This window comes from Podarcis cretensis, assembly GCF_951804945.1.
Source record: "Podarcis cretensis genome assembly, chromosome: 5".
Lineage (NCBI taxonomy): Eukaryota > Metazoa > Chordata > Lepidosauria > Squamata > Lacertidae > Podarcis > Podarcis cretensis.
Window position 1 is genome coordinate 100468 of NC_137174.1, and position 144179 is coordinate 244646.

Here is a 144179-nt window from a genome sequence, read left to right on the forward strand (position 1 = left end):
CTCAGGAGCAGAGGCACAGGGGAGAGAGGAAATGGAGAGCGAAGGGGAAGAATCTGAGGGCATCGTAGGGGAGTATTGCCTTACAGTGGCTCTGCCTTGTTTCAAACCGTGAATCTCTTTTCTAGCGACATCCACATCTATCTCCGATAAAAAACAATCGTCCATTGCCTTAATGAAGGCTTTTGCGTTTTGGAGGGCTGGATCATTATCTCTCCACAGATTGCGCAACCACGCTTTAGCTTCTCCATGGAGATGCGTTAGTATGAAGCCTACTTTCTCCTGCTCATCTCTAAAGTCCTTCTCCAGCAACTTTAGCGCAAAAACTACGTCTGCTCTGAAGTTAGGATATTGCGGCAGACTCCCATCAAAATGCGACACCAGGCTCCCCCCTCTCTTCCCGAGCCCGATCCCTTCTGATTTGGCTCCCGGTGGCCCCTGTTTAGTCAACATTTCCAACCTGGTTTGCAGATCCTTGCAGACAGCATCTGATTCTTCTTCTCTCCTCCTTGCCGCTCGTATTTCTGCGTTAAGTTGTACCACGGCATCTTGCAAAGCTGCCAGTCGTTCTTCTGTAGTCATCTTGTGCTGCTTTTGTGAGCTCGCGAAGCACCAATCTTCGCCCCTCGCTGCGTCCTCTCACGTTGCGAGGTTCTTTGAGTGGAGACGGGACTTACTGTCAGAGCTGCCTCCAGGTCCCAGATCACAGAGGACCAACGCTAGGCTGTAGTTATGTACAAAAGTCTTTATTGAGATTCAGTTTCCATTTTAAAGCCGCAGCGTGCAGCTCTACGTCTCGACCTTAGACCGGCGAAGTCCCGTCTGAGTCTCCTCCCCTTCCACACCAGTTTAAGACCCTCGCCTTGCTCCACCTCTTCCTAAGTTCCTTTCTCCTCTGGGCCCTCCTGCCCGCTAGGGTCTCATCCTTCCTGGACTCCTCTGACGCTGACCCTGACGACTTTCCTCTTGACCGTTAACTCGCTCTCCGATGGAGGCGTGGTCAACCCTGACTCATCTTCTCTCGCTGGTGGTGCATATGTGGGCTCTGACACCTGGGACTCCTCCCCCCACTGCGCTCTGGTGGGGAAGCTGGTCCTGATTTCCAACTGCTGCTCTGGGAGTCCCCGCTGGCCCCTTGCTTCTGGGGTGTCCCCCTTGGGTCGCCCCTGTCCCTGCCCATCGACGCCCCCTTCTGTGAATCTTCCGATTCGCTGGAGAGGCTCATGGAATCTATCGGGCTGCTGTCATATTCTCCTACGCTGCCCTCAGATTGCTCTCCCTCGCTCTCCATCTCCTCTCCTCCCTGCGCTCCCGCTGAGTCCCTGACAGGACGAATAAGCTTGGATTGTTCTTTCGGTGTTCATTCACCCTCAAATAGCAAAGAGAAGTGTAGTGAGCCAAAACAAAGCCAAACAGCTTGTTTTGGGTTCCAGCTACATACATAGAAAGAAGAATCTTGGGTTTCGCTTATTTCAAATCGTGTTCTTTGGTGTTGTCAGGGGCTCAGGAGCAGAGGCACAGGGGAGAGAGGAAATGGAGAGCGAAGGGGAAGAATCTGAGGGCAGCGTAGGGGAGTATGAGAGTGGCCCGAGAGATTCCATAAGCTTCTCCAGCGAATCAGAAGATTCCCAGAGGGGGGCGCCCACGGCCAGGGCAAGGGGGGTCCCAGGGGGGACACACCAGAAGCAAGGGGCCAGCGGGGACTCCTAAAGCAGCAGCGAGAAATCAGGACCAGCTCCTCCACCAGAGCGTAATGGGGGGGAAGAGTCCCATGTATCAGGACCAGCTTCTCCTCCAGCAGGGAGAGAAGAGGAATCAGGGCTGGCCACGCCTCCATCGCAGAATGAGGGAACGGAGGGGAAGTCAGTTCCAGCTAGCCTCTCTGAAGGGGGAAGCAGTGACAGGAGCAGTGTAACGGTTAGGAGGAAGGTTGCCGGCTGGGTGCGCGCGCCAAGTTCAAATGTACAGGCGCATGGCACAGCAGGTAACCCGGATTGAGAACCAGGTCCTAAAGCCCGCCGGAGGGAGGGGGGACTCAGGGGACTCAGCGTCAGAAGAGTCTAGAAAGGGCAAGACCCCAGCGGACAGGCGGACCCAGAGGAGGAAAGAGCAAAGGAAGAGGTGGAGCAAGGCTAGAGTCTTAAACTGGTGTCTGGGGGGTGGAGATTCAGACGGAGTTTCAGCGGTCTAGACTCCATGCCGTAGAGCTGCCCCCCGCTGCTTTGAAATCGAAACTGATCTTCAATAAAGACTTTTGTATATAACAAGAACTGGCGTTGGTCCTTTGTGAGCTGGGACCTCGGGCAGCTCTGACAGGTGTTAATGCACATTGACCCAAAAATCGCAAAGTGCGTGGAATGAGACCAAAATAACAAAACACCGTTTTTTCGCTTCCATATGCTTAGAAAGACAACGAATAAGCTTTGATTGCGCTTATTTCAATTCGCATGGTGTTTTTTGGGTGTGCAACAGATTCACCCCCCAACCACAGCAAAAAGGTGTTTTGGGTTCCATCTACATAAAAAGATGATGATAAACCTCTGATTGCGCTTATTTCAAATTGGTGTGTTTTTGAGGTTAGAATGCACATTCCCCCCAAAAGAGCAGTAACATGTTTGTTATCAGCCCAAATCAAGCATAGGGGCTCAGGAGCAGAGGCACAGGGGAGAGAGGAAATGGAGAGCGAAGGGGAAGAATCTGAGGGCAGTGTAGGGGAGTATGAGAGTGGCCCGAGAGATTCCATGAGCTTCTCCAGTGAGTCAGAAGATTCCCAGAGGGGGGCGCCGATGGCCAGGGCAAGGGGGGTCCCAGGGGGGACACCAGAAGCAAGGGGCCAGCGGGGACTCCCAAAGCAGCAGCGAGAGATCAGGACCAGCTCCTCCACCAGAGCGTAGTGGGGGGGGGGGGAAGAGTCCCATGTATCAGGACCAGTTTCTCCTCCAGCAGGGAGAGAAGATGAATCAGGGCTAGCCACGCCTCCATCGCAGAGTGAGGGAACGGAGGGGAAGTCAGGTCTAGCTAGCCTCCCCGAAGGGGGAAGCAGTGACAGGAGCAGTGTAACGGTCAGGAGAAAGGTTGCCGGCTGGGCGTGCGCGCCAAGTTCGAATGCACAGGCATGCGGGACAGCAGAAAACCCGGATGGGGAACCAGGTCCTAAAGCCCGCCGGAGGCAGGGGGAAGACTCAGGGGACTCAGCGTCAGAAGAGTCTAGAAAGGGCAAGACCCCAGCGGACAGGCGGACCCAGAGGAGGAAAGAGCAAAGGAAGAGGTGGAGCAAGGCTAGAGTCTTAAACTGGTGTCTGGGGGGAGGAGATTCAGACGGAGCTTCAGTGGTCTAGAGTTTGAGACGTAGAGCTGTGCGCCGCGGCTTTGAAATCCAAACTGAACGACTTGTATATAACAAGAACTGGCGTTGGTCCTTTGTGAGCTGGGACCTCGGGCAGCTCTGGTGTTTTATGGGTGTGCACCAGAATCACCTCCAACCAAAGCAAAAAGGTGTTTTGGGTTCCATCCACTTAAAAAGAAAGATGATAAAGCTGTGATTGGTTTTGTTGCAAATTGGTGTTTTTGGGGTTAGAATGCACATTCACTCAAAAATCTCAGAGTGAAATGTTTCTTAACAGCCCTAATCAAGCATAGGTGTTTTGGTTCCATCTCAATAGAAAGCAAACGAAAAAGTTTGGATTGTTCTTTCCATGTTCTTTACACCCACAAATAGCAAGCGAAGTGTAATGAGCCTAAACAAACCCAGGTTGTTTTGCGTTCCAGCTACATAGAAAGAAGAATCTTGGATTTCGTTTATTTCAAATCGTGTTCCTTGGTGTTAATTCACATTAACGCAGAAATCGCAAAATATGTGTAATGAGGCAAAATAACACAAAACCGTCTTTTCGCTTTCATATGCGTAGAAAGAAGACGAATAAGCTTTGATTGGGCTTATTTCAATTCGCATGGTCTTTTTTGGGTGTGCAGCAGAACACCCCCAACCAAAGCAAAAAGGTCTTTTGGGTTCCATCCACTTGAAAAGAAAGACGATAAAGCTTTGATTGGTTTTGTTGCAAATTGGTGTTTTTGGGGTTACAATGCACATTCATCCAAAAATCTCAGAGTGAAATTGTCAGAGCTGTCTCCAGGTCCCAGCTCACAGAGGACCAACGCTAGGCTGTAGTTATGTACAAAAGTCTTTATTGAGATTCAGTTTCCATTTTAAAGCCGCAGCGTGCAGCTCTACGTCTCGACCTTAGACCGGCGAAGTCCCGTCTGAGTCTCCTCCCCTTCCACACCAGTTTAAGACCCTCGCCTTGCTCCACCTCTTCCTAAGTACCTTTCTCCTCTGGGCCCTCCTGCCCGCTAGGGTCTCATCCTTCCTGGACTCCTCTGACGCTGACCCTGACGATTCTTGCCCCTCCTTCCGGCGGGCTTTAGGACCTGGTTCCCTATCCGGGCTACCTTCTGTGCCGCTCGCCTGTACCTTTGAACTTGGCGCGCGCGCCCAGCCTGCAACTTTCCTCTTGACCATTAACTCGCTCTCCGATGGAGGCGTGGCCAACCCTGATTCATCTTCTCTCGCTGGTGGTGCATATGTGGGCTCTGACACCTGGGACTCCTCCCCCCCACTGCGCTCTGGTGGGGAAGCTGGTCCTGATTTCCAACTGCTGCTCTGGGAGTCCCCGCTGGCCCCTTGCTTCTGGGGTGTCCCCCTTGGGTCGCCCCTTGCCCTGCCCATCGGCGCCCCCTTCTGTGAATCTTCCGATTCGCTGGAGAGGCTCATGGAATCTCTCGGGCTGCTGTCATATTCTCCTACGCTGCCCTCGGATTGCTCCCCCTCGCTCTCCATCTCTTCTCCTCCCTGCGCTCCCGCTGAGTCCCTGTCAGAAATGTTTCTTAACAGCCCTAATCAAGCATAGGTGTTTTGGTTCCATCTCAATAGAAAGCAGACGAAAAAGTTTGGATTGTTCTTTCCATGTTCTTTCTGCCCACAAATAGCAAAGCGAAGTGTAATGAGCCTAAACAAACCCAAACAGGTTGTTTTGCGTTCCAGCTACATAGAAAGAAGAATCTTGGATTTCACTTATTTCAAGTCGTGTTCTTAGGTCTTAATGCACATTAACCCAGAAATCGCAAAGTGTGTGTAATGATGCCAAAATAACATAAAACCTTCTTTTGGCTTCCATATGCGTAGAAAGACGACGGATAAGCTTTATTTCAGTTCGCATGGTGTTTTATGGATGTGCACCAGAATCTCCTGCAACCAAAGCAAAAAGGTGTTTTGGGTTCCATCCACTTAAAAAGAAAGACGATAAAGCTCTGATTGGTTTTGTTGCAAATTGGTGTTTTTGGGGTTAGAATGCACATTCATCCAAAAATCTCAGAGTGAAATGTTTCTTAACAGCCCTAATCAAGCATAGGTCTTTTGGTTCCATCTCAATAGAAAGCAGACGAAAAAGTTTGGATTGTTTTTTCCATGTTCTTTCCACCCACAAATAGCAAAGCAAAGTGTAATGAGCCTAAACCTCCCCAAACAGGTTGTTTTGCGTTCCAGCTACATAGAATGAAGAATCTTGGATTTCGCTTATTTCAAATCGTGTTCTGTGGTGTTAATGCACATTAACCCAGAAATCGCAAAGTATGTGTAATGAGGCCAAAAGAACACAAAACCGTCTTTTCGCTTCCATATGCGTAGAAAGAAGACGAATAAGATTTGATTGGGCTTATTTCAATTCGCACGGTCTTTTTTGGGTGTGCAGCAGAATCACCCCCAACCAAAGCAAAAAGGTGTTTTGGGTTCCATCTAAATAAAAAGAAGATGATAAAGCTCTGATTGCGCTTTGTCAGAGCTGCCTCCAGGTCCCAGCTCACAGAAGACCAACGCTAGGCTGTAGTTATGTACAAAAGTCTTTATTGAGATTCAGTTTCCATTTTAAAGCCGCAGCGTGCAGCTCTACGTCCCGACCTTTGACCGGCGAAGTCCCGTCTGAGTCTCCTCCCCTTCCACACCAGTTTAAGACTCTCGCCTTGCTCCACCTCTTCCTAAGTTCCTTTCTCCTCTGGGCCCTCCTGCCCGCTAGGGTCTCATCTTTCCTGGACTCCTCTGACGCTGACCCTGACGATTCTTGCCCCTCCTTCCGGCGGGCTTTAGGACCTGGTTCCCTATCCGGGCTACCTTCTGTGCCGCTCGCCTGTACCTTTGAACTTGGCGCGCGCGCCCAACCTGCAACTTTCCTCTTGACCGTTAACTCGCTCTCCGATGGAGGCGTGGTCAACCCTGACTCATCTTCTCTCGCTGGTGGTGTATATGTGGGCTCTGACACCTGGAACTCCTCCCCCCCACTGCACTCTGGTGGGGAAGCTGGTCCTGATTTCCAACTGCTGCTCTGGGAGTCCCCGCTGGCACCTTGCTTCTGGGGTGTCCCCCTTGGGTCCCCCCTTGCCCTGCCCATCGGGGCCCCCTTCTGTGAATCTTCCGATTCGCTGGGGAGGCTCATGGAATCTCTCGGGCTGCTGTCATATTCTCCTACGCTGCCCTCGGATTGCTCCCCCTCGCTCTCCATCTCTTCTCCTCCCTGCGCTCCCACTGAGTCCCTGACATCCATCCCCCTCTCGAAGCCCCCCCTTCCCCCCTCCCTCTCTTCTGGCGTGGGTTCCGGGTGCTCCAATGCTGTGGGGGTGCATGCCGGATACCGGTTGTCAGAGCTGCCTCCAGGTGCCAGCTCACAGAGGACCAACGCTAGGCTGTAGTTATGTACAAAAGTCTTTATTGAGATTCAGTTTCCATTTTAAAGCCGCAGCGTGCAGCTCTACGTCTCGACCTTAGACCGGCGAAGTCCCGTCTGAGTCTCCTCCCCTTCCACACCAGTTTAAGACCCTCGCCTTGCTCCACCTCTTCCTAAGTTCCTTTCTCCTCTGGGCCCTCCTGCCCGCTAGGGTCTCATCTTTCCTGGACTCCTCTGACGCTGACCCTGACGATTCTTGCCCCTCCTTCCGGCGGGCTTTAGGACCTGGTTCCCTATCCGGGCTACCTTCTGTGCCGCTCGCCTGTACCTTTGAACTTGGCGCGCGCGCCCAGCCTGCAACTTTCCTCTTGACCGTTAACTCGCTCTCCGATGGAGGCGTGGCCAACCCTGATTCATCTTCTCTCGCTGGTGGTGCATATGTGGGCTCTGACACCTGGGACTCCTCCCCCCCACTGCGCTCTGGTGGGGAAGCTGGTCCTGATTTCCAACTGCTGCTCTGGGAGTCCCCGCTGGCCCCTTGCTTCTGGGGTGTCCCCCTTGGCTCGCCCCTTGCCCTGCCCATCGGCGCCCCCTTCTGTGAATCTTCCGATTCGCTGGAGAGGCTCATGGAATCTCTCGGGCTGCTGTCATATTCTCCTACGCTGCCCTCGGATTGCTCCCCCTCGCTCTCCATCTCTTCTCCTCCCTGCGCTCCTGCTGAGTCCCTGTCATCCATCCCCCCCTCGTAGCCCACCTTCCCCCCTCCCTCTCTACTGGCGTGGGTTCCGGGTGCTCCAATGCTGTGGGGGTGCATGCCGGATACCGGTTTTTCCCCCTGGCATGCTGCCAGTCCGTGACGGGTACATCGACGTCGCTCTCCTCCGCTTCCATCTCATTGCCGGCGTGCTCGAACCCAGGATCCTCCCCCAACCCATCCATGCCCCCTTGTTCCCCCATTTCCACTGGGGAGTCTGCGTGCCAGGGCCCTCTGAGCAGTCCCCTGCACCACTCCTCCTCGGGTTGGGTGTCCCACCAATAAGAGCGTTCCGCACCCAAGTCTGAGACCGACCCCTCCGGCGAGGTAGTCTCTGGAACCGTCTCCTCAGCCGAGGAGAACCCCTGAAACGTACTGGCTGAGAGTGTGGGAGTGAAAAGATATTCGTCAAAATAATCATCCGGCATGGGCCTGTGTGGGAAGAGTGCGGCTTCCTGGATAGCGCATCAGCCATGATGTTGTTGTCTCCGGGGATATATCCTGAAGTCGAAATCCGCAAAGAACTCCGCCCAGCGGATGTGTCTCTGGTTCAGGAACCGTGCCGTGCGCCAGTACTCCAGGTTCTTATGGTCCGTGCGAACTTGCACCGTGTGTTTGGCTCCGATGAGGAAGTGCCGCCACGCCTTGAATGCTGCATGAATGGCCAGCAACTCTCTGTCCCAGATGGTGTAGTTCTGCTCCGACTTGCTGAGTTTCCTGGAGTAGAAAGCACACGGCCTCCAATCCCCTTGCGGGTCTTGCTGCAACAGGACTGCCCCCACGGCTCTGTCGGAGGCATCCGTCTCCACCCTCATGGGTTTGCTGGGGTTCACATGCAGCAGTTGTTCCTCGGAAGCGAAAAGACGCTTGAGTTTCTGAAAAGACTGCTCCGCCTGCTCCGTCCAGATGAACTTCTTCTTCTTGGAGCTGAGGGTGTCCGTGATGGCCGCCGTCTGCATAGCGAAACCCTTGATGAACTTGCGATAAAAGTTAGCAAAGCCGACAAACCTCTGGACCTCCTTCCGATTGCGCGGGCTCTTCCAGTCCAGTACTGATCGTACCTTGGCCCTGTCCATGGCGATTCCCTTGTCGGACAGCTTGTAGCCCAGGAAATCCACCTCCGTCATGTCGAACTGGCATTTCTCCAGTTTGGCGTAAAGCCTATGCTCCCGTAGTCTTTGCAGGACTTCCTTGACATCTCTCTCGTGAGCCTCCTGCGATTCCGAGAAGATCAGAATGTCGTCCAGGAAGCAGACGCACTTCTTGTAGAGGAGCCCCGCTAACACGTGATGCATGAAGGCTTGGAAGCAGTGGGAGCCATTTTGTAAACCGAAGGGCATAACCCTATACTCATAGGTGCCCAAGGGCGTGAACATGGCCGTCTTCCACTCGTCGCCCTCCCGCATGCGTATAAGATTGTACGCCCCTCGTAGATCCAACTTGGTGAAGATGCGTCCCTTCCTCACCGTCGCGAGCAAGTCGTCGATCTTGGGCATCGGGAAAGCCGTGGGCTTGGTTTTCGAGTTTAAGATTCTGAAATCAACTACCAGCCTCTTTTGGGGCGTGTCTTTTTTCTTCACAAAGAACACAGGACTGCCCCCCACTGCTTTGGATTCTCGGATGAATCCCCGCTTCAAATTGTGATCTATGAACTCCCTGAGCTCTTGCAGTTCGTCTTCAGACATGGAGTACAGTTTTCCGGTCGGCAGCGTTGCCCCCGGCAGGAGGTCAATCTTGCAGTCGTAGGGTCTGTGGGGAGGCAGCTTGTCCGCTTCCTTCTCGCAGAAGACCTCCAAAAACGCCTTGTACTTGTCGGGTACTGCTTGCAGCATGCCCAGTTGTAGCTGTGGGTCATCCTCTTGCCCCTCGTCCTCCTGGTTAGTCATGATGCAATGTTCTGCGCAGTAGGAGGAGCAGAAGGTCAATTTACGCTGGTACCATGCCAATGCCGGGCTGTGCCTGTCCAACCAGCTCATGCCCAACACTATGGGCGTGTCTGACAGTTGGGTGACGTTGAAGCTGATGACTTCGCGGTGATTTCCAATGCGCATCACCATTGGCGGTGTTTGCTGTACCACCTGTCCCCCCAGCAATTCTCTTCCATCGACTGTCACTACTTTCAGGGGCATCGTGGCAGGCAGGAGCGCTATGCTATGTTGCTTGATGAAATCCACTCCTATAAAGTCTGCATTGCTACCAGAGTCAATGGTAATAGGCACTTCCATGGTGAGCCCATTGGGAAGCTGGAGTGTTGCGGTGAGCTGCACCACTGGTTTGGGCGGGAGGGGGTCTGTGGGCTGTAAGATTCCTGGGGACTGCTTCACTGATTCGTCTGGCTGGGCCCCAGCGGCTCTGCTTCCAGCCAGACTTCGTCGTTTCCCTGCTGCGGTTCCCTCTGCTGAGCTGCTTCTGTTACTTTTGCTGAGGCTGCATTGTGCTTGCGGAGCCTCTGGGGGCACTCTTTTGCCATATGCTGAGCACTTTCGCAGATGTAACACTTCCTGTTCCCTCTAGGAGACTTCCCCTGGTGTGAGGGCTCTGGTTGCTGAGTGAGCCTTGGCACCACCTATCTCCATCGGCTCCTCTCCCCCTCCCAGTGGAGGCATGGATTGAGCGCGCGCTGAGTCTCTGGGAAAGAAAGGAGGTGCCCTTGCTGGCGTGCGTCCCCAACGCCCTTCATCCTTGCTCCAGGGACGTTCTTCTAGCCGCACACCAATCACTTCTTGAGTGCTCCGTGGCCTCTCCCCCCTTGCTATTTCGTCTTTCACAGCCCCGTTGAGCCCCTCCCAGAACAGGTCCCTGACGGACGCTGAGTCTTTTTCCCATCCCAGCGCGTTGACCAATGCAAAAAAGTGGGAATGATATTGCCTTACAGTGGCTCTGCCTTGTTTCAAACCGTGAAACTCTTTTCTAGCGACATCCACATCTATCTCCGATAAAAAACAATCGTCCATCGCCTTAATGAAGGCTTTTGCGTTTTGGAGGACTGGATCATTATCTCTCCACAGATTGCGCAACCACGCTTTAGCTTCTCCATGGAGATGCGTTAGTATGAAGCCTACTTTCTCCTGCTCATCTCTAAAGTCCTTCTCCAGCAACTTTAGCGCAAAAACTACGTCTGCTCTGAAGTTAGGATATTGCTGCAGACTCCCATCGAAATGCGACACCAGGCTCCCCCCTCTCTTCCCGAGCCCGATCCCTTCTGATTTGGCTGCCGGTGGCCCCTGTTTAGTCAACATTTCCAACCTGTTTTGCAGATCCTTGCAGACAGCATCTGATTCCTCTTCTCTCCTCCTTGCCGCTCGTATTTCTGCGTTAAGTTGTACCACAGCATCTTGCAAAGCTGCCAGTCTTTCTTTGGTAGTCATCTTGTGCTGCTTTTGTGAGCTCGCGAAGCACCTATCTTCGCCCCTCGCTGCGTCCTCTCACGTTGCGAGGTTCTTTGAAATGTGAGACAGGACTTACTGTCAGAGCTGCCTCCAGGTCCCAGCTCACAGAGGACCAACGCTAGGCTGTAGTTATGTACAAAAGTCTTTATTGAGATTCAGTCTCCATTTTAAAGCCGCAGCGTGCAGCTCTACGTCCCGACCTTAGACCGGCGAAGTCCTGTCTGAGTCTCCTCCCCCTCCACACCAGTTTAAGACTCTCGCTTTGCTCCACCTCTTCCTAAGTTCCTTTCTCCTCTGGGCCCTCCTGCCCGCTAGGGTCTCATCCTTCCTGGACTCCTCTGACGCTGACTCTGACGATTCTTGCCCCTCCTTCCGGCGGGCTTTAGGACCTGGTTCCCTATCCGGGCTACCTTCTGTGCCGCTCGCCTGTACCTTTGAACTTGGCGTGCGCGCCCAGCCTGCAACTTTCCTCTTAACCGTTAACTCGCTCTCCGATGGAGGCGTGGTCAACCCTGACTCATCTTCTCTCGCTGGTGGTGCATATGTGGGCTCTGACACCTGGGACTCCTCCCCCCCACTACGCTCTGGTGGGGAAGCTGGTCCTGACTTCCAACCGCTGCTCTGGGAGTCCCCGCTGGCCCTTTGCTTCTGGGGTGTCCCCCTTGGGTCGCCCCTTGCCCTGCCCATCGGCGCCCCCTTCTGTGAATCTTCCGATTCGCTGGAGAGGCTCATGGAATCTATCGGGCTGCTGTCATATTCTCCTACGCTGCCCTCGGATTGCTCCCCCTCGCTTTCCATCTCCTCTCCTCCCTGCGCTCCCGCTGAGTCCCTGACAGGTGCTCTCCCTACTTGTTATTCCTTCCTCTCTGGGCAGCACAGGATCAACTTGCCCCATTGCTGGATCCAGTTCCACGTTCTCACCTTGAATACTCTCCCCACATTCCCAATCATCTTCAAGAGTAGAAAACCCGTTTTTTGTTGGAACTATAAAAGCAGATTTGTTTAAAAATTTTAGATTGTTTGGGAACTGGTGAGAGAGCTACATCCTCTGGGTCCCTGTAGCGTTTACTAGCAGGCATAGCGTCATCGTGGGGAGTAAACAAGGAGAGATTTCCCCAAACAAAAAAAGAGAGAAAAAATAGAAAGTGCTCAGTTTGTTCAATTTAAGAGCTTCTCCATGTGGAGACTGCCAGGAGTTTCAGCAACAAAGTATAGAAGGGAGTTGGCGTTAATAGCTAGCAGCTGGCAGCCTGCCCAGGATGCTTCACAGAACTTGCCCAAGATGTTTCTCATAGCATAGAGAAGAAGGTGCTGATAGAATCTCAGTAGGTTGGTAAGTTTAAAAGTAGAGAAGTAAAAAAGGAAAAATTACTTCCCTGGGTGGTAGTCAATGCTAATTACAGTCCTGTTATCTGCGGAGCTCCGAAGCCTGCTTGCTAAGCTGTCGCCATCTTGGCTCCACCTCCTCCACCCTCTCTCTCTCTCTCCCTCCCTCTCTCTTTCTCTCCTTACATACTTCTCCCTCCCTCCCTCCATTCCTTCTCCCTCTTTTTCTCTTTTTCTTTTTTTTTCTCTCTCTCTCTTCTCTCTCCTTTCCTTCTCTTTCTCTATCTCACTCACGCACACAAACTTTCTCTGTCTCCCTTCCTTCTCCCTCCCTCCCTCCCTCCCTCCCTCCCTCCCTCCCTCCCTCCCTATCTCTTTCCCTTCCATCTCTCCTCTCTCTCTCTCTCTCTTTCTTCTCTGTCTCTCCCTTCCTTCCTTCTCTTTCCCCCTCTCTCTTTCACCTCCTTTTCTCCTTCTCACACACTCTCTCTCATTTGTTCTCTCTCTCTATCTCCCTCCCCCATTCCTTCTCCTTCCTTCCTTCCTTCCTTCCTTCCTGCCTGCCTGCTCTCTCTCTCTTTATTTCTCTCTCTCCTTCCTTCTCTCCCCCTTCTCTCTCCTCCCTCTCTCCTCCTTCTCTCCTTTTGTCTTCCTCTGTCTCCCTCTCCTCCTTCCTTGCTTCTTTACATCCTCCCTTCCTTTTTTCTCTTTTTATCTCTCTCTCTGCCTCATTCTCACTCCCTCCCATCCTTCTCTATCATCTATCTATCATCTATCTATCTATCTATCTATCTATCTCTATCTATCTATCTATCTATCTATCTATCTATCTATCTATCTAATCTATCATCATCTATCATCCCTTCTCTCTCTCTCTTCCCTTCTCTTTCTCTATTTCACTCCCTTCCTTCTCTCTCTCCCCTTCTCTCTCTCTTTCCCTTCCTTCTCTCTCTTCTTTCTCGCTTTCTCTCTTCCTTCTCTCTCCCTCACTCCCTTCTATCTCTTTCTCTTTCTATGTCTCTCCTGCTCTCTCTCCCCTTCCATCTCTCTCTCCTAATCTCTCTCTCCATTCCTTACCTCTTTCTCTCTCTCCTTCTCTCTCTTTCCTGTTCCTCCTCTCTCTACTACTACTCTCTCTCTCCTTCCTTCCTTCCTTCTCTGACAGAAGGCAGAAAGCACTGTCTAAATTTATCTGGCGGGGGACGGGGGACGGGACCCAGAATTAAATATAAAATACTAACAGATTCAAAAGAGAGAGAGGGGTTTTCCCTGCCAGATTTGAAGATACATTTTAAAGCTGTGGCTTTCTGCTGGGTCAAGGATTGGATTCAACTAGACAATGCTGATGTGTTAGATTTGGAAGGATTTGACAATGTATTTGGTTGGCATGCATATTTATGGTATGATAAGATATCGGCTCATAAAAGTTTTAAAAATCATGTAATTAGAAAATCATTATATAATGTTTGGATAAGATATAAAGATCTCTTAGAAAGGAGAACACCAATGGAAGCAAAGGCACACAAAAAGTTAAATATGGAGAGTAAATGGTTGAAATATACCGATTTATTGTTGGAAGATAATGAAGGATTTAAATTGAGATCATTTGACCAAATTAAATATAAATTGGATCAGATCAATATTATCAGATCAATGAATTGGATAAACTTGATAAGAAAAATGGTTTTGCAACAGAAAAATCCAAATTGGAAATGGAATTGTTAGTACCGATGTCAAAAATATCTCTAAAATGTATAATTTACTATTGGAATGGCATACAAAGGATGAACAAGTTAAATCTGTGATGATTGATTGGGCAAGACACAATATAATGGAAGATTGGGAAAGGCTATGGAAGAAAGGGGTTAAGTTTACTGCATGTACTGTATTAAAAGAAAATATTATGAAAATGATGTATAGATGGTACTTAACTCCAGTGAAATTAGCAAAGATCTACAATACAAATGACAATTTATGTTGGAAATGCAAAGAAAAGGGGAGTTTTTATCATATGTGGTGGACGTGTCCTAAGGTGAAAGACTTCTGGGAAAAGATTTATAATGAGTGCAAATAAATGTTGAAAAATACATTTATTAAGAAACCAGTAGCCTTTCTACTTGGAATAATAGGATTGGAATTGCCCCCAAAAGATATTAGACTGTTTTCGCAAAACATTCTTGTGCAAACAGTTCTGCAAAGGGTCCTTTGTGACCCTCTTTGTTCACAGAACCTTGATGTCTTAAGGCAGGCATGGGCATTTTTATTCTTCTTATTCTTTATTTTTATTCTTTTTATTCTTCCTTAAGAATAATTCATTTTATTCATTTATTTCACAACCACCTCTCCTGTAGCTGTTAAAAGTCCTCTTTCGTTCCACAAATCCCCATGTATATGTAGGGTAGTAAAAGCATTTATTTTATTTGTTATCCATGTATCCATGTATTTTATTTTAATCCATGTAGATATCAGTTTTACATCCTGTGGACAACTGCAAAGCTCTGGTTAGGGCACTAATTTCACCCTTTTGTCCTGATAGGGAAAAGCTCAACCTCTACAGTCCCCACAAAATGACCACTGCATATCCAGCATATCCAGCATATCTCTCTCTCTCTCTCTCTCTCTCTCTCTCTCTCTCTCTCTCTCTTTCTCTTTCCCCTTCTAACTCATAGGTTCATCTTTCAAGTCTAGCCTGCTAGAGTAAACCTTGTCCGTAACCTTGTTAACCTTGCTCCTCCATATTTGCATCTAGAGGAGTGTGGCCAAATTAAGAATATTTACAACTTGTAACTTTATTCTAGGGATTTTATTAATAAGCCAGTAGCCACCCTTATCCATCAAAGTTGATGCAAAATTTGGCACATTGATTTGTCCAAAAGTCAATTTATCTGCTTGTTGCTGCTACTGCCTTAGGCAAAGATTTGACACTCTTTTGCCACTAAATCCAATTGTCTGGAAAGGTATGCTGCAGACCTCCTCCAACTTCCCAGCAAAGTACCACCCCTGTTGTGGTGGTACTTATGAACTTACAGTTGAAATGGTTTGTCTGGGTTGATGAGCCCTAGAGCTGGTGCAGACATCAGTTTAATTTTTAGCTGATTAAACGCAGCTCTTTGATCTGGTCCCCATTCAAAAGGATCATAAAGAGGAGCAGATATAGTCCCATAGTCTGTGATCCACATCCTGTAATAAATAAATAAATAATCAGACCGATAGTTTCCTTGCGTTCTGTTCTCAGCTCCCTCTGGTGGAGGAAAAGTTAAAACCAAGGTATTTAATCTTAGTCTGGCAAATCTTTGTTTTTGCTTAGCAACAGATATCCTGCTCATACAAATTTTGCTTAGAATTGCTTAGAAACAGATATCCTGCAATTCCAAAATTGTATTCACAGCAAAGCCAGGAGAGTTGCCTTCTGCTCAGACTCCAGGTAGGGCACTGTTTTCTACTTCTGTTATGTTACTAGAATCCAATTCAGCCAGCACTGCCTATAGAATTAAAATGCCTCTCTGCTGTTGGGAAAATTCAGGAGTAAAAGTAATTTGAACCCGCCCCCCCCACTTCACTTGAATAAGGAATAAGGAAGGGTTTGACAAATTGATTACCTATAGCTCTTATAATAGGAATTTCATATGCATCTATATTTGTCATGCTTGCTAAGCCGATCATGCCCCCTTCATTTACTTCATTTATCTGGGTTAAATGACCCACTCCCCCCTTCTCCTCATCTTTCCTCTACCTCCTCCCCTTGAAGTTTCCGTCCTTCCTCCCCCTCTTTGCCAGCCTCCCCTGGTCCCTCCTCAACCTCCTTACACATTTTTCTTCCCACCTTTCCTTCTAACAAAACCTTCAAATAAACTTCCACACTCATTGTCCAATATTCATCATCCCTACAAAACCTGTATTCTTCTTTAATACCTGGTGCACTCCATGCAGGGGGGAAGTCACAACAACATCATCTTTAGCTGCCTCTTCAAACAATAACCTCAACCCAAGGCAGCATTTGGGCAGAGATTATATCCAGAAACTTTAGCAATTAATATTTATTTCCTTTCCCTCTTCTTCTTCTTCACTCACTCAGTCACTTTTAGCAGAGTCTTCAGAACTGGGTAGGTTCATTACTTGTTTCCAAGCAGACAATAGGTCTGGGTGGGCACTGTTCAACTACCCTTTCCTCATTCAGAGGAACCTTCGGGGGGCAGCTGGATCCACGACTCCTGCTCCTGCCCCGAGCTCTGCTCCTGCCCTGGCTCCCACTCCCACTGCTGCCCCAGCCCCACTCCTGGCGGGGTGTGTGTGTGTGTGTCCCATTGGTTCAGGGTTATATAATTGTTCTTCTTGCATCCTGATTTCATCGTAAGGAGGGGGTCTGTACAGCCATTTGCTGAACAATTTGTGCTTGTTTGCATTTAAACAGTTCGCGGGCTTCCACAAAAGCATTGTCGGGGTTTCTCGTCAGCTAAGTACGACCTAAGTGCTTGCATCTTTGTAACATTAAAGGAGCCTTGAGGTGCCCATTGAGACCCTGCCTCTAGGTGATGGGTAAAAGCGACCCATGAAAAGTGGTGGTTATGGAAGCGGCAAAGGAAATATTTTTAATATATCAAATATAGTAAGCTTAGGCAAGGTGGGATGGAAATATTTCAGAATTCTAGACCTCAAAATCATATACTGAAAGGACAGCTGTTGAGTTCTGTAAATGTTCCAAATTTCAAAACAACCTGATAAAAGATGCCAGATGTATAGCAACTTGAGAAAGCGCGGAAAACTGACATATTTAATTTGTACTCCATTCTGCCTCCTCTCCCCCACCCCATCTAATATAATTCTTTCACATGTCATTGAACATTATGAATGTACTTTATTCCGGCTTTTCATTGAAGGCTATCTTTCATTAGTTTAGTGATCTTCTGAAAGGTCATTAAAAAAGTTGCAGCCATTTTTAGATTCCCCATTAAACTGAACATGGAACAAAACTTTGATTTATGGCTCTGAACTCAAACTAAAGATTAAAGTGCAGTGGGCACAGAGCAACTCAAACAGTGAAATTTAAAAATTTAGGAACAGATGCAAGTTGAATATGTGGGCCTGTGTACACCTTTAATGTTCAATTACTTGTCCTTCATAGTAGTGAATAGAAACCATTTCTATAGGAGGATGTAAGAGAGTACACAATTGGGACTGGAGATAAACCCATTCTTGCTAGCTCCGGCCATTAAGATTCAGATTTGTTCCTATCTTTATAATATTAGCTTGGGTTTTGTTTCTTGGTCACACAAAAATGTGATAGAGGCTGCATACACACTATACATTTAAAAGCACATCCCATTGCAAAGAACCATGGGAACTGTAATTTGCAAATATACCGGGAATTGAAGCTCTGTTCCCAGGAGAGGTGAGATGTGCTTTAAATGTATGGTATGTATAATGTATGTATAATGCTGGGAAGGAATATTGTGAACTGTTTTTTAATTATGTATTGAAATGGAGAATTCTTGTGAAGGGAGTGGCTTGCCCATTGCTACAGGGTAAAACTATAGCTGAGCTGGTGTTTTAAGTCATTTGCCTTGTCAACAAAGTACATGTTTGCCAGATCTCTGCTTTTCATGATTTTTTTCCCTCCTGAGATCCAGACAAGAAAAGAGGATATTTGGCATGCTTAGGAAGGATCTTTCCCTGTACAGTATTTCTTTGAGACAATGTTTTTAAAATATTGTTTATTAATTGTTGAAAATAACAGTAATTCCAGGTTACTATATTTGTTTAATTTCCCACACCCCTTTCCTTGACAAGTCATTCAAGATAAGAGCTCACAGAGCACCTTAAAATCACACACCTGACTGGCAGCTTTAATTGCTGTGAGTTGTCTTGTATATAACGAAATATATTACAAAATTTTGGATAGCGGGAGAATGCATATTCTGCTACAGAGTGGCTTCATTTTATCAACATGATTATACATAAATGGAAAAAAGTATTCTAAGCATTGTTGTTTCTCACATAACAAATATAAAAGCCACAATTTATAAACAGAAAATGGGATGGAATAACTTGATTTGGTTAAACATCATAGTTTAATGGTATGTATACTGTCCTAAGAAAGATTCAGCTTTGTTTTTGCCCAGATTTAGCACCATGTAGCAGGCTAGTTACTAACATATTTGCTGAGAATGTAATTTGCTTCTGCTATATTAAGCTCCAATTAATCCTTTTTGTGAATTTCAGTGCAGACAGCAGCAAAATCACACAATTTAATTTCAAGCTGTGTACCAGGGAGCCCTGTTCTTTAATGAGAAAAAGAATAATGGGCAGATTTATCGGAAAGACTGTTTGCCGGCTGCAATGTTTAGTTTCACAGAGTGAAAGGGGGCCAGCCTTCCTCTCTGAATGGAATGGGGATACCCAAGCATCTTCTGCAGCACACTTGACAGATGTTGATGTGGGAACCTTTAAACAAGGTTCTAAAGTTTACAAAAAAAAAAATCTTCTACCCTCTTCCAGGATTATTTAAGACTACCAGGCAACTCTCCTTTCTGTGATCATCTAGGATTGTTATTAGAATCTCACAGAGGCAAATCTGACATCTCGGATTGCTCCCCCTCGCTCTCCATCTCCTCTCCTCCCTGCGCTCCCGCTGAGTCCCTGACAGCATGAATTAATTGTATTTCAATAGGATACAGGATGGGTCCCCATGGTTGGTTCTTCAGGTATTTTTGGATTGCATCTCCCATGCACATGTATGCATCTCCCATGCACATGTTGAAAGGATGGCTTCTCAAGCCAACTTCTGTAAATATTGGATTACCACAGGTTCCTCACCCCTAGATTAGATTTTTTTTTGTTAATGACCACTAATGGGACTTAGCCCCAGAGCTGTAGGCCAGACCATCTCCAGGAAAAGGACCCATACTTCTGGCAGCCCTGGACAACCAAGCCAAGATTGGGGGTTCTAGGACACAGTGAGGTCTATTCCAGCTTTTTTAGGTATTTTATCTGACCATTTGCTCCTTCAGCCTCAGAAATGTTTTGTTAAATAAGTGTTCTGAGTGGGGAGGTCAGTTATTTTCCTTTCTTCCCCCTGTACCCCCTTACAGGTTCAAATTCCTGTCCTGTCAGTAACTGCCAGGCATCACATTCTGGAACTGCCCAGACATGAGATATGACCTCAGGTATCGAGAGGGGCAAAGAGCCAGAGAAACATACAGAGAAATCTAGCTGAGATTCCAGATGCAAAGACAGGCAGGTTTGCTACGTATTCCCAGCAACTGATCAGACTGTACCCAATACCAAAAAGAGCTGGCCTGAAATCCCTGACAAGAAAGACCTAAGGGCTCAGTCTTGACAATTCCTCAAACACACTCATGCAAGCAAAACACATACAAGCAAGATGGTATTCTGAGTTCTATGTGGTAACTATTGTCTGTTGCTGTAGAATCCAGGCACATAAAACTGCTAAAAAAATTGCAAAGCAATATTACTAGAATTCCCCTTAAGACACTATATTTTCTGTGTCATAAGCAGAAACTGCATTAGATGTGAATATTACCTTGCAGTCATTTCTTTTTGTTTAGCTTTGGGTCATGAGAAAAAGCATCCTACTTTGCTATGCTGAATGTGATGACAATGGGAAAAGCCCGTTCCAGGCCACTTAGCTTAGCTATCTGAGTCTTAAAATAATCACTGTTCTCCCTAACATGGGCTAGGGCAGCAGTAGTCTGATCTTTGCCTTCGGACTCTTCCTCCGCCCCAGCTTCAAACCTGTCTTTTTTAAATATTAACAAAACAGAGAGGAGGTTCTCTGGCTATTAGTCTTAAATGAGTTGCTTTCTTACAATTGCTGAATAAGTCATTGGAGGCAAGCTGGAAAAGATTTTTAATCTTCTTCCTTCTTTAGGAAACACACATTAGAAAATCATATTTGAAACACACTCAGAAAGTTGGAAATGAACTAGTTTCTTGCACCCATTTCCTTTGCTCTTGCCAGGTAATGTGATTAACAATCTTAAGGACAAGATCAAAAATGGACACTAGGAATTTCCTAGTGTACAAGTCAGCCTTATGGACTAGAATATACAGGGTTGCTGCCACCACCAATATATCCCCTCTCTGCCTCCTGCAAAAAGAGAGAATAGCATCTCCTATGTGTCATGATAATTATGCTGCGTGTTTTCACCACCAACCACTTGTGACGGCTACTGTGGAACAAGGAAATGCATAAAGCCACAATCTAAGGCAGAACTTTCCAAACTTTTCATGTTGGTGACACACTTTTTAGACATTGCATCATTTCACGGCACAGTAGTTCCATTTTACCAGCAAACCGGAGCCTAAACTCACCCCTGGACCTGGGAGAAGGTCCAGGGGTGCGCACTGCAGCCAACACACTAACATGTCGCAACACACAGTTCAAAAAGCTCAGATCTAAGGACCTAAGTTGCCATAAATCTCAGGGAAATTAATTTTGCTCTTTTCAGTAGCTGCCTCCACGTGTTTTAATGTAACGTTTATGTTTAGCAGCAACAGAAAAGAGAAGGCAGCATGGCTGGAATTAGAAACTTTTAAAAGGTTCTGTGAATGAACCTTGCAAGAGCCAGATACGTTTCAGCATCGTCTTCAGGAGTAATAATAATAATAATAATAATAATAATAATAATAATAATATCTATTCCACTGTTACAGCACATCACTTAAAACATATAATCTCAAAAACCAATCTATTGGGGGCAGGGGAGAATGCCACTGAAGACGACAACATGATGTGCTACTGTAATTTTCAATTAGCCTTTTTCATTCCCAGCTTTTCCTCTTTGGATTTCTAATTTTGGATTTCTAATTTTGGCCTTAATCATTATACACTTGCTACCAGGCCATTAATGCAGAGGCTTTCACAATATCTGACCTGGGCTTGACAATGGGCTTCTTCAGACTGAGCAAAAGGCTAGTCAACTCTAATGCAATATGAAGGCCAATGTAAGGGTTGCAACATATTGTAAAAGGAAGAGTGAAGAGTTGCATCCACAACAGCTTTTGACATTTGTGCAATTGCATTCCACATAGCTGTCTAAATTGCCATAGCTCTGCAAATAGGGGAAATAATCTCATTTTATCAGCATAGTTTGAGTTCGGCTTCGGCTGGGGAGGGCGGGATATAAATAAAATTTATTATTATTATTATTATTATTATTATTATTATTATTATTATTCTGGAAAAAGCAATATCTGAACCCAAAAGGAATGTTTGCAAATTGTTACTGTCCATATAAATGGACAGGGAAGGCCCTTGAACTTTGTAATGAATTGGTCCATATTATATGGAGATGATTTATGCTTCAAATATATCTGATATATCAAATACAGCTTAACTATGGTGGCTTCTGCAAAAGAAAAAAGAAAAAAAGAAAAATGACATACTTTTTAGACATGCATCATTTTACGGCATAAAAATGAAAAAAAAAATCATTGAAATTGCAGTATGTTGGGCATTTTGTGGTTTAGGGGCCCATAGTTTTTTATCTTAATACAATTTGCAGTGTTCCCCGTGGAAAAGAAGAAATGTATAAAACCAGTTAAGTCTGTGGGAAAGACATGCATTTTAAAAAGTGTACTGAAATCTGTGTGCCATGAGAAGAGAGAAAAATCTGAAACCTTCCACCACTCTCATGCTGATTTTCTTTTCTTTTTTATAAACATCTTTGAAGTGAGGCAGCCCCATGCAAAAGCAAAACATTTAAACCCCACTTGCTCTCAATTAATCTAATGAAGGGTTTTGAAAAATATACCTCCACTTAGTCAGCTATTTCTTGTTTTATCAGATATTTTCACATTTCATTTGGGGCATAGGAAGAGATGAGACTGAGGGTTATTAAATAGTGTTTTGTATCCGAGGTGAAATAGGGCAACTTTGGTAATCTACATCCCTTCAGCAGGGGTAAGTGCTCTAAAATGACCTGTGTCCAAATATTTAGTTATGGCTTTGATATGTAGCCTGGTAGAGCTAGAGACGTAAGATGGTGGTTTATTAGGAAAAAAATAAGCTATGAGTATTTAATGAAATATGTTGAATGACACAGCAGCTGAGAGATACTCTGCTGCTTTGAAGCTCAAACACGCACACAATTGTTGACTGAAGGTCCTTCCAAGTGCTGGTAGTCAATAACCTCAATGCCTGAGGGTGCTGGAAACTCTAAAGTAGCTAAGGAACTTGTAGCAGAGCTGTACCACAAAGTACCACATGTTTTGTGCCATTTGCGACCTTGCAATAAATACACGCCAGATGAACACAATCAGGGTGGTGTTGATGACATATTGAATGTTTCTTAGCCTGGCAGAAAGAACAGAGAAACAAAGCTTTTACAAAAAAGAAAAAGAATGTTAAAAATCATTATATTTTAGGAAAGAACAACAATTAGACCGTATGGATGCACATAGATATAAAAAATTAACTACACCAACAACCAAAGCAAGCAAACAGAATACTTTCAAATGGGGTAACAGGTTGGTAAATTATTAGCCTAGCAACGCAAAGAATATTGCTTCCCCTATGAGAAAGGAAATCTTAGATAAAACTTCAAACAAATCCTATAAATTATATGCAACAAATAAACCAGGGAAGTAAAAGAGAGTGAATTTTTTTTAGCAAATACTAAACTATCACAGGTTTCAAATGATACCATGTTTGGGAGAAGGGAGCAGCCTTTTCAAAAGAAAATATTTGGTTCTTCAGGGCACTATGATCACAGCAGTCCAGGCTGAGTGGCAAGGAAAAAATTCTCTTTGGTTTAAGCTCTCTCAAGTTCAATCTTGTGTTGAAAACTACCTTACATATAAGAGAAATAACTGAGCAAGAAGCACACATTGGTAGCTACTTAACAAATATGATACAAAACCAGAGGAAGTGAAAGGTTATATGATAAAATTGGTTGAAAATATTGGGGAAAAGGTATTGTTGAATATCTAGGAAAATATCTGGAAAAATGCTCACAGATTTCCCTTACATATGGGAATAAGGAGAAATTGTTTTAAAATTGTGAGAAGGTGTATATCATTCCAGATACAAAAAAAATGAATAAATCAACCCCCAACCACATATTACAAATGTCTAAAAGTACACAGGGAGACATTTCACATGTGGTAGAACTGTGATAAGACAATTCAATACTGGCAGAAATAAAATGTCACATTAAAATGATCTGAGGGTATGCAATCCCCCTCCACTCAGTGTTTTCTCTACTAATTTATGTGGAATAGTTGGTGAAATCAGTACATAAAGAGATGGCATCTTGTATGCTGGCTGCAGCCAGAATACTCTTTACAGAGATGTGGAAGCTGACTGGTGCCCCATCTATGAAATTCCCAATGGAGAGACTTTGAGAATTTGCTGCAATGGCCTAATTGACTCACTAAATTAGATTTAGGGAACAAAAACAGAAGCAATAAGAAGCAAAACAGAAGCTTTGCAATAAGATGGAATAAAAGATTAAGGCTGCAAAACTTGTTTATAGTATACATTAAAAAACACCACTCTTAATTTATTTTATAAAAGTGAAATGAACTGTCAATATCAAGATGCCTCCAACTGGATAACATAAACATAACTTCTTGCATGCATTATGGGTTATGTTTACGTTTTGCAAAATAAGTAGTTATAGACTTTGTAGACCCCATGATGAGAGAGAAAGAGAGATAGAGAGAAAGAGAAATAGTGCAGCAAGTAGATCAGCTACATTTTTCAGGTTGCTCCCAGAAAAGAAACATTGTTGGCATCAACATTTCAGACTGTATTTTTCTTCAACTTAATTTGATTTAATTGTTTTTTTGTGGGGGGGATCCACAAGTTCAAAAAACAAAAAAAAACTTTTACCGAAGAACCATTTACAATATCTCAAATACTTCTAGCTATTTCAAATGGAATTTTACTCTGTGAGTAAAATGTCCTGTTCTGTATACTAAAAGTATACATGAATGCCTTACTTTCGTAAATGCTCCTTTGCTGCAGGAATGCCAGCCAAATCTTCATTCAGCACATGCATCTTAGCTCCTAGACAGAAATATTCTATGTATGCTGACCAATTCAACTGGCGGACATCAAATAAGAACAACTGGAATTAGGGGGAAAAAACAACAAATGTCACGTTATTTACGTGGCTTGAGCAAGTGGTGCAGTCCGGAGAGTGGGGAAAGAAATAAGGCAATAAGATAAGGGGTTAAAAAAGGCTTGAACTTTTATAAAGGTAAAGGTACCCCTGCCCGTACGGGCCAGTCTTGACAGACTCTGGGGTTGTGCGCCCATCTCACTTAAGAGGCCAGGGGCCAGCGCTGTCCGGAGACACTTCCGGGTCACGTGGCCAGCGTGACATCGCTGCTCTGGCGAGCCAGAGCCGCACACGGAAACGCCGTTTACCTTCCCGCTGGTAAGCGGTCCCTATTTATCTACTTGCACCCGGAGGTGCTTTCGAACTGCTAGGTTGGCAGGCGCTGGGACCGAGCAGCGGGAGCGCACCCCGCCGCAGGGATTCGAACCGCCGACCTTTCGATCGGCAAGCCCTAGGCGCTGAGGCTTTAACCCACAGCGCCACCTTTTATAGGTTCCTGCAAGTAAGCGAGGCTGGCATGGCACAGGGCAGTGGTGGTGAACCTGTGGCACATGCGCCAGAGATGGCACTCAGAGCCCTCTCTGTGGTGACCCCCCCCTGACAAAGGGAGGTGACTTTAGTGCAATAATAATAATAATAATAATCATCATCATCATCCAAGAAATCTGGTATGGGAATTTGCATGTTTTCCCCCGCAAAATCAGAGCATTTGCAGAGGATTTCATAGTAACAACTGAAAACCCTCAACAAATTAGAGAAAAAATTAACAAATTTGGAAGATTGGCAGAAACTTAAAAAAACCTAACTTATTAGTTAAAAATATGAGATCTGAGGAGATAACGGACTTACAAAAAATTACAGGTTTAGAGATTAAAAATAAAGTAAAATATTTGGGAATTTGGATATCGATAAAATGCATCAATTTGTACCAGGATAACTATATAAAAACTTGGCATGAGATTAAAAAAGTATAAATGGAAATTTGGAACAAACTACACCTCTCCCATTGGGGCAGGATTTCAGTAAAAATGAACATTTTACCAAAAATGATTTTGCTGTTCCAAACCATTCCAATATTGGGAGGAATGAAATGCTTTAAAAGCTGGAGGAAAGACATTGCTAGATTTATATGGAATGGAAGAAAACCAAGAATTAAGCATCAAATACTTATAGACCAAAGGGAGCGGGGGCTTTGCCCTACCAGAGCTAGAACTCTATCATGCTGCTGCTGGACTGGTATGGATAAAAGATTGGATCACTTTAAGAGATACAGATGTGCTAGACCTAGGGGGTTTTGACAAATGCTGGCTCCCTTGGCCTATAGAGCAAGATGAGCGCGCAACCCCAGAGTCGTCTGTGACTGGACCTAACGGTCAGGGATACCTTTACCTTTATAACCTTAGAGAAAATATTATGAAAATGCAATACAGATGGCACCACACTCCAGCAAAACTCACAAAGATGTATAAAAATAGACCACCAACTTGTTGGAGGTGTAAAGATGGTAGAGGGTCATATATACACATGTGGTGGGAATGCACAGCCATTAAGGAATTTTGGAATAATATCTACAATGAATTAAAAAAGTTATTTAAGTTCTCATTTAAGAAAAAACCTGAAACCTTCTAGGTATAATGACATCAGAAATTAAAAAAGAAATTAGATAAATTTCATGTATATGACAGTGGCAGCCAGGATCTTGATTGCAAGAAACTGGAAAAGTGACAAAACACCTACGATAAATCTGGTGTGGGAATTTTACGCATGGGGGCTTTCTCGGGAAGGAAGTGTTGCTGAGGTTGGCGGGGCTTACTCCCAAGTAAGGGTGTGCAGAATAAGGAAGAGGAATATTGGAGGGGAGGAGGGTTATTGGTTTATTCTTGTTTTCATTATGTATTTTGCGTTTTTTGTCTTGTATTTTTATGTGTGAACTGCCCTGAGACCTGCACATGAAGGGCGGTATGCAAATTCAATAAATGAATGAATGAATGAATAAATAAATAAATAAATAAATAGAAGGGGGTGGCTTAAGAGAGAAAGGAACTGAATGGAGAAAAAAAGCACTGAGTTATACCATAAAATTATATATCAATGGAAAGATAATTTAATGAAGAAGGTAATGCAGTAACTTTCATGAAGGGTTATTTATTACAGAAGTCATTAAGAAGAAAAATGAAACACACAGAAAAATGAGATATACAGGTTAAATTGCCATGTTGGAATTTCCCAAAGTGGGCTTTGGGTTGCAGTTTGGGTACTCAGTCTCTAAAAGGTTTGCCATCACTGTCATAGGGGGCAATAAACGTGACTGCTGCAAAAATGAAGACAACTCATCTACACAACATATGGTTATCCCCCGATTTTGTGAGCTGGACATACATACATATCACATGGACACCTGATTTTTCTTCCCCAACCATGGCCTGGGCGAGTGGCAGATTAACAGCACAATCCTATGCATGCACTGTGCTCAATAGTGCTTACTCACAGAAAAATGTGTGTGACACTTGTGTGACACTTGATACTAACAGTATCAAGTTTGAATTTCTTATTTCAAGTCCAGATTGTATTGCTCAGATCCAAGTTGGTTCTGGTTCACCCCAAAATCTAGACTGAATGAACCCCACAGCCTCCAAGCATAGACAGAAAGGCAAGCATGTCGTTCATAAACTATCCTAGGCGTCACCTGTTATTTTTGTACCAATGATGGATTCAATAAAAAATGGTCAAATCATTGTTTTGAAAATCAATCCAACCCATCCTGAAACCAACCAAGATTTTGGTTGTAGTGGAATTTGGGGGCATACTTGCTAGAAATTTGATGTTTTTCTTTTAGGCCACAGGAAACAATTGTTACCTTGATGGGAATCTGTAAAGATATTTTGGATTAGAACAATGCTTACTTTCTTATCTTTTGGACTAAGATGGTTCAGTAACATGTTCATATTGTCTGATTTCCATTCCCAGGAACGGCTGGAAAAGAAATCAAAGAGCATCATGTACTCGTGGAGGCGGTTGTACATCTTCATCATTCTGAAAGACAGAACAGAGATCCCATCCAAAATGGATGGGATTACCACAGTTGGTTCACAATCCACATAGCCATGCAAGAATTTAAAGCCCTCTGAAGAGATCGGCTACTCCAGATCAAAGCCTGCTCCAGATCAAAGCTTGCACTTGAAATAAATTTTGAAAATGATTATCAGAAGCACAGGGAATGAGTTTCTTCACGCATTCTGCAGCCTCTTAAATATTCTTTGAAGAAACCAACCATCAGACTGGCAGGCCTTCCATTCTTAACTTGCCTTCCGTTTTCCTCTGGCAGCAGTTATGATATGTGTAGTGCTGTATGGAAGTGAGAGCTGGACCTTAAAGAAGGCTGATCGCCGAAGAATTGATGCTTTAGAATTATGGTGCCAGAGGAGACTCTTGAGAGTCCCGTGGACTGCAAGAAGATCAAACCTATCCATGAGTGCTCATTGGAAGGACAGATCCTGAAGCTGAGGCTCCAATACTTTGGCCACCTCATGAGAAGAGAAGACACCCTGGAAAAGACCCTGAAGGAGAAGGGGAAGACAGAGGAAGAGATGGTTGGACAAGCGTTCTCAAAGCTACCAACATGAGTTTGACCAAACTGTGGGAGGCAGTGAAAGACAGGAGTGCCTGGTGTGCTCTGGTCCAGGGGGTCACAAAGAGGCGGACATGACAACAATTGTAATGCAGCTAGAGATTTTTGAGATGGCTATCACTGCCAGTGATTGGCTGAGCTGCTCCAATGTTACAGAGGAATGGGAAAAGAAAACACAAAGGAGTTGGACCTGGGAAATTAACAGGTCAAAGAAGAGGGAGAGGAGACAGAAAGGTTGGAAGATGCAGCAGCCAAAGAGAACATGAGGAAGCAGTAAAAGACCATAAGCAAGAGCTACAGAAAACTGATCTTTACCCAGAGATTTGAGTGCAATCTGAAATCCGGCTAAACTTTCACAAACGTTTTCTTGCCCATCAAGAGGGTGGACAACTAATATGGAACTATTTTTCAGGTTTGTGTTTTTTTCAAAAAATTTTTTGCATTGTTAAAGGTTTGATTTACATTTTCTGTTAGCAAAGTTTCTAGCAGTGTCAATTTTTTCACCTTTAATACTAAAAATGTAGGATACAATTCAACACAGAGTTGAGGATCTTTAAGCCCATAGAAATTAAATCAGTGTGCACAACTTTTGTGTTGGAATATGAGCTATGGCCAGGATCCAAAGAGCAGTGCAACTAATTATGTGCACTTAAGAAATCCTTGAACTTGGGTTTTGCCTCCATGCAAAATGGCAACCCTCTTCTTAAGTGGAGAGAACTTCTGAATGCAGTTTGAGAAGGTAGGGAGTGAAAAAAGAAATCCTACAGGGAAACCCAAGGCTTTGAGTATAAAAATAGTTCTTTGGGTCCTCGTGACTACAGATGACATTTACTAAAATTCTATTGAAATTAATGTCTTCAGCATATCTGCTGGTAACACTGGGTGCAGACACAAAATTTGAACAAGCTTAAAAAATCCACTTTAAGGATTTTTCAACTGTAACCCACTCTTTTTAATAGTTATGTTTTCCAAGATAATCTTGACAAATCTCTATAAACTGGTGCAACATTTTCCTTGCTGCTCTTTACACTCTCTCTCTCTCTCTCTCTCTGGGTGGTTCCACTGTTACTTCAGTGCTGAACTCATTAACAGCAATAAAGAAAGAACAACAGACAACAAGGTTGCTTTTTTCTTTTTGTTCATATATATAGCAAGTCAAATTCCCTACAGTGCTTGACAATACAGGCAATGGCTGTTTGGGGAATGGGCTGCCCGTTACCCCCCCACACTTTGTTTCCTTGCCACTTCTGGGTTGCTGCAATGCTTGTGTTCATGGTCAAACACCAATTGGCTGTTGCCCATACAGGGGTTATGTTCCAAGGCACCACACATTTAAGTGAAATTGCATATATCTGAAATGGCATTAGAAAACCCTGCAAACAACCCATTCAGCCCTGCCCAGTCCCGCCGCTTTTTGTGACGTTTTCATGTTCCTTCCAGGTTTGATGCGATGCACATGGTCATGGTTACACACATATTAGATGCACCTAAAATGGTCACTGCCTGTTTAACCATTTAGCAGTTTTCCCTCACCTTGGCTTCCTTCCAGTTAGCCTTAAATACAAATCATAGAGAAAGGCGGGGAACTTGTGACTAACAGTTCTCCAATACTCATACGTAAAGTTGCTTTGGGTCATGCAAGCATTAGGGATTCTGAAGGCTTTCTCCAGGGGAATCCTCTCCAATATGTCCATGGCAATATCGCCTGTAAAATAACAGGGGACACGGTTGTTGTTTTTGCTTTTATCAAAAGAGAATTGAAGTCATACTTGCAAGAGCATACAGATAGGCCTGAATTAATTTAGTATTTTTTGATTACAGAAAAGCAACGAGAAAAGGCTGCAGTTAACTTTTGCACTCTGCAAACTTTTGCACTCATCTGGGAAAGTGAGAGATCTTTTGCAGTAGGATTCATTTCATCCTTTGTCTACATACCTAAGAAAGTTAATAGGATTACAAATAGAGAGCCATCTCTCTGATTATTTCGATGTAACGACAGCTAGCGTGCATTTTTCCCCTCTTAAAACATCCACAAGAAATGATGTGTTTCTACCTTTCATTCAAGGGACGCGGGTGGCACTGTCGTTTAAACCACTATGCCGGTTGGACTTGCCAATCAGAAGGTTGGCAGTTTGAGGCCCCGCGACGGGGTGAGCTCCCACCATTCAGTCCCAGCTCCTGCCAACCTAGCAGTTTGAAAGCATGCAGTGCAAGTAGATAAATAAGTACCGCTCCAGCAGGAAGGTAAACAGCTTAGTCATGCTGGCCACATGATCCGGAAAAACTGTCTGTGGAAGCAGACAAATGCCGGCTCCCTCAGCCTGTAAAGTGAGATGAGTGCTGCAACCACAGAGTCGTTTGTGACTGGACTTAACTGTCAGGGGTCCCTTTACCTTTTACCTTTTACTCTGCCTTGAACAGGAAGATGATGATAAGACCCAAGGGACATTCCTGTCCTCCTTACTCTTTCAGTGAAAGCAGTGATAGAGGGGAATTAGAAATTCTGTCTAGAGGAGGAAAGGCTGTCTGGCGATCCAGGAGACTAACTTTTGGCTGAGTTGTTGAGCCCTTCCTGGCACTACTACTCACAGAACTACTTGTATCTGTAACTGCTGATTTACACTATCCCCCTTAGGGATAAACTACATTAAGGACACTTAAAAATCCCCACATCACATTTTCCCAGAGCATATAGCTTCAGTGGATTCAGGACCCTAAGACTTCAATTCACAAAACATTAAATCTTCTAAGATTCTTACATTTCAGTGGTTTTAGCCACATGGACTCTAATGCCAACTGACATAAGTCACTGTGTGAAATAGCTTCGGAGCAGTTTTGCCAAAGGACCTTGATTCTATACTGTTCCCCTGCTGCTGCTTTTCAATGCACAGTGTTCATTTCAACTGCATACTCTGCATTTCATCTCCATACAGAATTCCTGCTGACCTTAATAAGTCCTTTGTGCATAATGGACAACAAGGGAGGAGACTTACTGAGTGGAGCAGAGGAAATGTACAGAAGCTGAATTGCATAATTACATAAGCACTAGAATTGTTTCAGACCTCAGGAAGGATAAGATCTGACAAACAAGAACAAAAACCGAGAGGCAACGTAGAGAAAAAATGATGAGCAGAGGAAGGGTTAAGCCATGGATGTTGTTGTTTAGTCGTTTAGTTGTGTCCACCTCTTCGTGACTCCATGGACCAGAGCATGCCAGGCTCTCCTGTCTTCCTCTGCCTCCTGCAGTTTGGCCAAACTCATGTTGGTAGCTTTGAGAACACTGTCCAACCATCTCGTCCTCTGTCGTCCCCTTCTCCTTGTGCCCTAAATCTTTCCCAACATCAGGGTCTTTTCCACGGTGTCTTCTCTTCTCATGAGGTGGCCAAGGTATTGGAGCCTCAGCTTCAGGATCTGTCCTTCCAGTGAGCACTCAGGGCTGATTTCCTTAAGAATGGATAGGTTTGATCTTCTTGCAGTCCATGGGACTCTCAAGAGTCTCCTCCAGCACCATAATTCAAAAGCATCAATTTTTCGGCAATCAGCCTTCTTTATGGTCCAACTCTCACGTCCATACATCACTACTGGGAAAACCATAGCTTTAACTTTACGGACCTTTGTCGGCAAGGTGATGTCTCTACTTTTTAAGATGCTGTCTATGTTTGTCATTGCTTTTCTCCCAAGAAGCAGGCATCTTTTAATTTCGTGACTGCTGTCACCATCTGCAGTGATCATGGAGCCCAAGAAAGTAAAATCTCTTACTGCCTCAATTTCTTCTCCTTCTATTTGCCAAGAGGTGATGGGACCAGTGGGACCAATCTTCGTTTTTTTTGATGTTGAACTTCAGACCATATTTTGCTCTTTCACCCTCATTAAGAGGTTCTTTAATTCCTCCTCACTTTCTGCCATCAGAGATGCGTCATCTGCATATCTGAGGTTGTTGATATTTCTTCTGGCAATCTTAATTCCATCTTGGGATTCATACAGTCCAGCCTTTCACATGATGAATTCTGCATATGTTAAATAAGCAGGGAGACAATATACAGCTTTGTCGTACTCCTTTCCCAATTTTGAACCGATCAGTTGTTCTATATCCAGTTCTAACTGTAGCTTCTTGTACCATACCACATAGAGATTTCTCAGGAGACAGATGGCAGTCCCATTTCCTTAAGAACTTGCCATAGTTTGCTGTGGTTGACATAATTATGAAGCAGAAGTAGATGTTTTTCTCTAGCTTTCTCCATAATCCAGTGCACGTTTGCAATTGGTCCCTGGTTCCTCTGCCCCTTTGAAATCCAACTTGCACTTCTGGGAGTTCTCGGTCCACATACCGCTTGTAGAATTTTAAGCATAACCTTGCTAGCGTGTGAAATGAGCACAATTGTGCAGTAGTTGGAGCATTCCTTGGGACTGGGATGCAGACTGATCTTCTCCAATCCTCTGGCCACTGCTGAGTTTTCCAAACTTGCTGACATATTGAGTGTAGCACCTTAACAGCATCATCTTTTAAAATTTTAAATAGTTCAGCTGTCATCACTTCCACTGGCCTTGTTATTAGCAGTGCTTTTTATGGCCCATTTGACTTCACTTTCCAGGATGTCTGGTCAGCAACCATACTACCTGGGGTGTACAAGGAGGTTAAGGGGTGATATGATAGCCATGTTCAAATATATAAAAGGATGTCACATAGAGGAGGGAGAAAGGTTGTTTTCTGCTGCTCCAGAGAAGCGGACACGGAGCAATGGTTCCAAACTACAAGAAAGAAGATTCCACCTAAACATTAGGAAGAACTTCCTGACAGTAAGTTCAACAGTGGACAGTGGACAGTAAGTTCAACAGTGGAATTTGCTGCCAAGGAGTGTGGTGGAGTCTCCTTCTTTGGAGGTCTTTAAGCAGAGGCTTGACAACCATATGTCAGGAGTGCTCTGATGGTGTTTCCTGCTTGGCAGGGGTTTGGACTCGATGACTCTTGTGGTCTCTTCCAACTCTATGATTCTATGATTCTAAGACATCCATATCTTTCTGGTATAATTCCACCTCTTCTTGATGTCTTCTGCTTCTGTTAGGTCCTTTGCACTTTTGTCCTTTGCACGAAAATGTTCCTTTCATATCTCCAATTTTCTTGAACAGATCTCTTGTTTCCCCCCATTCTATTGTTTTCCTATATTTCTTTGCATTGCTTGTTAAACAAGCCCTTTTGTCTCTCCTTGCTATTCTTTAGAAATCTGCATTCAATTTACTGTATCTTTCACTATCTCCCTTGCATTTTGCTTGTATTCTGTCCCCTGCTATTTGTAAGGCCTCGTTGGACAGCCACTTTGCTTTCTTGCATTTCCTTTTCATTGGGATGGTTTTCGTTGCTGCCTCCTGTATAGTTATAAGCCTCCATCCAGAGTTCTTCAGTCCACCAAATCTAAATTCTTAAAACTGTTCCTCACTTCTACTGTGATTTGATTTAGATTGTAGCTTACTGGCCCAGTAGTTTCCCCTACTTTCTTCAGTTTAAGCTTGAATATAAGAAGCTGATGATCTAAGCCACAGTCAGCTCCAGGTCTTGTTTTTGCTGACTGCATAGAGCTTCTCCGTCTTTGGCTGCAGAGAGTATAATCAATCTGATTTTGATGCTGCCCATCTGCTCTTGTGTTGCTGGAAAAGAATGTTTGTGATGACCAGCTTGTTTTCTTGACAAAACTCTATTAGCCTTTGTCCTGCTTCATTTTGAACTCCAAGGCCAAACTTACCAGTTGTTCCTTTTATCTCTTGACTCCGTACTTTAGCATTCCAATCCCCTATAATGAGAAGAACATCCTTCTTTGGTGTAATTTCTAGAAGGTGTTGTAAGTCTTCATAGAATTGGTCAATTTAACAGTCAGTGGCTACACTGGAGCTTCTGCACTGAGGCCCTCAAGAACCAAAGGTCAGCAATGCAACCTCCTCAGGACACAGAGGTGCTGGCAGAATGGACTCTTTCTGTATCTGATGTTTCAGAGCACGAGGGTCTTCCAAGGCAAGCTCTGAGGGCAATTACCTCTCGCCTTCTGATGCTTCCTCCAAAGTCATTGCCTTGTTCTCTAAGAAGGCGGTTATGACACCATCCCACCACTGCCTCAGGAGAGTCCTTCCAGTGGGCTTGGCTTGTTTGGTATCACTGGTGTGAACTGCTTACAAAATGAGGCGAATGGACGCAGGACCAGATAATATCACCTGCCCCTATGGGAACCCATAATATATTTTGGACTTTATATTCTCTCTCACCACTGGTTTGTGACTATGCTGTAGGTGAGTGTTCTGGAGTCAATGGAACAAGAAATGTAGCACAAAATAAAATTTCAAGTTGCCAAAACATTGGGGTTTTTTGTTTTAATTTAATAGAAGGCAGAAGGCCACAGGGTTAATCAGGGTAATTAATAATTACCCTGATAATTCACAGCCTTTATCTGTGGATGTACCAGGGCAAGCTTTCAGGATTGCATTGGCAGAATCCACCAAATATGTGCCATGTCTGAAACCTGTGATTTTCATGCAATCCACCTTGCACTTTTAAAAATAAACTTACATATTTCTCCCCAGGAAAATGGGCTGATGTTACTTGTTATACAATTGTATACCAACAGTGACTTGGGCCTGAAAAATAAGCAAGGAGGGAAAGAATGAAATGGAGAAATAAAACAAAACACAGTATTGTTTTGTTTAGAATGGCTATCATTCTAAATTTCCTAAATTTCTAACAGCTAAGTAGTCATGCTTCTTTCCTGAATTAAAAAGGGAGGTTTAAAATTAGAGGAACTTTTACATCCCAAAGGTTTACTTTTAAAAAGCAAATACCCATGCACTTCTGTATAAATCACCAATCTTGCAGCTTAGGAGGAGCCCAGCCCAGAGCAGTGACTCATTCAGAAATTAGTCATGTTGCACATCTGTGCTGGGGTTGATGCCATCCCACACCTGGTGCAATGGACATGGCTCTTATTTTGGTACAATAGCTTAAAATGTAGTAAAACCAGAGGTTTCTACACACACACACCCTCCATCCAAGTGACCAAGAAGCAAAATTACAATTCAAAGACACTTTCCACCCAGGCAAAAACAATGAAGGGCATGAGCCATGACTCATGTGTGTGGCCTGCAGGTGGACTAGACAGAAAATATTGCTCATTTTTTATTTCTGTGCAACCGAGTATTTCTCACACATTTTACTCTTGAATAATATAATAAATGTTTCAAATTAGAAACCTGGCTCTGAGTAATGAGGCTTTATTTGCAGATCTCATCCCACAATGACTATTCTGCCCAGTGCTAAAGAATAGCTGATCTATTCTTTAGGTCTCTCTTCTTCCCCTTTAAATTTTGTAATTCTTTCGCTTGCTTTTTTTTGTATGATGTCATTTTATTTGCATTGTACTGTTTAAAGGCTGATGTGTTGACCGCCCTGGACTCCTCTGGCAGGAAGGCTGAGATATACATTTAAAAGTGACTGAATGAATGAATGAGAAGTTTGAATCTGCACATGTTCATATTCAAATGTGGTGGTGGTGATACCATAAGCAAGCTAGCTACATAAAATGCATACCTCAGCATACCTACAAGGGAAGGTAGAAACTAGAATGCATATTCATAACATCAGTCCTTTAAAAAAAACAACTATTTTATTAAAGGTTTTCAACCTAATAAACCATAAAATTCCAACAAAAATAAAGGGAATAATAGAAAACATCAGAATAATAGAAAATAATAGAATAATAGAAAATCAGACAGAAAGAACTAATGAGAAAAAGAAAATACAGCACATTAATAAACCTCATAGGATATTCAGAAGACACAAAAGTTTAAATATAGCCCTCGGCCACCCTTTTATCTTGATCTTCACCCATACAGAGAGTTGAATTCTCCCACCTCCCACCTGGGAGAGCTTCCTCCGTTTCACACCCTGAGAAAACCTCTTTCATACAGGCCCCTTCCTTTTCTCTCTGTCAGCTCTCTGTACACGTCTTCATCTTTCAAAATATAATTGTTTAGATGTTAAGACATATACATCTAGTTAGTACTAATCGAGAGCCATCCAAAATCAAAGATCATAAAAGAGATCAAAGAGATCATATAAAAGATCAAATCCAAAAAAAGAAAAAGAAAAACAAGAAAGAAGAGATAAAGAAAGAAGGGGAATCTCAGTAACCTATTTGCCCATGTAAGTCCATCACAAAACACCAGTCCTACCTCTGAACTGCAGTGTACCATCCAGCAGCAAGGATCAAATTGATGGCAATATCTACAGGAATGATATCTGCAACTGCATCTTTGTTGCATTTTACAATCCGTGCAATCCCCTTTCCAGTCTGTGGGATGGAGAAGGGGCTAGTTAGCAAATTTTGTGGTATAATTTCATTGCCCAGAGATAATGCACCTGAAATTGGATCGAGATTTCAGTAAAATGGAGAACTACTTTCATCACTTGAAAAGTGATAGTTATGGGCAAATTATCTTTGCCAGAATCATTCTGATTTTGTTTTGGTTTTCCAAATCATCCATGAGAACATGTAAAGGAACTGTGCGCCCACACAGTGGGCGCATATTCTTGAGGAAAGCAAAAAAGACCCACATGAAGTATGGCCACTCTCTCCTCATTCTCGCCACTGCTTTCCCAAGCAGCAAAAACCAACCAATCAACCAATTTAAAGGGGGTGGGGAATAACTGGCAACAGGCAAGGCTTGCTTTCTGGCCTGTCTTCAACTGAAAATAAGAGAGGCTACAAAGACCTCCCCTGTATATAAATTTTACCACTACTACTTAGTAGTGAATTTTACTACTATTACTAATAGTGATTTGCACCAATAGTTGCTGCTTCATTGTTTGTTCAAGGTATGCAACAAACTCCACCTGCAAGGAGTTTGTTTCTTCTGTTTCTTAAGGACATTAAGTACTAATTATCAGAGGTTACATATGAGATTGCATATTACTGAGGCCCTGGTCCAGCATCTCAGGAACCTAAGAATTCTACTAGGTGACACATACCGCAATCAAGAAAATGCATGGTCCATTGAACTGATCAATCCACCCCTGAAAAGAAAAAAAATAAGGGAAAGCAATTATGGAGAGGGAAATTTTGAGTTTCTATTATGGGGAGGGAGAGTTGAGATTATGCATAGCACATTTCCCATATTCCAATCTGTGAATCTGAAGCCTAGTGCACATTTTTTCTGCCTGAGATTGATGGTTTTTATTGATGTGAGTCAGCAAACAAAAGTGGGTTAAAAATATGGTAAAAAAATAAACATGGTCATAGACCACTTTTTTAAGAGTGTTGAAAATGGTTTTGGAGAGGTTTTGCGTTCTGTGACATTCACATATTTTGTCTAAGCAAGCTACTGGTCAAATAGGTTTTGTAGATTTTAGAAATACAAAAATATTCCAAATTCATTTACCAGAGGCAAAAGTGGAATGAGTGGACACATCCCTCTTTCAGACTGTCTCCAAATTCTCTCTCTCTCTAAAAAAAGGATGGTTGTGGCAATGCTGGGATAAGGTGACTATGTGACTTAGGCACTCATCAATCCACCACCTAAATCCAATTCACTAAAAAAAACAAACTAGTTTTTTTTGTTTTTTAGAAGAAAAGGTGCTGGTATGTGAAGTGCCACACTTTTAACCTTTGGAGGACAAAAGGTGTTGGTACCTTTGAGCACCCCAGAAAAAGCACTGCGAAAAGCCATCCTCATCTGCTTATGTTAGCAATCACCACTTGCCCAAAAGATTCTGCCCAAAGCAGTTCACCACATTCTAAGTAAACAGCAGTAATACAAAAAGCATGATAGGAATAAGTACAAATAAGCATAGTGTTAGGGAATAACCTCAAGACTTAAATTACAGTATTAGTTGTAGGTGCTTTATAAACGAGTAATGAAAAATTGTTATTTATTCACTGCAGGATGCATTCATCCCCTCACAAAATTGGGAATGAATGTCCCCAAAGGGGTATGGAAAAGAAATCCATGGTCCAGGATCCATACGGTTCTCCTTCCTTCCTCCCCTCGTTGCCAAGAAGCAAGACAGTCCAAGGAATGGATGCCGTTGAGATTTTTAGCAAATGTATTTGTAGCAACAATTTCCAGAGAGACAAAATGCTGGGAGCAAAGCAACAGCTGCAGTGGGAATTTTCAGAGTACTCAACAGAAATGGAAGAGCAGTCATGCTTACGGGGAAAGGTTCTTGCCAGCTGCAGCACACGATGGATGGTCGAATGATGGCAGTATTTAGGTTACCTTTCTCTTGCTGAATTACGTACTCTGTCAAGGATTTGGTGAATGTGTAGGTGTTGGGCCAAGCCCCAATCAGTTTGGGTGTGATCTCTTGAATGAGGGACTCATCCATCCCCCTAACAGGATAATAAAAAAACAACAACCACCCATTGAAATATAGCCATGAAAAGAAATGATGCAAAGGAGGAAAAGGGGAATTAGATTTGTAGAACAGCCATCAAAATAAGATGGACAAGATTTCAGCACTCCCCATTGCAAGTTAAGATATTACTTTTATTATTACTATTATTATTATTACTATTATTCATTAAATTTGTATACCACCCTTCATCCGTAGATCTCAGGGCAGTTCACAGGCTAAAATAAAAAATAAAAATACAAAATGCATGATAAAAATAAAAATAAGAACAAGAACAAAACAAGCCCATAATCCCCCCTCCCACAAACACATTTAAAGGAACATAGGAAGAAGGCAGGAGTAGGAGTCTTTTCCTGCTGCATGACTCCCCCCCCCCCACCTACTAGAAAAGGAATTGTAGATTTGGAAGAAACCTCAAGCATAGGAGCCAACTTAGGAGCCAACTCTTAGGGGCCATGAGGTCTTCACCTCCAATAAAACATTAGAGGGGGCACCCCCCCAGTTGATGGCCATTGCCATTCAAATTATTATTATTATTATTATTATTATTATTATTAATGGGTTGGGTTTCAAATGGTGTGCATGCATCATGTGATTATGTGGCGCGGGGCTTACCTGGGGCCCCCAATTCAAGCTGGCACCCCTGACCTCAAGGGTCATCCAGTCCAGCCTCCTAAACTGCAAGGATCTTAAATGTAACATCCAAGACAAATGGCTGTCCAACCTCTGCTTCAAAACATCCAAGGAAGGAGATTCTACCACTTCTCGTAGAAGTCAAACAGCTCTTACTGTCAGAAAGTTCTTCCTGAAGTTTAGTCAGAATCTCCTTTCTTGTAACTTGAATCCATCCAAGATGGAGACCCTTTTGTTCGGTCTGGGAGATTATAAATGATGACATGGGAAGGTAAAGAGAGGAATTTGTGGTGGGGGAAGCAGAGTGAGGGTTGCAAGTAACAAGAGGGGGAAAGATGGGTCTAGTCTTACAAAACTTACAAAAACAGCATTTAGTAGGGGAATGAATGGGCCATATTTTTAAAAGCCTATTCAAAGCTCTGCTGCTTAAATTTTAAATCTTTTTTATTTAAAGGCCAAACTGCTAAATTATGAAACAACACAAGTTTTTACCAGGTATCCCACAGGGGAGGCACAGGAAGAATGTAGTTGGTCAAGGGAGCCATGGACTCAAAAAGGTTGAAAACCTCTGGTACAGAAAAAAGAATTTGAAAAGATACAGCCCTGTGTAGCAGCTACTGAAATTTCCTCTTCTATGCAATATTAAAAGTACAGAGTCTTTTTCGTTCTTGTATCTGGCCACCTTACCTACTAAATCCAATCTCCCTCTTCCCTGTTTAGCGCTCCCCCCACCCCCGCCACAGAAAGGAAACAAATAAATCTTTCCACATCACTTTTTATACCAAGCTAGGAAAATCAAATGGCACAGGCAGGGACAGGGCCTCTAAAAAGGTAACAACCCTAGTTATTACTTGAACTTATATTATTGACAGTCTACAACCAAGAAAGCTAGACGGCTTGGATGCAAACATTTTTCTCTAGTTCCTTTTAATATGGAATTCAGCAATAACTCCTGATGTGGATACAATTTTATTTAAAGGCAGCCATGTTCCCCTTTGCTGGCTTCCTTGTTAATGAAGTGCGACAATTAATCTCTGCAAATCAGAAGTCACAACATCTGAGGGCCTCAGAGCAGCCAGGGTAACAAGTAATCTGCCATATCCAAAGAGGTTTCTCTTAATCTAATGCTCAGGACAATCAGCTTTAAAGGGTATTGCCAGGGAACTGCAGGCAGCGAGGGAGGAAAGAATTAGAGGATACAGGGAACGATCTCCACTGCCCAGTACTGAGTCCTCCTCAGAAGACAGAGAAGAGGATAGTGAGTCTGGGGAGGAAGGGGTGCTTCAGAGAGAGGGGGATCCACGTCACAGGGGAAAACGGAAGGGGCTGAGCCGTTGGCTCTGTTGGTCTCGAGGGAGAGGGAAAAGAGAAAGTAGTTAGAGCAACGCGTCATGAGAGACAGGTCGCTTTGTTTATTCTGCATGTAATCTTGTCAGAAGGAAATAAAGAAAGGAATTTATGGCTGGCTGTCGGGAGTGTTTCTCTGCTAAGTGCAGCAACGCATGCAGCTGGCTAGCTGACAGGTATGCTGAGGCAAAAGAGCAGCACAGGACATAAAGGTAGCCTGGCATACCCTGGCAAAGCAGGCAGAATGTCTCTAAGCAGAATGGCAGGCAATGCAGAAGTTCACATTCACACCAGAAAGCTGCTTCTTGGTGTTACACTTAAAATACTTTTTGCACCAGAACTGCAAATGCTCGTAAAGATGGATTGCCAACCCCATACTTGATGAATTCAGTGATAGGGGAGCATTGGAGGAGAGATGTGGTGTGGGCAGCAGAGCTCCTTAACTCACCTCTCTTCCTGATCATTCCCCCTGGCCTCCTGCTGAGCCTCTTGCCTGTCTTGAAGCTAACTGGGGAAATAGACTGAAGGAGTTGTGGGGGGAGGTGCTGGGGGGGAGGGCTAAGAACTCGCCATGCTGCCCACAAATGTTTCCTGTTTCCCTGTGACCAGATTGGCCAGATTCCTCATCTCTACATTTACATTCTTTGGCAAATATCAGCTTGGAAAGTGATCAAGGTAGTTGGTGATTTGCAAATTGGTTATCTTTTTGGGAAAGCTTTCCCACTTAATCACGGAAGGAGGGAGGTGATGAAGATGGGAAATGCCTGCACAACTGGTAGGTGGGATAGCACCACAACAGAGTGGCTAACCCTAACCATAACCCTAATCCTAACAAGGAAGAAGCACTTAGAAGCACAACAGAGTGGCTAACCCTAACCATAACCCTAACCCTAACAAGGAAGAAGCACTTAGTGTTCCAAAATCATGTTTACATCAGCAGGAGAGAAGTTTATTTCCATCACTTACTCCACAAGATCAAAAAGTTTCTGGGGATCCATAGGAGGAGGATAAATGACTTCATCTATGTAACTCCGATTACAGTATGCATAGGCAGTTGAAAGGTGGATGAAGGCCTCGAGGTTCTGTATCTGGTGGGCCAACTTCAGGAGCTGCTTTGTTCCCATGACGTTTAACAGAAGGGCTTGCCTGGTCAAGAAAGCATTAAAAGGTTATTAAGAAGTCCTGTTGGCATGACCATCTAAGTAAGCATTAATAGAGCTACTTCAGATGTTTAAGGGGAACATGAAGAAAAGTAAGCGATGCAGCCCGCACTTCCTTCCATGTTTCTGGATCTTGGGTGAGATATGGAAGTCACTGGTGCTGCTCCTTTTCTTGTAACTTAGGATGTGCCTATATCTCTGTGGTATTCTACAACCTTGTCTGCAGAACACCCTGGGTTCATCCATGCCACCTTATCGAAGGATCTCAGTTATCAGAGCAGCGTGGGACTTCTTTTGAGCAAGAGAGGAGATGCTGCAAATCAAACATTGGGCAACATGGTCTTACATAAAAGGTTGTCTGCTCAAGACTCCCCCAAAGAAACACTGCTTTGGGTTAGGTGCAAAGTTGGAATTGTCTTTGTACCTCATGATCTAAAGTACTGTGATATTAGTTCATTGAGAATGCTTAGTGAAAAGTTTGGATGAAAAGCTAACAGAATGAAAACATGTACTTTTCCTTTCCTTCTCGATGGAAAACTGTTCAGATATTTTTTAAAAAATCTGTAGACTACTGACTATAAGTGTATGTTTATAACTGAGCAGGAATTCCTTATGTTGTTATTTGTAATGTGTGGCTATTTTTATTTATTGCAACTCATTGTTCCCAGAAGGAAGGAAGGAAGGAAGGAAGGAAGGAAGGAAGGAAGGAAGGGGTGATTTTCTTGATACAGAAGATCAGGAGTGTTTGCCATGACCAAGCACTGTCCACCCTTTAAAGTTCAGTGTCTGAGTGCAGAACTCCCAAACTGATGTTTGCTCCGATTCAGTTTTAAAGAACGAGTTTTCAAAGGGAAAGCTTGGGACAAAAAAGAGAGAAGAAACTCAGACCTGGAGTTTTAAAGCACAACAAAAGGTAAGTGTGGATAATCCCTAAGTGAATGTATGTACTCTTGTAACTCTTTTCAAAGTGAAATTCACCATAGTACTGAAGTCACTGAAAGTGTCCCATTGAGCTCAGTAGTTTTATTTCCAAGTAAACCTGATTAGGACTGTGGGGTAAGAAACACAAAGGAAAAGCAAGCATAACATACCTCAGTGGCTCATCAAAGCGAATTGTTGCAGCACAATGGAAGACAATGTTAACTTCAGAGAGGAGCTCCTGAGCATCCTCAGGAGCAATGGCCAGATTTGGCTGGGTAAGTTCAGCATTGATTGGTTTAATCTTCTCATAGAAGTTTGGCCACACTTTTCTGACTCTGTCAAACACCTAAACACAAAACACAGATAAGTGAGAAGGAGGATAGGGAACCAGGCAGACGGCCTTCTTGGTAGTGGTGCCCACCCTGTGGAACGCCCTCCATCAGATGTCAAGGGAATAAACAACTATCTGACTTTTAGAAGGCAGCCCTGTTTAGGGAAATTTTTAATGTTTGATGTTTTATTACGCTTTTATATTTGTTGGAAGCTGCCCAGAGTGGCTGGGGCCAACCAGTAAGATGGGTGGGGTACAAATAATAAAATTATTTTATTGTAAACAATGAGGCTCAGACAAATGCTTTCTCCATATATTTATCCACAAAAATGTTACATATAAAACCATTCTTTTCTGAGCCTGCTAAAAACATTTTTCTTCAGACAAGCCTACCCAGATGCTTAGGAAGTTGAGGGAATACCATCAAGAGGTGTATAAATTTTATGAAATAAATAAATAAAAAGAACACGAGAAGACAACAGATAAATTCAACTCAAATCACATAATGATTCCACATTTCAGTGGAAGTTCAGAGGCATTGTAGGGAATTAAAGATGGTGGGTAGGTGTGAATGGAGCATTGTCCAGATTGCATCACCCTCTGTGTTGCAGTGCTTAGTGTGTTAGACAAAGGCCTGGGAGAGAGTATTCAAATCCCTCACTTGACCATGAAACTCACCAGGTGACTCTGGGCCAGCCTGTCTCCCAACCTAGCTGACCTCACAGTGTTGTTGTTAGGATAAAACGGGGGGACCAAGAACCTTTTAGGTCCTTGGAGAAAAAGGGAGGATATAATTGCAATAAGAACAACAATGCATCTGCTCTGCTTACATAACAGGTTTCCCGAATACAAAATTGCTGACTATTCCTAATGATAGGGATATGTGTATTCTGAGACCAAAAATAGAAAATAAAAATTGGCACCCAGCCAATTCAAATTCTGCACCAACAAAAACTGAATGATGCATATGCCATTTTGCATAATTTATTCTAGTTTTACCAGTCTGGGGGCAGAGGGACACACTAAAAGCACCCACCAGAAATATTACTCAGTCATATCTCTGTCTACAGACATTTCAGTAAATATTCGAAGAAGGTAGAGATTCTCAGGATAAATTCTGTCCACCACTGCAGGCAACAACTGTGGGTAGCCTATGGGTACTTCCAGGTAGGAGCTCAATATTGTAAATGGATTGTTCTCAACAATTTTTTTTTTAAAACTTACCAGATTTTTTTTAAAAAATAATAATACTGGTGATTAAATGGTGCTTCTGTGTAGAAAATGGGCTGGCATTTTTATGACAACATCATGTAGAGGCTGCAAAAAATAACGCCCATCCACAATGACGCCCATCTTGAAACACTTTATACATGAAAAATCAGCTTCACCACTGTATGCAAGCTTCAGGCAGTTATGCAAACTCAGCTTTACCCTATGCCTCTTTGCTATCTCATTTCTTTTGCCCTTTCTTTTCCACTTAAGCAAACATAGCAGAAATTTATTATGCCTACTTAGAATAATTAATTGCTGCTTCTGAATAACTGAGCTACAAACAGGTTTTGATTAGATTTAGTGTTAGGGTGTGCTTGTTCAAAAAGGTAGAGATGCCACTTTCAGTAAACAAAAAACTGATTATTCCTAAAGCATAAAGAACAGCAGTAAGTAGCATGAGGCACTGACACAGTTTCAGTGCTGTCTGGGGTCAGCAGCATAAGTTATCCTGTTCAAGCAGGTACTTAGGCTCTGCTTTTAAATAGTTTTATTTATTATTATTATTATTATTATTATTATTATTATTATTATTATTATACCGCCCTATACCCGCAGGTCTCAGGGTGGTTCACAGAATAATATCAGAATATAAAACCACAAAATATATAATCAAAATAAAAACAACAACAACCCAATAACCCCCCCCAACACATTTTAAGCCATTTTCCTTATTGGATGCCAGTACTATGACTTAATCACACAGTTCTGAATTAGAAATGTACACCATTTGCTTTTTAAGCAGAGCTGAATATCTGTTTCAAGCACATATTTAAAGCTCTGGACCTAGTAAAACTTCCTGTGCAAGAAAAGGGGTGGGGGAGTTTGTCAGTCCTAGAATCAGATTCAGTAGAACAGATAAGGATCAAAAGGACATATTTTTTCACTACTCTGCCCTCCCCACCTACCAATCAGATCACAGGTCACAGCACTGCCAAAAGAAAAACATGAATCTGCGGCACAGATCCTTTGGGATTCTCTTTATTTTAACAAGGGATCCCTTCAAAATCATCATCAAATCATGTCACCTCTGCAACCACAGTGAATTGATGGAGGATTTGTTTTTTGTTTTTTTTTAATAAAATTTTTTATTAGTTTCCAAATTTTTAACAAACACAAAAACAACATAAAAACAAACATAAAAAGTCATACTTTCTTTACCTCATTTCCATAAGCCTCTTTTCCCGGACTTCCCCATACCTTCCCCTTTTTGCATCCTTTATTTTAAACAATTGTTCAGCAACCCTTTTTAGTCAATTAAATATAAATTCATTCTCCTTTTCAATTTCACCCTAAACTTAACGCCATTTACCGCTGCAATTCTACGTCTTCCTCTCCCTCAGCATTTTAGCACTCCTCAATTTTATAATAACTCTTAAGATATATTTTAAACTTCTTCCAATCTTCTTCCACAGTCTCTTTCTCTTGGTCGCGGATTCTGCCGGTCATTTCTGCCAGTCCAAATTCTTCTCCTTACGCTGCATGTCCCATAAAGAGAGGGTCGCCTCATGCTGGTCAAGCCTCCTGCAAACCGGTACTAGATTTTCCTGTGTAGATTCCGCAGTAGATTTAGCTTCTTCTGCGATCTTCCTTATTGTGGCGTTCTCCTCGACCAATTTGTGAATAATCTGTGTGTTAGATGTCACACTCTTGGTGTTCAGGTCTAATTTTGCCGTTAAATCTGCCAATTGTTTAGTATTTTCTGTACTCTGTTTATTTAATCTTTCTAAAGATTCATTTATTTTCAGTAATGCCTGCGTCACTGACTCCATGAATGCACTTATTCCTTTTTCCTGTCCGCCTGGACCTGTTGGCAATAGTCCTGATAAAGAGCCCCTTTTCTTTTGTGCTGCCTTTGACTTAGATCTTGTTGCTATCTCCTCTGCAGGGCCACTCATGTCCCAAGGTCGTTCTCACAGGAGCAGGTCTTGAATGGAAAAATCCAGTGACTTTGTTTTTAACAGTCAGTGTTGCAACTGTTACCTTCAACCCTCTAGAGGGAGCCAAAATGCCCAATAGAACAAAGAAACAATAAATCCAAAAGCCCTCAGAGGGAAAGAGTTGCTAAAAACTTCTCTCAGTCTTTTTAGTTGCAACCATGTTATTTCTGCAAAGTCTCAGTAAATTGTATCAATAAAGTCCCCACTTTGCAACACATCTGACAGTTGCCTGTCAAAGTGCTTCACCCAGGCAGTCCGTTCCCAGAGTCAGAGTCTGCAGTAAATTGTCCCTTTAAAACTTTTCCCGCAGGTTTCCTTTCTTCTTCTTCCCCCCCCTGTTCCTGCTTACTAGGGGGGGGGGGGGACTTAAGCTCAATGCTAGGGTTAGTCCTTTTAAAAATTAGTCCTTAAATATATCAATTACAGCTTGCTGGATCCGTTGCTTTAGCAATCATGCAATCTGGGGAAGGCAGACTTCCTTTATTTACCATCCCCACTTTCGGCCGAATTTTTAAGAAAATTAATTTAAAGTCCCAATAAGTTTGCCAATCCTACTCACGGGAATCTCTTTCAGTCCAAATTTCAGGAAGGAATCGGCGCTCTCCGTTAATGGCGATGCGGCTTCACTCCACGGGCTGGGTAGCGACTCTCAGCTCTGAGCACCCCCGATGCTCCTCCGGAGCCTTTAAAAAGGCTCTTTTGCAGTAAAGGGGGGCGCAAACGATGCCCACCGAGTCTCCTTGTTCACAGGCTTCCGCGCCTGTGATTTTAGGGGTCCCCGCTTCGCCGTAGCGGTCAGACCCGAACTCGTGGAGCAGCTCCCTCTCCAGAGATCGGAGAGCGAGCCGCCATTAGCGCTGGCGCCAACCGGAAGTCCTGATGGAGGATTTGTTTTGTAGAGAGAGAGAGGTTTGGAAGAAAGATTCTTTATCTCTCATAGCAGAGTTAAACGCAATGGTAATTGCTTCAAGCACACTCAGATTTTACATCTGCTCTCATCCACCTTTAAACAAATGTTCCCCATTGTTATGTAGTGAAGTTTCACCCTGGGCCAGCAGGGGGATACTGTATATAGTTTTCACTCAGGTCTGTAGATAGTTTTCCCTCAGTTCCACGTCAGTTATTTTAGGCGGGAACTCTGGGCTGTTGTTGTTACAATGTTGACAGCCAGCTGCCTATAAAAGCAGGCCGGCTGAGCTGTTTGCTGGCAGTTCTATTCCAGCTTACAAGAATAAAGAGCTACTTGGAGAAATCGCTGTGTCGTCTGCTATGTCAACCCACAACTTAACACCCATGAAAATACTTAAGCTAGAATAAATCACAGACACTTGGCTTTGCAAACAGGTGAATATTTTACTCACACAGAGGTTACCGCAAACAAGTCTCAATCCACTGGCAGTAAAGCAAAGAAAAATGGTTTCAAACTACTTAAAAAAAAAGGACTTGCTTTCCTTACAAAAAAGGATAGTGCAACCTTGGTTAGCAAAATTGCAGCCTGTAAAAATCTCCCTTTTTGAGAGATTCAGTTCACTTGGTTTTTTCATGCAGTTGGGAGCTACAGTCACATGGCTTCTTGTTTATTCGGGAAAGCAGGAAGAGAAAGAAAAAGAAAATGGGAAGGAGAAAAAATAGGGAGCCTACTAAGCTCCACCCTCACTGGAACCCTCAAGTTAACCGTTTCATGCACGCAAATGTGAGTCACTAACTGTATATTACAACACTTTCCCTTCTCTGACAAGTGCATGCATACATCCAAAGAACTTACAAAAATACAGCATGTCAAGAACCCCCTGAGAGGTCCATCTTGACCTGAAGGTTCTTGAAGCTGTCTCTAGGTAGAGGTATGGTCAGTATGTCAGCTTTAAGTATAACTGATTCCATAGCTCTGTTCTGGACAAGTTCACAAATGTATCTCACCCCAATGTGTCTGTATAAAAACCATAAAGGTCCATGTCTTGAATCTGTGCCATGATGATGTTAGAATCATAGAATCATAGAATCATAGAGTTGGAAGGGACCACAAGGGCCATCGAGTCCAACCCCCTGCCAAGCAGGAAACACCATCAGAGCACTCCTGACATATGGTTGTCAAGCCTCTGCTTAAAGACCTCCAAAGAAGAAGATTCCACCACACTCCTTGGCAGCAAATTCCACTGTCAAACAGCTCTTACTGTCAGGAAGTTCTTCCTAATGTTTAGGTGGAATCTTCTTTCTTGTAGTTTGGAACCATTGCTCCGTGTCCGCTTCTCTGGAGCAGCAGAAAACAACCTTTCTCCCTCCTCTATGTGACATCCTTTTATATATTTGAACATGGCTATCATATCACCCCTTAACCTCCTCTTCTCCAGGCTAAACATGCCGTTCTTCATAAGGCATCGTTTCCAGGCCTTTGACCATTTTGGTTGCCCTCCTCTGGACACGTTCCAGTTTGTCAGTGTCCTTCTTGAACTGTGGTGCCCAGAACTGGACACAGTACTCCAGGTGAGGTCTGACCAGAGCAGAATACAGTGGCACTATTACTTCCCTTGATCTAGATGCTATACTCCTATTGATGCAGCCCAGAATTGCATTGGCTTTTTTAGCTGCCGCGTCACACTGTTGGCTCATGTCAAGTTTGTGGTCAACCAAGACTCCTAGATCCTTTTCACATGTACTGCTCTCAAGCCAGGTGTCTGTGATCTGTGATTTTTACTGTGTATTGTATCAATTTTTTTTAAAAAATAATATTTATTACTTTTAAAAGAAGAGAAAACAGAAGCAAAAAAAAAAACACAAAAGAGGAAAGAACAGAAAAAATATATACAATAGAATACAACCTAAAAACAGTACAAAACACAACCTAAACACTATAAATTAAACTAAAAAAACCCACTCCCTAACCCTAACCCTAAATAAAACCAATCAAAAACAATTTTTAAAAAATTGCATCCTTCCCTTTTCGAAACTCTTTCATTCCCTTGTTTCCTTGACCTCCTCTCACCTCCCTTTTTGTTTTCCACTTCTACTAGTTGTTTCAGCAAATCCTTTCCATCTTTCTCTATTCTCTATCATATTATACATAACATATTTTTTTAAACCTTATTTTAACGTTAAAACTAAAATACTTAACTCCTTATAACATTTCTGCTAAATCCATAAAATATCAATCCACCAATTTTCTATCACTCATTAATTTTGCAATATTTCTATATATAAACTTTAAATTTTTCAATCTTCTTCCATCAACTCCTCTCCCTGGTTTCGGATTCTGCCAGTCCTTTCCGTCAATTCCATATAGTCCATCAACCTGGAGATCTTATGTCCGAGGCTCTTAACTCTTTTCCAGGTCCCTTCTGCCAATCTTCTTCATATTCTTTAATGCTAGAGAGCAAATATCGAGAAAACTCCATCTTAACAATATTTTTATTCCTTCTGGACAGTTCAGCCAGATTTCCATAGTTGAGGCTAGGGTCTATAAAGTGTTTCAGGTCGTATTTCAAGATTCTTCCAAATCCAAAGGCCCCCAAAACCTCAATCTCCTCCAAGTCCAAGTCCATGTCCCAAAAATCAATTAATCCCTGGATAGAGGGATCCTTCCGACTTTCCTTCTTCAACCAATCCTCAAAATCTGACTTTTTCTATATTCAATCATAAAAGGCCTCAATTTATAGTCCTCAATTTGCTTCTGTAAAACTAAGAGTCCCACTTGTGTTATTTTAGGTTCAAAAACAACAACTTTCTCCTTTTCTTCCACCATTTGTTCTGCCAAAGTAGGTTCCTGTGCCAAGTCCTGAATTATTTCTGTGTTGGTGCTCTCTTCTCGTATCAAATTAGTCACTTTCTGTTCCAAGTTATCAACTTTAAAAGTCGTGGCATCTGCCTTTTTATTAAGCTCTTCCAGCGAATGACTTATTTTACATAATAGAGTCACAATATCTTCTCCTATCAACATTTTGAATAGTCCAAGGTCTATCATTAGTTCTCAGAATCCTTATCTTGCAGCTGGAGATCCCCCAGTTACACTCCTATAACAGTTTCAAAAGCTCCCTCTAGAGGGAAACAGTCTCCACTTGTATGAGTTCTTTCAAGCACAGCTCAAGCAATAAACAAAGTTTCGATTTTCGGTTACTTTTCCTCCATTTTGAATGCAGAAGAGGACAATGGAAACAGTATCTTGCTCTTATTTCAACTAGCTGTCAAATCCGTTCTGTCAACGAACTTTCCCCAAACGTCATCTGGCAACCCATTCCCAGTTTCAGAGCTGAGGTGATTTGATTTCCCCCTCACTCCTGTAGGCTTACTAAGTTCAAAATTAAAAGCTTCCCCCCTCTTCACCTGCCTCCAAGGGGGGTTCTGTATTTTTAACCGATGGAAATTTAATCTTTTATCAAAGGCTTTCAAAGACTTTAGCTTGTAACGTCTTTGCTTCAGTCTATTTACAAAAGCGGAAGGTGGACTTCCTGTTTATGACCTTCCCGCTTCAGCGCCAAATTAAGATATTTAAAAATCCAATTTTCCATTCTACTCACGGGTAGTTGTTTAAAATCCAATTGTCCACAGGAAAAAGTCAGCACTCTCCAGCAACAGCAATGCGGCTTCACTCCATGAAAAAAGCAGTCGATTCAAAGCACCGCGCCGCTCACCCCACGTCGCTCCGGATCCCCAAAACAGGGTTTCCCCGCGAGTAGGGAAGGCGCAAAAGGTGCCAGCCGAATCCCAGGTTCACAAGCTTTTCCCGCTTGTGATTTCAATGGGTCTCTGCCTTTGCCGTGGCGGTCAGACCCTGTTTTCCACAGAGTAAGTTCCTCCCGATCGGAGGAGCTCAGCCATTGTCGGAGGCGCCAACCCGGAAGTCCCTTTTACTGTGTATTGTATAGACATCAAAAGAAGCTTTTATTTGATCACACACACACACACACACACACACACGGAAATCCTATGGGAAAAAGCCATGTAAATTCATGATTATCTGCTTTTATTTATGAGATCCAACTTTTACCTTCATTTTGCATGCCTAAGGGATTTTTATCAAAATTCTCTTTGAGTATGAATTTAAAAACCCTTAAAAATAAATAAATAAATCTGCAGGCATCTATAAGAAAACATTCTACAAGAATAAATTATAGTGGCACACCAGGTGATATACAAAGAATAAGATGAAAACATACTGTATTAAATAGCTTGTAGTTGCTGATCTGGAAATTTCATTCAGGTAATGATCATTCAGGTATGAAGAAAGAAAGAGAGACTAACTATTTTGAAGCAGTGTTAAATTTCATTATGAAAAGATGCAACTTACAAAACATTGTGGATAGGGTCCAAAGAACTCAACAGCATGATGGCCACAGCAGGAGTTTGCTTGCAAATAAATGTTTCCAGAACAATTATTAACTTAATTAAAGGCAATTGAGTTAAGGCAGAAATGCATCAAGAATAATCTGCTCAAATATTTTTCTCTCTAATTACTGCTGCTTCTTAAACTTATCTTTCAAGGAAAGGGGCAAAGACATAAGGAAATATTACACATATGGTCTAGAGGCCTCATCAGTGCTGTTTGGCAATTCTGCAGAACCTTTGCACTTGACCGGAGGGTCTTCTGAAGTTGTCCACAGTGCATGTCACTCTAAACCTACTGGAAATCCCTGAAGTCAGTCTTTGCATGTTTCTCTGGCCCTTGTCTGCTTTCTTTTGCTATGTAAACTCCCTGAAATGACCTCTTGCAGAAGTTATCTTAGGAAAGCACTACAGCCCAATGGCCTATCCAGGCTTTTGCAGAACTGTAAACTTAAAGAACAGTGGGGCTCTCTCTGGATAGAGCAGCTGGGACTCTGAAAGAGCAGGCAAGAGAGTTTCTTTTGTTTTGGCTGCTTCTTGAACTGCTGAGCTGAGAGCCCAGCAAAAAGAGTGTTGACCAATGTACTAAGAGGTCTTGATTTCCAGGGAGAGAGATATTTTGGCAGGCAGCGTTTTCTCACATCCCTAGAGAGCTAATTAATTTTATTTGCAGAAATGTCCATACCACCAACATTAAGAACAAGTATGGTGGCCAACAGCAGAAGATCAACAATCAAGTTGCATTAATGAAATCACAGAGGAAACCTCTCTGTTGTAGAGCAGGAGCAGAGGGCTTGCATCTGATGGTGGGTCTCAAAAATAGATTAGGAAGCTGTTGGCATGCTGCCCACCCTGCGGCACAGCATCCTCTCTGACTGAGGTAGTTTCAAGCTTGGTGTTGGAGGAACCCTACATGATTATGCTGTGTGACTCCAACATCCATGCCAAGGCTGTTCTTGAACTAGCTCAGGATTTCATGACCTCTATGGTCACCACGGGACTGTCTCAGGTTGTTACCAGCCTGACACACAGAGCAGGAGATATCTTTGGTTTTTGCTCCCAGTGGAGTGAGTAGTCTGTAACCAAAAGGCTGGTTAGCTGCAGCATCCCACTGTCATGGTCACACCAGTTTCTGGTTAAGTCTGGGCTTATGGCAGCTATGCCCCTTGGCACAGGTGGGTGACTCACTAAGATAGTCCATCCGCAGAGACTGGTGGATCCTGATGGAGACTTTCCAGAAGAGAGAAGGCAAGGCTGTTGTCTTGTTGGGGAATGATGAGGGCTGTTGACATTATCACTCTATTTAGTTCCCCCTCCGGTGCTGCAGAGCCCATAAAGCTCCCTGGTATTTTAGTGAGCTGTGGGTAATGAAGAATCTTGGAGTACTGGGGGTTTTGATCCCACTCTGAAACTGACCGAGCACGAAGCAGATGATACCATGCAGCAACAAAAGCAGTGAAGAAGTTCTAATATGCTGCTTCTCAAGCATCCAGCAGAGCTTTTCTGGACTTTCTTGGTCTCCCCAGAGCTCTGGAGGCCTCCTGTGACCATCTGGCCCACCATTTTGAGGACAAAGCCGCTCGGCTCTGTGGTGATTTAGATACTGCCATTACTGTTGCAGTCTGGTTGACCCTACTCAGCAGTTTTATGCAGATGTTAAACAGCATGGGTGATAAGATCAAGTAAGTGAGTATAAAATCCCAAGTTTGCTACAGTAATGGGTGCACATTACTTTAAATTCAGGTATGTCAGCTAAAAAGGATGTGTACTGCACTTTAGGAAACAAATACAGTGGTACTATTTCAATGAAAGTTTGATTAAGCTACAGCCAAATCCACATGAACAAAATTTTAACAATGTTAGGGAGGTTGGTTTTATTTTTTGTGCAGAAGTGGTAAAAAATATTCAGGAATTATTTTCAATGTTAAGGTAAAATTATGCTTTATTACATATTTTCTCTGGATGATCTTAATTAAAAATGTATTTTTGTTTTGTTTTTCACACTCCGAAGAGAACAAAGCCTCACCAGCTCAAAATGAACTGGAAGGTTATGTCAGTCTTAAGCAGGCTCTCAAACAGTTACTGGAAAAATAAGGAGCAATATAGTTATCCAAAACCAATGGACTTAACCATTACTTAAATGCCTTCCAGACATTTGTGGTTGCCCTCTTGCCACTGGCATCACTGCAGCTTATCTGGACAGAACTGGGCTGGTCCTGTGTGGGCACCAGATTTGGAGTGCCAATCCAAATAAGCTGCAGCTGCGATTCATGTGCCAGGAAGGTGGTTCTGTTGCTCCACCCAGCAACACTGGCCACCCCTACTTCAAGAAATACAGATTCAATCACTGCTCTGGTCATTTCTGAGGAAAAGACCGTCTGTTTTATGATGATTGCTAGGAGGCTTGGCTGTGTAGACCTTGGTCTGCAAGGCACTTTGCTGCTCTAAACCAAGAAAGCAGATTAGAGTTACAGGTGGCGACCATTTTAGGTGCATTCAGTAGATGCGCAATCACTAACACACAAGTCCTTTTGGACCCAGAAGGCAGAATGAGGGTGGGGCAGAACAGGGCGGGTGTGTGTGCTTACAGTATATGCACTCCAACACATATGGGGGGCAGGAAAGGAACCCCCATGTGAAATGGCTGTGACCTTTACTTAGCACAGATTTAGTTATGTCTTAACTGTTTCAGATCCCGAGTAAGTACTCTTTGTAAGTTGAATGCAGGTCTAAGAGACTATGAATATTCTTCCATGTTTTCCATGTTTTAAATACAGTATTGGTGTGCCTCTGAATATCAGCTGCTAGAGAGCAGAAGCACGGAGAGTGCTGTTGTGCTTTTAAAAAAGGTAAAGGACCCCTGACAGTTAAGTCCAGTCATGAACGACTCTGGGGTTGCAGCACTCATCTTGCTTTACTGGCTGAGGGAACCAACGTTTGTCCACAGACAGTCATGTGGCCAGCATGACTAAGCCGCTTTTGGCGAAACCAGAGCAGCGCACGGAAACACTGTTTACCTTCCCACCGGAGCGGTATGTATTTACCTACTTGCACTTGTGTGCTTTCGAACTGCTAAGTTGGCAGGAGCTGGGACTGAGCAATGGGAGCTCACCCTATCATGGTGATTCGAACCGCGACCTTCCGATTGACAAGCCCTACTCTCATCCTGTTGTGCTTTTAAACATATCTAATTATGTTCTGTTCTGTTCTGCCCCACCACCATTCTGCCTTCTGGGTCCAAAAGGACTTGTTTATCACTGATGTGTCTGCTGCCCTGGGCTCCTTTTGGAGGAAGGCAGAGAGACAAATTTATACTGAGTTTTGAAAATATAAAATACACATAAAGATGCAAAATGACCATTTCACTTCAGTTCACATTCTTTGCTTGTTTGAATCACCCCCTTCATTTCCAACTTCTTAATTATATTTGTGTCATTTACAAAAACACTCCCATCCAGAAAGAAGCTTGTGAGGCTGACAGCTGGAAAGAAGATCCCTCATTCATAGATCTTCAGCTAACTCTCTAAACAACTGTGGTGCTAAATTTTCAGATACTGCTGCCTGCCATCCTCTTCCAATCCAGCCATGAACTGGTTACCCTGATAATCTTTCCCAGTGCTTTGCAACTATTATTCTCACAGCTGCAAGCATGAAAATTATTAACTCCTGATTTACCTGGTTGATCTCCCGGTACAGTGGGGCCTCGCAAGATGAAATTAATTCGTTCCGCAAGTTGTTTCGTCTTGCGATTTTTTTCGTCTTGCGAAGCACGGATGTACCCTGGTACTGTATTATGAACATTATTACAGTACTCCTTTTATAATGGGATAGCGGGCAAAGCACAAAGCGGGTCGCTCCCCAGCAGGAGGAGTTTCCCCAGCCTGGAGGATCTGTTGCTGGGAAGAGGCAAAGACACCCCCTCCCACCTCCCCACGAAAACAGCCCCCCTTCCTCTGTCGCCAAGCCTTGCCACGTCTTCGCTCTGCCAAACCGCGTCCCACATCAAAGCCTCAGCCCGCTCCTCTCCCTCTCTCTCCATGAGGTGCCAAAGGAAGTTCGAGCCCAGGAACCGAGGGCGGACACACGAAGCACCCGGCACGGACTCTCCATTGCTCCCCCCGTTACCTTGCGCCATGCCACCAGGCTCCCCACAGTCTCGGCAGCTGCTCCCAGCTTCTTCCCACCCCCGCAAAGGCGCCTTTGCAGCGGCCCAAGCGCAGTAGATGCCTCCTCCTCCTTGGTCCACCTCCTCCTGCCTTCGCGCAGTTAGGGCAAAATGGAGCAGCCACATGGGGAGGGGGAGAGAGAGAGAGAGGCAGAGGCAGCGGCGGCGCAGAGACCCAGCCAGATCCGCTGGATCCCAGCCCACCTGCCTCCTCTGTGCCCTCTCCAGAAGAGGATCCCTCTGCGTCATTCTGCTATATCCCGCTTCTGTTGCACCCAAGTCCGTTATTTGTTCTTTGGCTCCTTCTGCAGTCTTTCTTTCGTGCGCTTTTATGCACACGCTCTGTCTCCGGAGTCTCTCTCTCTCTCTCTCTCTCTCTCTTGTATCGGGTTACTCTGCTCGGAACTCAGCACTAATTGTCGTGCTTGCGATCGCGCTTGGAAGAGATTTGCTCCCGCTTTTTTCTTGCCTTGCGTTCATTCGTGGAGCGAGACGCTCTCCTTCCCCAAGGCTGAAACTGGAAAAGGTAGGTCGCTCTCTCACTCGCTCGCTCCCTGCCAGCCCAGTTCCCGCTTCAAACTTGGTACAGTATTACAGTAACGGTTTTAAGAAAAAGGAAACAAACTCGCAAGACGTTTCGTCTTGCAAAGCAAGCCCATAGGGAAAATCGTCTTGCGAAGCAGCTAAAAAATCGAAAAACCCTTTCATCTTGCGCGTTTTTCGTCTTACGAGGCATTCGTCTTGCGAGGTACCACTGTAATGGCAAATGGGAGCTCTTTCAGCTGAAAGAGCCCCAGTGCAGTGAAACAAGGGGAGACCGCAAGAGTGACGTGGTCCCCCGAAAGAAACCTCAGATTGGGCATTCTGAGGACCTGGTGATCCAGTAGGTGCCTTTTGGTGACTCCCCCACTCCCCGGTAAGCTCGTAAGAGCCTCGAGAGTGAGTGGGGTCGGAGATGCGGCACATCAGAAATGACTGCTTCCATCACAGTGCGAAGCTCTGAGTCTGGCGATTGTGAGCAGCCAATTCCTTTAAAAAAAAAGGACTTAAAATTTGGAACTGTAAGTAAAGGATAAAGTTCAAATTTGACCAAGATTGGAAGAGAAAAGGGATTTAAAAACGGAGGTCGATCCCTTTTGTTGAATTAAAGTAGGGTCGGTAAATGAGGTAAATGAGGACCGAAGCCTCAAGAATAAAAAGACTCTTTGAAAGTTTGCAAGCTCAATATAATGCCCCCCTTCTGCAGGGGGAAGGAAAAAAAACTATTTTAAATTTTAAACCCTGCGAGACTGTGAATTACTGTAAAGAAGTTCCTTCATTTGGCAGTGGACCTCCTGGTAGGGAAAGGCTAGACTCCATTGTGACGTCACAATGGAAGAGGAAACATTTGACTTTCGTTTCCATTGATTCTATTACTTTGTATCCTGCTGCTGTCTGGACTCATTTTAAAGTAGCTAAAGAAGTATCTGTTACTGTTGCTAAACTCCAAAAGGGATTTGATTTTTTCCCCTTATTTTTACAGCCTGTCTTTTTACAATAAGGAACAGGAGGGCTGCTGGCTGCCTGGGCTGGCATCTGTGGGACTGGTGGTGGGAATCTGTTTTTCTCTCTCACTCCACTAAGCTGTGAGACTGACCTTGAAATTCCTGAGCAATGATGTGTGCTGAAAAAGCAGATAAGGGAGTGGCTCTAAAAGTGCCTTTGAGGAATCGGTAATGCTTTTATTGAATGAAATTAGAGACAACACAAATCGTAATACAGAAGGTATTGAAAGATTGGATAAAAAGTTTCAAGATTTAAGTGCTGAATTGAAAGAGGTGAAGACTGAGATTACATACAGTGCTCTGATGGTGTTTCCTGCTTGGCAGGGGGTTGGACTCGATGGCCCTTGTGGTCTCTTCCAACTCTATGATTCTATGATTCTATGATCACATGAAACAAGGTTGGCACAGCTTGAGACAGAGTATCGGATTTTGGAAAGATTACAATATGAAAATGAAAATTCGATTGCATTTCTTCAAATGAAGGAAAGGGAATCTCATCTAAGATTGAAATTTTGGAACAACTAAAAGATAAAGAGAAGAGGCAACCCGAAGAATTTGCAAACACAAAAGGAAATTAAAGCCTTACAGCCTCAGTACTCACAGATTATTAACCAAGAAATAGAATGGAAATTAAGGAGGATGAGACAAAGGAACTTTGAATTTGCAGATAAATGTGGGAAACTTTTAGCTTGGCAATTAAAAAAGAGGCAAAAACAAAGTACTATTACAAGTATCGTAACGGAAGGAAAGTCTGTGGAGAACCCTGTGGACACAAGAAGATGTATTACAAACAACTGTATAAAAAGAAGAAAGAAGATCACACTAAAATTGAGCAATTTATTAGAACTAACGGTTTGCAGAAGATTCCAGAGGGTAAAAATATTCTACTAAATGACCTAATTACAAGACAGGAAGTGGAATACGCAATAAACTCAAGGCAACTTGGCAAAGCCCTGGGACCAGATGGTCTATCAGCAAAATATTACAAGATACTGAAAGACTGGCTTATTCAACCACTGTTAGAAGTTTGCAATAAGATTATAGGAGGGGGCAGACCACCTGAAACCTGGAAGGAAGCCTATATTACTCTGATTCCGAAGACTTCCGGAGGCGGCGCGAACGGCAATGACGGTCCTCTTCTTTCTGTGAGGAGGAGCTCCATGGAAACCGGGTCGTCCGCTACGGCGAAGCGGAGACCCATTCGGGAAACCCACAGGCAGCAAAAGCCTGTGGTCTCGGGACTCGGCGGGCGCCAGAAGCGGCCCCTGAAACGCTGAAGGAACCCCGTAAGGGGCTCTGGAACGTGGAGGGGGTAGCGGCGCTGTGAGTCGTTTCGCAATCTGCGGAGTGAAGCCGCGCTGCTGCTGCCGGTGAGCGCTGACCTTTTTTCCTGGAAACTTCTGATTCGGAAAAGCAATAACCCGTGAGTAAAGAAGGACTTTAAAAAATTTGAGACTAAAAAATACTGAATTTGGCTGAAAGCGGAGTGACGTAAAACAGGAAGTCCGTCTTCCGCTGCCACTGAACTTCAAAGCAAAGAGCTGGAGGAGTGGGGGCATAGAAAGAACTTTTAACCTAACTGATCTGAGCACCCACTGAACTTTCCTTTAAACGAAATAAGGACTTTAAGCAATTGATTTTTTGCCCTTTATTTACTTCGTGATACCTTTCTTCTATTGGAACTACAATTTGAGTGAGAAACCCAGGTGCTGGAGCTGCCTGAGACTGAGCTGTCAGTTTGCAAGATCTGGCTACTGTGTATTAAAATTTGCAACAATCTGAGGGGATTTGGACTTGCTATTTTGAAACATCATTTGAAACACCAGTATGCACTGTTTGAAACAATGTGGCTGTCAACACTAACTCTGTTTAAAACCTGTTATTGAAGGTTCTGGGACATTAAATTTGATTTTAATAATTTTACTAGAATTGGATTCTTCCCTGAAGACATTTTAAGCTCCCCCTAGAGGATTTGGGGATTTACAGCAGTGACATTATTCTACTTTCCTTTTCCCGACCTCCTGTTTGACTGTTTTCCTCTGGGCTGCAGCTTTCTCATGGGAACAACTCAGCTTGACCTTGACTTTTAGATAACTCTGGAATGAGTGGCGCAAGAAAGAGGGGAAGAACTAGACAAACAACTTTAACAACTTTAACCTCAGCCTTGCAGACACGTAGATCATCTGTACCTACTTTGCCTTCAGAGGAAGAAGCTGCTTCTCTGCCACAGACAGGCAGGGGAGGGAGAAACTGAGCAGTTACAATTGGAAGATATGGCCTCAGGAGCAACTGCTTCTATTTTAGAGAAAATATATGAAAAATTGGAATCTCTGGACAAGAGAGTGGAATCTTTGGACAAGAAAGCTGATGAGCAAACAGCTAAAATTGATCAAAATACAGAATGTCTAAATAAATTAACTGGACAAGTATCACAGAACGTACAAGCAATTGGGCAGTTGACGGAGGCCACAGTAGAAAATCGGAAATTGGCTGAGGACACTAGCCAAAAACTTGAAAATTTAGAACAAGAGGTAAGACCACTCTGCAAAGAAGTAGGTGAACACCAGACCTATATTTCTATGATAGAACTGCGGAACCGGAAGAGTAACTTAAGGATAAGGGTGATACCAAAAGTGGAAGAAGGCAACTTAGCTGAGTTTTTGACTAAAGAATTTTCCAAGTTTTGGAATTTAGAGGAAAAGGACTTTAAAACTGTATCAGCTTTCAGGCTTGGAAGATTTGCAAAGAAAGAGAAGCTCAGAGACTGTTTGATAACATTGAGATCAAAGGAGGAAAGGGATAAGATTTTGGGCCTACACTACGAAAAGTCACTGGACATTTTGGATAAAAGAATTGAAATTTACAAAGACATTCCTAAACAACTGTTGGACCTTAGATCTGCCTACCTTGAATTGGTTAGGTTGCTGAGGAGCAACTCAATTACCTTTAGGTGGGAGTTTCCTCAAGGACTATCCTTTACCTTCAGAGGGAAGAAGGTTAAAATTAGAACATTGGAAGATAGAGACAAATTTCTGACTGCATACGGAGAGGACCTTCAAAAAGGAATTGAATCACCCTTTGGGCCGGGAGCACCGGCGGTACCTTCACCCTTGGAACCTGAAGATCCAGCGAATAAGATACCACCCCCAGGAAAATAACCAGATTTATTCAGGATGTCTCTGCAACTCTTGAGCTGGAATATAAATGGCTGCAACATCCCGGAAAAAAGGAGGAAAATATTTCACATATTAAAAAAAGAACAATTGGACATTATTTGCTTACAAGAAACACATGTGACCAGGCTCCATAGAAAAGTGTTAATAAATAAAAGACTTGGCCAGGAATTCATATCTTCGGACAGAGTAAAGAAGAGAGGTGTGGTGATATATGCAAAAGAGAGCCTGTCACCTAAATTTTTATTTAAAGATGAACATGCAAGAATTTTGGCAATTGAGATACAGCATCAAGGAGAGAAGCTTTTGATATTAGGAATTTATGCACCAAATGAGGGGAAATCGGAATTTTACAAGAAGTTGCATGAGACTATGCTGGATTATCTGGACTATAACAACATCATCATGATGGGAGATATGAATGGGGTCGTATCAACTAACATGGATAAGTCACAAAGCCAAAATGTCACAAAAGACGGCAGACTACCAAAGACTTTTTTTGAAATGACAGACAATATGGATCTGATTGACATTTGGAGAACAAAGAACCCCTTGGGAAGAGAGGGAACATTTTTCTCTGAAGCCCAGCTGACCTGGACAAGAATCGACCAAATATGGATATCTAGAGGTCTGGCACCTAAGGCCAGAAAGGTGGAAATCTGCCCAAAGACCTGCTCCGACTATAATGCAGTAAAGATGGACATGACACTACTACCAACCGGCTCCTTTAGATGGAAGATGAATGACAATTTGTTTAGAGATCAGGAGATTATTAAGAAGGCCCAAAAAGTTTTGAAGGATTACTTTGAGATAAATATGAACACTACGGTGGAAAAAAGAATTATCTGGGACGCAAGCAAGGCTGTGATGAGGGGGTTTTTGACACAACAGAATGCTGTAAAGAAAAGGACACAAAATGAGAGGAAAGATAAGATCTTGGAGAAAATTAAAGAACTAGAGAAGAAGCTAAGATCAAACCCGAAGTCACAGCCGATTCTGAGAGAAATTAAACTTTATCAAGCACAATACTCTAAATTGATAAACCAGGAAATAGAGTGGAAGATTAAATTAATGAAACAAAAAACTTTTGAATCGGCGAATAAATGTGGAAAATTGCTAGCTTGGCAACTGAAGAAGAGACAAAAACTAAATACAGTTACAAATTTAGAGATTGAAGGAAGAAATATTCAGAACCCTGTGGATATTAAAAAGTGCTTCCAGAGATACTTCAAAAAATTATATACTCAAGGGCCGCAAGACGAGGTTGAGATTAAACAATTTTTGGAAAAAAATGGACTACCTAAATTGTCACAAGAAAATAGATCAATCCTGAATTGCAAAATAACACGACAAGAGATTGAACAAGCCATTCAGAACATGCAATTGGGCAAATCCCCAGGGCCAGATGGGCTGACCTCCAAGTATTATAAGACATTAAAAGACTATCTGATACAACCACTGATGGAGGTTAGCAATGAAATTATGGAGGGGAAGAGGGCGCCGGAATCGTGGAAGGAAGCTTTTATCACATTGATACCAAAATCGGAAGCTGAAAAGACACAACTTAAGAACTATCGTCCCATCTCTCTTTTAAACGTGGATTACAAAATATTTGCAGACATTTTGGCAAGTAGATTTAAAAAAGTATTAAATGAAGTAATTCACAAGGACCAGGCAGGCTTTCTCCCAGGTAGACACCTGTTTGCTAATACAAGGAACATCATTGACATTTTGGAACTTTTGCAAACAGATATAAATACAAAAGCAGTGTTAATTTTTATAGATGCGGAGAAGGCCTTTGACAATATTTCCTGGAAATTTATGAAGGGAAATTTAAAAGAAATGGGAGTGGGACGGGGTTTTGAGAATGGGATTGATGCAATATATTCAGAACAAAAGGCTAAACTGATAGTTAACAATGTGGTTACAGAAGAGTTTAAAATTGAAAAAGGAACACGACAAGGCTGCCCTATTTCCCCTCTGCTATTTATTTCGGTTCTGGAGGTGCTCTTGAATATGATTAGAGGGGACCGGTTGGTGGAAGGAATTCAGGTCGGAGCGAAACAATATAAACTTAAAGCTTTTGCAGATGACCTAGTTTTGACCTTGCAGGAGCCAGAATCTAGTACGAAAAGAGTATTACAATTGATTCAAGACTTTGGTCGGGTGGCGGGATTTAAATTAAACAAACAGAAAACCAAGGTATTGGGAAAAAAATTGACAGATACAGAGTCAGAACGGTTTCAGAGAGAGACAGAATTAAATGTGGTTAAAAAAGTAAAGTACCTAGGGGTAAACATAACAGCAAAAAATCTGAATCTATTTAAGGACAATTATGAAAAATGTTGGTCAGAAATTAAGAGAGACTTAGACAGTTGGACAAAATTGAAACTTTCTTTGTTAGGCCGAATTGCTGCTATCAAGATGAATGTATTGCCAAAAATGTTGTTTTTGTTCCAAACACTACAGATTGTGGACAAGACGGAGTGCTTCCGGAAGTGGCAGAGAGATATATCTAAGTTTGTCTGGCAGGGCAAAAAGCCCAGAATTAAGTTTAAGATACTAACTGATGCGAAAGAAAGAGGGGGCTTTGCCCTGCCAGACCTAAAGTTGTACTATGAGGCCGCAGCTTTCTGCTGGCTAAAAGACTGGCTACTTCTCGAAGACACTGACGTACTGGATCTGGAAGGTTTCAACAATGCTTTTGGTTGGCATGCATACTTATGGTATGACAAGGTTAAGATCAATAAGGCCTTTAAGAACCATATTGTCAGAAAAGCAGTGTTTAATGTCTGGACAAAATATAAAGACTTATTGGAAAATAAAACTCCAAGGTGGCTATCACCTCTGGAAGCTAAGGCCCGAAAAAGACCCAATATGGAGGCCAAATGGCCAAAATATGGGGAAATACTAGAAAAAGATGGAGACAATTGGAAATTGCAGAGTTTGGAGAAAATGAAGGATAAAGTGTGAGACTGGTTACACTACGCTCAGATTAAAGAATTCTTTAAAAATGACAAAAAGTTAGGGTTCCAGGTGGAGAAATCGAAATTGGAAACAGAACTGTTAGAACCTAAGACCAAGGTACTTTCAAGAATGTATAACTTGCTGTTAAAATGGAACACACAAGATGAAATGGTTAAATCGGCTATGATAAAGTGGGCACAGGATATTGGGTATAACATTATGTTTGAGGACTGGGAAAGGTTGTGGACCACTGGGTTGAACTTCACTGCATGTAATGCTTTGAAGGAAAATGTAATGAAAATGATATATAGATGGTACATGACCCCAGTTAAACTTGCCAAAATATACCATTTGTCTGATAACAAATGCTGGAAATGTAAAGGAAATGAAGGAACATTCTTTCACCTCTGGTGGACGTGCCCTAGAGTGAAGGCCTTCTGGGAAATGATATATAATGAGTTGAAAAAGGTATTTAAGTATACTTTCCCCAAGAAACCAGAGGCCTTTCTCCTGGGTATTGTCGGCCAGAGGGTGATAAAGAAGGACAGAACTTTTTTCCTGTATGCAACAATGGCAGCAAGGATACTCATCGCTAAGCATTGGAAAACCCAAGATCTACCCACACTGGAAGAATGGCAGATGCAACTGATAGACTATATGGAATTGGCTGAGATGACCGGCAGAATCCGAGACCTGGGAGAGGAGAGAGCTGAAGAAGATTGGAAGAAATTTAAGATTTATTTACAAAAATACTGTAATTTGGTTGAATGTTAAGGAGGATGCTAGATCATAAATAATTGAGCACCACCAAATTAGGCGGAATTAGGACGATAAGTGAGATTGAGGAAAATATAAACCTTTTGGAGAATTATTAGATTATATTCAAATGAATGGGATACAAGAATCTAAACAAGATGATAAATTGCTGGCAAAATTTACAATGATGTAAGTGGGAGCGGGAGACGCGAGGGAGTCCAAAGAAGTTATGAAACGATGTTATGATATATGTTATATTGTTTATTATTTCTGTATTTGTATTTAAAAATCTTTATATATATATATATATATATATATATATATATATATATATATATATTACTGTGATTCCAAAACAAGATCAAGATAGATCCAATGTCAATAATTACAGACCAATCTCCCTACTTAATGTGGATTATATTTTTTTTGCAAATATACTGGCCAACAGGCTAAAGAAGTTTATGTCGGAATATATCCATAAGGACCAGGCAGGGTTTCTGCCTGGAAGACATATGAAAGATAATATTAGGTACTACACTTGATCTTAGCCAAAAGGCCGAGAAGCGATGATAATATTAGGAACATTGTAGACGTTTTGGAAAAGTTGGAAGCAAGAAAGAACTGTAAAGCAATGTTAATGCAGAGAAAGCCTTTGACAATGTATCTTGGAGTTTCATGTCACATAACTTAGAAAGTATGGGGGTTGGTCAAGAGTTTTTAAATGGGATTAATGTGATCTATCATGAATAAAGAGCTAAAATTATAGTAAATAATGTGGTCTCAGAGGAAATTAGAATTGAGAAGGGAACCAGGCAAGGGTGCCCACTTTCCCCTCTGCTGTTTATTTCAGTCCTTGAGGTCTTGTTAAGTATGATAAGAAAAGATGAACAAATTAAAGGTATTGTAGTAGGATCTAAACAGTATAAATTAAAAGTCTGATGACTTAGTATTGATATTACAGGAACCAGACTCCAGTGCAGTAAAAGCACTGGAGATGATACAGGAATTTGGACAGGTGGCGGGATTTAAGTTAAACAAGAGCAAAACCGAAGTTTTAGAGAAAAATCTGGACAATGAGGAAAGAAAATTACTACAAGAAAAGACGGGCCTAGTCTTTGTGAAAAAAGTTAAATATCTGGGAGTTAATTTGTAGGGGAAAAATTTGAACTTATATAAAGATAACTATGAGAAATTATAGAATGAAATTAAGAGAGATCTGGAGATATGGTCTAATTTGAAATTGTCATTAACGGGCCGGATTTCAGTGGTTAAGATGAATGTATTGCCAAAGATGTTATTTTTGTTTTAAGCCCTCCCAATTATTGACAATGTGAAATGCTTTAAAGAATGGCAGAAAGCTTTATCTAGATTTATCTGGCAGGAGGAGAAACCCAGAATTAAATACAAATTACTAACGGATTCAGGAGAAAGAGGGGGATTTTCCCTGCCAGATTTGAAGATCTATTTTGAAGCAGCAGAGCTTTGCTGGATTAAGGAATGGATATAACTAGAGGATACCGATGTCTTAGATTTGGAGGGTATGATAAAGTAAATGCCCATAATGCTTTTAAAAACCATGTAATTAGGAAATCTCTGTATAATGTGTGGATAAAATATAAAGATCTCTTAGAAAGGAAGACACCCAGATGGCTCTCGCCAGTGGAGGGAAAGGCCCAGAAAAAGTTAAATATGGAAACCAAGTGGTTGAGATATTCAGACCTGCTATTGGAAGACAAAGAAGGTTATAAATTAAAACCATTTGATCAAATTAAAGATAAGATAATTGGTTACATTATCACCAGATCAATGAATTGTATAAATTAGATAAGAAAAATTGTTTTGCTTCAGAAAAAACGAAGTTGGAAACAGAGTTGTTGGACTCTAAAGTTAAAAATTTGTCTAAAATGTATAATTTATTGTTGGAATGAACAAGGATGAACAAGTTAAATCTGTGATGATAGACTGGGCAAGATATGTGGGACACAACATAATGTTTGAAGACTGGGAAAGATTGTGGAAGAAAGGGGTCAAGTTCACTGCATGTACGGTGTTAAAGGAAAATATTATGAAAATGATGTATAGATGGTATTTGACTCCTGTAAAATCCCTGTAAATTTAGCAAAGATTTACGACAACAGTGATAATTTATGTTGGAAATGTAAAGAAAAGGAGGGTACTTTTTATCATATGTGGTGGACCTGCCCCAAGGTGAAAGACTTCTAGGAGAAGATTTATAATGAACTGAAAAAAAATGTTGAAATATACATTTCTCAAGAAATCATAGGCCTTTCTTCTTGGAATAACAGGTTTGGAATTTCCCAGAAAAGATGTCAAATTGTTTTTGTATGGCACAACTGCAGCAAGAACCTTGTTAGCTAAAAATTGGAAAACATAAGAAGTTCCAACAGTGGAGATGATGGATTTTTCGGAGCTGGCCGACCTGACTGGAAGAGTCCGTGACCAGGAGGAGGAGGAGTACCAGGAGGATTGGAGGAAATTTAAAGATTATTTAGTTAAATGTGTTAAGATAATATAATATAATTGGGAAAAGCTTGCAAATATCAGATAGGTTTAGGATTTAATTATGTAATCTTAGGAATACAAGAAAGAAGATTCCACCTAAACATTAGGAAGAACTTCCTGACAGTAAGAGCTGTTCGACAGTGGAATTTGCTGCCAAGGAGTGTGGTGGAGTCTCCTTCTTTGGAGGTCTTTAAGCAGAGGCTTGACAACCATATGTCAGGAGTGCTCTGATGGTGTTTCCTGCTTGGCAGGGGGTTGGACTCGATGGCCCTTGTGGTCTCTTCCAACTCTATGATTCTATGAATTAATATGTTTAAAGCTAAAATAGAAAGAAAGAATGATACAAAGTGATTAAGTTAATTTTATGAGAAAAATGGCTTTGGAAAACTGTTAAAATGATACACACTGAAATTCAACTAGGGGGATTTGAGGAAGTCATTTAACAATGTCACTAAGCTTGGTTTTCCCTTCATGGATCACTGCCTTGCCGTGGCGAAGGGGCTTGAAGAACTCAGAGAAGCTATGAACTATGCCGAGCAGGGCACCCAAGATGAACAGGTCATAGTGGAGAGTTTTGACCAAACGTGATCCACCTGGAGGAGGAACCGGCAAGCCACTCCAGTATCCCTGCCAAGAAAACTCCATGGACAAAGACAACAGGCATATAAAAGTTATGACGCTGGAAGATGAGCCCCTCAGGTCGGAAGGCGTCCAACATGCTACTGGGGAAGAGCGGAGAGCAAGTACAAGTAGATCCAGAGCTGATGAAGCGGCTGGGCCAAAGCCGAAAGGACGCTCAGTTGCGGATATGCCTGGAAGCGAAAGGAAAGTCCAATGCTGTAAAGAAAAATATTGCATAGGAACCTGGAATGTAAGAACCATGAACATGGGTAAGTTGGAGGTGGTCAAAAATGAGATGGCAAGAATAAATATTGACATCCTGGGCATCAGTGAACTAAAATGGACGGGAATGGGTGAATTCAGTTCGGATGACCATCATATCTACTACTGTGGGCAAGAAACCCGTAAAAGAAATGGAGTGGCCCTCATAGTCAACAAAAGAGTGGCAAAAGCTGTAAAAAGGTAAAGGTAAAGGTACCCCTGCCTGTACGGGCCAGTCTTGACAGACTCTGGGGTTGTGCGCCCATCTCACTTAAGAGGCCAGGGGCCAGCGCTGTCCGGAGACACTTCCGGGTCACGTGGCCAGCGTGACATCGCTGCTCTGGCCAGAGCCAGAGCCAGAGCCAGAGCCGCACATGGAAACGCCGTTTACCTTCCCGCTGGTAAGCGGTCCCTATTTATCTACTTGCACCCGGAGGTGCTTTCGAACTGCTAGGTTGGCAGGCGCTGGGATCGAGCAGCGGGAGCGCACCCCGCCGCAGGGATTTGAACCGCCGACCTTTCGATCGGCAAGCCCTAGGCGCTGAGGCTTTAACCCACAGCGCCACCTGCGTCCCATGGCAAAAGCTGTACTGGGATGCAATCTCAAAAATGATAGAATGATCTTGATACGAATCCAAGGCAGACCTTTTAACATCACAGTAATCCAAGTTTATGCACCAACTACTGGTGCTGAAGAAACTGAAATGGACCAATTCTATGAAGACTTACAACACCTTATAGAAGTGACACCAAAGAAGGATGTTTTTCTCATTATAGGGGATTGGAATGCTAAAGTAGGGAGTCAAGAGATAAAAGGAACAACTGGCAAGTTTGGCCTTGGAGATCAAAACGAAGCAGGGCAAAGGCTAATAGAGTTCTGTCAAGAGAACAAGCTGGTCATCACAAACACGCTTTTCCAACAACACAAGAGACGACTCTACACATGGACATCACCAGATGGGCAGCATCGAAATCAGATTGATTATATTCTCTGCAGCCAAAGATGAAGAAGCTCTATACAGTCAGCAAAAACAAGACCTGGAGCTGACTGTGGCTCAGATCATCAGCTTCTTATAGCAAAATTCAAGCTTAAACTGAAGAAAGTAGGAAAAACCACTGGGCCGGTAAGATACAATCTATGTCAAATCCCTTATGAATACACAGTGGAAGTGAGGAACAGGTTTAAGGATTTAGATTTGGTGGACAGAGTGCCTGAAGAACTATGGATGGAGGCTCGTAACATTATACAGGAGGCAGCAACGAAAACCATCCCAATGAAAAGGAAATGCAAGAAAGCAAAGTGGCTGTCCAATGAGGCCTTACAAATAGCGGGGGAGAGAAGGCAAGCAAAATGCAAGGGAGATCGTGAAACATACAGGAAATTGAATGCAGATTTCCAAAGAATAGCAAGGAGAGACAAGAAGACCTTCTTAAACAAGCAATGCAAAGAAATAGAGGAAAGCAATAGAATGGGAAGAACCAGAGATCTGTTCAAGAAAATTGGAGATATGAAAGGAACATTTCGTACAAAGATTTCCATAATAAAGGACAAAAGTGGAAAGGACCTAACAGAAGCAGAAGACATCAAGAAGAGGTGGCAAGAATACACAGAGGAATTATACCAGAAAGAAACGGATGTCTCATATACCCCAGGTAGTGTGGTTGCTGACCTTGAGCCAGACATCCTGGAGAGTGAAGTCAAATGGGCCTTAGAAAGCACTGCAAATAACAAGGCCAGTGGAAGTGATGGTATTCCAGCTGAACTATTTAAAATTTTAAAAGATGATGCTGTTAAGGTGCTACACTCAATATGCCAGCAAGTTTGGAAAACTCAGCAGTGGCCAGAAGATTGGAGAAGATCAGTCTACATCCCAATCCCAAAGAAGGGCAGTGCCAAAGAATGCTCCAACTATCGCACAATTGCACTAATTTCTCACGCTAGCAAGGTTATGCTTAAAATTCTACAAGGAAGGCTCAAGCAGTATGTGGACCGAGAACTCCCAGAAGTGCAAGCTGGATTTAGAAGAGGCAGAGGAACCAGAGACCAAATTGCAAACATGCGCTGGATTATGGAGAAAGCTAGAGAGTTCCAGAAAGACATTTACTTCTGCTTCATTGACTATGCAAAAGCCTTTGACTGTGTCGACCATGGCAAACTATGGCAAGTTCTTAAAGAAATGGGAGTGCCTGATCACCTCATCTGTCTCCTGAGAAATCTCTATGTGGGACAAGAAGCTACAGTTAGAACTGGATATGGAACAACTGACTGGTTCAAAATTGGGAAAGGAGTACGACAAGGCTGCATTTTGTCTCCCTGCTTATTTAACTTATATGCAGAATTCATCATGCGAAAGGCTGGGCTGGATGAATCCCTAGCCGGAATTAAGATTGCCGGAAGAAATATCAACAACCTCAGATATGCAGATGACACAACCTTGATGGCAGAAAGTGAGGAGGAATTAAAGAACCTTTTATTGAGGGTGAAAGAGGAGAGTGCAAAATATGGTCTGAAGCTCAACATCAAAAAAACGAAGATCATGGCTACTGGTCCCATCACCTCCTGGCAAATAGAAGGGGAAGAAATGGAGGCAGTGAGAGATTTTACTTTCTTGGGCTCCATGATCACTGCAGATGGTGACAGCAGCCACGAAATTAAAAGACGCCTGCTTCTTGGGAGAAGGGCAATGACAGGCCTAGACAGCATCTTGAGAAGTAGAGACATCACCTTGCCAACAAAGGTCCGTATAGTTAAAGCTATGGTTTTCCCAGTAGTGATGTATGGAAGTGAGAGCTGGACCATAAAGAAGGCTGATCGCCGAAGAATTGATGCTTTTGAATTATGGTACTGGAGGAGACTCTTGAGAGTCCCATGGACTGCAAGAAGATCAAACCTCTCCATTCTGAAGGAAATCAGCCCTGAGTGCTCACTGGAAGGACAGATTGTGAAGCTGAGGCTCCAGTACTTTGGCCACCTCATGAGAAGAGAAGACTCTCTGGAGAAGACCCTGATGTTGGGAAAGATGGAGGGCACAAGGAGAAGGGGGCGACAGAGGACGAGATGGTTGGATAGTGTTTTCGAGGTTACCAGCATGAGTCTGACCAAGCTGCGGGGGGCAGTGGAGGACAGGAGTGCCTGGCGTTCTCTGGTCCATGGGGTCACGAAGAGTCGGACACGACTAAACGACTAAACAACAACAAAGCTTGGTTTAAATATGGTTAAGATTTATGTTTGTCTGTTTGTTTAATTTTTTTTTGTAAAATCAATAATTTTTTTGGGGAAAAAAAGAAAATAAAATTATTAACTCCTTATGTAAAATCTGAGCCTTAGTAGCTGGAAATAAAGATAACGAAGCCAACTGAAGATAAGGGATTATTACTTGTCCTGTTCGGTATTATATAGTGGAGAATGGCAGCAGGGGAGTCAGGTGCACCAAGTTGCCTCCAACATTGTGGGAGCTGGTCACGCATGTGTGACATCACACACGTGCCACCGCCACCCAACCTGGCCAGGCCAACTTGGCCCGCCACCACCCCACCACCAGCTGCCTTACCTTTGGTGGAAGATGTCCCAGTGAGAAGACACTTCCTGCTGGTGCATCTTTGACAGAGAGCACCAGAGCGCTTTCCTGGAAGGTGCTCTGGCGTTCCTCAAAAGGACGTGCCAGATGAAGATGCTTCCCCCTGACAGGTCCTTTGGAGGACTACAGTGGAATCTTGGGGGGGGGGGCCTTCTTGACAATATTGGGGGCCCTGGCACCGGTGGGGGGGTTGTGACAGGACTCACCAGAACAGAGCACCAGCAACTATGTTGTACTGACACCCTTGATCAAGATATACCAGCATCTCATTTTTTTTTACAACCCCCCCACCACTATTTGATACATGCAGATATAAAATATATTCAAAAGAAACTAATATTGATACCACAAATGCTAAAGTGAAAAAAACAACACCCTACTACATATTGTATAGTTAGTCTTTTCATTCACAGCCTCTCCAATGTCTTGGAGAGAGGCTGTTACAAACAAGCTGAAGTTTCACATCTGAGAATTTGCTGTGACTGAAACCAACACAAGCCGTTGTTGAGTCCATCCATACACAATCTTAATGGATAGTTACTCCAAGGTCAGATTCCCATGCCACTTTAAAATTTGCATTGCCATTGTTTTCTGACACTGGCATATTTGAGAAGTAAGGAGAACTCACCTACAGATTGATATTGCATTTAAAATAAAATACCATCCCACCATCCTGTATATTCTGGGTTCTCTGTGAGGAGATGCCAGCTAGACATTGCATGCAAGGTGCTAAAATGAGATGAGCAGAGGGCAATGGAGATTCAATCCCTACTGCCTTTACAGACTTCGGCTTTCCATGCCCCTATTTAGTATCTGACCCCGTGGTCTAGTATCTGACCACGGGGCATTATTAAAGCAAGACTCCTGTTGAGGATTTCAGTGACTAATGGCCAACATATCTATGGTGAAATGATGTAGATTATATGGGAAATAGGGGCATGGTAACCCTGAGGTGCCGAGGCACAAGACACTGCTGCCATAGATTCCCATATAAAGTTAAATGTCTTACCTTACACTTCACCATATCCTGCACTCTCTCTTGCGTTGATTGTCCAGACTTGGGTCTCACAAGAATATAAATACTTTTCACATCAGGGCTGCAATACAACAGCTTTTCCACTAGCACTTTGCCCATAAAACCTGTGGCTCCAGTAACAAGTACTGACTTTCCATTGTAGTAGGATGCAATTGATGACATGTTGTTTTCAGTTTCCAGCTTCTTTGTGGAGGTATCTAGCAGAAAGATGGAATAATGCAATGTGTTAGATGTCTGAAAATTCTGGATCATGGTTCGGAGTAGTATTGGCACTGTTTAGGCCACTGATGGCCAAACTTGGCACTCCAGCTGTTTTGGGACTACAACTCCCATCATCCCTAGCTAACAGGACCTGTGGTCAGGGATGATGGGAACTGTAGTCCTAAAACAGCTGGAGGGTGAAGTTTGGCCATCACTGGTTTAGGCCGTACCTTCTGCTAAAATTAGAGGACTGCGAAGAAGAAAATTCTATATTAACAGAAGAGCAGGCTGGTTTTAAGAAATGAAGATCAACTACAGAGAACTACTATCTAAACCACTATCTCAAGGCAATTTACATTTAAAATGATTAAAAACAGAGCGAAAAACTCCCAAACCCAAATACATTTAAAACAAGACTAAAACAAAGGATTTCTCTTTCTAAAACAATATAGTACAGAGCTCGACACAGAAGCCATGAAGGTCAATCACTCATTCTCCCACCCACAAGGTCAGGGGTGGGGGGTGGATTCAGCCTGTCCTGCTCCAACACCCCTGGAAGCAATGCCACTGGTAAAGCCCTGGCCTGGCTGCAGGGCATGGTGAAAGTTCCTGCGGGGCACGGGAGCGGACCAGAGGGTAGCAGTCTTCACTCCGGTTCGCTCCCAGCCCTTAGGGCTCATCCACACTTATCTATTGTCCCACACTTTCTAGGCACAGGTCAGCACTTCAAAGCACCATGTCCATGCATTTTTTGGCAGGTATTGGCACTTTCCCTGCAAAAACCCACTCTTTATTGCTGAATCAGAGGAAATGGCAATCCATGAATTGCATTTGTTCTGATTGAAGAGTAAAGAGTGAATTTTTGTGGGGAAAGTGCTGGGCCAAAAAATAAAAAGTGTTCTTACATGGTGCTTTGAAGTGCCTAGAAAAGTGGCAGAAAAGGAAGTATGGAAGTCTGCCATTCCCTTAGAATGGCAAGGTATTTTGTATCTTCCACTCACACTAGTTTGCATGGCCGACCTGTGTGGGCAGAGAAAGGTCCATTCATCCGAGCACACCATTTGATTATACATTTTACCTTTAGAAAAAAAACCAATTTTGAAAAATCAGTTGCACTAAAATGATTTTTAAATTCCAGTATTAAAAAAATGGGGCAAGGAAGACACAAAATTGAAAAAAAATATGATTGTATAAATGGAACAGCACACACACACACACACACACACACACACACACACAAAAATTGTAAGATTGATTTTAAAATGTAGCTAAAATGAGTCTGAGTGGAAAGGTAACAGCTGAAGTTATGTCAACAGAGATGCAGGATAAGCTCAAATGCCTAATAAATCACTGCAAAATTGCAGTGCAAAGACAACCTGACTGCTCAAGATCCTTGTATGAATTTACAAAGCCCTGAAGAACTTCAGTCCAGGGCACCTTTGGAACCACCTGACGTGATGGCTTCAGAAGAGGCCTGGGTGAATTCATGGAGCCAGGCTATCTGTGGCTCCTCGTCATGACAGCTATGCCCTGTCTCCACAGTCAGAGGTGGTCATGTTTCTAAATACCAGAATACCAGTTGCTGGAAGCCTCAGGAGGGGAGAGGGCTCTTGTGCCTGAGTCCTGCTTGTGGGTTTCCCACAATGGGCATCTGCGTGGCTACTGTGAGAACAGGAAGCTGGACTACATGGGTCATTGAACTGATCTTTTGAACACTTATATCCTAGTTTGATCACTGAGGTCACCTGTAGTAGTGCTGAGCTGGTGAAACTGGTTTGTCAACAACATGAAACTGACACCTGTGGAATGCTCTTCCAATAGTTAATGCCTTCCGTATTAAATTTTTAATGATTGCTGAAAACTTTTCTATGATACCAGACCTATGCAAACAATTAAAAAAGGTGTTTTCTGTAACAGTTAACTGGTGATCTGTAATTTCAATTTTTTATGTGGCTTTTATATATATATTTTTAAAGTTACATGACTTTATTGAAATTCATAAATAACATAAATAATATACATAATATACACACTCTTAATTCGACAAAAATGAAAACAACCATGTACTAATATTATTCTTTGAATTCAGAAAAATTAAACTTCATTTAAATTTATAGTCTCTTTTTTCCAATCTTTTTACTAACATAAAATACACTTCCTATCATTTCCCAATGCAAACTTTCTTTCTAGTGTTGAATGTACTTAATATTATTACCTTACCCTTTCTGTATTTTCTAATACCTTCTTACAACAGTTTGTATTCATTACCTTATTTCTTAACAATTACTTTAAACAAGGGTCATTCAAATGCTGCCATAAATATTATACCACTATTATATTTCTGTATACGCTATTATATTTCTTATACATATCCCATTTTTGAATAAATAATTGTCTTGTGTTGCCTCTTAGTCTATTGGTCAATTGCGCCATTTCCGCATATTCCTGTAATTTGCCTTGCCAATCTGATAAAGTTGGAACTTTCCCCCCTTTCCAATTCATTGCAACCAGTGTTCAGACTGCAGCCGTGGCATATAGGAAGATTTCTCTTAATTCTTTTGGGGTTTTTTGGGGGGAATTTGGAACCTAAAATACCCAGTAGGAAGGCCTCTGGCTTTTTTAAGAATGTTAACATAAGATCTTTTTCAGCTCATCATAAATAAGATTCCAAAACTCTCTGATCTTTCTGCATGTCCACCACATGTGGTACATATCTCCTTTACTTTCACTGCACCGCTAACAGTTATTCGATATTTTTTTAAAATGTATTTTTTATTAAAGATTTTCTTGATTTACCGAAGTATGTGTAATGTCTCTCTCTCGTATTTTTTCCATGTAACATTTTTACAAATCAGTTTCATTTGTGGGGTCGGGTGGAAATGTTTCTATTTTACTTAATATATGTAGGGTTTGGTGTGAAGCTATTCAATATATTTTTGTACATCTTTGAAAGCTTTGATGGAGTGAGATACCATTTGTATTGCATCTTTAGCATGTTTTCTTTAATGGTGTAACATGCCGTAAATTTCATGTTTGCTTTCCAGAGCGTTTCCCATGTCTTGAGCCCATCTAAGAAGAAAAATATGAAAGGAAGCTGGCTGACATATAATTCCTTGTTGATAGATGACGGTAACCAAATAAATCTTAGAAGCTATGAGGAAATAAAAGATCAGCTCTCAGGATGGCTAGAATATCAACTCCAAGAGACGTGTTTTTTTTAAGCAAGATTAAAAAAATGGCTTTGCCCTCTAAATTTGAAAAAGAATTACTAAATAACAAAGTTAAGATAATATCAAAGATGAGGAGGAGGTGAAGGTGGTTTTTATATAAAATTGTTGTCCAACTGCATAATGGACAAACAACTTTCTGAAATATATTGTAGATTTTATGTATGGCTTTTGATTTACTGTAGCATCACTGGTGGAGGAAGAGGAGAGCGGGGGGAGTGCACCGTCCCCAGCAGTGCGATCCCAGTAGGGTGCCATTGCGGCTGCCCCCGAGCCCACGCTGGGCGCCACGCCCCTGCAGGCAGTGTGTCCCACCCCCAGGACGCACGCCAGCCCTGCCCCTGCCTCTTCTCCACCCCCGGTGCCGGAGCATGAAGCTCCGCCCCTGTGTAGCATGCCAAGTTTATTGATGGTCATCCAAGCTCTGCTTAAAAATGATCCTTCATTGGAGGTTTTAAAGCAGAGGTTGGATGGCCCTCTGTCATGGATGCATTGCAGGGGGTTGAACTAGATGACCCTCAGGACCGCTTCCAACCCTACAATTCTATTACTACTTGCCTGGCAGGAAATTGGTCAATCAGTGTTTGAAATAACTAAATAAACTTCAGAGACATTCATTCATAATCATTTTGCACTAGATGGTCCTTCAGGTCCCTTTCAACTCGACAATTATATGATCCTATGAACATTTTATTGAAGAAATCTGATCTCTGTATTCAGTGGCAAATCTCAGAGAATGCTGCATTCTGTACTGAGCTTCTTTATATCACATTGTATGTAAGATAATCTTTTTTATCATTACTGTACCAGTAAACTGCAAAATCTATTTGCCCTGTGATCACTGTACATTGGGGATTAATATACAGGCTTCTAGGAGCACACACTTATTTTCCCCACAATGATTTTTTCTCAAATTAAACTAGGGATTTTGGATTATGGAGAAAGTCTAAAGGTATAATCATTTAACTTTGTGTGCAACTTTGAAGGCCAAGGTAATCTTAACCTAAATTCTAGAAAGGAGGACTGCAGCACTGAATTCCCCAAGCAATCATGTGCTGCAGGTGTGTAGGGGGAATATTGGGTTTATTGTGCCCATTTTAGAGTGAACCTCTCTATACTTATATTTCACTGTTGGCAGTGCTTTTTTTCCTAAAAAATGTTTAGGGGTACTCTCATTTTCCTACTCATATTGAAATACTGCCCCTCAATGAGGCCCAACTTAGATTCACAAAATATTTAGGAGTATGTGTACCCTTGCATCTCCCCAGAAATAAAGCACTGACTGTGGGTAATAAATTACAAATATATTTTTTAATATCCATATTTTAAAAAAGTGCTGTATGCTTTTGTAATGAAAATGAAGAAAAACACAAAATATAAACTTATTTCTGAAAAGTCAGATTTCCCCCTTTTAATGTGCTCTTAAACCAGTGCCCCCCCATCTGTACATATATCTCTGCAGAAAACAAGAACATGCATGATTTTGGATGAAGTGCAGCAGACACAGGAGTCTAAGGCTCTGGCTCAGTTCACATAATCAGCAGAATCAATACAAAAAGTTTTTCATAGATGCAATATTTGAACATTGCCCCACAAAGAATACCACTACCCTGCACACTGAAAAACGGCTTATGAGGTAGACGGCTAGGCTGAAACATAATCATAGCATGCTAGTTTTCTGTGTGCATGGAGTTTCTTGGGAGGGAATATTCAAAACACCACTCTATCCTCCCCTCCCCACCCCCAAAGTTCAGAAAAAAGTTTATTTTGTGACTCTGATGGTTATATGCACTAGTTCTCTGTGCAAGACAAATGCCACATATGAAATGACCCACAGTCTTTCCATGGATGAAGTGCCAATTCAAATCATGTGTGATTGTTTATTTTTATTTATAAAATATAATTATACTTCAATTTCATTTTTTTAAAAATCAAAGACGTTTACAACTATTGTTGTTCCTGTTGACATCTGTTTGACCTGAGAGACAATGGAGTGCACCTCTGGAGGTGAAGTGAAATCACTGTGTTAGCAGCACCAAAGTGCTGGATACTCTCCAGGATACTAGCCTGGGCTGCCCAGACAACAAGACCACCCTCTCGGCCTCGATGATGTGGTCCATAGGAAAGCAGAGCAATACATTTGGCACCAGCTTGGCTGCAGCAGTTGCTGAAAGGTGGCGTACAAAGTGCCACCCAAACGTCTTAGGGACTGCACTCTGGATTTGTATAGGCTTTACTCCTTAACCTTTCTTTTGATATGTCCTGCAAGGCAGTGGAAAATTTAGGATCAGAGTTTTCCTTCTGTTAGATGGGCTACCTTCCCGGGTGGATGAGACCCATCTGCCCCTCACTTCACTCTACTGTATGTGTAGAAACCACCTTCTTGATTGTTGGACTCACTATTGGTCTTGTTCACTTAATCTGCCAGAGCCTGTCCTCGCATGCAGGGGAAGTCCCTAACTCAGGGTTTGAGACCCAACCGAGGGTTTGAGACCCAACAGCTACCCTCATATGGTTTAGCTGGCCAGTCAAAGCCATATCCTGGGGTGTGGTCACTGTGGCATGCAGACAGCATGTTCCATCAACATCTCTTTTTCTTGGATGATCAGGTGCAAAAGAGGACAGGCTCCTGCCCTTTTAAAGAGGAAAGAGGATGTTTCAACAGCTGCAGTTTCCATGACAAACTATACCTTCCAGAAGTTCCCTCTTCTATGTAACTATCAAAGTCACAGGGAGCTTGACCTCTTTTGCATCTGGGCATTGTGCATTTATCTGGGGGGGGGGGAGGCAGATGCAAAACAAGGTCTGCCTCCAGCAAGTTTTGCATAGGCATAGGTCTGAATGAACATATAGCCCAGGTTCACTATAATTTATACTGTGGTCCTTCTGTCACTTCAATTCTGTGAGGGATGTCAGACAAGAGAAAATGATTTACTAAAGATTGCCCATGGCTAAACAGGGATTTTAACCCAGACTCCCCAACCAAATCCAACAGCCTCTCAGCTGAAGGACTCCAGGCTTACAAATAAGTCCACAAAATTTACAAGCCCACGAATATAGCTCAACTGTCCATACCTTGGGCGGCGGATGGGGGGGGGGAGACCCATTCCCATCCATTTTAGAAAAAAACTCCCCAGCCTGCTCACCTGGAAGCATTCTTTACTCACCAGAGGTAAGTGGCTATTTGTAAGCTTGTAGTACCGTGTCTTGCGTACATGCCCAGGCTCTAAGGAACTGCCGTGCCACTTCCTCTGGATCAAGTTGGGTGGTAATTGCTGAAGTTTCTTTTAATCTCTTAATAATCTCCCAAAGCCTGCATCATTGTCTCTGTCATCAGGATCAACCTATGGAATGGTCCTGGCAAATGATGTAAGCAGCTTTTGCATAATTCACCATAGCCCAACTATAATTTATAGGGATAGGTTTCATAATTGTACAATTCTAATTTCATCCTCCTACACTTGGTAACGAACTTGACTACTGGGAAGTTGCTAAATCCCAGTTGAGTATGCAATCCAATGGAGAGAAAGTATCAGTTAGGGATGGGCAAGAAATTCAAGGATGCATTTAAATCTCAGTCTTCGTGAGGAGTAAAAACAACAACACCAAATTGCTACAAAATGGAGAACTAAATTTAAGATTGGAAAAATGAGAAACAATGAACTTGAACTGACAAATCCTTCCACCCCTTAAATGTGATTCAGGCCAATGCATTTCAGTTGCAAAGGCATTGTAACACAAAGGAATGCTGCATGTTTCCTTTGTAGTTGTTACAAAACATTTCCTGGCCTTGTTCTGTTCTGTGATTATAATCAAAATGCCAAATTAACCCTAATTACTTCACCTGCAAAGTTCTTGCTTCACATTCCTGCAATCCTTATATATAGAACTTATATAGAAGTAAACCCCAATGAATACAGTAGGTAACTTCAGGGTAAACTTCCATAGTACTGCATTGTAACTCAGTTTTCAGAAATTATGTATCTTTGACAATTGTCCCAATTTTAAATAAATTGTATGAAGGATTATTGTGAAGAGATTCAGTTATATAGCATTGGTATAAGGTAAAGGTAAAGGGACCCCTGACAATTAGGTCCAGTTGTGTCCGACTCTGGGGTTGCGGCGCTCATCTCGCTTTATTGGCCGAGGGAGCTGGCGTACAGCTTCTGGGTCATGTGGCCAGCCTGACGTGGCCGCTTCTGGCGAACCAGAGCAGCGCACGGAAATGCTGTTCACCTTCCCGCCAGAGCGGTACCTGTTTATCTACTTGCACTTTGACGTGCTTTCAAACTGCTAGGTTGGCAGGAGCAGGGACCGAGCAACAGGAGCTCACCCCATCGCAGGGATTCAAACTGCCGACCTTCTGATTAGCAAGTCCTAGGCTATGTGGTTTAACCCACAGTGGTCTTTAATGATCCTGTAGAGTACTCGTTTACTCACGTATTTCCCCATTCAAAGCCAAACCTTCTTGAAGTATAAATAAAGAAACAGATTATAAACTCTACCTATCTCAACTGCAGCATCAATATAGCATCATGCTGTTCAATGATACAGTGGTGCCTCGCAAGACAAAAAGTATCCGTTCCGCGAGTCTCTTCGTCTAGCGGTTTTTTCGTCTTGCGAAGCAAGCCCATTGACGGCTTAGCGGATTAGCGCTATTAGCGGTTTAGCGGCTTTTAGCGGCTTATCAGCTTAGAAAAAGGGGGGGAAGGAAAAAAAACCCCGCAGGAACTCACAAGACATTTTCGTCTTGCGAAGCAAGCCCATAGGAAATTCGTTTTGCGAAGCACCTCCAAAACGGAAAACTCTTTCGTCTAGCGAGTTTTCCGTCTTGCGAGGCATTCGTCTTGCGGGGCACCACTGTATTGTGCTGGGTTCCCTTCAATTAATTTTTATCTGACTCCAATGGATTGTCTTGTGCTTTTTATAAACAAACATTACATATGGTCAGTGCCTAGGACTTGCCGATTGTATGGTCAGCGGTTCAAATCCCCGCGGCGGGGTGAGCTCCTGTCGTTCCTAGCAGTTCCAGCTCCTGCCCTCCTAGCAGTTCGAAAGCACGTCAAAGTGCAAGTAGATAAATAGGTACCGCTTTATAGCGGGAAGGTAAACGGCATTTCCGTGTGCTGCGCTGGTGCCGGCTCGCCAGAGCAGCTTCATCATGCTGGCCACGTGACCCGGAAGTGTCTGCGGACAGCTCTGGCTCCGGACTCTTAAGTGAGATGAGCGCACAACCCTAGAGTCGGTCACGACTGGCCCATACGGGCAGGGGTACCTTTACCTTTCACCTTTATAACAAATAGTATTTTAATTTCAGATTACCTTATCCCCACCCTTATATTAGTTATAATTGATGACTTGTGTATTTCTGATCATAGTCCTGTATTTCTGACCAACATCCCTTTAGCTGGAAGCAAAACCAAGTATTGCTCCAAAACCCCCAATCCCCTGAAAAAATAGCATTCATTCTCCTGCTGAGAAACTTTAACATTAGTAATTAGATTAACAATGATCAGTGAAACTGCAAAATGAAACAGCTTAGAAATGTAGAGAACAGATTTACTAAAATCTGTCACTGGAAGGACAGATCCTGAAGCTGAGACTCCAATACTTTGGCCACCTCATGAGAAGAGAAGACTCCCTGGCAAAGACCCTGATGTTGGGAAAGATGGAGGGCACAAGGAGAAGGGGACGACAGAGGACGAGATAGTTGGACGGTGTTCTCGAAGCTACAAACATGAGTCTGACCAAACTGCGGGAGGCAGTAGAAGACAGGAGTGCCTGGCGTGCTCTGGTCCATGGGGTCACGAAGAGTCGGACACGACTAAACGACTAAACAACAACAATATATGAATTAGAACATCAGCACAAATCTTAGAATTGAAAAAGGAACACGACAAGGTTGCCCTATATCCCCTTTGTTATTTATATCGGTCCTAGAAGTGCTCTTGAATATGATCAGAGGAGACTGGTTGGTGGAAGGTATCCAGGTCGGAGCGAAACAATATAAACTGAAAGCATTTGCAGATGACCTAGTTTTAACCCTACAGGAGTCAGAGCCTAGTACTAAAAGGGTGTTGCAACTGATTTATGAGTTTGGTCGAGTGGCGGGATTTAAACTTAATAAGCAAAAAACCAAGGTCTTAGAAAAAAATTTGACTTCTTCAGAATCAGAAAGGTTTCAGAAAGAGACAGAATTAAATGTGGTTAAAAAAGTAAGATACCTAGGGGTAAACATAACAGCGAAGAACAGGAATTTATTTAAAGACAATTATGAAAAATGTTGGTCTGAAATTAAAAGGGATCTAGATGTTTGGTCAAGATTGAAACTTTCCTTGACAGGACGTATTGCTGCTATTAAGATGAATGTATTGCCAAAAATGTTGTTTTTGTTTCAAACTTTGCAGATTGTGGACAAAATGGAGTGTTTTGGGAGGTGGCAGAGAGATATTTCAAAATTTGTCTGGCAGGGCAAAAAGCCCAGAATTAAGTTTAAGATATTAACTGATGCTAAAGAAAGAGGGGGCTTTGCCCTGCCAGACTTAAAGTTGTATTATGAATCAGCAGCTTTCTGCTGGTTGAAAGACTGGCTACTTCTTGAGAACACTGATGTTTTAGATTTGGAAGGATTCAACAATGCGTTTGGTTGGCATGCATATCTGTGGTATGACAAGGCTAAAATACATAAGACTTTCAAGAACCATGTTGTCAGAAAAGCAGTATTTAATGTCTGGTTAAAATATAAAGACTTATTGGAAAACAAGACCCCAAGGTGGTTATCACCAATGGAGGCTAAGGCCCTGAAAAAACTCAATATGGAGGCCAAATGGCCGAAATATTGGGAAATAATAGAAAAAGATGGAGATAACTGGAGGTTGCAGAGTATGGAGAAAATAAAAGACAAAGTGCGAGATTGGCTACATTATGCTCAGATTAAAGAATTCTTTAAAAAGTTTTTAAGTTGGACAAAAAGATAGGATTCCAGGTGGAAAAATCAAAGTTAGAAACAGAACTGTTAGAACCCAGCTCTAAGATACTTTCAAGAATGTATAACTTGCTGTTAAAATGGAATACACAGGATGAAACGGTTAAATCAGCCATGATAAAATGGGCACAGGACATAGGGTATAACATCATGTTTGCTGACTGGGAAAAGTTATGGACCACAGGTTTGAGATTTACGGCATGTAATGCCTTGAAAGAAAACATTATGAAAATGATATATAGGTGGTACATGACTCCAGTCAAGCTTGCAAAGATATACCATGTGTTTGATAATAAATGTTGGAAGTGTAAAGAAGCTGAAGGAACATTCTTTCACCTCTGGTGGACTTGCCCTAGAGTGAAGGTTTTCTGGGAAATGATTTATAATGAACTGAAAAAGGTATTTAAGTATACCTTCCTTAAGAAACCAGAGGCCTTTCTCTTAGGCATTGTTGATCAGAGCGTGCAAAAGAAGGATCGAATCTTTTTTATGTATGCTACAACAGCAGCAAGGATACTCATCGCTAAAAGCTGGAAAACTCAAGAATTACCCACACTGGAAGAATGGCAGATGCAACTGATAGACTATATGGAATTGGCAGAGATGACTGGCAGAATCCGAGACCTGGGAGAAGAACTGGTGGAGGAAGACTGGAAGAAATTTAAGGACTATCTACAAAAATATTGTAAATTGTATGAATGTTAAGAAAGATGTAAGATTAGCAAAAACATGGCTTCAACAAACTAGTTATAAAGAATATAAATTTAAATTTAATTGGAAGACGAAAAGATAAATTTTGGATAAGTAACATTTTATGATTAAGTTTCAATAAGAGTATGTTAAATCCCAAAATTTGAGATATTAATATTGGAAAATTATATTATATGAATTAAACCAAGTTAATAATTTGCTGGTAAAATTTATGAGTTTAGAAAGCAGGAACAAGGGTTGTGAGGAAGTCCAAAGATGAATATGAAATGTGGAATTGGAAAAGATTGTGTTATTATCTATGTATTTTATTGTTAAACTAAAATTTAATAAATATTATAAAAAAAAAATAGAACATCAGCACAAATCAAGCGTTGATCCTTTTACCCCCACAAAATAAAAAAGAGAAAGATGTATATTACTCTTAATATCTATTTAAATACTGTTAAACTTTCAGGTGAATGATAATACATTAAATCAATCATTTTATGAATTTGAAAATAAAAATCCAACAATTCTGGCAAATAAATTGAGGAAGAACATAAACAAGGAATAAAATTTGAACTCTCAAAAGAAACTGAAAGAAACAAGAAAAGATTTAATACAGAAGACATACTAACCAAATTCCAATCTTTTTATTCTGCTTGTATGCATCAAAAACCTCAGAAGACACACATACTGAAAGTGTGAAACTGGTAATAAAGTGATATATATACACCTTCAATATAAATAAATAAATGATTGAGTCCTAGCCCAGACTTAGATGTATTACAAATCTTTCACAATCTCTAATCATTCTCCTGAAGGCATCATCAATCCCAGCTCCCCCCAAAACCTAGGAGTTTGAGCTATTCCAGTTAAACTAGGCCATTTGAGGACAACTGTGTCAATCAACTTGGTCATTTCCCCCATTCCACAAGCGAATCAGGGCTTCAACAGAACCACAAGACAGGCATCCACCTAAATCCACGCCTGCAGAGGTTACATCAGTCCACGTCAATGAAGTTATTGCTACCTGCCCCAATCACAGAGGCTTTAATCTCATTTTAATAAGGGCTGAAAACCTTCATTGCCAAACACAATATATGCAAGATTCTTACATTGATTGCAGCACCCTCATTAAGCCATTAAATCACAGCCAGCCTGCCAGTTGCATCACAAAATTGTTGATTTGGATGCAGGAATCTCAACTAGATCATCTATGACAGATGGCCATCCAACTTCTGCTTAAACACCTCCAAGGAAGGAGAGTCCACCACCTCCAGAGGGAGACCATTCCACTGTCAAACAGTTCTTGCTGCCAGAAACTTATTCCCTTCATCTGAGGATCACAGGGTGATTTACATACCATAGTAATGAACAAAAACAATACCTTCACAGTTTAAAAGGCCACAGATTGTTTAAATAGCCAAAGGCCTATTGCACTTAAATAATCTTGCAATTGAGTTACCCTTGGTACAAGACATAATTATAGTACCTGGAAATATCCTCATTTCTTACATTTTTCCCTCTGTGCTCCATTATTTTCAAAACCCTCTGCTAACAAACTCCTAGCCCTTGCACAGGAGAGCATTCCCATTAGTAAGAGATCACAGTCTTGGGTAACTAGCTACACGGAGAGGCAAGCACACTCAGACTTCCCACTCCTTTCATTAGTATTACAACAGAGCAACAGAGTTAAGCAAGCAATAATAACACCTGCTCAGTCATGCTGCATTAACTTAGATACACATTGAATGAAGCCATGTAGGTATAAATGGCTTTAGAAATTTTTAGGTTGAAAAACGGGCCTTACTGGTTGCTGCCCAAGTAGTGTTGCTTCTAAACAAAGACTACTTTAAAGAGAAGCAAACCTTCTGTTCTGTCTCTCTCTTACAAAACTTGTGTGCGTCACAATATTCATTTCCCATCACCCCTAGACTCTGTTGTCTTGGTACCAGAGCTGGTTTCTGTGAAGCAGGATCTTGCTGTTATGTGACCTCTCTCTACAACCTGAAGAAGCTGAACTGTCACATTGTTTGGCAACCCATTTGGGTGTGCCCCATTCCTACATTTGTGTTTTGCTGAGGGAATGGTGTTTTTGTTTTAAAAAATAAAAATTATTTGCATTTTCAAAAACAGGAACGGAGAGCATATTTAACTGTTTGTCAGATCAGCCAGTTCAGCATACAGTGGTATCTCAGGTTAAGAACTTAATTCATTCTGGAGGTCTGTTCTTAACCTGAAACTGTTCTCAACCTGAAGCACCACTTTAGCTAATGGGGCCTCCTGCTGCCACTGTGCCGCCACCGCACCGCCGCTGCACGATTTCTGTTCTCATCCTGAAGCAAAGTTCTTAACCCGAGGTACTATTTCTGGGTTAGTGGAGTCTGTAACCCGAAGCGTATGTAACCTGAGGTACCACTGTATTCAAACATTTTACACTGCCATTCTTTGGTGGGTACTAGACTTGTTCTTGTCAGGGACTGGGCCTGGCCCTTCCAGAGAAGAATTATAACAGGAGTTTGAGGGAGGGTCACAGCTCAGAGGAAGATGAGGGGGAAAGTTGGGAAATAATGGGAGAGGAGGAGGAGGAGGCAGGGCCAGAGCAGCTGGCTTACACATTATGACTAGAAAGCATTCCAGACCCACCATCTCCCAGAACCTGGCGAGCCTTGAAAGTAGGGGAGCAAATTAATAATAATAATAATAATAATAATAATAATAATAATTTTATTATTTATACCCCGCCCATCTGGCTGGGTTTCCCCAGCCACTCTGGGCGGCTTCCAACAAAACTCTAAAACACAATAACCTATTAAACATTAAAAGCTTCCCTAAACAGGGCTGCCTTTAGATGTCTTCTAAAAGTTTGGTAGTTATTTTTCTCTTTGACATCTGGTGGGAGGGCGTTCCACAGGGCAGGCGCCACTAACGAGAAGGCCCTCTGCCTGGTTCCCTGTAACTTGGCTTTCCGCAGCAAGGGAACCACCAGAAGGCCCTTGGCACTGGACCTCAGTGTCGAGGCAGAACGATGGAGGTTGAGACACTCCTTCAGGTGTACTGGACCAAGGCCATTTAGGGCTTTAAAGGTCAGCACCAACACTTTGAATTGTGCTTGGAAACGTACTGGGAGCCAGTGTAGGTCTTTCAAGACCGGTGTTATATGGTCTTGGGGGCCGCTCCCAGTCACCACTCTAGCTGCCGCATTCTGGATTAGTTGTAGTTTCCGAGCACATTGCAGTATTCTAAGCGAGAGATAAACAGAGCATGCACCACTCTGGTGAGGCAGTCCATGGGCAGGTAGGGTCTTAGCCTGTGTACCACATGGAGCTGATAAACAGCTGCCCTGGACACAGAATTGACCTGTGCCTCCATGGACAGCTGTGAGTCCAGAATGACTCCCAGGCTGCACACCTGGTCCTTCAGGGACACAGGACAAGGGAGTCCTCCACACCTGCCCGTCTCCTGTCCCCCAAAAGCAGTATTTCTGTCTTTTCAGGATTCAACCTCAATCTGTTAGCCGCCATCCATCCCCTAACTGCCTCCAGGGACCTTCACCTTCACCGCCTTCACTGGTTCCGATTTGAAAGAGAGGTAGAACTGGGTATCATCCGCATACTGATGAACACCCAGCCCAAACCCCCTCATGATCTCTCCCAGCGGCTGCATGTAGATGTTGAAAAGCATGGGGGAGAGGACAGAACCCTGAGGCACCCCACAAGTCTGAACACGGGTCTGAACACTCACCCCCCCCACTTTCTGAACATGGCCCAGGAGGAAGGAGTGGAACCATTGTATAACAGTGCCCCCAGCTCCCAGCCCCTCTAGACGGTCCAGAAGGATGTTATGGTTGATGGTGTCCAAAGCCGCTGAGAGATCCAGCAGAATTAGGAAACAGCTCTCACCTTTGTCCCTAGTGCGCCGGAGATAATCGACCAGTGTGACCAAGGCAGTTTCAGTCCCATGATGAGGCCTGAATCCTGACTGGAAGGGATCCAAATGGTCCGCTTCTTCCAGGCATGCCTGGAGTTGTTCAGCAACCACTTGCTCAATCACCTTTCTCAAGAATGGAAGATTTGAGACTGGGCGATAGTTGGCCATATTGGCAGCATCTAAAGATGATTTTTAAAGAAGCGGTTTGATAACCGCCTCTTTCAGCGGGTCTGGGAAGGTTTCCTCACAGAAAGAAGCATTTGCCACCCCGCAAAGCCCAGCCCTTCCCGGCTAGCTTTTATAAGCCAGGATGGGCAAGGATCAAGGAGACAGGTGGTTGGTTTCACTCGTCCAAGCAGACTGTCCACATCCTCGGTGGTAACAGATTGGAACTGATCCCACGCAACTTGATTCTAGCACTCTCCCGCCCAGCCCTGCTCCCATGGTGGAGTCTACCTCTTCCCAAATTTGAGTTACTTTATCTGCAAAAAACTTTGCAAAATCATTGTACTGGGCACCGATGTAGCAGGTGGTTCCACTAAATTGTGAACCACCTGAAAAAGTCTCCTGCTGCTGTTTTCTGCAGATGCAATAGAAGCGGTGAACAAAGTCTTCTTCGCCATCGCTACCGCCACTTGGTAGGCTCGACATTGAGCTCTAACCCATGTCCAGTCAGATTCAGAATGAGTTATCCACCACCGGCGCTCTAGCCGTCTCAGCGATTGTTTCATTGCCCTCAGATCCGTGGAAAGCCACGGGGCTGTCCGGGCTCCATGCAATCAGAGAGGGCACTTCGGAGCCAAACAGTCAATAGCCCTGGTTAACTCCACATTCCAGCGGGCCACCAGGGAATCAGCTGAAAGGCCATCAACATGGGATAAAGAATCCCCTACCACTCTCTGGAAACCATTTGGATCCATTAAGTGGCGGGGGCGGACCATGCGAATCGGTCCCACCTCCCTGCAGAGGGGAAGGGTCATGGAGAAGTCCAGTTGCACCAGGAAGTGATCTGACCATGGCACTTCTTTCGTTTCGCTTTTACTTAGTGTCAGATCACCAACATCCACAGAGGTAAACACCAGGTCCAAGGCATGTCCACGGCTATGGGTTGGGCCAAACTTATTCAGGGACAGCCCTATGGAGGTCATGCTTTCCTGAGTCCTGAGCAGCCCCTTGAAAGGTCGTGGCAGCATGGATGTTAAAATCCCCTAGGACAACCAAACTAAGTGTCTCCAGGAGAACATCTGCCACGACCTGAAGCAGCTTGGACAGGTAATCCTTGATGCAGCGGGGAGGTCAGTACACCAAAAGGAGTCCTGTACTGCCCCTATTGCCCAACTTCCAGAACGTGCACTCAGAGAACTAGGTCGTCCCAATAGGATGCCTGGTGCAAACTAATGACTTCCTAAAAATCACTGCAACCCCCCCTCCCCGTCCACAAGGCCTGGGTTGTGTGCATAAGAAAAACCTGGTGGAAAAGCAGTGGAAAGGACAGGCCCATCTGCTTCATCCAACCAAGTCTCTGTTACACATGCCAGGTCAAGTCCTCCATCCATGATCAAGTCATAGAATCATAGAGTTGGAAGAGACCACAAGGGCATCGAGTCCAACCCCCTGCCAAGCAGGAAACACCATCAGAGCACTCCTGACATATGGTTGTCAAGCCTCTGCTTAAAGACCTCCAAAGGAGACTCCACCACACTCCTTGGCAGCAAATTCCACTGTTGAACAGCTCTTACTGTCAGGAAGTTCTTCCTAATGTTTAGGTGGAATCTTTTTTCTTGTAGTTTGGAACCATTGCTCCGTGTCCGCTTCCCTGGAGCAGCAGAAAACAACCTTTCTCCCTCCTCTATGTGACATCCTTTTATATATTTGAACATGGCTATCATATCACCCCTTAACCTCCTCTTCTCCAGGCTAAACATGCCCAGCTCCCTTAGCCGTTCTTCATAAGGCATCGTTTCCAGGCCTTTGACCATTTTGGTTGCCCTCCTCTGGACACGTTCCAGTTTGTCCTTCTTGAACTGTGGTGCCCAGAACTGGACACAGTACTCCAGTTGAGGTCTGACCAGAGCAGAATACAGTGGCACTATTACTTCCCTTGAAGTCATGGATGGCAGTGGTCTTATGAATCATTGACCTGGCATTGCACTGCAGCACCTTCAGGTCATGTGGGTATCCCTTGCAGATTTTAGTATCCGTCCGGGCAGGAGCAGACCCGGAGGCAGGGATAGTCCTCAAACAATGACTAAACCTGCCTCCTCTGTAATTACATGGTCTGGTCTTAGCGTAACTCCTCCTCCTACCCATGATCACTGAGATCCGTTGTCCCAGTGTATCCTCCCCCTGTGGAACATGCCCCAGCCATTTTGTTGGCTGAGACCCACTCCCCGGCAGCCCTGACCCCTCCCCCTAAGAACAAAATAAAACCTTTAAAAAAATAACAACAATCAAACAATACAAACAAAAAACTGTAAAAATTACAAATACATCAAAATCAAACAAATTCCCAAGCCCAACCAAACATCCATCCCATCCCCACAAAAAAATTCAAAAGGGAAAAAGAAAATTTTAAAACATTTTAAAAAGAACTCTGCACCCCTCCGAGTCCTCCTGGACAGCAGCAGCAGTAGCAGCAACTATCCTTATGAGGCCTGTCAGGCCCCACCCTGGGCTAGGTGGTGAGTGACAGGAGTGGGGCCCTTAGGCACTCATGCAGGGGAGTCCTCCTGGGCAGCAACAGCAGTCCTTATGAGGCCTGTCAGGCCCCGCCCTGGGCCAGGTGGTGAGTGGCAGGATCGGGGCCCTTAGGCACTCACACAGGGGAGTCTCAAGGACAGAGGGCACTTGTCAGTACCCACAGAGGAGGTGATGTGGATGACAAATGAGGATGCGAGTGAAAAAGGGGGTAAAGAGTCAATTGGAAGAATGCCATTATTCTAAGAGGCTGCATTCCAAGCCTCTCTCTGAATATATTGAATAAAAAGCAGATGGTAAGGACTTTTCCTTGTTTTATCCGTTCCTGGCAACCAGTTGTGAGGGTTGGTTCCTCTGCTGCCTGACAGTTCTCCACCTTTGTGCCAATAAGGTTCTAGCTGCAGCAGTGGCATATAGTGATAACCTCTTTTTTTGGGGGGGGGGGGACCTCCATTGTTACCATCCCCAAGAGGAAAATATCAGGTGTTTTGGGAAAAGCTTTTTAAAGTATCTTTTCTAATTCATTATATATAATTTCCCAATATTCCTTAATTATTTACAGGACAATACTTTTATATTTGTATCTGATAGGTATCTGAGACTTTTGTTCTGCAAAGCCATTTTTCCTGTCAATCTTAAACAATTCATTAATCTGATGTATCTGCAGCCAATCCATGACCAGATTTCTTCATTTCTCAGTTTTTGTTCCTGTCCTGTAAGATCTAAATTTTCACTGTAAATTAACTACTGCTTATCCATATTTGTTCTTTTCCTAGTTGTAGCTTCCACTGGGTTGCACTGAGGGAAGGGATTGAGCACTGAGATGTTCATAATAGTGTAAGGAATCTAGAAATTCACCTTCAGATCAAGTTCTATTAGGGTGACACCAGAGATTCATGTGCAACCCAAGATTCTGTTCTCAGGCAAAAACATCTGAACTACTTCTTACAGTAAACCTAGGGCTAGAGATTAAAATCCTCCTTTCTATACATATTCTATACATATTTCTATACACAACCCAAGATTCTGTTCTCAGGCAAAAACATCTGAACTACTTCTTACAATAAACCTAGGGTTGGAGACTGAAATCCTCCTTTCTATACATATTCTGGTCATCTTAACTATGCTTTTTGGAAAAGTTACTCCGAGAATAATCACAAAGTCAGTACTTACAGATGACAGCAATACAGGATTCCAAGTATACTGCAGAATGCTTTGTTTTAAGGGAGAGCACAGACTTAGCGGACAGTTAAACTGGTTAGAGAACAGGAAACAGGAGTTGTCTCCTAAAGGATGGAGGTACAATGATACTTACCCCCTTGGAACTGTGTTTGGATTTGAATACGTGCTCTGGAAAGTTTAACATAAATGGTATAAAGTATGTCCAAGATGCATCACTTACTTTCTCCCATAAAGCTTCCCTCTCATAAAATACATAATCAGAAATTAATGAGAAACTTTGAAGTTTCACTGCTTTTGATCAGAAAGAATTATTTTGTTTCTATTCAAATACCAGCCAACAACAATAGTTTTCTGGGTAGTTTACACCACAAAGGAGGCAGTAAAACATAAAACTATAGCAATGTGTAAGCCTAAAATCTAAAATAGTATATAATTAGCAACAGAATAAAACAACAGATTAAAATCAGATTAAAAACCAGCAATGCGTTTAAACATGTGCTGAACTCCCTGGTTAATAACAGTGTTAAGTTTTAGAAATCTAGACAAACATGTTTCTCACTAAGGTGTGTCCAGAAGCAATAAGCTATGGGAGCTTACTGCATCACAAATCTCTTGGAGTGCAGAGAACTGAATGTGCAGTGATGCCAGTTGTGTAGGTGAGGCAAGAAAGAAGAGTCTCAGACCCAGTCCTGCCTCTGCTAACAATCAAGTCCAGCTGGTGTCAGTGACCTGACATTGGATGTCACTTGGACACTCTGTATTTTGCCCTGATAGAGAATAATTTGTGTGTGATGCAGAGGCTGTGATATGAGAACAGCTCGAGCAACCTTTGTACCTTATTGGCCTCACTATTTTTTTCCAAATTCTGACCGTGAAAAGTTAAAGTGTGGCTTAAATTAATGACCTTGCAAAAATGGGATTTTATGATATTACTACAGAAACAGACATATGGTGAAATGAAACAAAAAATGTTTTATTGCCAATTTGTGAGCTTGGGACTGTTCATTTGCCATTTACGGGTGTGAGTGCCTCCAGAACTTTAGCAATTGAACAGCGATTTGCCTTGATAACTTTCATCCTGTAACCCAATTTTAAGTGAGTGGCTTATATTTGGTTATTGTCTTTTTAATCCCCACTCCCCGAATTTTAAAAGTGAGGCTTATTTGCGGCTGTGGCTTATATTTGGGCCAAAATGGTACATTCTCTGCTGGAATGCACACTCTGCTTTGTGCACATTGCTCAGACCAGTTTTGAAACTGTGTTTGGACCATTCTTCCTTCAACTCTTTAAACATCTTCTGGAAACTACCATCCAAGTAGGACTGGAACCACTGCAAGACAGTGGCATCTACCAGCAGGCTGTGGGAGTGGGAATAGCCGCCCACACAGAGAACACCCCTAGCTGCCTGCTGCCCATGCAGTGAGTGGGGGAGGGGGCGCTGCTTGCCACCCGTGTGGCGAGCTTCCCTAGCCGCCTGCTGCGCGGGAGGAAGCCGCTAGCCACCCATGGCAGCATTGTCCCTAGTGGCTCACCGCCTGCACAGCGAGGGGGACGTGGGGTGGCGATGTCACCTGCCCTCATGGCTGACACCTGGTGAGCACTGCACACCCACACCCGACTTCCTCCGCCAGTGCACCTACCCTCAACTAGGGCAGCTGCCCCAGAAGGATACCATGGTCAACGGCATGGAAAGCTGCCAAAAGGCTGAGGAAAATTCACAGGGACATATTTCCCATGTCTCTTTCCTGAGAGAGGTAATCCTACAGAGTGACCAAAGCAGTCTTTGCATTAAAACCAGGCCTAAACCCCAATGGACCTAGAAAATCAATTTCCTCCAAGAGCAATGGATCTGATCTGCATCCACCCACTCAAGAACTTTGCCCAAGAAGGGAAGCTTTGCAACTGGCTCAAAATTATGGTACTAAGTTTTTCCAAATTCAGGGAGGGTTTTGCCACTGCCTCCTTCAACCAGGCAGGGAGCACCCTCTCTTGCCAGGAGGTGTGAATCATTTCCCAAGCCCAGCCAGCTGTCCCCTCCCTGCTAGTTTTTATCAGCCAAGGGGGGGGGGGGGGACAAGTGGTCACCCTGACTGATCCAAGGACATCCTTGAGCCTTACTAACTGAAACTCATCCAATATAACAGGAGTAGACAGTGCTCTGGACACCTCTCAAGATTCATCTGTGTAGTTAATGTCCCAGCAGATACAAGAAATTTTATCCTCAAAATGCTTTGCAAACAAGTCACAGTGAACTACCATTGGTTCTGTCACCTCCTTTGGGCCAGACAGAAAAGCTCTGCTGGACAGCACAATAAAAATACACTGGAGGCACTGCCTTCACTGCCACTAGGGAGGCTTGATGATGAGCTCCCCCCAGTGTTCAATTGCATTCAACTGGAATTTACTTGCATTCAAACTATCTCCCAGCTTGTTTCCTTGCCCTAAGCTCTGGAGTATATTAGAGAGCTAAATGGGCTTCATGAAGTGGGAGAGGGTGCTCAGGGGCAATCATGTCAACTGCCCAAGCCATTCTGATGTTCCAGAGGTTGGCCCAGGGCTTTGACAGGAGTGTCAGTTAAATCAGCCAGAAAATCCACCAGAACTATCAGGAAACCCATTGGATCCATCAGTCTCCGAGGCAGACCAACCTTACAGGTCTCCTGCCTCTGCAGAGGCGAAAAGGCACTGAAAGCTGAAATTTCAACAGGAAGTGATCTGACCACAACAAGGTACTGATGTCAGTATCCTCCACTTTCAGATCAACCTGCAATGGGCAATCCTCCTCCTCTGTAGGGGCACCCCACCTGTATTGCTATTTCAGCACAGTCCACTCTGCCTAGAAATTCCGCATCTTGCCCAGCAGCTCAAAGTGTGGAAAGGTGGGCCACAAGTTGCTGTACCTTCTCTTCTATCAATAGAAGACCAACAGTGGGGTACACCTGACCAGCCACCTTGCATAATCTAACAAGGATGCTTGCTTACCATTACTGAAGTTGACAGTGAGGAACCTGGTATGCTTCTAGAAAACAATTCGCAAACCATTTACCCAGAGCTTCCTGCCCTCCTCCAAGCACTCTTTACTTCACTGCCTACTGTTTGTGAAATGTTGAGGCTGATCTATATCATGGTATATCATGCTTTTCCCAGCTGCTGCTCCAGTCACAACTCTGTTACTCTGTTACAAAGCACCCTCAGCCATCCAGTTGTGAAGGAGGGAGGAGGTGAAAAAACCTTCCCATTGTCTCAGGAATTAGGTAATTGCCATCTCAAAGGAATAGCCAGACTACCAGGAAAAACAACAACTTTCAAATTTCTGTTGTAGACCGTCTTTTCTGTGATGTAGGTATGATATTTGTGGGGGGTGGTGTTGGGCTACACCCCTTCTGTGATGTATGTATGGAGGGGTGGTCTGGAGCTCCAGGGCAGGGAATTTCAAAATGGATATATAAGGCCTTGAGCGCCATTGTTTGGGGTCCTCCTCCTCTCTCCTGCGTGTGGGAGAGCACCCTGTGGCAACAGTCAATAAAGATCAGGCTTAATAGCTGCTTTGCTTCTCAATATTCTCTGGTTGGTCTGTTATTTTTCTGTTATTTACCGATAGGACTCTACAAAAGGACTCTATATGGGCTCTTGGGTATTCCACAAGGGAAAAGGAGCAGTGTTTGTTTTTTACTTATATCACCCACTTCACTGTACATCATTTTCTGTTCTTGCTTTGTTTTTGTCACTTAAAAGTTAAAGGCTATGGTTTGATCTCAGCAAGGCAGTCAACATGATGAAAAGCACGTGCCTTTTGGGAAAACACAAGACCTTATGTTTACTTCCCTGTAAAGTTTCAAACACTTGTCCTCACCCCCAAAGTCTTTTTTTGAGCCCACAGACTTAATATACACATTTTTCAGTTTCTTTTGTTAATTTCATATCAAAAGACTTTCACCTCCACCCCTCCATGGTTACTTATTTATTCATTTTTTGCTGCATATCCTTTTAATGCCACCCAAATCATTCTATACATTTACCACACTGGTTTAAACTGCTGCTCATATTTCTAACCCTACTTGGAAATTTGTTTGTTGTATCTTTTTAAATAATTGTCAAAAAGTCCCCACTCTACCCATATCCTTCTGTCATCTTGGACCCTTAACCTTCCTGTCATCTTTGCAAGTACTGCATAATCGATCAATTTATATTGCCATTCTTCTTTCTTTGGATTTTTTTTTGTTCTTCCATTTCTGAGCATATAACATCCTGTCCACTGTGGTTGCATAAAGGAAGAGGCTAAGTGTCTTTTTAGGGATATCTCTATTAGTTATGCTTAGTTAAAAAAAACCTCCAGTTTTTTGGCGGTCAGCCTTAGCATCTTTTAAAAATTCTGTATAGATCATTTTGCAATACTCTTTAGCCTGTTTACAGGACCACCACATATGAATGAAGATCCCCTCTGTCTCTTGGTATTTCCAACATAATTTGGATCCTTTTTTGTACATTTTCATTACTTTAAAAGTAAAGGTAAAGGGACCCCTGACCATTTGGTTCAGTCGTGGCCGACTCTGGGGTTGCAACGCTCATCTCGCTTTATTGGCCGAGGGAGCTGGCATACAGCTCATGTGGCCAGCAGAACTAAGCTGCTTCTGGTGAACCAGAGCAGCGCACAGAAATGCCATTTACCTTCCTGCTGGAGCAGTACCTATTTATCTACTTGCCTTTTGATGTGCTTTCGAACTGCTAGGTTGACAGGAGCAGGGACCGAGCAACGAGAGCTCACTCCGTCGCGGGGATTCGAACCGGGGTCATCCAGCTCAACCCTCTGCAATGCAAGAATCTCAGCTAAACCATCCTTGACAGATGGCCATCCAACCTCTGCTTATAAATCTCCAAGGAAGGAGAGTCCGCAACGTCCCAAGGGAGACCATTCCACCTGTTGAACAACTCTTACTGTCATAAAGTTCTTCCTGATGTTTAGTCAGAATCACCATTTGAAGCCATTGGTTCAACTCGTACCCTCCTGAGCAGGAGAAAACAAACTTGGAGAATTGTGTCACAAAATTTAGTAACAGTAAAGGGACCCCTGACCATAAGGTCCAGTCGTGACTGACTCTGGGGTTGCAGCGCTCATCTCGCTTTATTGGCTGATGGAGCTGGTGTTTGTCCACAGATAGCTTCCGGGTCATGTGGCCAGCATGACTAAGCTGCTTCTGGTGAACCAGAGCAGCGCATGGAAACGCTGTTTACCTTCCCGCTGGAGTGGTACCTATTCATCTACGTGCACTTTGTTTTTTTGTGTGTGTGTTTTTTTTATAAAATTTTTTATTAGGTTTTCACATTTTATACACACACACACAACAAAAACAAAAACAAAACATATATAATTTCATACTCTTACTTTCTTTACCCTCTTTCCTTGACTTCCCCCCACCCCCTCTTCATACATCCCAATTCCAATAATTAATTCAGCAAGTTCTTATCTCTCATCTTTAACATATTATTATTATTTTTAAAACTTAACTCTTTTTACTTGTCCACATTTAACTTATCCAATTCTCTTATAAACATTAAATCTTTTTTCTAAGGTCGACCTAATTTCCCTCCCACGAATTTCTCCCTTTATATTTTAATTAATTATATGTCATAATGGCCAAATACAAAAATCATAAAATTTTGAAATTCTGTTCTCCCCTCCCTCCCTACCCCGGTTTCCATCCCTTATGTCCACAGAAACAGTTCCTAGCCCAGATTCCTCACATCCGAGGCCTTCAAGTCTCTGTCAGTCTCTCTCCGCCGATTTTGTTGGTAACCCTTTTTGTTGGTCCTCAGATCTCGGAGTTCAGTCGCAGTCACACCACGTTTTCTTCCATCCAAAATACTTAAAAGCAGTTGCTGCAAAAGGTCAGCTGATCTCCCATACTCAAAGAGGAAGTCCCAATCATATTTCTTTATTCTTTTAAATTCCAGAATTCCAGGTACTCCAGGGACTTCCTCCTTCATCTTTCTCATCTTTCACAGATTTGTAATCCGAAGATCTTCTTCTTTATTTCCTGACAATATAGGCTTCTGATTGGTATTTTCTTTTTCCACTCCTTCTTTCCTCTCCACCTGTTCCAAAAATGTCTCTTCTGGTTCAGCTGCAGATTTCTTATTAGTCAAATCCTTTATGCATTCAGCAGAGTTGTTTGTTTTAGAATTCAAGGTCATAAGTTCTTTGTTCATAGCCGTACTCTGCTCTTGCAGGATTCCCACGAGAAAAAACATTTTTTCTATCTCTGCCAGTAATTTCCCCTCTGCAGCCATTGTAATGTCTCTAGTTCCCCCTAGGGGGATTCCAATTACTTGATAGTCCTTTTCCAACAGTCCGTTACTTATTGTTTATAGCTACGTTGTTTCCAACCACCTCAGTTCAAATGCAACACTTTTAATTCAGAGAGTTTTTAAGTAACAAAGTTCTTAACTTCAACCGCCCGTTTGACAGCTCCTTTGACAGCTGTCAAACTCCTTATTCTTTTTCCTCCGGCTTACGCACAGGACACTCCCGGGTTCGGGGGGGGGGGTTTTACACAAAAGCTTCCAAAATTCCTCACTTTCTCTCCAGCACAAAGACTTCTTCTGTCAAATTCATTGAAGTATCTTTTATCTGACAGCAAAAACAATACTCTCCACCTTAGTTCTCCAATCCTTGCTTTAGATCATTTGTAGGTAGGGGGGGTGCGGACTTCCCTTTAGCACCCCCCCCCCGATTGTACCAAATTCAAAGGTATAAATTTTAAAGTCCAGATTCCAATCTACTCACGGGTTGTTTATTTTCCAGTCCGAATTTTGGGAAAAAAGTCAGCGCTCTCCGGCCATGGCTTGCGGCTATGCTCCACTGAAGTAGCGGTCTACTCACAGCACCACGCCACTCCCCGTACCCTCTCCGTAGCCTTTAAAAAGGCTCTTCGTGGGTCGGGGAAGGCGCTTAAAGGTGCCCGAGTCACCAAGTCCGCAGGCTTCCGCGCCTGCGGTTTCTAAGGGTCCCCGCGTCGCCGGCGCGGTAAGACCCGTCCTCAGCAGAGCCGATTCCCTCCGGAGCTCGGAGGGAATCCGCCATTAATCCGATCGCGCTAACCCGGAAGTCCATCTACGTGCACTTTGAAGAGCTTTTGAACTGCTAGGTTGGGCAGGAGCAGGGACCGAGCAACAGGAGCTCACTCCGTCGCGGGGATTCGAACCGCCAACCTTCTGATTGGCAAGTCCTAGACTCTGTGGTTTAACCCACAGCACCACCCACGTCCCCTTTCACTAAATTACTAGGGGTCAAATACAACCTACAAATCATTTTTTGGGGGGGCATATTTTCCTTTAGAATATAGCATGCCGAGAAGTTCAGTGTTGTTTTCCATGGTATCTCCCACACTTCTATTTCTATATTATGGCCAGTGTCTATCATTCAATGTGTCATAGTTACCTTTATCATCTCATCCATTGTCTCCCATTCTAGCAATATTTTGTAATTTCTGCAAATTAATTTTTCATTCCTTCCTACTTTTTCAAATTCTGAACCTTCTTCAGAGAATCCTTTTTCTTTTTTAAATTTCTCAATCAATTGGTGATATTGGAATCAGTCTGTAATCCATTATTAGATATTTTAATTTAGCTTTTCCTTCTTCAAATTCTATAATTTCTTGATAATGTGCAGCAGGTCCCCACCCCCCTATTTTTCTCCTTTACTAATACTGCTTCAATGGGGGATAGCCATCTTGGAGTTTTTTCCTCAAGATCTTTGTTTCTCATCCAAACTAGGTAAAATCTTTTTCTGCTCACATGGCTTAAGAACTTGAGTGCTCCAATTGGTCTTTACCAAAGGTGTCATGGACTTTGAAGACACTTGAACAGATCACTGAAAAAGACGTACTATAGCTTTATCGTAACACAGGTATGCGTGCAATCCAAACTGCAGGTAGAACCAGTCTAAGTCTAATAGATTATTATTTTTAAATTCCATCCAGTCCTTCAACCAGCAGCAACATGCTGCCTTGTAATAGAAGTAAAGGTCGGTAGAGCAAAACCACCACTTTCCTTCACATCCATTAGAATACATGGTTTCTTCCCTTCCCAGATAAATTTCATTATGTCTTTCTTCCAATGTTTGAAACAATTTACTTATCACCAGTAATGTTTGGAATGTTTGCAATGAGAACACCATTTTGGGAAGAATATTCATCTTAACCACTAAAATTCTTGTTGACAGATATTCTTGGTCCTGTGTTGGTCAAAATGCTCCATCACTACAGATAGTAGTACAGTGGTGCCCCGCAAGACGAATGCCTGACAAGACAGAAAACCCGCTAGATGAAAGGGTTTTCCGTTTTGGAGGCGATTCGCAAAACGAATTTCCTATGGGCTTGCTTCGCAAAACGAAAATGTATTGTGAGTTCCTGCGGGGTTTTTTTCATTCCCCCCTTTTTCTAAGCCGCTAAGCCGCTTATCTGCTTATCCGCTAAGCCGCTAAAAGCCGCTAATAGCGCTAATCCGCTAATCCGCTAATGGGCTTGCTTCGCAAGACGAAAAAACCGCTAGACGAAGAGACTCGCGGAACGGATTAATTTCTTCTTGCGAGGCACCACTGTAATGCTGTACACTCAAAGCCTAGGAGATGAGGCTACCTGGTGCATAGCCATCCCCTATGCTGAACCAGACGACTACAATAATTGGTGAATAGGACTCTTGTCTAGGAGAAACTGCAAGTATGTAGAATAAAGTGATAAGATGTCTCAAGGCTGCCTCTTTGTTTTGGTTTGTGGATAAAAAAAACTTTGGGGATGAGCGGGTTAAACACATGTTTAGAAGTTTACAGAACTTTAGTAAACAACTTCTATTTTTTTTTTAATATAAATATTTATTGAAGTTTTTCATAACAAATAAAAAAATCAAGAAAAATACACCAAACACAACAATCAAAACAAGAATCAAAAAGGAAAAAACAAACAAAGTCAAAAACAACACATCATAGAAAAAACAAAAAAATATTACTTGCATTTACTATTTCCATTACCCTCTTTCCTGACTTCCTCACATCTCCCTTTTCTGTGTTCTCCTTCACACAATCAATTTCAGCAGTTTCCAACCCTTTTCCAATCTTGTTTAATATTTATAAATTTCAAACTATTATGCATTTACTTTCCTTCTCTTTTAAACACTGTTATCACCTATTCATTATAACTTAATCCCTTCTATCATTTATTTAATCACCACATAATAATACTCTGATCTTGCCCCTTCTTTTCCAGATCATTTTTACAAATTTCTTTTTGCCAATTTCCTAATGCCATGTTATTTTTATATCCAAACATCATTTTAACATTCAAACATTTTACAATGCTTTTGCAGGTATTCTTTGAACTTCTTCCAATCCTCTTCCACCGATTCTTCTCCCCGGTCCCGGATTCTGCCGGTCATTTCCGCCAACTCCATATAATCGATCACTTGTATCTGCCATTCTTCTAAAGTGGGCAAATCTTGTGTCTTCCAGTGCTTTGCGATGAGTATTCTTGCTGCGGTTGTTGCATACATAAAGAATGTTCTATCTTTCTTTGGCACCACTTGGCCGACAATGCCCAGAAGGAAGGCCTCTGGTTTCTTAGGAAAGGTATATTTAAATACCTTTTTAAATTCATTATAGATAATTTCCCAGAAAGCCTTAACCTTTGGGCACGTCCACCAAAGGTGAAAGAATGTTCCTTCAGCTTCTTTGCATTTCCAACATTTATTATCAGGCAAATGGTAAATTTTTGCAAGCTTGACTGGGGTCATGTACCACCTATATATCATTTTCATAATATTTTCTCTTAGGGCATTACATGCCGTAAACTTCATATCGGTGGTCCACAACTTTTCCCAGTCAGCAAACATAATGTTATGACCAATGTCCTGTGCCCATTTAATCATAGCTGATTTAACTGTTTCATCCTGAGTATTCCATTTCAGCAGCAAGTTATACATTCTTGACAAATTCTTAGTTTTAGGTTCTAACAATTCTGTTTCTAGTTTCGATTTTTCCACCTGGAAGCCTATTTTTTTATCCTGATAGAAGGCTTCTCTTATTTGATAATAATGTAACCAATCTCGCACCTTATCTTTTAATTTCTCAAAACTCTGCAGTCTCAATGTGTCTCGATCTTGTTCTAAGATCTCCCAATATTTTGGCCATTTGGCCTCCATATTAAGTTTTTTCAAAGCCTTAGCCTCCATAGGTGATAGCCACCTTGGAGTCTTGTTTTCCAATAGGTCTTTATATCTTATCCAGACATTTAACAAAGCTTTCCTGACAATATGGTTTTTGAATACTCTGTTGACTTTTACCTTGTCGTACCACAAATATGCATGCCACCCAAAAGAATTGTTGAACCCTTCCAGATCCAAAACATCTGTGTTCTCAAGAAGTAGCCAATCTTTCAACCAGCAGAATGCTGCCGATTCATAATACAACTTCATGTCTGGCAGGGCAAACCCCCCTCTTTCTTTAGCATCGGTCAATATTTTAAATTTTATTCTGGGCTTTTTGCCCTGCCAGAGAAACTTAGAAATATCTCTTTGCCACCTCTTGAAACAGTCCATCTTGTCCACAATCTGTAAGGTTTGAAACAGAAACAACATTTTTGGCAATACATTCATCTTTATAGCTGCAATCCGGCCCAACAAGGAAAGCTTCAATTTTGACCAAATTTCTAAATCTCTTTTAATTTCTGACCAACATTTCTCATAATTATCTTTAAATAAATTCAAATTTTTGGCTGTCATGTTAATCCCTAGGTACTTCACTTTCTTAACCACAGTTAACTCTGTCTCCTTCTGAAACCTTTCTTTTTCCATTATTGTCAGATTTTTCTCTAAAACCTTAGTTTTTTGCTTGTTTAATTTGAATCCTGCCACATGACCAAATTCTTGAATCAGTTCTAACACCCTTTTTGTACTAGATTCTGGCTCCTGTAAGGTCAAAACTAGGTCATCTGCGAAAGCTTTCAGTTTGTATTGTTTAGCTCCGACCCTAATTCCCTGAATCAACTGGTCCCTTCTAATCATGTTTAACAGCACCTCCAGGACCGATATAAATAACAATGGAGAGATAGGGCAGCCCTGTCGTGTTCCTTTTTCTATTCTGAACTCTTCTGACACCACATTGTTAACTATCAATTTTGCTTTTTGCTCTGAATAAATCACTTCTATACCGTTTTCAAACCCCCGTCCTACGCCCATTCCCTTTAAATTTTTCTTCATGAAATTCCAAGAAATATTGTCAAAGGCCTTCTCCGTATCAATAAAAATTAAAACTGCTTTTGTATTTATATTCTCTTGTAGTAGCTCCAAAATGTCAATAATATTCCTTGTGTTATCAGATAAATGTCTGCCTGGGAGAAAGCCTGCCTGATCTTTATGTATCACTTCATTCAAAACTCTTTTCAGTCTATTAGCTAAAATGTCTGCAAAAATTTTGTAATCCACATTTAAAAGGGATATGGGACGGTAGTTCTTGAGTTGTGTCTTTTCAAATTCAGATTTTGGTATTAATGTGATGAAAGCTTCTTTCCACGACTCCGGCGCCTTCTTTCCCTCCAAAATTTCATTGCATACCTCCTTTAATGGTTGAATTAGATAGTCTTTCAAAGTCTTATAATACTTGGAGGTTAATCCGTCCGGTCCTGGAGATTTGCCTAGTTGCATATGTTGAATGGCACCTTCAATCTCCTGTTCGGTTATTTTATGATTCAATATTGTCTTATTGTCTTGAGATATTTTTTGTAGTCCATTTGTTCTCAGAAATTGATCTATCTCAGTCTCATTTTGTGGCCCCTTGGTGTAAAGTTGTTTGAAGTATCTTTGGAAACATTTTCTAATCTCCACGGGGTTCTGAATGTTTTTCCCTTCAACCTCAAGATTTGTAACTGTATTCAACTTCTGTCTCTTTTTCAACTGCCATGCTAGCAGTTACCCACATTTATTTGCAGATTCAAAGGTCTTTTGTCTCATTTGTTTGATTTTCCATTCAATTTCCTGATTTATCAATTTCAAATATTGTACTTGGTGAAATTTAATCTCTCTCAGGATCTCCTGTGACTTTGGTTTAGATCTTAGTTTCTTCTCCCCTTCTTTTATTTTCTCCAAGATTTTTTCTTTTTTCTCAGTTTGAGTTCTCTTTTTTATTGCATTTTGTTGTATCAGAAACCCCCTCATAACCGCTTTACTTGCGTCCCAAATTACTCTTTTTTCTACTATAGTTTTCAGATTTACTTCAAAGTAATCTCTCAGTGTCTTTTGGGCCTTCTTAATAATCTCTTGATCTCTTAATAAGGTGTCATTCATCTTCCATCTGAAAGGGCCAGTTAGTGTTAGTTTCATTTCCATCTTCACGGCATTATGGTCGGAGCACGTTTTTGGGCAGATTTCCACCTTTCTAGTCTTCGGTGCCAGTCCTCTAGTTATCCATATTTGGTCAATTCTAGTCCAGGTCATTTGGGCTTCAGAGAAGAAGGTCCCTTCTCTTCCTAGGGGATTTTTAGTTCTCCAAATATCAATCAAGTCCATATTGTCAGTTAGATCAAAAAAAGTTTTAGGTAGTCTGCCGTCTTTTGTTATGTTTTGTCTTTGTGCTTTATCCATATTTGTAGATACCACCCCATTCATATCTCCCATTTAGTAAACAACTTCTAGGGGCAGAGTTGTAGCAGAGAAATGGGGCAAAGGTGATGCACCGATTCCTTGCCACATCTCCACTTGCAATCACTCCACTTCTGAAGCAGCTTTTTATCCAAAAGAGGGACCAGTAGGCCTGTGCATAAGTATGCATAAATCTGAACTTATGATATGGTTTATCTCTGTAGATCGTGGCATGGGTATAAGATTGACATAACAGACCCTCCATGATGAACTTTGGTGACCCTGGAACTTCCAGCTTCCAGAAAGGCATTTGGGCATATCCCACATTTGGGCATACCCACATCTGACCTAAAACTTAACATGTTGTTGTTGTTGTTTAGTCGTTTAGTCGTGTCCGACTCTTCATGACTCCATGGACCAGAGCACGCCAGGCACTTCTGTCTTCCACTGCCTCCCGCAGTTTGGTCAAACTCATGCTAGTAGCTTCACGAACACTATCCAACCATCTCGTCCTCTGTCGTCCCCTTCTCCTTGTGCCCTCCATCTTTCCCAACATCAGGGTCTTTTCCTGGGAGTCTTCTCTTCTCATGAGGTGGCCAAAGTATTGGAGCCTCAGCTTCACGATCTAACCTTCCAGTGAGCACTCAGGGCTAATTTCCTTAAGAATGGATACGTTTGATCTTCTTGCAGTCCATGGGACTCTCAAGAGTCTCCTCCAGCACCATAATTCAAAAGCATCAATTCTTCGGCAATCAGCCTTCTTTATGGTCCAGCTCTCACTTCCATACATCACTACTTGGAAAACCATAGCTTTAACTATACGGATCTTTGTTGACAAGGTGATGTCTCTACTTCTCAAGATGCTGTCTAGGTTTGTCATTGCTTTTCTCCCAAGAAGAAGGCGTATTTTAATTTCGTGGCTGCTGTCACCATCTGCAGTGATTATGGAGCCCAAGAAGGTAAAATCTCTCACTGCCTCCATTTCCCCCCTTCTATTTGCCAGGAGGTGATGGGACCAGTTGCCATGATCTTTGTTCACCCTCATTAAAAGGTTCTTTAATTCCTCCTCACTTTCTTCCATCAAGGTTGTGTCATCTGCATATCTGAGGTTGTTGATATTTCTTCCAGCAATCTTAATTCCGGCTAGGGATTCATCCAGCCCAGCCTTTCGCATGATGAATTCTGCATATAAGTTAAATAAGCAGGGAGACAATATACAGCCTTGTCATACTCCTTTCCCAATTTTGAACCAATCAGTTGTTCCATTTCCAGTTCTAACTCTTGTCCCACATAGAGATTTCTCAGGAGACAGATGAGGTGATCAGGCACTCCCATTTCTTTAAGAACTTGCCATAGTTTGCTGTGGTCGACACAGTCAAAGGCTTTTGCATAGTCAATGAAGCAGAAGTAGATGTGTTTCTGGAACTCTCTAGCTTTCTCCATAATCCAGCACATGTTTGCAATTTGGTCTCTGGTTCCTCTGCCTCTTCTAAATCCAGCTTACACTTTTGGGAGTTGCACTTCAGTCCACATACTGCTTGAGCCTTCCTTGTAGAATTTTAAGCATAACCTTGCTAGCATGTGAGATGAGTGCAATTGTGCGGTAGTTGGAGCATTCTTTGGCACTGCCCTTCTTTGGAATTGGGATGTAGACTGATCTTCTCCAATCCTCTGGCCACTGCTGAGTTTTCCAAACTTGCTGGCATATTGAGTGTAGCACCTTAACAGCACCATCTTTTAAAATTTTAAATAATTCAGCTGGAATACCATCATTTCCACTGGCCTTGTTATTTGCAGTGCTTTCTAAGGCCCATTTGACTTCACTCTCCAGGATGTCTGGCTCAAGGTCAGCAATCACACTACCTGGGGTGTACAAGCCATCCATATCTTTCTAGTATAATTCCTCTGTGTATTCTTGCCACCTCTTCTTGATGTCTTCTGCTTCTGTTAGGTCCTTACCACTTTTGTCCTTTATTATGGTAATTGTACGAAATGTTCCTTTCATATCTCCAATTTTCTTGAACAGATCTCTGGTTCTTCCCATTCTGTTGTTTTCCTCTATTTCTTTGCATTGCTCGTTTAAGAAGGCCTTCTTGTCTCTCCTTGCTATTTTTTTGAAATCTGAATTCAATTTCCTGTATCTTTCACTATCTCCCTCGCATTTTGCTTGCCTTCTCTCCCCCGCTATTTGTAAGGCCTCGTTGGACAGCCACTTTGCTTTCTTGCATTTCCTTTTCATTGGGATGGTTTTCATTGCTGCCTCCTGTAAAATGTTGCGAGCCTCCATCCATAGTTCTTCAGGTACTCTGTCCACCAAATCTAAATCCTTAAACCTGTTCCTCACTTCCACTGTGGATTCATAAGGGATTTGATTTAGATTGTATCTTACCGGCCCAGTGGTTTTTCCTACTTTCTTCAGTTTAAGCTTGAATTTTGCTATAAGAAGCTGATGATCTGAGCCACAGTCAGCTCCAGGTCTTGTTTTTGCTGACTGTATAGAGCTTCTCCATCTTTGGCTGCAGAGAATATAATCAATCTGATTTTGATGCTGCCCATCTGGTGATGTCCATATGTAGAGTCGTCTTTTGTGTTGTTGGAAAAGAGTGTTTGTGATGACCAGCTTGTTCTCTTGACAGAATTCTATTAGAATTCTATTAGCTTTTGCCCTGCTTCATTTTGATCTCCAAGGCCAAACTTGCTAGTTGTTCCTTTTATCTCTTGACTCCCTACTTTAGCATTCCAATCCCCTATAATGAGAAGAACATCCTTCTTTGGTGTCATTTCTAGAAGGTGTTGTATTTTTTTAAAAAATAATATTTATTCAAATTTTAAAGGTTACAAAAAGAAAAAAGAGAAAAAATAAAAATAAAAAAGACATAAAAATACAATCAATTAAAAAAAAAGAACAAATCGAACCTTTACATAGCTTTCTTTCCTTTACTTATTTCCTTGACCTCCTCACACCTCCCATTTTTGTATTCTACTTCAAATTGTTATTTCAGCAAATCCTTCCAACCTTGTTTTTATCTTAATAATTTGTCTTAATATACTTTAATTTTACGTTCTCTCTTTCATCAATTCATTTTTACTTAATCCTTTATGTCATTTCTGCCAAAACCACATAATTTTCTTTTTCCAACATCTTTCTAACAATCCTTAATTTTACAGTATTTTTGAAGACCACTTTTACTTTATCCAATCTTAACTCTCATCCAAACCTATATATCTATACTTATTCTTAAGACGTTTCCCTAAGGTCAAAAAAGATACCATTCCACAAATTTCCCATCTCTCATTAAGAAAACAAAAAACAAATTATATTATATACACTTTAAATTCCCAATTTCCTTCCACCAGATCCCCTCCCCGGTTTCGGTCCCCAGCAAAAGTCCATCAATCTCGTAAAGCCATCAACCCGGAGATCTTAAATCCGAGGCTCTTAAATCTCTTTCATGTCCCCTCTGCCGGTCTTTTTGATAGTCTTTGGTATTGAAAACCAGATCTCGGGGAAGCTCCAACCCAACGGTAATCATATTCCTTCCTGCCAAACTTCCATGGTTAAAAATAGGGCCTATAAGATATTCCAAATCTTGTTTCATGCTCCTTTCAAATCCAAAGGCCCCCAAAACTCCAACCTCCACCTGGATCAGATTTGTAATCCAAAGGTCAACTGATCTCCACATAAGGTGATCTCCCCATCTTTCATTTTCCAAACCAGGCCAGGCTTCCATCTCCAAAAATTTGCTTCTCCTTGTTGCCATCATGTCAGGCCTCAAATTGTAGTTCACCATTTGCATCTGTAGGGTTACGGCTTCCCCTTTCTTCACTTCAATCACAACATAATTCTCCTTCTCAAATATTCTGGTTTGTTCAGTTGAAGGAGGTTCCTGTGCCGAATTCTTATCTTTTTTTAATATATATATTCTTTTTATTAAGTTTTATTTACAGCATACACAAAAAGGAAAAAACATTGAACATTAAACTCCATCAAGGAGAAAAAAGATAAAAGTAAAAAGAAAAAAAGAAAAAAGAAACTGCTACACATGACAAAAACCAATTCAGACACACAAATTGACTTCCTTCCCTGCTGGTTTCGGGTTTCTTAATTAAAGACTTCATTTTCTGCAGCTGGTATTATTACTGATTTATACATCGTAAGTTTTATAACAGACCTGCTATAGTTGGTAAGTTTCTATAATTTCCTTCAATATAGACCATAAATTTATTCCAATCACCAATAAACTTTGTATTTTTCTGATTTCTAATTTTTTGCGTCATTTTTGCCAATTCAACAAATTCAAATAACTTTGTTTGCCAATCCCTCACCGTTGGTATATTTGTGTTTTTCCAATTTTGTGCAATTAGTATTCTGGCCGCTGCTGTCGAATATTGAAATAGAATTTTGTCTTCTTTCCTAATTTCTTCTCCGATGATTCCTAATAGGAAGGCCTCTGGTTTTTTAGGGAATGTGTACTTAAATATTTTTTTTAACTCATTATAAATCAAATCCCAAAATTTCTTCACTTCCTCACATATCCACCACATATGTAGAAAATTACCTTCTTTTATTTTGCATTTCCAGCAGGCCTTGTTTCCTGACTTATACATCTTGCCTAATTTTACTGGTGTTATATACCACCTATATATCATCTTCTCTAGGTTTTCTCTAATTGCAATGCTTGCCGTAAATTTTATTCCGTCATTCCATAATTTTGACCATTTTTCATATTCTATGTTATACCCCAGGTCCATCGCCCATTTTATCATAACCTCCTTACTTTCTTCGTCTTTTGTATCCCATTCTAATAGTATGTCATACATTTTAGATAATAACTTGGTTTTGCTTTCAATTATTTCAATCTGGAATTTGGATTTCTTTTCATTCATTCCTACTTTTTTATCTTCCGTCCATATTGCATTTATTTGATGGTATTGTAGCCAGCCTGTTAATTTTCCTTTCAAATCTTCATATGGTCTTAATTTCCAGCTGCCTTCAGATCTTATCAGTAAATCTTCATATGTCAATCTTTGCCCTTCCATATTTGCTTTTTTAATTATTAGGATATCTGTTGGGGACAACCACCAAGGTATTTTCCATTCTAAAAGTTTTTTGTTTTTTTCCCAAACTTCATATAATGGTCCTCTAATAATATGGCTTGAAAACCCTTTATGTACCTTTTCTTTGTTTGACCACAAATAAGCATGCCAACCGAACCTGTTGTTAAACCCTTCTAAATCTAATAAATCGGTATTTTCTAAAGTGATCCAGTCTTTAACCCAGCATAGGCAGGCGGCCTCGAAATATAATTTTAAGTTTGGGACTGAAAATCCCCCTCTTTCCTTTCGGTCTGTAAGTAATTTGAATCTAATTCTTGGCCTTTTCCCTTGCCATATAAATTTCGAAAGGGTTTTCTGCCAATCTTTAAATATTTTGGGGCCTCTAATCACTGGGATGTTTTGAAACAGTACGTTCATTTTTATTGCCTCCATCCTACCTATCCACGAAAGTTTAACTCTATTCCAAATATCTAAATCTTTTTTAATTTCTTTCCACGTTGTTGAATAATTGTCTTGAATTAAATTTATATTTTTTGGTGTAAGCCATATTCCCAAATATTTTATTTTTTTGTCACCTTAATTCCATATTGTCTCTCTAATTTTTCTCTTTCATCCTTTCCCAGATTCTTAATCATCATTTTTGTCTTTGATTTATTCAATTTAAAACCGGATAGCTTGCCATATTCCTCTAATATCTCCAGCGCTTTGCTAATACTTTTTTGCGGCTCTTCCAGAGATAACATCAGGTCGTCTGCATAGGCTTTTAGTTTATATTCCTTTATTCCTACTTTAATCCCTTGGATCTCTGGTGTTGTTCTTATTTTGTTCGCAATCACTTCTAATACCATGATAAATAGAAGCGGGGAGAGAGGGCATCACGGGCTTGTTCCTTTTTCGATTTTAAATATATTTGTAAAGTTGTTGTTTATAATCAGTTTGGCAGATTGATTCGAATATACTGCCTCTATTCCTTTCATAAACTCGCTCTCTATCCCTGCTTTCTCCATACATTTTAGTAGGAACAACCAAGAAACGTTATCAAACGCCTTTTCCGCATCTATAAATATCAACGCCGCAGGTACTTCATTATTGGTTTCCAAATATTCAATTATATTTAGGTTTCAATAACGCTTTTGGTTGGCATGCATACTTATGATATGACAAGGTTAAGATCAATAAGGCCTTTAAGAACCATATTGTCAGAAAAGCAGTGTTTAATGTCTGGACAAAATATAAAGACTTATTGGAAAACAAAACTCCAAGGTGGCTTTCACCTCTGGAAGCTAAGGCCCGAAAAAGACCCAATATGGAGGCCAAATGGCCAAAATATTGGGAAATACTAGAAAAAGATGGAGACAATTGGAAATTGCAGAGTTTGGAGAAATTAAAGGATAAAGTGCGAGACTGGTTACACTACGCTCAGATTAAAGAAGTTTTTAAAAATGACAAAAAGTTAGGGTTCCAGGTGGAGAAATCGAAATTGGAAACAGAACTGTTAGAACCTAAGACTAAGGTACTTTCAAGAATGTATAACTTGCTGTTAAAATGGAACACACAAGACGAAACGGTTAAATCGGCTATGATAAAGTGGGCACAGGATATTGGGTATAATATCATGTTTGATGACTGGGAAAGGTTGTGGACCACTGGGTTGAACTTCACTGCTTGTAACGCTTTGAAAGAAAATGTAATGAAAATGATATATAGATGGTACATGACCCCAGTTAAACTTGCCAAAATATACCACCTGTCTGATAATAAATGTTGGAAATGTAAAGAAAATGAAGGAACATTCTTTCACCTCTGGTGGACGTGCCCTAAAGTGAAGGCTTTCTGGGAAATGATATATAATGAGTTGAAAAAGGTATTTAAGTATACCTTCCTTAAGAAACCAGAGGCCTTTCTTCTGGGTATTGTCGGCCAGAGGGTGATAAAGGACAGAACTTTTTTCTTGTATGCAACAACGGCAGCAAGGATACTCATCGCTAAATATTGGAAAACCCAAGATCTACCCACACTGGAAGAATGGCAGATGCAACTGATAGACTATATGGAACTGGCTGAGATGACCGGCAGAATCCGAGACCTGGGAGAGGAGAGGGTTGAAGAAGATTGGAAGAAATTCAAGATTTACCTACAAAAATATTGTAATTTGGTTGAATGTTAATAAGGATGCTAGATCACAAACAATTGAGCACCACTAAAATAGTTTGAATTAGGATGATAAGTGAGATTGAGGAAAATATAAATTTTTTTGGAGAATTATTAATTATATTTAAACGAGCGGGACATAAGAACGCAAACAAGTTGATAAATTGCTGGCAAAAATTTATAATGATGTAAGTGGGAGTGGGAGACGTGAGGGAGTCCAAAGAAGTTATGAAACTATGTTATGAAATATGTTACATTGTTTACTAATTTTGCATTGGTATTTAAAAATCTCAATAAAATATTATTAAAAAACAACAACAAATATTCAATTATATTTATAGTGTGTCTCACGTTATCTTTCAAAAACCTATTTGGGAGGAATCCTGCTTGATCTTTATGGATTAAATTTACTAGACATTTTTTCAGTCTGTTCGCCATAACCTCTGAATAGATTTTATAGTCATTATTTAATAAAGATATAGGCCTATAGTTCTTGATGTTCAATTTGTCCGTATCCGGTTTAGGAATTAACGTAATATGGGCCCCTCTCCACGACTCTGGTATTCTTCCTCCTCCCAAGATGTTGTTCATAGTATCGCAAAGCGCTGGTGTTAATTGATTCTCTAAAACCTTATAGTATTTGGCAGACAGACCATCCGGTCCCAGGGCCTTCCCCAATTTCATTTTTCTTATCACATTCTGGATTTCTTCTATTTTTATAGGTTTGTTTAGCTGAACTCTTTCTTCTGTTACGGTCTTCCCACTACAATCTTCTAAATATTTTTCTATTTGAGTTGGGTCTTCATCTTCTTTCTTATATAATTTCTCGTAGAATTTGAGAAAAAAAAATTGTATTCTTTTTGGGTCTTCTATCAATTCTTCCTCTATTTTTATTTTATTTATCACATTTTGTTTTTGTCTTCTTCTCAGTTGCCAGGCTAATAATTTTCCCGTTTTATTCACTGATTCAAAATATTTTTGCTTCATTAACTTAATTTTCCATTCAATTTCTTGGTTTGTTAACATTGAGTATTGTGTTTGTAGTATTTTTGTTGTTTGTATATTTTGTTCATCTTTCGGGTTTTCTATTAATTTTTTCTCGCAGTCTCTTAGCTGTCTAAGAATTTCTTCTTTCTTATGCTGTCTTATTTTCCTCTTATAATTGTTTTGTTGAATGAAGAAACCTCTTAAGACAGCCTTACTGGCATCCCAAACTACCTCTATGTTTGTTTCTGTGTTGAGGTTCAAATCGAAGTATTCTTTTAAGGTTACTTTAGCTTTTTCAGTGATTTCTTCACTATCTAGTAAGTATTCATTCAGCCTCCATCTAACCCCCCCCCCTGTAATACACCTTTTATTTCCAACGTTATCGAATTGTGGTCGGAGAGGGTTCTCGGTTGGATTTCACATTTTGTGGATCTTAAGGTAAGTTCCCTTGAAATCCAGATTTGGTCTATTCTGCCCCAACTTTTGTGTACTTCTGAGAAAAAAGTGAACTGCTTCTCTGTTGGATGTTTGTGTCTCCAGATGTCTATTAAATCCATATTTTCTTCCAAGTCCTCAAATGATTTTGGTAGCTTCCCTTGGTTTCGTTTTTTCTTTTCTGTTTGTCTATCGATTTCTGGTGCCGGCACTGCATTGAAGTCTCCCAATAATATCGTCCTATTGCTTTCTAATTCTAGTAAAACTTGCTCTAATTTCTTGAAAAATTCTAATTTATTCGAGTTTGGGGCATATATATTTACCACATTAAGTTTTTCCCCCTGGAAGTTGATTTGCACCCCCAGTATCCTTCCTTCCTTATCTTTGTAAATCAGTTTAGGTTCCCATTTTTCATTGACATATGTTACTACTCCTCTTTTTTCCCCACCGTGGAATTTATAAATTCTGTTCCTAATTTTTTGTTTAGCAAAATGTGTTTATGCTTTTTGGTCACGTGAGTCTCTTGTATACAAATTACATCAAGTTTTTTCCTTTTCAAGACACTTACAATTTTATTCCTTTTGGTTTTTTCATTCATGCCATTTACATTCCATGATAAAATTTTTAGATTCATTATTGCGTTTACTTTCTGATAGACCAATAAGTTACCAATTTAAATTTGGGTAGTTTTGCTTTCTGTTTCTTTTTCTTCTTCTTCCGCTTCTTCTTCCCCTACCTCCCCTTCTCCTTCCTCCTCCTCTTCCCCCTCCGTTCCCCTTTCCTTCTGTTCTCTTCCCTTCTCTCTTATGCCTCCTCTTTCCTCTGAGTCTCCATTTCTCCCTCTATATCTTTCCTCCGTCTTCCCGAGATCTTTTTCATATCTACACAGAAATTTACCCACTTCCTGGCTTTCAGTGATCTTGAATCTTTTTTCCTTATAGAAAAAGGAAATCCCTTCAGGGAATTCCCATCTATGCTGTATGCCATTCTTTTTCAGAGTATTTACTAACTGTTTATAACCCTCTCTTTTGCGTAGAAGCCTGGTTGGTATTTCTTTAAAAATGATAATTGATCTACCTTCAATTATCAACCTCTTTTGATAGCTTTCTCTTAGGATTGTGTTTCTCATCTCTATCGATTTGAAAATCACTAAACAGTCTCCTGGGACCTTTTTCAGTTTAGTTTGTTTGGGCCTTATTTTTATTCTAAAGGCATTTTCTATTGTTTGTGCGATTTCCTCTTCCTTCAAAGCTAACCATTTCGCCAATTCTTTAATCATTTTTCCTTTAATATTCTCATTAATTTCTTCTCCTACTCCTCTGAACTTTAGATTTAACTGTTTTTGTTTCATTTCCATCATTGCTAAATTATCCAAAACCTGGTCCTGGCTCCTACTCAGTTCTCCAAGATTCTCTTTTAATCTTTCTGCCTCCCTTCTCTGTTCTTTCATCTCTCTTTGTATTTTTTTGTTTGAGTCTTCTAAGGTCTTTGATCGAACCGTTAGGTCTTTTATCTTGTTTGACAATTCACCTACCGCTCCCTCTATCTTCTTATCAATCGATTCATGCATCTCTCCTAATTTTTTCTCCATATGGATTTCGTTCTGTTTAAATTCCTCCTTTATTTTCAACCATAATATATCTAGATCTTTAATTTCCTCTTGTCGAGATGCTTTTCTCTCTGATGGTGTTCCTCCTGTCTTTTTCCCATTCTTTCCCAACATTTCCCCCGCTTCCACTCTCTCTCACACTTTATCCTTAATTTTACACAGGTTTGATTTCTTGTATTGTTTATACTCTCCCCTAGGGGGCGCACAATCTTAACCGGCTCTAATTATCTCAAAGTGAATACATTAACATTCCCTTAGTCCGTTTAGATCCAAATTTTACTAATTGGAACAATGCTGTCAATTTGGTCAGTCAGATATCCCCTACCCTTCAAATATTCTCCTAATATGTCAAAATATTTTTTACACTTTACATTTATAAATTTTCCAAGTCTAAAGCTTTACCTTCAAATGTCATCTAATGTCTTTAGATTTCACACCACTCTAATCATTTATAACCCATATATTTCAGGTACATAATCAAGTCGTAATCAAACTTGAAACTTGTTAGAAATGTAGAGGTGTAAACCCTGTAGTAAAGTCAATTAAGGGATTATCAGTCTTATATGGAAGAGAAGGTAAAAAAGGAAGAGAGAAAATAATAAAAACGAAGGTTGGGGGTTGTAGGTTTAACCAATGTCCGACTTTTGTTTTCAATAGAGGCAATTTATTTCTCTTTCTTTTATTCGCTCTTCAGCCACTTGTTTGGCTTAAATCCAATTCAGCGGGGTGTAGGCAATATTTGGTAATCTATCTGAATAGTGTTCCTTCTATACCGAAGAGGGATAAAAAATGAGGAGCTAAAAAAAAAGAAAAAAGGAAAAAAAAGGGAGAAAAATAGGGAAGAAGGGGGAAGAAGAGGGGTAGAAAATTCTGGAGTTTCAAAGTTCCAATGCAGTCCAGAGATAGTCCATAGAAGCAGGTAAATTCCAACTGGATTCCAAGTTCTGAAATTTCCAGCCTCCCTACTGGATCATTTCAGTCGGGAAACTATACTAGAAAGAGAGTTCAGGAGTCCAAAATTAAATCTTGTCCATTCGATGGAGGGGGGGGGTGAAGGCTTCTATTCCCACCCCTCTTTAAACTCAGTTCATAAATGATTCAAATCCAAAAAAAAATTTAAATCCTTCAGCATGCGGGGTATTCCAAAAAATTAGTTTAGTCCTTCACAGCAAAGTAAAATGAGTAGGGGCTAGATGGATTCCTTAGTGAGAAAGAGAAAAATATTTATAGGGCCATATAAACTCGAGTCCTGCACAGTCTCCATCCAACTAATGATAGAAAGTAGGGGATGGCAAAGCCTGAGATAAAAAGAGGAAGCCAAAAATCCAAGTTCTTCTAAATTATTCTGAGGGGTGTAAATTAGAGTCCAAAGCCAGAGGTGGCGAAGAGAGGGAGTAGTTGCTTATTCACACTATAACACTACACAGTTCCCGATTTAAAGTGGAGGGAGTGAAGGGTGGATATTCCCCTTCAGCGCCATTACAGTCTGTGTTTGTTCCGTCTTTCCTCCTCTCCCCTCTTCCTCCCTTGCCCTTCCATTTCCAATTGAAGCTTCCGCTAAGTCCTTTCTTTATAACCACTCAGTTTAAATCTTTCTCTTATTCTTTCGTGCTCACCAAACGCAATACAAAGTCTCTAAAGTTTTCTTTCTTTTTTGTTACTTTTATTTTGTTTTGTTTCCTTTGCCTCGCTTAACTACTAGCGAGGACTTTCACTTCTCTGTTTCTATAGCGGGTGGGTGGTAGTTTCTTTGTTTCACTCTTACGATTTTAAGTCCAGCGCCATTTTAGCTCCGAAAGACAGGTCGGGCTCCTTATTTCAATCCTTTTACATCCAGCGCTCCCTTAGTTCATATCTCTTAATTTTTAGCTCCAAATAAATCTCTCAACACCAAGGGCTTCTGTTCTTAAAATTACGGAGATTTGTCGCCTTTTCAGTGAGAGCTAGAGGCATCACCACACGGGGTCCGCAGAGCTTACCGTTCGCGTTTCTCAGTCCTGTCGCTCCCGAGTCTCTCAAAAAAAGAAAAAACCCGAAGGAACATCGGAACCATTCCAACGCTGCTGGTTTGCGTTTCCCTCAAGGGGGCCCCCCTTGAGATTTTGGGGTCGCAGTGCCTTTGCGTTGCCCCAAAAACCCTGTGTAGTTCGGAAAAGCCCTTCAGCGGCTTCTCCGCGCTCCCTTACTGCTTGCGATCCAAACCGGAAGTCCCTGTGCCGAATTCTTATCGAGTTCTTTACTAATACCCACTTTTGTTCCCAAAGTTATAACATTAGTAGTCAAAACATTTATCTGGTCTTGCAGCTTCTTCAAGAGAAAAAATGTCCTGTTCACTTCAGACTCAATTTCCTTCCCGACCGCCATCCTTAAACAGTCCAAGGTCAAAAAATAATTTCCCAGCTGCTCCTTAAAACAATGTCCCAAAGCTCCCTCTAGAGGGATTCAAGTTCCTTTTCACTCCTTTCAGCACAGACCCAAAAGTCCCATACGTTAAATTGTAACAGTCCTTCCTTCATTTTAAACATAAGCTTGTAACAAAGATAGACAATAGAAACAAAGTCCTCTTTTGTATCTTGACAGCTAACTTGACAGCTGTCAAATTGATCTATTCATCATCAACGGGCACTCACGGACCATTCCTGGGTTCAGGGAAGTGGCACTTCAAATCCCAAATTTTGTCCTTCTCCTGCAGGCTCCCCTGCTTCCAAGAAAAATTGATGGTAATTTCAATCAGTAGAATTAAAATAATTTACATAAAACTCTCCACGACCTTAGTTGACAGGTTCTTTGCTTCAGTTTATTTACAAAAAGGGGAGGCGGACTTCCTGTTTGGACCTTCCCCGATCGGTGCCAATTTAAAAATACTTTAAAAGTCCAATTTCCGTTCTACTCACGGGTTGTTGTTTGAAATCCAATTGTCCACAAGAAAAAGTCAGCGCTCTCTGGCAACGGCTGTGCGGCTTCACTCCGTAAAAATAGTGGTTGATTCGAGACACCGTGCCGCTCACCCCACGTCACTTCGGAACCCCCGAAAAGGGGTTTCCCTGTGGGTAGGGGGGGCGCTCCTGGTGTCAGCCGAATCCCACGTTCCCAGGCTTCCTCCGCCTGGGATTTTTAAAGGGTCTCCGCCTTCGCCGTGGTGGCAAGACCCGATTTTCGCGGAGCGGCTTCCTCTGGATCAGAGAAATTCCACCATTGCCGATGGCGCTAACCCGGAAGTCTCTCTAGGTGTTGTATGTCTTCATAGAAGTGGTCAATTTCAGTTTCTTCAGCACCAGTAGTGCATAAACTTTGATTACTGTGATGTTAAAAGGTCTGCCTTGGATTCGTACTGAGATCATTCTATCATTTTTGAGATTGCATCCCAGTACAGCTTTCGCCACTCTTTTGTTGACTATGAGGGCCACTCCATTTTTTTTACGGGTTTCTTGCCCACAATAGTAGATATGATGGTCCTCCAAACTAAATTAGCCCATTCCCATCCATTTTAGTTAACTGATGCCCAGGATGTCAATATTTATTCTTGCCATCTCATTTTTGACCACATCCAACTTACCCAGGTTCATGGTTCTTACATTCCAGGTTCCTATGCAATATTTTTCTTTACAGCACTGGAATTTCCTTCCGCTTCCAGGCATATCCGCAACTGAGCATCCTTTCGGCTTTGGCCCAGCTGCTTCATCAGCTCTGAATCTACTTGTACTTGTCTTCCGCTCTTCCTCAGTAGCATGTTGGACGCCTTCCAGTAGCATGTTGGAGGGGCTCATCTTCCAGCGTCATAACTTTTATATGCCTGTTGTCTTTGTCCATGGAGGTTTCTTGGCAGGGATACTGGAGTGGCTTGCCAGTTCCTCCTCCAGGTGGATCACGTTTGGTCAAAACTCTCCACTATGATCTGTCTATCTTGGGTGCCCTGCTCGGCATAGTTCATAGCTTCTCTGAGTTATTCAAGCCCCTTCGCCATGGCAAGGCAGTGATCCATGAAGGGGAAATATTAACATATGCAAAGTTAGATACAATGTACAGGGTGCTCAGCTCCAATGGGATCTATCCCCCCAAGGGTAAGGTAATCACTGAAGACAGAGAGCAAACAAAGAGATGGCCAGGTTCAGCTAATCTTCTCCCTATCACAAGTCTTTCATCCATTTATTAGGCAAACAGGATGGCCAGTTTTCAGTCCTTTTCTCAAGGTGAGAAATGGGCAGGAACTCTGGATTTGCTAATCTCAAATCCCCTCCCTTCCCTACTAGTAGGCATTAGCAATGAATATTATTAAAACTCCAGATTTTCCAGCAGTTAGCTAGCTCTTCTAGCTCCAACTGGATGGCACTTATCCAGCACTCCCCCAGACTCAGCACACTTCTGGTATGCTTTAAGGACACGTATACTCCCCCCCCCACACTTCTAGTCTGGGTGGGTTTACGGCAAAATTGTCATGCCCATATTTCTGTACGCCTTTTAAAATGGTTTAAGGGACTCTTTTATTCTTTAATCAAGGTGTGTATGTACTGTAGCATTTATTACCTGCTTAGATTGTAACTTTGCTGTCTGACGTAGCATTTATATATATTTTGTTATTTCTATTTCATATAATAAACAAAATTTTCTTTATTCCTTTCTGTGAGAGCTTTTTCTGGGCATTAGGTGAAGGGTTAACACACATCCATAACAAGCACACACAGTAACTTCAGCAAAAGATCCTTAATCTCTCAGCAGTGGGTATATGGACATACATGAGTATTGGCTGCACACAGCTGAGTCCAGGATCACACTTGTAACAGACTACCATTGCACCCTTGTATGAAATGTGTAGCTCAGCACACAAGAGACCAGGAAGAGAGGCCATCTACCATCTACCTTGTCAATGCTCTGATACGGCTGTTCTCTGATTGCTCTCTGATTGACAGCAGTTGGGAAAATGCAGCCACACAGCTGTTGCAATCCAGTCTCTCCCCACCCAGACAAAATTGTAAACCAGGGGAGGCACCAGGCTAGATGCTCTTGGCCCAGTGCTCCTAAAGTCAATCCTCCTGTTGCTCCTGTTGTTGTTTGTGCCCAGCCAGTTTGGGAGGAGGGAGAGAGAATGCAGCAACACTGGGAGAGGCAATAACATTCCTGCTGCAGGAATGTTGCTTGCTGAGCAAGCCTTCATCCTCCTGGCAGCTGTTCTGTTTGCTGCAAGTGGTGAGACAGGATGAGTAGCAGAGGCCCTGCCCCCAAAATTCATCCTTACTCTACATTCATCCTTAACTCATCCTTGTTAGGGATTACCCCTAAGAAGTGTGGTGCCTTCTGGGGCCATGTTCTACACGTCAAGTTCAATGTGTGTACTTCATTGTCACATAAAATAGCACCACACCTTACAAGGAAAAGTGAAAGCATCTAGAGCTTTTTGGTTTTCAAGAGATGACTAATAAGGAAAGTGATAGAAGTTCATCAAATTGTGCCTGGTTTGCTGAAATTGAAACTATAAGTTCCTCCCTCTTTCATTATTATATTAAAATTTTAAGTGCCTTTTTGGGCCATATAATAATAATAATTTATTATTTATACCCTGCCCATCTGGCTGGGTTTCCCCAGCCACTCTTGGCGGCTTCCAACAAAATATTAAAAATACAATAAAACAACAGACATTAAAAACTTCCCTAAACAGGGCTGCATTCAGATATCTTCCAAAAGTCAGATAGTTGTTTATTTCCTTGACATCTGATGGAAGGGCGTTCCAAAGGGTGGGCACCACTACTGAGAAGGCCCTCTGCCTGCTTCCCTGTAACCTCACATCTCGCAGCGAGGAAACCGCCAAAGGCCCTCGGAGCTGGACCTCAGTGTCCGGGTTGAATGATGGGGGTGGAGACGCTCCTTCAGGTATACTGGGCCGAGGCCGTTTAGGGCTGAATCCTTATTGGAAGGGATTAAAATGATCTGCATCCGCCAGGCATGCCTAGAGTTGTTCCGCAACCACCTGCTCAATCACCTTGCCCAAGAATGGAAGATTTGAGACTGGGCGATAGTTGGCGATATTGTCTGGATCCAAAGATGTTGAAATTGAAGTAGGCTGTGATCTATGATCCAATATAAAAACTGGCAGTGATCCCTACCCAGGGATGGGTGCAGGGTGGGCGGGTGCTGGCTGCTTCCCCTGAGGGGGCAGGGATGGGTGCTGGCTGCTTCCCCCTAAAATGGCAGGGGTGGATGCAGGGGGGTGGGCGCACACCGCCTGCTTCCCCCGACAGTTCTACAGCCCTTTCAAACATTAAGCCACTGAGGTACAGTGGTACCTCAGGTTACATATGCTTCAGGTTACAGACTCCGCTAACCCAGAAATAGTACCTCAGGTTAAGAACTTTGCTTCAGGATGAGAACTGAAACAGGGTGTGTCCAATTCTGGGTGGCACAATTCAAGGAGGATATCGACAAGCTGGGATCACCCACCCACCACCTCTCAGTGTGAGTGCAACAGCTATTGCATGCGGCTTCCTTTCCCTTGTGTGTAAATTCTATTTTAATTTGAAACCTGTGCTTCTTCAATGAAGCACCCAACAGTGTTTCTATAGTTTTGCTGTTCCAGTACAGTACCTCCAACTGTTTTTGTGGCATTTTCAGTGCAGGATCTCCAATCTGAACTTGTTTAGTATGGTACCCATGCTCTATATGGGTTCTGTGTTCAACCAGGCATGGTTTTTAATTATTATTATTCCACTTAGCTGTCTACCTCTATCTGCCTCTCTTTTTTCATGATCTTATTCTTATTAAATTTTCAGATATACATTTCCAAAATAAAATATAAAAACATTACATTCAGTGATTTCCCTTCTTCTACATCCATGGTTCCTTTATACTTCCAAAACATACTGAATATTCTATTTCAACTATCTACTCCCCCCTCCTTTTATATTATCTTAATTTAAATTAATCCTGTTAGCGTTTTCACTTGCTCACAGTTATTTTCCAAATATTACACGAATATTTTCCAACAAACAGCAACCTTCCATTTTAGTTGCCACATAAAGTCTGATATTTCCCCATAAAATGGAGGACTTGCCTTGTGGCTGGTCTTTCATTAGGTTTTCTTGGTCAGTTGCACCATTCAGTAACACTGCAGCATTAAATAACATGCTTGGAGCATAATTCACAACCTCCTCCACTTGATTCTTGGAGGTCTATTTGCAGTTCAGTGGCATTTAAAAAGAAAAGCATGCAAAAGGCCACTTTCCATTTTCAGCTGCATATAGCCTGAAGTTTCAAAAGAAGCAGGACAGTGGAAACTTTTATTAATCAATCCCAGCAGATCAGCAGCTTGTCCTTGGGGAAAATAAACAATGCTCCCTTTTAAAAGCCTAATAATTCTTGCTATAATGTCCGAGAATACTCTGAAGATGAGGATTGGGGAGGGCAGGGAGATCAGCTTCTAACAGAAGAGGGGGACTATTCACCCCTCCCTCACTGTCAGCATCTCCAGAAGCAGAGAGACAGGGAGACATAGAGCTGCTCAGCTTTGAGATTGTTGCTAGGGAACCAGAAGGAAGCAACTGGGTGATACATTAATAGAGAGTGGGTGGGAACCCCCTCCCTTTCCCCAATCTTGGAGGTACAAGCTTGTCAGAGAACAAAAGAGATGCAGGGGAGGCAGGACTTCCTGTTGGCACACTGCTTGCTGCAGAAGGGGAGGGGAGGAGTCAGAGTGAGCTACTCCGATCCTGGCAGAAGGAGGCCAATCTGTGTTCACAACATGATACTGTAATAAAAAGACTATAAATATACCAGATGCACATTCTTATCGGTGAGCTATCAGGAGGGAGAAGGGAACTCCTGTACTTGACAGTTAGCTCACACTCTATCACTATAATTGCCGGAGGAGCAATTAATCATGTCGACAGGAGCCGAAGGAGGGGCCGCAGACAGAGCTCAGAAGCAAACAGGAGCTGAAGAAGGCCAGGTACAGTTGCTGCTTCAACAGAATGCGGTTCTAAAGACACAAATAGATCAAATCACTGGAGCCTTAAGTCAACAATGGCAAATCCTGGTGGCAGAACAACAAAGAAAGGTGGCATGAACCCCCTAAGCCCCTCTTCCAAGTGGCAGAGTGAGAGGGAGAGCAGTGGTGCTTACTCTTTCTATGAGATGCCTCAAGAACCTGAGCAACCTAGTGATACAGGAGTTCAGACAGGTAGCAGGATTTAAGTTAAATAAGATCAAAAGCAAAGTATTAGAGAAAAATTTGGACAATGAGGAAAGGAAATTGCTGCAAGAAAAAACAGGCCTAGTTTTAGTGAAAAAAGTTAAATATCTGGGTGTAAATTTGTCGACAAAAAATCTGAACTTATATAAAGATAACTATGAGAAATTATGAAATGAAATCAAGCAAGATCTTGAGACTTGGTCAAATTTAAAATTATCGGTGGTTAAGATAAATGTATTGCCAAAGATGTTGTTTTTGTTTCAAGCCATCCCAATCATTGATAATGTGAAATGTTTTAAAGAATGGCAGAAAGCTTTGTCTAGATTTATCTGGCAGGGGAAAAAACCCCAGAATTAAATATAAATTATTAACAGATTCAAAAGAAAGAGGGGGATTTTCCCTGCCAGATTTGAAGGTATATTTTGAAGCCACAGCCCTTTGCTGGGTTAAGGAATGGATACAACTAGATAATGAAGATGTTCTTGACTTGGAGGGATTTGACAATGTGTTTGGATGGCATGCATATCTATGGTATGACAATATAAAGGCCCATAATGGTTTTAAAAATAACGTTTGGATAAAATACAAGGATCTCTTAGAAAGAAAAACACCCAAATGGCTTTTGCCAATGGAGGCAAAGGCTCAGAAAAAGTCCAATATGGAGACTAATTGGTTGAGATATTCAGATCTATTACTGGAAGATAAAGAAGGATTTGAATTAAGACTATTTGACCAAATCAAAGATAAAATAAATTGGTTACATTACCATCAGATTAACAAATTGTATAAATTAGATTTAAAAAATGGTTTTGCATCGGAAAAATCCAAACCGGAAATGGAGTTGCTAGATTCTAAAGTTAAAAATTTGTCTAAAATGTACAATTTATTGTTGGAGTGGCACACAAAGGATTAACAAGTTAAATCTGTGATGATAGATTGGGCAAGAGATGTTGGACATAATATAATGTTTGAAGACTGGGAAAGGTTGTGGAGAAAAGGGGTAAAGTTCACTGCATGCACGGTGTTAAAGGAAAATGTCATGAAAATGATGTATAGATGGTACTTAACCCCTGTAAAATTAGCAAATATTTACCACAAGACTAATAATCTATGTTGGAAATGTAAAGAAAAAGAAGGTACCTGTCAGAGCTGCCTCTAGGTCCCAGCTCACAGAGGACCAACGCTAGGCTGTCATAATGTACAAAAGTCTTTATTGAAGTTCAATTTCCATTTCAAAGCCGCAGCGCGCAGCCCTACGTCTTAAACCCTAGATCGGCGAAATCCCGTCTGAATCTCCTCCCCTCTGACACCAGTTTAAGATCCTAGCCCTGCTCCACCTTTTCCGCTGCTCTCTTCTCCTCTGGGTCCTCCTGCCCGCTGGGGCATTCCCCTTTCTGGACTCCTCTGACGCTGAGTCGCTTAGCTCCTCCCCCTGCCTCCGGCGGGCTTTAGGACCCGGTTCCCAATCCTCATTCTCTGCTGTCCCACGCTCCTGTACATTTGAACTTGCCTCTTGCGCCAACCCAGTGACCTTCCTCCTGACCGTTACACTACTTCTGTCACTGCTTCCCTCTTCCAGGATACTGGCCGGATCTGACCTCCCCTCCGTTGTCTGACTCTCCGATGGAGGCGTGGTCAGCCCTGACTCCTCTCCTCTCCCTGCTGGGGGAGACGCTACTCCCGATACCTGGGACTCTTCCTCCCCACTATGCTCTGGTGGGGAAGCTGGTCCTGATTTCCAACTGCTGCTCTGGGAGTCCCCGCTGGCCCCTTGCTTCTGGGGTGTCCCCCTTGGGACCCCCCTTGCCCTGGCCACCGGCGCCCCCTTCTGTGAATCTTCCGATTCGCTGGAGAGGCTCATGGAATCTCTCGGGCCACTGTCATCTTCTCCTACGCTGCCCTCAGATTCTTCCCCTTCGCTCTCCATCTCCCCTCTTCACTGTGCTTCTGCTCCTGAACCCCTGACAGTACCTTTTATCATATGTGGTGGACCTGTCCCAAGGTCTGGGAAAAGATATACAATGAATTGAAAAAAATGTTGAAATATACATTTATTAAGAAACCAGAAGCCTTTCTACTTGGAATAATAGGTTTGTAATTGCTCAAAAAAGATGTTAGATTGTTTTTGTATGCCACAACTGCAGCTAGAATTTTGCTGGCCAAAAACTGGAAATTACAAGAAGTACCAACAGTGGAGGAATAGCAGATAAAGATGATGGATTTTGGGGAGCTAGCCGACCTGACCGGAAGAGTCCGTGACCAGAGGAAGGAGCAGCATCAAGAGGAGTGGAAGAAATTCAAAGACTATCTAGCTAAATATGTTAAGATAATATAAATAGAATTACTTGCGAGTACCAAATAGGCCTAGGATTTGAAAATGTCATGTATAAAATACTATGTTAAAGTTGAAAATGAAAAGAAAGAAAGAAGTTAATTGACCAAGTAAATTTTATGTGAAAATAGTTTTGGAAAACTGTTACAATGATTTATATGGAAACTCAGCCAGGGGGATTCGAGGAAGTATCCTAACAATGTTAACAAAAGTGGAACTACTATAATTAGGATAAATGTTTGTTGGTTTGTTTTTTTATTTTCCTTTTTCTATCTATTTGTTATAAATTTGGAAAACTAATATTTTTTTTTTGAAAATATAAAATAAAAACCAGAGTCTAAAGCAAAGAAGGGGACGAAGGAGGTAACCCTAAAACACGGCTTAAAAGTAAAATTTGCAGAAAGCAGAAAATAAGAATTTTACCTTTAAGGGAAGGTGGAGGATGAACGATGAGATATGGAGAGACGACCAAGGGGTGACGCAAACAAAAATCAAGTTAGCGGAATTTTTCGAGATAAATGGGAAACAAAATACAGATATAAATGTAGTTTGGGATGCAAGTAAAGCATATATGAGGGGTCTTGGAATACAACAAATGGCCAGGCTGAAGAAGATAAAAGACAATAATATCCAAGAGCTAACTAAACAGATAAGAATTAATGAAAAAGAGCTGATAAAAAATCCAAAAAGTAATGAAATATTACAAAAAATAAAGATATTGCAATCCCATATCTCTAGTATATAAGGAAGTAGAAAATAAAACTAAATGGGCAAAACAAAGGTATTTTAAGTCCGCCAATAAGCCTGGTAAGTTGTTAGCATGGATGATAAAGGAAAAGCAAACAAAAAAAGTTATAAATAAAATTTTGGACCAAGGAGAGGAAATAACAGACCCAGTAAAAATAAAAATAAAATTCTTAAACTTTTATAAAGATTTGTATAAACAAGAACAATTAGAGGTTAATAAAATGGAAGAGTATTTACAACAAAATAAATTACCAAGAATTGAAAAAGAAGTTGAGGCCCTAAACTCCAATATAGAAATAGATGAAATAGCACAAGTAATAAAAAAAATGAAGAGTGGCAAATCGCCAGGTCTTGACGGAATCACACTAATGTACTGTAAGAACCTGGAAGAAGTAATCCTCCCTATATTACAAAGAATAATGAATAATATACTGGGAGGGAAAGATATACCACAATCATGGAAAGAAGCACTGATCACTCTAATCCCGAAACAGGGAGTGGAGTTGACAGACATGGAAAATTATAGACCTATCTCCCTGTTGAATACAGACTATAAAATCTATGCTGGGGTGATGGCTAATAGATTAAAAAAGGCTCTAAACAAAATAATCAGCAGAGACCAGGCGGGCTTCTTACCGGATAGACATATAAAGGACAATACAAGAATAATAATTGACCTGTTGGAATATGTGGAAATGAAACCAAGTAAAAAGATGGCCATGTTATTGGTTGATGCAGAAAAAGCTTTTGATAGAGTATCATGGAATTTCCTATTAGAAACTTTCAAAGGTCTGGACATAGGGGAGAAAATAATTAATGGAATTAGGGCGATATATGATAACCAAAAAGCAAAATTGCTAATAAATAATGAGATCACCGAAGAGTTCAGCATCGAAAGGGGGACAAGACAGGGGTGCCCTCTCTCCCCACTTCTTTTTATTGCCACCTTGGAACCACTTTTAATAGCAATAAGAAAGGATAAAAATACAAGAGGAATTAACCTAGGAACTCAATACTACAAAATTAAAGCCTTTGCTGATGATGTAATTGTAACCACTGAAAACCCAGTGGAAAGTATCCAAAAAACGCTTGCACAACTAGAAGAATTTGGGAAAGTCTCTGGGTTCAAACTGAATAAAGGAAAATCCAAATTATTAATGAAAAATTTGTGTAAGTTGGAACAAGAGGAACTGGAAAATACAACAGGTTTAAAGGTATTTGGGGGTTTGGATCACCAATAAGAATATAAACTTATATAAGGACAATTATGAGAAGAAGTGGAAGGAAATAAAAAAAAAGAATTAGAGACTTGGGGAAAATTGAATTTGTCCCTGTGGGGGAGAATATCCACAGTTAAAATGATGGCATTGCCAAAGATGATTTTTATGTTCCAAACAATACCTATAATTAGAGGCGTAAAGTGTTTTAAGGAATGGCAGAAAGACCTTGCCAAGTTTATTTGGCAGGGGGAAAAACCACGCATAAAATTTAAGCTACTAACAGAGTTGAAGGAAAAAGGAGGCTTTGTGGTCCCTGACCTTAAACTGTACTTTGAGGCAGCGTGCTGGACATGGATTAAGGACTGGATATTAATCAAAAACACAGAAGTCCTAGATCTGGAGGGATGGGATATTGTGTACGGGTGGCATGGCTACATAGGCTATGACAAGGTTAAATCCCACAAAGGATTTTTAAACCATATTGTGAGAAGGGCATTATATGAAGTATGGGAGAGGAGTAAAAAATCAGTAATAACCAAAACACCATGGTGGCTGTCACCAATGGAATCTATGTCGGTTCACAGGATAAATATGAACAGCGATTGGCTAACATATAAGGATTTAGTAGAGGAAACAAGTAGTGATCCGAAAATAAAGGGCCTAAGCGAATTGAAACAGAAGGGAATAACCTGGCTGCAGTACTATCAATTAAAAGCCGCCCTTGAAAAGGATAAAAGAACCAAAGGATTCGACAAAAAAATATCCTATCTGGAGAAGGATATTTTATATAATAATCAAAAGATACTTTCTAAAATGTACAAACTACTTTTGAATTGGCAAAGAAAGGAGGAAGATATCAAAGAAATTACAGTAAAATGGGAGAGGGACCTGGGACATACGATCAAACCCAATATTTGGAATGAATTATGGACTAAAAATATAAAATTCACGGCTTGTTTCCTCATAAGGGAAAATCTTATGAAAATGTACTATAGGTGGTACCTGACCCCTGTAAAACTTGCAAAAATAAATAAATCAAACAATAACAAGTGCTGGTGATGTAAGGAACAGATAGGAACATACTACCATATGTGGTGGTCCTGTCTAGAGATACAAATATTTTGGAACATGATTTATGAAGAGATAAAGAGATTGATAAAAACTACATTTAGCAAGAAACCGGAAGAATTTTTACTAGGAATGGTTTCAGATAATATTCCCAAAAACAAAACTAGGCTATTTATATATGCAACGTCAGCAGCAAGGGTTATAGTGGCAAAACACTGGAAAGATAAAAATACACCCACTAAAGAGTACTTGGAGCTCGCAAAGCTGACAGATGCAATAGGAGATAAACCTAAAAAATTGGTGAAAGAAGAATGGGACTGTTTCAATAATTATTTAGGGGACAAGGGCTCAGCAAGAAAGATCTGGCTATGTTTAGAATGATGCCACATAGAGAAATGTTCCCTGATACCAAGATGAGGGATTCCTTTGGAATGCAGATAGAGATAATTGATAAGAATAATGATCTGTTGTGAGCTTGATGGAAGTGTACAATAGATGAGCCTTCCTGCTTTGGCTCATCTTCCTTTTCCTTTTTCTTCTATTTTTCTTTTTTCTTTTCCATAGTTGCTTATGTTCTGTGTCATATACTTTGATATTTTTTGTAGTTTTTAAAGTCCCCCCCCCATTACTATTAAGGAATTTTCCTTTGTAATTTTGGTTGTCTATATTTATATGTACCTGTTTAAAGCAAAAGAAAAAGAAAAAAAAAAAAGAATTTTACCTTTAAGTTTGCAAGCCAAGAGACAGTTAGATTAAGGAGAAATGGTGGGAGATATCTTTGAGAGCGGGTGAAGTGGAGAAAGTGAAGTTGTGGTTCAGCAGCAGCGACAAAGTAGTGAAGGGAGAAGGATAAAGAAGAGAGGAGGATACATTGCCAGACCAATACATTGTCGCAGTGAGAGCTAGCAGGGAGACAAAAGAAAAAGAACTTTTTATAGCTTCCCCCTTTGCAACCCTGAACTGTAGAGCAGAGCAGCATTGTACTTCAAGAGAAGGAGATAGTGAGAAAAAGGAGATGGTGATGGAGGCTGCAGCAGAAAAAAGAGAGTGGTGAGGACGGCACAAAGTTTGGCCCAGAGGGGAACAATATGGTGGAGGAAAAACGCCAACTTATGCAGCTTGAGTAACCACGCCCAAGACGGAGGAAGAGGAGGACTGAAGCAAGCAAACAAGAAGGAAGTGGGACAAGAACTGTTTGCAGAAACTGAGAACAGAAATCCAAAGAAAAGAGAGGACTGTACAAACAGCAGCACCACCTGAGGAAGATAGAAATTACATCGAAAAGAGAAAAGAGATCGGTTCTCTTCAGCTCACTTGTGGTATTGCATTATATTTTCTGCTTCATGTTGCTTGAAATTGAATGATTTTTGTATAATTAACACCTTGTTGAAAGGACATAGGAGAAGGAAAGAACGGTGTAAGGGAAAAGTTTAATAAGAAAAGCAGAAAGTAGAAAGGGGAGAAAGAAAAGAGAGGGAATTTAGGAATATTTGGAATAATATTGGTTATAGCATGACAGAGTGAAAAATCAGTTTTACATTTCCCCCTCAATTAAACCTCTTCCTCAGCAAAAGGGAATATTAAGACACAGAATTTATAGAACTTACCCATTAAGGAACTTTATAGATAGAAAGATAGATAAACTTGGATATGATATGGCCACCGGCCATAGCAACATAAAACAAGCAATATATACAATTTAAAAGAAAACAGTGGGTAAAAGGACAATCAAATGTTCAAGATTATTGTTCAGATAGTGGCCCTTAATCTCATTGCACCCTCGATAAACCTAGCAACCTTTGCTATTGTCTGATCATTTTGATCTGATAACAGAAAGAACAATGTGGCTGCAGATGGGTGGCCTGGGATGGTAAGTAGGAGTGGGGTGATGATCTCATTCCTCAGATCTTTATAAAGGGGACAGGACAGGAGAACATGAGCTACTGTTTCCAGATTGCCATCTCCACAGGGACAGAGTCGTTTCTCAGTTGGAATCTTTTGGTATCTGCCCTCAAGTACGGCAGAGGGCATCACATCCAATCTGGCCAGTGTGAAGGCACGTCTGTATTTTGGGATAGTTAATTTATACAAATATGGTGCCAGGGAATCAAACTGAGGGGGGGGGGGGGAGGCATGCCAGGACAGAGTTTCTTTATAATGGCCAGATTGTTCTGTTGCTCTAAGTCCTTCAGACGCTGTTCAATTAGCCTTTTTGTTTTAATAAAACCCATCATGAGAAGCTGATGTGGGTAGAGTCCACAGAAGAGGAATTTTTGGTGCACAATTTTGGACCACACACTTTTTTTATGGGAGGTCTTGTGTCACTAAGGGCAGTAGACTGGGAGGATTTAGATTTAAACGGAGCCAATAATTAAGGGAGAAATGTAAAGTATTGCACTTGGGCCAAAAAAATGAGAGGCACAAATACAAGATGGGTGACACCTGGCTTGAGAGCAGTACATGTGAAAAGGATCTAGGAGTCTTGGTTGACCACAAACTTGACATGAGCCAACAGTGTGACGCGGCAGCTAAAAAAGCCAATGCAATTCTGGGCTGCATCAATAGGAGTATAGCATCTAGATCAAGGGAAGTAATAGTGCCACTGTATTCTGCTCTGGTCAGACCTCACCTGGAGTACTGTGTCCAGTTCTGGGCACCACAGTTCAAGAAGGACAAACTGGAATGTGTCCAGAGGAGGGCAACCAAAATGGTCAAAGGCCTGTAAACGATGCCTTATGAGGAACGGCTAAGGGAGCTGGGCATGTTTAGCCTGGAGAAGAGGAGGTTAAGGGGTGATATGATAGCCATGTTCAAATATATAAAAGGATGTCACATAGAGGAGGGGGAAAGGTTGTTTTCTGCTGCTCCAGAGAAGCGAACACGGAGCAATGGTTCCAAACTACAAGAAAGAAGATTCCACCTAAACATTAGGAAGAACTTCCTGACAGTAAGAGCTGTTTGACAGTGGAATTTGCTGCCAAGGAGTGTGGTGGAGTCTCCTTCTTTGGAGGTCTTTAAGCAGAGGCTTGACAACCATATGTCAGGAGTGCTCTGATGTTGTTTCCTGCTTGGCAGGGGGTTGGACTCGATGGCCCTTGTGGTCTCTTCCAACTCTATGATTCTATGATTCTATGATTCTAAGCCAAGCAACGGCTTGTGCTCAGTCACCACAGTAAAGGGCTGCCCGTACAAAAAATCATGGAATTTTTTTACTCCCTCCTTGTCGATTTGCGAGTAGTTCCGCTCAGTTGCGTTGAGTGTCTGGCTTGACGGGTGTGACGATTGGGGTTTCCCAGGGGGCATTAGGCACGGGCTCCAGCACTCCTTGCCCCACGAGCCGGTCCAATTCCTCGTCTATACGGGGTTTCAGGGCAAATGGGACCCGGCGGGCCTTGAGCCTGGCAGGTCATACTGCGGGGTCAAGCTACAGCAATGGGGTAGAGCAATGGGGGCCCCATATACTGTCCCAATTTCCCATCGAAAACCCCCGGAAATTCCTTGCATATGCCATCCACGTCCACTTGTAAGCTAGTGTGGTTCACCCCAGTGACGGGTAGCCCAGTGGTCCAAACCATGCCAATCCCAGTAAGCTAATGTAGGGGCCCTTGACCACAAGCAAGTCCAGTTGCCGCGTCTGCCCTCGATATTGCACCCTGAAGGTCCCTACCCCCATTGTGGGGACCTTACGTTTCTGGAAGTCCCGGAGGGTGAATGGGGCTGGCCTGAGTTTGGGACCCCCACTAGGACACAGTTTCCTTAAGGTCCTTGCCGAGGTTATGGATAGAGTTGAACTCGTGTCAAGTTCCATGTGGCACGGGGCCCCCTCTATCTGTACCTCTACATAAATTTTCTCTACGTTGGGGTGGGGCAACTGGTATACCTGGAAGTCTGTGAGCTCCGTCGAGTTGCCTTGGTGCATTGGGCCCTGGGGCTCTTGGATCGGTCATCTGATGCCTGGCGTTGGGTGGGCAGAGCCCGACACACCCGGGCAATGTGTCCCAATTTTCCGCACTGCCTGCACTCTGCGTTGCGGAAAGGGCAGGTCCTCCTCTCGTGACTCTCCCCGCAGCTTGCGCAGTTCCCTCCTTCTCGTCGAGGCAGCTGTGGTCTGTGTGCTGCTTGAGTGTGCTGCTGTACTCGGTGCACCTCCTCCCTGTCAGATCCTGAGTCATCGGTGAGGTCTTCGTGGTGGACGCTCGGTTGGGATGGCAGGCTTGGTCGTGCCTCTTGCGTTGACCTCTCAGCAGCTTCTGTTGCCAGGGCCTCCTCCAGGGCGACCTGGAACGTTAGGTCCTTCTTAGTGTAGAGGCGTCGTTGCAGCTTCTCATCCTTCAGGCCACCGACGAGGCGGTCACGAAGCATGTTCTCCAATTCTGAGAAGTTGCAGAACCGGGCGGCTTGGCGGAGAGAGGTCACAAACCCAGTTATGGTTTCCCAGGGGCTTGCCGCTTTGCGTAGAAGGCATCCAATATTGTTTTGTATGGAACAGTAGCGACGTCTTCAGGCGCAAGGAGAGCCCGGGAGATTTCAAACGTCTCCTCTCCGCAGACGTTGAAGAATATTGCCCTCTTCTTGGCATCTTCCTCGTCGGTGACCCCTTTGGCTTCTAGGAAAAAGGTGAAACGGGAGGCATACTGTCAGGGGCTCAGGAGCAGAGGCACAGGGAAGAGAGGAGATGGAGAGCGAAGGGGAAGAATCCGAGGGGAGCGTAGGAGAAGAGGACAGTGGACCGAGGGATTCCATGAGCCTCTCCAGCGAATCGGAAGATTCACAGAAGGGGGCGCCAGTGGCCAGGGGTAGGGGGTTCCCAAGGGGAATGCCCCAGGAGCAAGGGGGCAGCAGGGACTCCCAGAGGAGTAGCTGGAAATCAGGACCAGCTTCCCCACCAGAGCAGAGTGGGGGGGAAGAGTCCCAAGGATCGGGGCCAGTGCATTCCCCACCAGGGAGAGAAGATAAGGCAGGGCTGACCACGCCTCCATCAGAAAGTCGGACAACGGAGGAGAGGTCAGATCTGGCCAGTGTCCCGGAAGAGGGAAGCAGTGACCGAAGTAGTGTAACGGTTAGGAGAAAGGTCACTGGGCTGGCGCGAGAGGCAAGTTCAAATGTACAGGAGCGCGGGACAGCAGAGAATGAGGATTGGGAACCGGGTCCTAAAGCCCGCCGGAGGGAGGGGGAGGAGCTAAGCGACTCACCGCCGGAAGAGTCCAGAAAGGGCAATGCCCCAGCGGGCAGGAGGACCCAGAGGAGGAGAGAGCAGCGTAAAAGGTGGAGCAGGGCTAGGATCTTAAACTGGTGTCATAGGGGAGGAGACTCAGACGGGACTTCGCCGATCTAGGGTTTAAGACGTAGGGCTGCACGCTGTGGCTTTGAAATGGAAACTGAACTTCAATAAAACTTTTGTACATTACTACAGCCTAGCGTTGGTCCACTGTGAGCTGGGACCTAGAGGCAGCTCTGACAGTAAGTCCCGTCTCACTAAAAACCTCACAACGTGAGTGGACGCAGCAAGGGGTGAAGATTGGTACTTCGCGAGCTCACGAAAGCAGCACAAGATGACTACCGAAGAACAAATGGCAGCCCTGCAAAACGCAGTGACACAACTTAACACAGAAATACTAGCGTCCAGGAGGAGAGAAGAGGAAGCAGCTGCTGTCTGCAAGGATCTGCAAGCCAGGTTGGAAATGTTGACTAAACAGGGGCTACCGGGAGCCAGACCAGAGGGGATTGGGCTGGGAAAGAGAGGAGGCAGCCTTGTGTCTCATTTCGATGGGAGTCTGCAGCACTATCCTAACTTCAGAGCAGACGTGGTTTTTGCGCTAAAGTTACTGGAGAAGGACTTTAGAGATGAGCAGGAGAAAGTAGGCTTCATACTAACGCATCTCCATGGAGAAGCTAAAGCGTGGTTGCGCAATCTGTGGAGAGATAATGATCCAGCCCTCCAAAACACGAATGCCTTCATTAAGGCAATGGATGCTTGTTTTTTTATCAGCGATAGATATAGATGTCGCTAGAAGAGAGATTCATGGTTTGAAACAAGGCAGAGCCACTGTGAGGCAATATCACTCCCGCTTTTTTGCATTGGTCAACGCGCTTGGATGGGAAAACGATTCAGCGGCCGTCAGGGACCTGTTCTGGGAGGGGTTGAACGGGGCTGTGAAAGACGAAATCGCAAGGGGGGAGAGACCCCAGAGCACTCAAGAAGTTGTCCAGAGAGCGCTGACGATTGGGGTGCGTCTGGAAGAACGTCCCTGGAGCAAAGACGAAGGGCGTTGGGGACGCACACCAGCGAGAGCACCTCCCTTCTTTCCCAGGGACTCAGCGTGCGCTCAATCCACGCCTCCACTGGGAGGGGGAGAGGAGCCGATGGAGATAGGTGGTGCCAAGGCTCAGTAAGCAACCAGAGCCCTAACACCGGGAGCAGCCAAAGTGAAGCCTCCTAGAGGGAACAGGAAGTGTTACATCTGCGACAGTGCTCAGCACATGGCAAAAGAGTGCCCCCAGAGGCTCCACAAGCACACTGCAGCCTCAGCAACAGTAACAGAAGCAGTTCAGCAGAGAGAACCACAACAGGGAAACGACGAAGTCTGGCTGGAAGCAGAGCCACTGGGGCCCAGCCAGACGAGTCAGGAATCTTACAGCCCACAGACCCCCTCCCGCCCAAACCAGTGGTGCAGCTCACCGCAGCACTCCAGCTGCCCAATGGGCTCACCATGGAAGTCCCTATTACCATTGACTCTGGTAGCAATGCAGACTTTATAGGAGTGGATTTCATCAAGCAACATAGCATAGCGCTCCTGCCTGCCACGATGCCCCTGAAAGTAGTGACAGTCGAAGGAAGAGAATTGCTGGGGGGACAGGTGGTACAGCAAACGCCGCCAATGGTGATGCGAACTGGAAATCACCGCGAAGTCATCAGCTTCAATGTCACCCACCTGTCAGACACGCCCATAGTATTGGGCATGAGCTGGTTGGACAGGCACAGCCCGGCATTGGCATGGTACCAGCGTAAATTGACCTTCTGCTCCTCCTACTGCGCAGAACATTGCATCATGACTAACCAGGAGGACGAGGGGCAAGAGGATGACCCACAGCTACAACTGGGCATGCTGCAAGCGGTACCCGACAAGTACAAGGCGTTTTTGGAGGTCTTCTGCGAGAAGGAAGCGGACAAGCTGCCTCCCCACAGACCCTACGACTGCAAGATTGACCTCCTGCCGGGGGCGACGCTGCCGACGGGAAAACTGTATTCCATGTCTGAAGACGAACTGCAAGAGCTCAGGGAGTTCATAGATCACAACTTGAAGCGGGGATTCATCCGGGAATCCAAAGCAGTGGGGGGCAGTCCTGTGTTCTTCGTGAAGAAAAAAGACACGCCCCAAAAGAGGTTGGTAGTTGATTTCAGAATCTTGAACTCGAAAACCAAGCCCACGGCTTTCCCGATGCCCAAGATCGACGACTTGCTCGCGACGGTGAGGAAGGGACGCATCTTCACCAAGTTGGATCTACGAGGGGCGTACAATCTTATACGCATGCGGGAGGGCGACGAGTGGAAGACGGCCATGTTTACGCCCTTGGGCACCTATGAATATAGGGTTATGCCCTTCGGTTTACAAAATGGCTCCCACTGCTTCCAAGCCTTCATGCATCACGTGTTAGCGGGGCTCCTCTACAAGAAGTGCGTCTGCTTCCTGGACGACATTCTGATCTTCTCGGAATCGCAGGAGGCTCACGAGAGAGATGTCAAGGAAGTCCTGCAAAGACTACGGGAGCACAGACTTTACGCCAAACTGGAGAAGTGCCAGTTCGACATGACGGAGGTGGATTTCCTGGGCTACAAGCTGTCCGACAAGGGAATCGCCATGGACAGCGCCAAGGTACGCTCGGTACTGGACTGGAAAAGCCCGCGCAACCGGAAGGAGGTCCAGAAGTTTGTCGGCTTTGCCAACTTTTATCGCAAGTTTATCAAGGGTTTCGCTATGTAGACGGCGGCCATCACGGACACCCTCAGCTCCAAGAAGAAGAAGTTCATCTGGACGGAGCAGGCGGAGCAGTCCTTTCAGAAACTCAAGCGTCTCTACGCTTCCGAAGAACAACTGCTACATGTGAACCCCAGCAGACCCCTGAGGGTGGAGACGGATGCCTCCGACAGAGCCGTGGGGGCAGTCCTGTTGCAGCAAGACCCGCAAGGGGATTGGAGGCCGTGCGCTTTCTACTCCAGGAAACTCAGCAAGTCGGAGCAGAACTACACCATCTGGGACAGAGAGTTGCTGGCCATTCATGCAGCCTTCAAGGCGTGGCGGCACTTCCTCATCGGAGCCAAACACACAGTGCAAGTTCGCACGGACCATAAGAACCTGGAATACTGGCGCACAGCGCGGTTCCTGAACCAGAGACACATCCGCTGGGCGGAGTTTTTTGCGGATTTCGACTTCAGGATAGAATATATCCCCGGAGACAACATCATCATGGCTGATGCGCTATCCAGGAAGCCGCAGTATCTGGAGGAAGCAGCACCGGTAGCGGCCAAACACATTTTCGCACCTAAGGCGTGGGCATGCGCTTCGGCCACCGTGGACCTGGAAGCAATACGGCGCGAGCTTCGAACGGATTCCTTCGCACGATCCAAGATGGAGGAGGTGCGCAGTGGCACAGCGAAGGACGACGAGTTCCAGATACGCGACGGACTGCTCCTCCGCAAAGGGGCCATCTACGTGCCGGGAGATGAACTCCGCGCGAGAGTACTGCAACAGCTACACGACGCACCCAGCGCCGGACATTTCGGCAAGGACAAGACGGTGGAATTAGTAGCCAGAGACTTTTGGTGGCCCAAGATGCGGGGAGAAGTCGCGGATTACGTCACGAGGTGCGACACATGCCAAAGGGCCAAGCCAGTACACAGACCGCCGGCGGGACTGTTGGAACCGCTACAGACCCCGTCCGAACCGTGGGAGAGGGTGGCCTTGGACTTTGTCATGATCTGCCCAGCTCGAGGGGCAAAACAGCAGTACTCGTGGTAGTCGACATGTTCACCAAGATGGCGCACTTCATTCCTTGCGCGAAGGTGGCCACAGCGGAACAGACAGCCAAGCTGTTCATAGACCATGTGTTCAAGGTGCACGGCCTGCCACGGTCTATCCTGTCCGACCGGGGGCGCCAGTTCATCTCGAGTTTCTGGCAGAAGCTGATGGGGATCCTGAACGTCAAGGTCAACCTAGCGTCGGCAAGACACCCGCAGACCAACGGACAAGCGGAGAGGGTCAACGCCATCATGCAGCAGTACCTGACATGCTACGCGAACCAGCAGCCCTCGACCTGGGTGGACTGCCTACCGCTGGCCGAGTTTGCCTACAACAACACGAAACACGTGTCCAGGGGGGTGACACCGATTTTTGCCAACAATGGGCGACATCCCAGGACCTTCCCGGGCTTAGAGAAAGAGGGGGAAGGGGAGCCGCAGGGAGCAGAGGCATTGGCAGAGGAGTTACAGGAGGTCCATGAACAGCTCCGAAGGCAGTTAGAGCTAGCAAAACACGTGTACAAGATGCAGGCAGACAGACACAGGAGAGTTGGGGAGGACATACGGGTAGGGGACTGGGTCTGGTTAGCAGCCCAGGCAGTGCCGGCCAGATCCTTAGCTAAGAAGAAGCTCGGACACAAGCAGCTAGGCCCTTACCAAGTCGAGGCACAGATCAACCCAGTGGCCTTCCGGTTGACACTACCGGAGGGATCCAGAATGCACCCGGTCTTTCATAGATCGGTGCTCACGCCCTACAAGGCACCTCACAGGTTTCAGGCGCCAGGGACAGCTCCTAGCCCGCTTAGAGACGCACCCACGACAGGGGGGTCGCCGAGGGCGGGGCCGCTCAACGAGGTCACAGAGATTTTGGACTCAAGATGGGGGGAAGAGGGGGTTGAATATCTCCTCGCAAGGGAAGGTACCCCGGCCAGCGCCAACAGCTGGGTACCGTACTATGCGGTGGAGGAGCACTACCTCAAAGACGAGTTCCATGCACTCTTCCCACACAGGCCCATGCCGGAGGATTATTTCGACGAATATCTTTTCACACCCACACTTTCAGCCAGCACGTTCCGGGGTTTCTCTTCAGAGGAGGACACGGCGCCGGAGACTAGTTCCCCAGAGGGGTCCCTCTCAGGGTTTGGCACAGGCGGCTCTTATTGGTGGGAAGATCAACCTGAGGTGCGGTGGCGCAGAGAACTGCCGAGCGGGCCCGCGCACGCAGCGTCACCCCAGGCGACAGGGGGAGAGGGAGTCATGGACGTGTTGGGGGAGGATCCGGGGTTCGAACACACCGGCAGAGAGATGGAAGCTGAGGAGATCGACGTCGACGAGCCCGTTGAGGACTGGCCGGATCTAACCGGCTGGAGGCACACCGCGGGGGAAGAACTGTATCCTGCACTCACCCCCACAACACTGGAGCACCCAAAAACCCACGCCAGGGGGAGGGGGGAAGGGGGGGCTTCGAGGGGGGGATGGATGTCAGGGGCTCACGAGCAGAGGCACAGGGAAGAGAGGAGATGGAGAGCGAAGGGGAAGAATCCGAGGGGAGCGTAGGAGAAGAGGACAGTGGACCGAGGGATTCCATGAGCCTCTCCAGCGAATCGGAAGATTCACAGAAGGGGGCGCCAGTGGCCAGGGGTAGGGGGTTCCCAAGGGGAATGCCCCAGGAGCAAGGGGGCAGCAGGGACTCCCAGAGCAGTAGCTGGAAATCAGGACCAGCTTCCCCACCAGAGCAGAGTGGGGGGGAAGAGTCCCAAGGATCGGGGCCAGTGCATTCCCCACCAGGGAGAGAAGATAAGGCAGGGCTGACCACGCCTCCATCAGAAAGTCGGACAACGGAGGAGAGGTCAGATCCGGCCAGTGTCCCGGAAGAGGGAAGCAGTGACCGAAGTAGTGTAACGGTTAGGAGAAAGGTCCCTGGGCTGGCGCGAGAGGCAAGTTCAAATGTACAGGAGCGCGGGACAGCAGAGAATGAGGATTGGGAACCGGGTCCTAAAGCCCGCCGGAGGGAGGGGGAGGAGCTAAGCGACTCAGCGTCGGAAGAGTCCAGAAAGGGCAATGCCCCAGCGGGCAGGAGGACCCAGAGGAGGAGAGAGCAGCGTAAAAGGTGGAGCAGGGCTAGGATCTTAAACTGGTGTCATAGGGGAGGAGACTCAGACGGGACTTCGCCGATCTAGGGTTTAAGACGTAGGGCTGCACGCTGTGGCTTTGAAATGGAAACTGAACTTCAATAAAGACTTTTGTACATTACTACAGCCTAGCGTTGGTCCTCTGTGAGCTGGGACCTAGAGGCAGCTCTGACACATATGAATCTGCCCTTTGAAGAATTTGTAAGTAAACCATTTCTAACTTACCAAATGTGTGGTCTCTTTCTATGCTATGGGAAGAGGGGAGCTTTGGAAGAAACTTAGACAGGGATATTTTAAAGGTCTAACAGCCTATATTTCCATGCTTTACTTCACAGCATTTTTTGTGAGTTCAAATCTCTGCTGGGGCTCTCTCACCAAAGAGTACTTGCCTCAATCCTGGATCTAAGAATCGCATCCAGGGAATCCTCCTTTTTACCATACCTATTTCCCCGCTTTCCATACAAACAGAGGGTCTAAAGGGGGTGCTTATCAAATCTGGAGACAGAAAGCTGAAAGGAATAGCTAACAACATTTTTATTATTTTACCATATTCAGTATTTTTCCCTTTTAACCAAATTACAAACTTAAACCAATACTGGGAGGGGAAACAATCAACAATAAGCAATGATGAAGATCCTTCTATTTCAGCTGGTACATTTTCTGTTTTTATTAACAGAAAACTTCATGCAATCTTTTTGTATACTACCTAGAAACTTCAGCAATTAAGTGGCATAAAAAAGCTGAAATCAATAAATTAAAATAAGTGGATTTACAAAATAAATAAGTGGCTTTACAAAAGAGGTGGATTTACATAAGCCACGGTTATGATTTACCGAGAATGGAGGCAGGTCATTTAATAACTTTGACTTGCATGGGGAAAGGAAAGCAACCTAAGCATCTAAGGGAGGAAGGTGAAAAATATGCATTTAATTACAAATCTTGGTAACTGGCAATCCTAGACACTTCTAGCTAAAGGAAGAAATCTTTAAACAAGAGTGTGGGAACAAGCAAACAGAAACCAGAAAGTCACCAAATAGCTAAAACATATACTTTTCATCTGCTTTCTTCTCACTTTTCATAACATTTACCTAGCTCTGAAAGGCTGGTATTCTTCAAGTAAGAGGGGTTAGAAATGTTCCTTCAAATAAAGTATGCAACATTTGTCTAATTGAGATGGGACACTACTTGACTGGCAGCTCCAGTTTGCTATATTGTAAAGACTCAGTGTTTTTTAAAAGCTCATTTACTCTTAATGTAGATCAGCAAAAAATATTAAAAAGCCCAATTTGTCCGAAGCCTCAAGACAATACCCTCTCAAATCTTACAGGCTACAGTGGAGCAAGAAGCAGACACAAAGGGAATCTGGAGTTCTGGATGGTGAGGGAAAAGTAACTGCTGTCTCCAGAGAGAGCCGGCCAAAAGACAAGGCTTAGTGTAACAGGGCCACAGCTCAGTGGTTTGCACATGCTTTGCATGCAGAAGGACCAAAGGTCTATTTCTGGCATGTTCAAATAGAGGTGAGAAAGAGCCCTGTCGCCCTGGAAAGCGGCTGCCAGTTAGTACAAGACAATACTGAGCCAAAAGGTCTGCCCTGATATAAAGCAGCTTCCTTTTCGACAAGTCTTAGCTCAGAGGCAGAGCACATGTCAGAGCCCAAAGCAGCTCCAGCCAACTCGCCCTTCTACAAGGCATTGTCTTCAGCTTACCAACCTCATCTCATCAGGCCAGGCTCCCACCTCGCATGGAGTCACACTTTTCTCTCCAAGGAGTTTTCTCACACATTCTGCTTGCATTTGCTTCATTTCACTGAACCACTGGTTCTGCTATATTCCATCTGTTGCTGGCTTTGCTGCAGGAGCATCTTGTCAAACATCTGGCCTCACTGCTCCAGTAGCTGCTGCTGCTGGATCATTAACCTGACCTGCTCCAGGAATATTGCTGTTCCTCCCTCCACTCTGGCACCCCTCACTCACAGGCCCCCCTCCAGGAAACACAAATCCCACTCCTAACACCAGTGTAGAGCACCACCACAATCTCTGAGCGGTGTGAGATTTCAGGGGTTCCAGGCGCTTACTCAGAAATCGTGTTTCCTTCAGAAATGAGGCAGAGACTGTGGAGTTTTTATTATCTATGGTATATTTACACATCTGTACAACCTTAGCCTGCAATGGAGGGATTCAGAGCATCAACATCCTAAAATGGTCTTGTTTACCCCATGGCTGCAGCCTTGAATTTAAACAAAAATCAAACATTGCTGTGAATGCTACTCTGACTCTTTCTCCAGCTTGCTGCCTTTTCCTCTAGGTCACAATACTGCAAACTCTCAACTCAGGCTTTGTCCTTCAAACTATCTCCAAGGAGGAAAGGGCCCTACCCATTTCCTGTATTACACAAATCCTCTCCTCACCTGCTCTGCTTTGCTTCCCTTGATGGCTCATAGGCTATCATCTCAACACAGGAAGCTAGACAGGCTTATATTTTAATCCTAAAGGGGTTAGAAGGATCTCACATACAGCCTACTTCCTCTTCCCCACCACTCATGACAATATTCTTTGCTATCTCTTATCTTGATGGGTGATTTTAATTCAGTAATAACACAAAAAATAGAATTGCACTGCTAGCTAAGGATCTTTGTACAAGGACACCCAAGGACAAATACTGGTAAATAAACTGAAGCAGGCAGAAGTTTTTTCAAGACTAATTTGAACAACAGCTAAAGAATACACGGAAAGGGACCGGACTAATGCACTTCCCTTTGTCTGGAATGCTGTTACATCCTATTAAGGGCTACAATTATCTTCTTTTCAAAATTTTGCTGCTATTGTTGACAACTATACTACAGAAATTACAAATCCTTACATGCATTCAATATAGCCATGGGGCCATTGCATTTATTTCAGTTGGAGAACATGAGCACATTTAACTTATTTAGAAAGTTAACTTATTAGAAACACTATATTGAGCCTGGCATATGCCCTAACTCTCCTACTTTACATGCAGCATTAAATTAGATCTCTGAAATCTGGTGAATGTTGAATGGTGAATGCTGACAATTCCAGTAAAATTTTATGTCTGGAAATTTAAGATATATGTTGTCTCAGTCAAAACAAAATAAAAAAATTCCTTCCGGTAGCACCTTAAAGACCAACTAAGTTAGTTCTTGGTATGAGCTTTCGTGTGCATGCACACTTCTTCAGATACACTTCTTCAGTATGATTGCCATGTCATGGGGACGTCTGAAAAATAGGGAAGTGTCACCTGTTTTCAGATATACACAAGATGTAGCTGGGATTATCAGCATTCATACATGAGCAAATTCACCAGATGCTAGTATAGTCACTATAAGAAATCTGTACACATCCATACGCACAACTACAACGAATGTACAAAATGTTACATTTACACGGGAACACGGACAATCCTTGCGAATGTCTGAAATACTCAGCCAACACCCACCAGTGAGCATGTGACAGCCAGCCAGCTGTGGTCAATAGTGTTCACTTCTGCATGTCCTGAGGCAATTGCAATATTTGCCCACCAAATCTCTCTCTCTCCCTCTCCCTCCCCCCCCCCTCTCTCTCATCTACCTACCCACCCCAGCTTCCTACTTCCTCCGCACATTGACTAGCCGGCTGCCCCCAGGGAGAAGCCTTCACCGTGGATCCGGGCTTGAGCCGCCCCGCCCTCCCAGCTCCGCAGCCTGCCGGCGCGTCGCTGCCCGGGTCCAGGCCGCGCCGGTCGCCGGAGCAGATGGAGCCCAGCGCGAGACCCCCGCGTGTGGCGCTTCTTCGTCCCCTGCAGCCGCGCGCCGGGCCCCTTCCCACCTGCCCGGCCTCCCTTCGGCGGCCAGGCTTACCTGCGGGCGCGGTGTTTCTTGTTCCCGCTCGCGGGCCGACGCGCAGCGAGGGACGCGTCTTCCGCAAGCAAACGGCTCCGCTTGCTCCCGGTCCAGGCGTCCGGAGCGGGCAGCGCCGTGGCTCGCCCGCCTCGCTTGCTCTTTCGCCGCCTCTCGACGGAGCTCGGCCAGCAGCAGCAGCGGAGGGACGAAGCGGATCGCCGCCCGCCTCGCTTCCTCCCGGCTGCAGCTGAGCAGCGGCACTGAAATCAGCTCATGGCCCTCCAGAGCCGCAATAACCGTTCTTGCACCTCAGGATTAACGCGGAATCAAAGCCGCTTGTTTGCCTGCCTCCCCCCCCCCCCGCCGCAAAAATCGAAGCTGACAGGAAACGTCCAGGAAAGCTCCGTCTTGTTGGCGGAGGATGCGGGGAGGAGCGGCGCTGCCCTTGGAACGCGGAGCCCGAGGAAGCGAGCGGGACGCGGGAAGGGGCCGAGGGCAGGCAGGCGCCCTTCCTGGTGGCGAGAAGCCCTCAGAAGGACCGGCCTACAGGCCGCGTGGACCTGGCCCAGGTAGAGCACCTGCAGGTTTCTGACGTGCAGGGTAAATTAATAATAAAGAGTTCTAAAGAATAAAATCTTTACTGAATTAAAATAAACTTCTTTATAAACATGGTTCCAAACAGTTTGACTGAGATTACATACTGCTCTGCTCACAGCTGAGGCAGACAGACTGCTGAAATCTTACAGAGAGCACAAAGAGAAAGTGACTCAACACTTAGGTCTGAATAACTTTAGTCAGCCCAAATGATTGTGCAGTCCCAGCACTTCCCAGCCTGCTTTGCTGCTTCTGCTCTCATGTGTCTTTGTCACATGACTGTTTCCACCCAATTTATTCCTCGTGCTAGATGGCCAGATGAATGCTTCGGTTTGCAGTGGGCTTTTCGAAGAGGCCGAGTTGTGCCTAAATGTGTTTTCCCTCTCCAGGGGGAGGCAGCAAGGAAAAGGCGGCGGCGGCGGCTTCTCCGCAAACCTGACGTGACAATTTAAAAAGGTAGAGGGGCAAACACAAAGTGTCTTCTTCCAAGGCTAGCACATGTACACATGTTAAGTCTCATATGCAGGCATCTACACGGCATCGAAACAAACTTGGGAAATCTTCCACAAGGTATACTTCAATCATTAAAATAATTTCTCCATAGTAGCTACTGAGACAGGAGATTGCAGCACCTTTGTTAATAAATGTATGGAAATGGAGGACATGCATCTTGGTCACTCTCCAGTTGTGGGTTAAATCCTCCCTCAGTGCTAAATACCACACCTATTGGGTTCAAGTTTTGGAGGTGGGAGGAGGTGTTTTCCCCCCAGTGGAATCAACTGTTTGCCTCCCTATTGACTTCTGCCAGCAACGAAACCAGCTGGAGCCAGACTTCAAGAGGAAGAGCAAGCAAGAAAATTGGATTCCAGGTGGAAAAATCAAAATTAGAAACAGAATTGTTAGAACCCAAAACTAAGATTTTGTCAAAGATGTATAACTTGCTGCTGAAATGGAACACCCAGGATGAAACGGTGAAGTCTGCTATGATCAATGGACATTAGAGGGATGTTGGACAGAAATTAAGTGGTTACCAGCTGTAATGTAAAGGTTGAGCAATAAGTTATAATAAGTTATAATAAGGATTTGCTGAGTTAAGAATTTGAACTGGAATACAAAAGGGGGAGGTGAGAGGAGGTCTGGGAAACAAGTTAATGGAAATTATATTTGTTTTAACTGTTTTTAATTTTGTATCTTTGTATTTTTGTCACTTTTTGTGTATTTTTGTTTTTTGTATTAATTTGGAAACTCTAATAAATATTTATTAAAAAAAAAATCAAGAGGAAGAGCAAGCAAATGACCACAGAATACCCCAACATGCATCTTTCTATCTCTGGGTCCATTTTCAGTTCGAGGGCGAGAACAGGACAGAGACCAGGAAAAGAACTAGGAGTGGAGGGGTGTCCTTTCGTCTCCCTGGGAAACTCACTAAACCTGCTGTGCAGTATAGCACCCA

The 144179-nt window shown here is 43.0% G+C and overlaps 1 protein-coding gene across 7 annotated transcripts; it reads right to left on the reverse strand.

Annotated features, from left to right (window-relative positions):
* Positions 1-20832: 20832 nt before the first annotated feature.
* Positions 20833-90762, reverse strand: FAR2 (fatty acyl-CoA reductase 2). 7 transcript variants are annotated; one of them, XM_079975284.1, is made up of 12 exons: positions 90728-90762; positions 71795-72018; positions 42515-42690; positions 41230-41409; positions 38083-38260; positions 36901-36945; positions 36105-36223; positions 34447-34514; positions 29427-29598; positions 27169-27298; positions 24144-24271; positions 20833-22494 (listed from the first exon to the last, which is right to left on the reverse strand). In XM_079975284.1, the coding sequence occupies exons 2-12, from the start codon at positions 71981-71983 to the stop codon at positions 22332-22334; spliced, it is 1548 nt and encodes a 515-aa protein (XP_079831410.1). In that variant the 5' UTR covers positions 71984-72018; positions 90728-90762; the 3' UTR covers positions 20833-22331. The 7 variants fall into 7 exon arrangements, with proteins under 7 accessions (XP_079831410.1, XP_079831406.1, XP_079831409.1 ...); XM_079975280.1 differs by lacking the exon at positions 90728-90762 and adding an exon at positions 84420-84437; XM_079975283.1 differs by lacking the exon at positions 90728-90762 and adding an exon at positions 78417-78616.
* Positions 90763-144179: the final 53417 nt, after the last annotated feature.

Excerpts from the sequence above, each read along its gene's own strand:
- FAR2 (XM_079975280.1), bottom strand. Across the intron at positions 42,691-71,794 it reads AGGATATGGTGAAGTGTAAG|GTGTTTGACAGAGTCAGAAA; the intron begins GTAAGACATTTA and ends TTTTGTGTTTAG. Across the intron at positions 38,261-41,229 it reads AAACTTTTTGATCTTGTGGA|GGGGATGGATGAGTCCCTCA; the intron begins GTAAGTGATGGA and ends TTATCCTGTTAG.